We start from the raw sequence: 109,963 nt of genomic DNA, 5'->3' as shown, positions 1-109,963 counted from the left end.
ATTGAGTGATTCTCAGGTTATCTATCCCTCGTCTTCTCGAAAACTCTTGGCTTCTCCTACATCACTACGTATATCTTGTGTTCGCTTCTCTATATATCTCTATCTCTTCACATATTATCCTCACTAGGTAACTAAAGCAACCGAGCAAATGTCACAAACCAAACATTTTACGTTGTTCCAATTGTGCATCAATATATGTATTAGTTTGTATATTTAAATAGCAACATTTTTGTTAATTAACACATAATTTTCGTTTTCTTTCTTTACAATAACTTGTTCTTTCTCTTTCTTCATAATTATAAGATTATCTAAATTAAGGGGAAATGGAGCTTAGCCTCACAATAGGCTAACAATAATATGGTTCAAATTCCTCTTTGGCGAGAATTGAACATAAGAGTTCTCACTTACAAGTGAAGAGGAATACCACTAAATCGTAGTACTAAATGGCAAGATTTCCTGTTCTTTGGAGACCTTTGTTCAATTTTTTTTTTTTAAACAAGCGATATTATCTAAATTAAGATGATGGATGAGTGGACTAAGCCTTTCAATGAGCGGGCCATAATAATATGGTTCAAATTCACCTTTGACAAGAATCGAACCTAAGACCTCTTACTTACAACTGAAGATGAATACTACTAGACCGTAATACTAAGTGACCGGTGGTTCAATTTGAGTGCAGAAGAAAACATATTGTCTAATTTGTCTTACATAACTTAAGAATACTTTTGCTCACATCCTATTTTTCATTGCTTAATGAGTTTAAATTTTAAAATATGTGTAGTAGATATATCACAAATCTCAATAACAAACTCAACTAATGGTAATAAATACGGTGAATTTAAAGATCTGTGTAGTGGATAAATCACCAACCTCAAAATTTAAACTCATCTAATAAAAATATATTAGGTATTGAGCATTATTGCTACTTGAAGGTGATAAGCGAAAGTGCACCTTACCTAACTTGATTATGCTCAAATTTGAAATAAAATTTATATTTAATTACTCTGCTATATTTAATATGATCTGAATTTATTTATTTATTTATTTATTTACAGAGTAAAAATTTATAAGATCTGACTTGGTGTTCCACTCCACCAACCGTGTTCCTTGCTTTACCTTTCACATTGCAGTTATGTACCAAGTCACAAATTAATACAAATCTATCTTTGTCTTTCTCTTTGAAAAAATAATCACTTGAGAGCTACCACATTACAGCTACGATACAAATTAATAAGATATTAATCTGGTATTAACGATCTGAACATCATAAACTGAAACCCAGAAAAATGAAAATCCAAATGAAAAATGATGATAATTATCTAGAACAAATCTGCTCTTCTTTGATGGTTTCCAACACCGGTTTCCTTGACCTACACGCAGCTAATCTGTACTGAAACTCCGCCACTTGCAACCCCTCTACTCCGTCCAAGCTCAGCCGCAATGGACCTTGATGATCACCTTCATGATCTTGATCACCAAGATTTTCTTTCCCACTTTCCACCGCGCCCATTTCTCCTCCTCCACTGGCACTCTCCGGCAAGATCCTAACCTGTCCGCATGATATACGCTTGGAGGCGGAGTTGGCCGCCATGAAGAACACCGCCATGTCAGCCGCCGTGACTATGGAACTGAGCCTCCTCATTGGAAACATGATGTACACGTTCCCAAACTCCAACTCCTCGTCGGCGCTGAGGGCGGAGAACCTCCTGCCGATGTGGAGAGACCTCGAGTTGGCCAAGAAGGTGTTGGGACACTCCAGCATGAGCTCCGCCGCCTTAACCATCTCCCGGAAATGCCGAACGTCGCCGTTGGGGAAGATCACCCTCGCTGATTTGGAGCTCTTGATCATAGGCGTGGCCAAAGTGCATGAGATGTAGTTTCCCATTTGAGAGTCTAGAGAGAGAGAGAGAGAGAGAGAGAGAGAGAGAGAGAGAGAGAGAGAACCCGAACGTAGACTTTGAATTGGAATTTGGTTAGAGGGTCGGTTGGTTTGTGAGAAAAGGTTGTGCGGGGTTTTTATACAGGGGAGAGAGAGTCAATCAAAGTCGGAATATTTCTAATATTATAAAGACAAACACTCGTTTTTATATAAAATAATAAAAATAAAAAATTATATCATGTGTGCTAAAAAATTAGGGTTGGAAGTGGCGTGTGGTGCTACTTGTTTGGTACTTTACCAAAAATACTTGATTATAAATTTGCTCCTTGATTTTTAGTGGTTGTTTCACTTTGCTCCTCGAATAATTCTTTTGTCCAAATTTAGTTTTTAAACTTGCCAAATGTTTTAAACACGTACAATATGGTGATGTCAATTGTAAAGGGTGTTGAGAGTTGATGATGCGTGGAGAGTTTATCCCACATCAGTGAGAGATAAGTTTAGCTAAAGACTTATATGATCTTGAGCTACTTTTGATATTGCTCATCGGTTTTATGGTAGAATTTTAATTTTACCAAATGGAAAAAACAGCGATAGAGAGATTGGTAGCATTGTGTGTGTCAAAGTTTTTGTATATTCTGTAAAAAATAAACGCCTAGTTGTAGATGTGGAGCATTTTGATCATAGTCGAGAAGTTTTTAAAATGCCCTTCAAAATGCATTTATTTTTCATTCAGCCAATTTTTGTAACGAAACCTATTTTAAGTTCTTATTAGGCACACTTTTGAAGTTTAAAAATGAAATTGGAACGAAAAAAAGACAAGGGGCGAAAATAAAAAAAAGAAAGAAAATGCGCGTTTGGGATGAAAATTAAAAGTTGGGAAAAGGAGGCGAAGGAGCATGTGTTTCAAACCTTTGTTGTCTTCCGGTTTCCGTCTCCTGTTTGTCATGTGAATTTTCGCTGTGAATTGCGTGTGGGACCCAATTATGACCTTCCGAATTCCAGCTATGGTGGTGATTCACCGGACTCGCTCCACCCGACTGTTTACTAGAAGCTTTCGGGAAAATTCGAAGTCAATTTTTTATGGATGTCGTTTTCGTGGGTTGCTTCTGGGCCCACCCCAACTGGAGTTGTTCAACGCGGACCAAGGACCCAGTTTATCACCCTGATCATTGGAAACGACAGAGTCTAATGCGTCGTCCATTTGTCCGGTAGAGGATTCTTCCTAGATTCTTTTTGTAGGAATCTTAGGGATCTTCACATTTTAATCTTTCATGATACATTGCGTGGTCAATTTTCGTCAGATATTATTTATTTTTAATTTTAAATAAAAAAAGAAATAATTTTTGACCGTACGATACACGATGAATGATTAAGATGTGAAGATCCCTAATATCTTTACAATTTAAATCCGGATTGGTTCCAAATCTCATTGGTCCACTCTTTTGTCCTTTGGAGATTTATTTACTCGTTTTTCATTTTTTACGTGAAGAAATTGCCTATTAATTTCTTCCAAATTACATTGTTTAAGTTACTTCTTGATGATGGATTTCATGCATGGATGAAAAAAAGTTTAAATTTTTCTTTGTGATCCTAAGTATTGGTTTGACACTGAGGTGCTTTTATAAAAAGTAGGTATAAAAAAAAACTGATCTCAAAAAGGTGTTTGGTAAACATTTAAAAACAACTTATTTTCACAATTTTGTATGAAAAAAGCTGATAACGTGAAACAGTAAAAATGAGCTTATTCTCACAGCACAACAGAAATAGTTTTTTTTTCTTCAAAGCACAGCAATACCAAACCAAGCAAGGAAATGATTTCCACACATTTTGTATGTGTGTGTTTTTTTTTACACACTTGTGTTTAATTATGCATATTATTTCCGTTTGATTTATTTAATCAGACGACTATAAAGAAAGATGAGTGAATAAAAAGCTAAAACATGCGGTGTGAAAATAAGACCATTTCAAGTATATAGTTAAAAGAGGGGAGCTTCAACTCAAACACATGACCTTGATTGTAGGGCTAAGTGTTTTCAATTATGTAATAAATTTATAACTCAAATGATTAAGAACATTTATCTTTTTACGGCTCTTGGGTCAAATTCCCCCCTTCCTATTATAACTTGTGTTAAAACATCAAATACCATATTATTAGTATCAAATACCATATTATTAGTATATGCATAAAGTTGGAATGTCCGGGGCGTTCACATTGTTGACAATATTATTTGTCGGTGGGTTTCACACACACCACGCCCAACACGGTTGAGAAGGTGTTTTTGTCATGAATCAAATGGGATCATACAGTATTCGGGTAATACGGATAAGCAAGGTGTCATTTCTTAATCAACGTCCGACACCCTATCCTAATCCCATCCCTAATAATAATCAATCCAATCGATCCCCCACCAATTTTCTCTCTCTATTTACTAACTTTTATAGTGGATTTTCAACTGAAAATTTAGTGAGTGAACTATGTTTAACCAACCAAACCAATCAATCAATCACAACAAGTGGTCTAATGACAAAGTGCGAACAACAGTTATCTAAAAGATAAAACGGAAGGTCCTGAGTTCGAAACTTTATAAGTTGTGAATCTGTTTGATCGTGGTCATGAGTATAGTGAAATTCCTAACTAATCTCATTCGGATCCGGAAAATGTGGACAACCGTCGTTCTTCTCCAGTTGTCCTCCTAACAAAAACCCCCCAACCAATCATGCGTACGGTACACTAGCTACTAGTACTTAGTATTAATTTGGTAGCATGTCCTCGTCAAATTTACGTTTGAACTTTAATATGTATTTATAATATTGCGGTTTGCATATGTTGTTTTGTATTTAATTGATTAATATAAAAAATAACAGATAATTATACTAAATTTAATTACTTTTAGTGCGTATGACTTGAAAAATGTCTCTCTTATTTGGCTTGAAGAAGTGACTTCTATTTTATCTGGAGATTTAATACGTTAATATGTTAATATGATTTGAGATATATAAAATGAATTAGATTGACCCGAACATGAATTAGAATGGACCAATAACGTTATATTATGGGCATGACTAGGAGTCGAACCGTGAAAATTTCTCAAAATTATAAGATTGTGTTGAACCATCACTAGAGTTTGCAATTAGTTTACTCATGATCAAGGGCTACGATCAAACAAGAGAGAGGGTGATGTTGACTAGAGTTTTCAAATTAAGGCAATCTCCAATCGGCCCGGTCAAAGGGTTAAAAGTAGTTTAGAATGACACGAAAATTGTCTCCAACCGAAAGCTAGAGCAAAGGGCTTGTGGGCCCCACTGGGCCAAAACCCCCAAATCAGGCTAGTAGGCTGGCCATTTCCAACCAGCCCTCTAGCGCCAGAATGTCAAGCTTGACATTTTGTCAGCCCTCCAGTACTAGAATGTTAAGCTTGACATGTTGCCAACCCTCTTTGAATGCCAACGGTTACTTGACGTCCTGCTGCCGTGAGGTTACCGTTGGAATTTGAAAAAAAAAATTGGACGAATTTAAAAAAAAAAAATCTAATTTTTTTTCCTATAAATACCTAAGTCATTCCTATACCATTTCTCACATATTTTTCACTTTAGGGTTATTCACTTTAGCGATATGTGTCACTCGAAATCCTATCCGAAAAATTATTGAGATTACATAAAGATAAGAAATCTGGAGAGTTACTCACGTTAGCGACACATGTCACTTGAAATCCTATCCAAAAAATTATTGAGATTACATAAAGATAAGAAATCCGAATGCTTATTCATTTAGCGATAAGTGGCACTCAAAATATGTCAAAAAATCTTATTTTAATATGGTAGTTTAATTTAATTAACCATATTAATTCAATTAAAATAATAAATTATGTTTGACCTATGACTCTTTGGCCCTTTTGGTTGGAGATTGTTTTTTAGTCAAACAACTATGTTTAGCCTATGACCCTTTAGCTCCCTCGGTTGGAGATGATATAAAATATGATCTGACATTGTTCATTAAAATATAATTTATTGCAGTACTATAAGGTTAAAGGAACCCTTTGACTCTGATTCGATTAGAGATGACCTACGCGGTCTAATTCGAGATTTCTTGCCAGCCCGCAATGCCTGGGATATGATCCTTAAGCATGCTCAGATGGATGGAAGAAATCCCAGAACAAAAACTCATTGGGCCTTGAACAAATCGTATTGCCCTCCTTCTCGCACTGAATCGATTCTTCCTCACTCAGATCAATTAGTTAATTAGCATGTTTGTTCTTAATATAATATCAGTAAGCGCTTGAGCGGTACTATACGTATGTGAAAGATTCCAGACTAAGGTGTAGGAGTGGCTCGAAATTACTAAACAATGTCATAGACTGCATCATAAACAACGAAAGCGTCCGGGTACTTAATAGGCATTCAAAAAGATTATTCTTACAATCTATTTATATCATATTTCTAATAAAGATAATACGCATATGCATTAGTGAGCTATGCCTCTAAATATAGCACTACTCTTTATAATAATAAGTTTTAATCCACAATTCATGTAGCGAATATTCAAACTACTATGCCAATAAAAAATATTTGAGCTTTTCTAAAAAAATAAAAAAAAAAAAAAAAAAAATCATATTTGGTCCACTTGAGGTAACATTGCAGCCCAACTTCGTAGACGGGGCTAGTTTATCAAAGGTGGCCCAGTTTCTAGTGATACGATATGGATCACCGTTTTATCTTAAGCTTCAATTTTTGGGCTGAAAAAACGATAAGCTTCGAACCCTTTTAATTTTTAAGAAAACTAACGAAAAGTTTAAAAAGACTTCAATTTTAAAGAAAATAAATAAATAAAGATGTAGTAATAACAGAGAAAGGTAAAAATTGTGGCTTCCTGTAGTTGAGCATGTCTGTAATGTTTTCAGTTCAGTTCCTGAAATAGATTTAACAACGGTGCAGGTTAAGTTGAATCCGTCTCTTGCAGATGCGTGGCTATGTTTAGGTAACTGCATTTGGAAGAAGGGAGATCTATCTTCAGCCAAGAACTGCTTACTCTTGCACTAAGCAAGGTTATTCTTGATTACATTTTTGTGGTTTTATTCCAGTGACCTCCCGATTCATTGTACTGTAAGTTTTATGATTGATACGTATATTGTGTTTGGATGCAGGGCCCAAACAAGCAGATACTTTGTCAACTTTCGATGCTTGAAAGAAAAATGGCCCAAGGCAACTTTTTATCTCTCAACTTGTTTTGCCTGTTGTTTTTCACGATGTGTGCGTCATTATGCTTACCTAATTTTCATCATTTTTCTAGGTGCCGACAATGAGGCAGAACTTGTTGATGAAAGCATTCAACATGCCAAGGAAGCCATAACTCTTGATGTCAAGTGTATAGCCTGTAACACTTAGTTCGCTTTGCCATTTGCCTTGGATGTTTGCTAGCGTGCTTCTGGTTGGCTTAGTTTGACTGGTATCTTGTACATGCATAAATATTTTCAACTGATTCCTTTAATCTCTCGTTTCATTTATTTGGTTTTTTTTTTTTTTTTTGGAGATCATTGCTTATTCTGTTTACCTGACATTATCTAACTTTATTGGCAGACGATCTTGGAAATGCATCTCTTACAAGTTTCTTTGTGACTGGAACTTGGGACCATTCGAAACTTCTGCAATCTTTGAAGGCATACCAAAATGCCGTAAGTGCGTAAAGTAATCTGTTTCCTGCTGATGGATCTTCTGTGGTTATGGGTGTCTCAACGATCATGTTTAGGGGAGCTATTCATTTATATATATATATTGCATTTCTTGTACATATGGATCTTCTGCGGTTAGAAGATATTCTAATGTTTTATGTTGTGTATCAGGAAAAGGATGAAGAATGCAGTCCAATCCAGACCTATATTTTAACTGTGCTCTTGTAATCTCAGTTTTCCTTGTGTTTTGTCTGAAATCACTCATAAGTTTCTCAGTTTCTCAATGATGATTTGTCAGTCTTTGTTTTCTATAAATCAGCGTTTATATAGGTTAAGATGGAGTCGTGCTAATACAAGTGGAGAGAACAGGAAACAGCAATGATAAATTGTTTTCTATTTCTGTTTTTGTTAAGTATGTATGAAGTAACATAAGTTGCATGAGTCTTAGAAAGACATGCCGCCACCTGATTGCGTCCTTAGTACAGCTCAATGTCTCATGTTTTGCACAATTGTAAGATTGGGTTACTGGTTTCCGGTGAACAGATATCTAGAAAACTACGAAAGGGCCCTTTCTGGATTTGAAGCTGCCGCTTTAAAGGATCCTGATCTCAATGCCACACAGGAGGCTCAAAAGATTGTTAGCATTCTCGACAAACTAGATAATCTGTTAAGGGTAATGCATTTCTCGTTATAAATGTGGTATTTGGGTGCCTTCAATGTTGAGATTAAGTTGGAAACTGGGGACTAAGCACACTTAAATAATATGTTAGGGATATTCTACAGCAAACAGGTTTTAGATCAACATGATATATGTCGGTTCTTGACCTTATAATTTCTGTTTTACTGGGGCATGCTAGATCTAAACGATTTTTGTCATTAGCATCATCTCTGGCTGCTGTAAACTGTACGCTTCATTACTCTTTCATGTATTTTGGTTTATTGTGATCTGCATTTTTCAGTGAGCCTGGCTCATTGCCCTTTCTTTCCCACGGGATTATACTGATTTTCTTTGTTTGCATCTTCTATTAGTGAACTCCTCATATCGAAGAGCTACTGTAGATATTCTATTAGGCATGACAATGTTGCTCCACTGTAAGTCCTCTCGAAGCACCTTTCTTTTACATCTTCTGTCGCTAATATGTAGATCTAAGTCGTCGTGAAGTTTGAAGAAGTGACTGATAATATGAACTTGCTCGTGTGATAGACTCTGCTGGGTGTTGAGTGCATTTGAATTGTCAGTGCTTTTGCTTTGTTCTTGACTATTTTATCCTTTCATCTCCTACGTTAGGTACTACTTGGCATGCGATTCAAATCAAATATGCTTCGTCGTGTCAGTTTATGGCATTCAATATGATTCCGTAAGACTTAGCAGCGTGAGAATAAAATGAGAAATAGAAACCACATACTTTCTTACATCCCAAATACGGATTGGTTTGACCTTTATTTGTATTGAGCAAATATGTTATCGTCTCTCACCAATTCAAGTGATTAAGGGTCAAACTGTACCTTGTTCTCACAGATCAAAGAAGGAGATCAGCTAACAATACTGGAACCTTTTCGTCGGCATTTCAAGTTTTATTGGAAAGAAAAGGTACTCGCTTCACATAATTTAGACATTCTTTATTTTCGTTAGTTATAATAAAAGAGTTGTTAATTAGAATACTTCAGATAATCTTATTCTTGGAATGTAACAATTATTTACTCTATTTATCGATGAATATAACGATCTTTTATTAATTTTGTTTTCCGGTTCCCATGTTATCGGCAGTTGTACGAGTTCAAATCATTACGTGTGGATTTCATAGAACAGTTGCTTGTGAACGGAAAGGCCCTTACTCCTCACCAAGCCGTGCGTACCTCAATTTATGCACAGCACAAACCATGAATGTATGTACTGGTTTCGAGTGAAATATTTGCAAGTAGTATACTTTTGCTTAGGTTTTGTTTGTCTGCCCTTGAGTTTTTATGTTGTATTCTTTGTGAACGGAATAGGGAATGAAGAAGGGAAAGGTGAAATGCCATCAGTGCAGAGAACAGAAAATTACTACATTTTAATGGATTTTTCTTTTGGCCCTATATTTGGATGGAGACTTTTTTTTTTTTTTTTTTGGGTCAAAGATGAATATTTATTAAAACGAAGTCCAAACGGACGAATAACACCTTACAAAACCGCAGAAGGAACCAGCACACATAAAAAAGACGTCACTTATGCAAATAAAACATGAGTAATGGTTCTTTACTGTTGCAATTATAAAATAGTACCTAAATGAAAAATCATAAACGGTTTTTAACTCTAAAGGTAAAGTCCTCCACATAAGCCCAGACAAAAGAGGCTCAAAAGTGGCTAATAGAGAAAACCTTAACGGGCTGTTTGGTGGACTAGTTGAGATAGGTTGTGACCAATTAAAAGAGACTGGAGTTTAGTATGTTGTTTGTTGTGTCATCATTTGAGGTGAACCGGATGAATTATGAATCAACAATAGAGTAAGTTATTTAATGTATCCATAAAAAAGAGTTACAAGCCCTGCCTAATCAATTCCTGCCAATCCAATTATATCCTAAGACCCAATCTTACCTAGCCACCAAACGGGTAATAGAAGCGTGGGTAATAGATGACCAGTTGCATCTACCCAGAAACCAAGAAGTGACCGACAACCCACACTGCCAATTCCGCGCCAAAAGATAACACTTGTACATTCCTACACCTTCAAAAGCCCCAAGTAATAAACAAGGGTAAACCACAAACACCATCACAACTTGTTCGTATAGAAAATTCACCTTGTTCATATAGAAAATTTTATAAATTATATGATGTGGTTGTATTACTTAAGTTTTGAAGAACGTGTTTATTTCTTATAATTTAAAATTTTGATTGAAAAAATTAATCTGCATAACATTATTCTTTATCAAAAGATTATAGTTTCACAGCAGTAGTGAAACCACAAAGACACAAGAAGGTGCGGCTATATTATATGCTTATCATGAAGTCAGAGACTAATAACCCATTGCATTTAAGTCTGCGTCACACCAAACAATATAAAAAGCACTGCCAGCTTCTTTGGTCTATCTTCTTAACTTGCAAGCACAAAACTTCTTATAAACCATTAAATTTTAGACCGTAGATGACCGAAAATGAATTTGAAAATCGCTACTTTATTAAATTTTACATACAATTAATAATATAGATTGTAGATTTACACTCGTTGTTCTTTCCTAAATTTCTATTCTCAGTTTCTTATTTATTATTAATTCATAAAAAATAAATTAAAAAAAACAATTTCATTTTTAAAATGAAAATAAGGTGGAGAATGCAGTAAATAACATATTCACTGGGGTATGAAAACTAAAATCATATAAGTTACTCAATGCATCAACAAAGATAAGAACGTTCTGAACACATATTCAGAAGGCCACGAACTCATCCGAGGTCATCTTGGGCTCCAAAAACGCAATTCAAGTCCAAAACGTAATTATTCCAGCACTGCGCATTGCTTATTTATTTTAATGTCAGAAAATCACTGCTCCGTGAAAAAATCTGATATTTTGATAGGATCAAGCCAAGTGACTTACGAATATCCTCCAACTGGAATTACTCCAAAATTCGTCTATCTGACCATGTTTTGTTTCAGAAGAATTTGAAAGTCCTGTATTGAAAATACAATTCAAAGTATCAAAATTCTTCTAAAATAATAACCAAAATATACGAAAAATAAGGTTAAATATATAATATAAAATTCACTCATCAGTGTTGGAGGTGATACGGTGGTGGTTCTCGGTTTTGCCGAGAGGGAGAAGGAGAGTTGCAGAGTGGGGACAGATGGGAGAGGCAGAGAGTAGAGAGGGATGAGAGAGAGTGACAGTGTTGGGAGATGGGGGAGTCCGAGTGGGGTAGAGAGAAGTGAGGGTCGAGTGAATTAGTGGGGGTGTAATGGTGAGTCAGATGGATTGGATGGGTGTCAGAAACCAAAGGAAAATTCCAGAGATCCAGCTGGTGAATACTGCTCGCTCTCACAGGATGAAGAGTGGTTTTCTGCTGAGCTTTAGCATATAGATAATATGCCAACGAAGTGCAGGAAAGTTAAAGAGCTCTCGGACGGTCGGGAATCTGTAGCCAAGGAGAAAATGATGAGCTGGTTAAGAAAGCCAGAAATCACTTCACCAATTAGGTTTCTGTGTCTGTTGAGTAGTCTGTTCGTTCTCGTAGCTCTCATCAAGCTTTTTCACAAAATATGGTGGATTCCGACTCGCATACAGAAGCTGATGGCCTTGCAGGGGATCAAGGGTCCTTCTTACAGACTAGTTCATGGAAACACCAAAGAAATCTCCAGCATGAAACAAGAATCTATGAGCAGGCCCAAGAGTTTCTCACATGACGTAGTTTCTCAAGTTCACCCTCACATTCACTCCTGGACCAAGACATATGGTAACAAATTAATTACTCTAGATACTATTAATTAAAGGGCTAATTACACTTGGATCCCCGTGGTTCAGTACCATAACAGGATCAAACAGTTAATTTTTGCATGCAACGTGCAGGGAACGTTTTTCTTCAATGGTATGGTTCCCAAGCTCAGTTGATTGTAAAGGAACCTGAGCTATGCAAGGAGATACTGAATAACAAACATGGAGCTTTTGTAAAACAAAAGGCTCAAGGGATGATAAAGAGGCTGTCGGGAGATGGCCTCCCAAGATCAGAAGGTGCAAAATGGTTAAAAATGCGCAAGCTGGCCAACCAGACCTTCCATGGAGAGAGCCTAAAAGTAACTTCTTATAGAAACAGTTGTGTCTGAATATTTTTGAATGGGCAAAAAACAAATTAAACATGCTATAAACTGAAAACTTTCTCAATCTTCATGAAGTTATTGTGTTTTTTCAGAGTATGACTCCAGCAATAATAGCAAGTGCTGAGACGATGCTAGAGAAATGGAAAAGTCACGAAGGCAAAGAGATTGAGGTGTTTGAAGAATTTACGTTGTTGACATCAGAAGTAATTGCTAGGACTGCATTTGGGAGCAACTACTTAGAAGGGAAGAATATTTTTGAGATGTTGAGGAAATTAGGCGACTTAATATCCATAAATCATCTCAAACTCCGGTTTCCTTGGATGAGGTTAATTTATACGTTTTTCCTTTTAACTGAATTACAAATTTCAGAAGCATTATTCTCTTATATATATACGTATATATATATGTATATTTATCATATACAGACAGTGTTAGAACTAGCTATAAATATATATAATTAGCTTTAACTTTTGAATCTCTGATCAGAATATATCCATGATGGTTACTTAGAATCAATATTGCAGTAAGTTCTTCCCAACCCGCGATGATATCGAATCAGAGAAGCTTGAGAAAGGAATACGCCAGAGCATAATCGAGATCGTTATTAAGCGAGAAGAACAGGCACGACTGACTGGAGAATTTGGGACTGATTTTCTAGGGTTACTTGTAAAGGCTCACCATGACACCGATGATAAGCTGAGGATTTCGGAGGATGAAGTGTTGGACGAGTGCAAAGCATTTTACCTTGCTGGAGAACTAACAACAAAAACTTTGCTCGCTTGGACTATTTATCTTCTCGGACTTCATACAGATTGGCAAGACATAGCAAGGAGGGAGGTCCTTGAATTGTTCGGAAAACAAATTCCGAATCATGATGCTCTTGGCAAACTGAAAACTGTAAGATTAATGAATATTATATCATCGACGAATGAAATAATGTCTCGTGATGCATGCTTAGCTTGTTGATATGTTTTAAGTTTTAATTTTGTGATATTCGATTACATGCAGATGAGCATGATCATCAATGAGTCTCTGAGGTTATATCCACCTATTGCTCATATTATAAGGAACGTGGATAGGGACGTTAAGCTGGGAAAGCTCAAAGTTCCTGCTGGTGTTGAAGTTATCGTTCCAAATCTAGCACTTCATCATGACCCTGAATTATGGGGAGAAGATGTAGAGCTTTTCAAGCCAGACCGGTTCTCGGAAGGAGTTGCTAAAGCTACTAAGAATAACATAGCTGCGTTCTTACCCTTTGGAATGGGACCTCGAATTTGTGTAGGCATGGACTTGGCGACCACTCAAACAAAGATTGTTCTGTCGATGGTTCTGCAGCGCTACCACTTCACTCTTTCCCCGGGTTATGTGCACTCGCCCTGTGATAAGCTTGCAATTTGTCCACAACATGGAGTTCAAGTAATCCTACAACCACTGTGAAGCGTGATCAAACTATTAAAGAGATGGAGACTACTCAGTTGCCAATAAATCTTACAACCGCGTGAAACACTTCTTCATTATTGACGGAATGTGGCTTCTCAATAATGTCTACGTGGCCGATTTACAAAACTTTGCGCTTATGATCGGAATAATAAGCTACACATCTTTAGTGTCATTTCATGCCAGGCAGCCAGCAAGAAGCCGTCGGACTCTTCAATCCGAGCCCCATAAAATTGAACTTATTACAAGACAACATGACAAAATCTGGTCCATAAATACTTCAAATACACGAATTCGTTATTTTCTGTACGTCTAAATATATCAAAATATGCTCAAGATATACACTGAAAAAACAAAGTCTGAACGAGATGTGCCCTTCACCTAAGGCGTCAAGTAAAACAACCAGTCACCCCGAAATATTCCAGAGATATAGACTATACAATCTCAAACACTACATCTTCATTCTACCGGGAATTCATCCAAACGACAAAAATCACAACACTTTGTAAACAATAAGATCATACAGCGAATAGTACCCAGGTCTACGCTATTGTTGCTTATAGTAGCCACCCTGTTGAGGAGGGCGGTATTGACCTGGAATGGTGTAAGGAGGTCGAGGGTGCGATCCAGGTTGTTGTGCATGGGCATTGTAGTATGGGCCACGCCACCCTGGATAAGCAGGTTGACCATAGTCATGGTTTGCAGGTGGCTGTTGCTGGGTCTGTGGAGGTGGGTATGGACTACCAGCTTGAGGAGGTGGGTATGGACTACCAGCTTGAGGAGGCGCGTATGGACTAATAGGTTGTGGTGGCACATGGTAAGGAGATGGCATCTGCTGCGTTGAGCTATAGTGGGGAGGGTGAGTATATCCAGCCATTGCTGGCTGCTCAGGAGGATGGTAGTATGGTGGGGTTTGAGGACGAGGATCTGTTGGCTGTTGTGAACCAGGTTGTCCCACAGAACGATAGTTGTTGTCGTACGCACCTGTGGTTTTCGTATCCTGGAAACTGAGGCCTGCCATTTTTTTGTGGACATCTTCAATCATTTCCTTGCACTGAATGTTTCTAGTCATCACAAAGTCATTGCACTGCTGCTTTACATTCGTTATTGCATCCTGTTGAAGACGGACAAAGCAATCAACCACCGGAACACGAAGTCATGGAAATAAGTTTCAAACACAACTAGGTGAAGATTGATAGCATGCTGTCACAGCAGACACCGGAAGAGATCCAACCATAATAAAGAAAATAGTGATCTCAAATAGCTATAAAGTAAAGTGCACATTATTCAAAATTACCTGAAGAGTAACATAGAACTTTAAGCCCTCATTTATGTTCTCCTTAATTTCGCGGAACTTTGCTATGGCAGCTTGAATCTGCTTGTAACATTTCTCACGAGATGCTGGAACAAAATGAGAAGGAAACAAACAGGAAAAAGATAAGAATACACTCCACTTTAATTATGATATGCAAACAGACAGCATGACAGAAGCAAGGAAATAGATTCTATGTCGTAAGATAATCGGAGGACTTCCCTACAAACATATTCAATATATGACAATGAAAACAGCCAACAGAGAAAAAAGGCGCTTGAAGTAATAGATTGTGAGATATCATCATGACCAGCAGAACAGGTAAGAGCAAATAAAAACTTGAGAAACAATATTGAATAAGCATGTAAAACACCCACGTTACACATGGGTCAGAATAAGCAATATTCCAGATTGTTTGCAGGCATAAATCTGTCTTTTATCCAACGAAGTGATCAGGGGACAACGTTTCTAAATTGCCATATATTCATTTACTAGTTAACATGATAATCAGTTACGGGGTCAATAACATGATTGAGATCTCATTCTGGACATTTTAGATTACACCGTCTCTCTTCCCATGGTAAAGGAAACAATTTTTTCCAGATTGAGATATAAGTGAACTCCAAAAGGTAGACGTGCACCCTCACCCAACCCACAGGCCCAAGCATTTAACAAGGTCATCAAGGGTAGAATAATACAACCAATGAACATCTACGACTAAATAATGCATCAATAGGTGTTACCTTAAAGCATACAAACCATTTAAAGCATAAAAGACCTACCTTTATAATCTTCTAGATTGAAGATTGCAGCAAACTCATCATTTTGGGCCTGCAGATGACAAACACACATTTTGATCATGAGATATTTGAGAGCTTAAATCCATTTCCATTTATTTAGGAATATTATACAAGGAAAGGAATTTTCAAAACCCATAGAAAATACTACAGATGAATCTACAAAACATGAAATGACAGACAGCTCCTTGGTAAGCAAATGATAATATGGCAAGTGGCAACTGACTTGATTTGACAAAGGCATTTCATTTCTTTTAACAAAAAAGAATAATAGGGAGTACCAGTATAGCATATATTTTCTCATCAGACCTCTTCCAAGATGATAAAGAGAATTAAGCCACAGAGTATGCCACACCGCATATTATTTAACCTTATCCCTACGGCTCTACCCACAATATATCCAATTTGGTCTTTGAAAGTTACCAATAAGTAGAACAAAAATGTGCAAAACCAAAGGTGTTGATTCCATCAGAATGTTGTCTATTCAGTTATATCTTAAACCACAATATACTGACTTGGTCTTTGGTAAGTTAAAAATAAGTAGCGCAAAAATGTACAAAACCAAAGGTTTTTATATGATAAGAATATCGTCCAGTCAATCTAGTTGCATATTAAAATGATAGGTACTGCTCAATGTACGACATTACCAATTGCACACTCAAAATAGATGTGGGGAAAAAATGAAGAAATATGCATAAAGAAAGTCCAACAACAATAAAAAGGAAACAGACCTGGATTTGCTGCAATAATTGTTCTTGTGCCTCAATATTATGGGCAATGTCTTCACTTATAAGATCATACTTAGATATCTCCTTCCTGAAAAGATCCTCATAGGAGCCAGTTGATGTCATCAACTTAGGTAGTATATCATCCTGAGGCCACATAAAAATAATAAGCACACAAAGCACTAAACTCAAAAACGAAGGCATCATTAACAATTGACAAAGCTCATCATGAAGTGTTGCTTGAACAAAAAAATATTCTCAAAAAGTTGCATCCAACAATCAAATAATCAACACACCTTTCTTTTCATCTCTTTAAGCATGTCTTCAAGACCAGCTCGTTGGGCACCAAGGGTTTCCAGTTGCCTCTGCATTGAGCATAGACGGTTAAAAATGTATAAGTAAAAAAACTAGCAATGACCAAACCACTCATGTTAGAAGTTTAGAAAAGAAGTTTGATCCTTTCTCCAGTACAATGCAACAGGAATAACCATATGAGTTATTCATGTAACCCTTATACAGATGATGCAAAAAGGGGGGTAAAAAAGTTACCAAGCTCTGCTTCAGGGCCCCCAAAATAGCATCTTCATTGGCATCCAAAGACATTATTGGCCTAGCCAGAGTTGGGAGGGCAGATTCAATCTGCGAGAAGAAAGAACATAAAACCATTTAGAAAGGTTTGACACCGACACACATGAGATAAATAACTCAAATATACTAAGCCTGATTAATTTATGAACTTTCAGAGAGTGGGAGAGGAGGAAGAGAATCAGGAGCATGTCACTATGAAAAACTAATAAGGAGCATGTCCATATGAAAAACTAAACATATTATAATGAGAGAAGAGAAGAATAAATCGACGAGATCAATTGTTGGTAAATTGGGATGTATTAATAACATCGGTTAAGAAACGAGGACAAATGAAAAACAAGGACACTTCCGCCTATTGAATGGACAAAAGTTCCATATGCAATATAAATTTTATTAAAATGAACAATAGTACAAAAGTCAAAATGAAATAAATGAATTAAGAAGTATAAGAAGGCACTTGAGAAACATGAACAAGAAGAATTCCAAGAGAATTACCGGACGACGATCAAGGATTGACATGAGAGCTGAATGTTCTCTGACCGAGCGCTCAATCCGAGCATCACTATCTGCAGCTTGCTTCAAGTTCCCTGCAAACCTATTTAGCCTATCCTGTAAGCTCTTTGTCAAAGTACTTGACTGCGGCCTCGTCCACCGGGTTCCAAATTGGCTTCTAAACTGAGCATCTTCTCTGGCCTCTTTCTGCAAGAGTTCCTCAATCTGTACCAGCATTTCCTGGTTTACCCTTTTCAAATCCTTAAGCTGCTGTAACTCAGCTTCCAAACCAGCAGGGCCTCCACATATCTGGACTGCCTCCACGTCTTCTTTAAGATCTGTAGGAAGAGTAAAATTCCCTTCCAATGCAAGAATAGACTCCGGAAGGTCCATTTCCTTGAGCCTTACTCTGGTCAGTTCACTGGCTTGTTGTAGCTTTTCTGCTTGTGTTCTGATAATGTCATCAACCATTTCAGTGTACCTGGAAAGAGCTTTTGCACTACTGTCTGGAACAAGACTAGCAAACATCTTCTCCTTGCTCGCATCCAGGACCTCACTCATTGCCAAAGGCTTCACCATGGAAAATGCTGGAAGAGGTGGTAAGGAATCAGGGGAAGGAACCCTCATGAGATAAACTCTATCATTCTCCTTTACAGCCCTCTCCAGGTTACGGTTCAAATGGACATCTAACTTACTAATTGCGTCCAGAATCTGTGCAGCAGCCCCCTTTGTGTTTTTCTTAGCCTCAGACAAAGCACTAATCCCACTCTTTAACCGTGCAATTTCTTCTGCAATCTCTTCTTTCTCATGGAGCTCTATACCAAACCTATAGCAAGCTTCTGCATAAAAGAGAGCTGCCTTTAACTGCATGTGTGATATCCAGGCCCTGTCAAAATGCTGGTACAAGGGCGGAGCATTACATGTCGCTAAAGCTTCCTCGTAATACAGCCCAACCTGTAACCACATCCGTCTCAAATCAATTCACAACAAAACCAAGTGAGTCACCAAAACTGGTATGGAATCATTATTTCTCTACCATTTAGGATTCAAGGGAAACCCAAAAAACACAGTAGTCCAGAGGCAACTAAATGTGCAATTCCGTGAGTATTAATTTAGTCTTTGGTGCAATATAGTTTATATGGTATTTGTTGAAAGTCAGGCAAAATCCCCGACTTGCGAACAGAATACCGAAAGCAATCAGCTTCCCCACAGCCATATGATCCATTTCCTCTCTGCTACCACAACTTATAAAATAAATGAAAACAATTAACATTTTCATAGCAGAGTCACTTTACTCAAACACACCCACAGCTTCAATTTAATCAATCAAGCAATATGAAGTTCTAGCTACACTATTAACACCCAATATGTAATCAATCAAACAAGCAAAATACAACACTCACCTGCCTCGAGATCTTGGCACAAACACCTGGCGTGCTCCCTTTGGCAATAGTATTCTCAAAGACGCACTCTTGGGCCTGCGCCAGCATCAGCCTCTCCAGCATCCCAGCGCACTCCACCGACAAATCCACCGTCGTCGAGCTCCCAATCGACGCCTTGGTCGCCGCGTTGTCCCGCAGAAACGCGAACGCCCCAGCCGCCGCAATGAACGCGTGCGACGCCTGCCGGCGACCGTCGACGGTAGCGCGATCGTAGGAGAGTCCAATCTGACTGTACACGGCGCCCAAATTGAACAAAACGGCAGCCTTTTCCAGGTGGATGTTCTGCTGGGAAGCCTTCTGCTTGTTCTTGAAGGCGTCGTGCCAGACGAAAGTGACGGTGTTGATGTGATCCTTGTCCGGCGAGATGGGGAAGCGGGTCTCGACGAGGCAGAGGGCTTTGAAGTAATTTTGAAGGAGGTCGCGGCGGGTGGTGAGCGACGGGTCGGGTTGGCGCTCGACGTCGGAGCGGAGCTGTTTGACGGTTTGGAGGTCGTCTTCTAGGTTCTGGGCTTCGCGCTCGGAGTAGTTGAAGGCTATGTAGTTGCGGAGAGGGCGGTAGAGGTCGATTTGGGTCGTCTTCTTCTCGAAGATGGCGAGCATGACGTTAGTAGCGGTGCCAGAGGCGGAAGACGCCATCTTTTGGGGTTTTGGAATCGAATCGATGAATTCAAAGAAAAAATTGAAGACGAAGAAGAGAGAGAGTTTAGAGTTTTAACGAGTGAAATTGACCAAGTCGGTCTGCCTTAATGCGGAATGGTTTTTCTTTTCCTTCCTCACAAAGCAAACGAGAAAAATAGAAATTTCCTTATTTTCTCGTTGGAATATATTTAAAATAAAATTTCAGCGTTTTACTCATAATAATATTTAAAATTAGCATAACTCTTAACTTTAATCTTTAAGATTTGAAATCAAAGTGGTTTATGAGTTTGTCAATCATCAATTATTATGATCATTTAACAGAATTTCTACAGAATTACCAAAATAATTGATAGTGACAAACTCATAACCACTTCCATTTGATTTTAAATCTCGATAACTAAAATTAAGAGTTATACTAATATTAGAGTACATTTTAAAAAAATTCCTAAAAATTGTTACCAAAATAAATATTTAATAAATTACGTTCCTTTTATTTCAGCAATTTAGATATTAAAATTAAATTTCATTTTATTTGCTGAAAAATATAGGAACAGACTTTCTCTAGAAAGAAAATTGGGGAGTTTTCCACAGTAAGAAAGAGGGGGCATTATAGTCCTTGCACCCGAGTAATTAGAGTGGGTGTGCCCTGTGCCGTGCTCCGTGTACGTCCCTCTCTATCTGTTTATACACCCACCAACTGACAGCCCCCAACGCTAAGACGTTTCTGCAGGGCCAAAAGTCAAGCCCTAGAGCTCTCTCTCTATCTCTATCTCTCTCTCTCTCCTGAGTCGACCAATTCGATCTCTTCGATCTCTTCGATCTTCCTCTCCCTCTCTCTCTCTCTCTCTCTCTCTCTCGCTTCTTACAGGTACGTAACTGCTGCTAATCCTGTTAACTCGTTCAATTATTGTCAATTTAGGGTTTTCCTTTGTTTCATTGACTGCTTTGAACTGTTATTTATCGTAAAATTTGGGGGTTTGATCCTAAAGTTTCTGTCTTTGAATGTTCAGCGGGTCTCTAGGTTTGATATTATGTGCTTAAACTGACTTTCTAATTAATTAATGATTAGGGGATTTATTATATGTATGTTCATTCGGAGTTTTTGTTTGGTTACTGAGAAAATGAAGATAACTTTAGTTATAGAAAGTAAATTGCGTGCTCGTAAATATTTCAATTCATTGTGATGCGAAGAATTGAAAATTTTATTAGGGTTTTTTGATATCTGACAATAAAGCATTAGCTTGCACTTGCAGGCTTGTTTGGAAGGAGAGTTGTAGCTTTGAGCTCTTGAGGCTGGACTTTTGGTCTGTAGAGCTGTTGTTTGCTCCATATAAGGTAAGAAATCTGAATTGAATTTCCAGATTTTTGTTCCGTTTCTTTATTGATGTGAGAATTTTCATACTTCATGTTGCGGATATTATTCTTGGCCGAATGGATTTGCATTCTTTTGTTTTGTTTGTAAACTTTTGTTGTTTTAACTTCTTAGTCGGGGAACGATTGTCAGATACTTGGTGTAGGACTGATTTGGAATGTTTGGTTTACGAGGCTTAAAAACAATGGAACGTAAGATGTGTGAATGGAAGAGGGCAGATATGACCGACTTGTGATACCTGGAACTTTGTAGGGAAAGAGAACATTATGATTAGCGTTCTTTTTTGTAAACTCGTAGGTTGATCTTAAATAACTGATTGATGTGCATTTAGTATTTGTCTTCTGTATATGCGATGCTAAGATAAAAATGTCAAGGAACTAACATTTTTGTTTCTCTTCTTTGAGATGCACTTCCGGTCATCGTCGTACCAACATGCAGATATTGTCCTGGTTTTTATATCTAAATGGACACCAGGAGGTTCATGCAGCTGGTTGAGGAGAAAAAGAAAAGAGCTTTGGAGAAGAAAGAAGCCCCGCTGAAATGGGAGCAAAAACTAGAAGCTGCTGCTAAGGCAAAAGCTGATGCCGAAGCCAAAGAGAAGAAGCTGAAATCTTCAAAGCATAAGAGAAGATCTGCGTCAGAGTCTGATAGCGATAGCGACACTGACAGAAGTGATGGGAGAAGAAGGTCAAGTAAAAGAACTCACAAGAAGCACAAGAAGCGAACTCACTCCGATGCAAGTGACAGTGAAATGAGGAAGGAGAAGAAATCCAAGCGAAAGCCAAAGAAACATTCCTCAGGCTCGAGTGATGATAGCAGTGATGGGTATGAGAGTGATTACGAAGGAGATAGGAAGAGGAAGAAGAGAAGCCACAAAAAGCACAGGCATCATGATTCTAGATCAGATTCTGACCCGGATTCTTCCAGTGACGATGATAGTGATACAGTGAAGAGAAGTCATTCGAGGCACCACAAACGCCACCCCAGGTCAGACTCAGAATCATCTGGTTCTTATAGTGATGAGGACGAGAGAAGAATCCGAAGGGGTCATGCTAAGCACCACAAACGCCAGAGGCATTTGAGATCTGTTTCCCCTGAGTCAAGTTATGAGGATGGTGAGGTTAGAAGGAAAAGGCACGCAAGACACCATAAACGTCATAGGCGATCACGATCGCATAGTGTTGATTCAAGATCATCAGATCCTGATTCCCACAAACGCGGCAGAAGGAGCAGATCTCTGGGAAAGTCATCAGATGACAACCGCGACGAGGCTGATAAACAGTTGAAGCACAAGAGAAGTGGTCACCATAGCCATCATCACCACAAGCATCGTCACCACCACTCAAAAGAGGAAAAAGATAACCATCCTCGGGGTTCAGGTGAGCCCAACGGAAAGCACATAGAAGATGCTAGTGCAAATGCAACCGATAATAACAGTTAGTAGACGTCCCTTTAATTTGCGGTTATTGCTTTCACTGGATTGGACTTTATTTACTTTCCCGGGGAACCTCCCACCTCTGAACTACTGCATTCTCGGTTGCCTGCATCTGTACTTGTACTTGCTCCATAAATTCAGTTGCCTTCCCTTGCTTAACTTTTTCCGTTTACGAATTAGGTTTTGGTGCATGATTTTCTGGATGCCAGCGTGACTGATCTGATCTCAAACCAAATTTAACATGACAAAAAAATAACATAGATGCTTACAAGTCGGAATCTCCCAAAATTGTTTTTATTTTCCTTTTTCCAAGCTGGGATAATTTATCCTCAGCCGTGGGGAACAAATCGGTAGTGTCACTCAATAACGATACAACAATATTACTTTGAAAGATTAGTTAGAAATTCTTCAGTATGTTTTCAGTTGATACACCGTCTGCTACAAGAATTGAGGTAACCTCCTGCAAAGAAAAGCATTTCAAAATGTTACCTCCGCATAGAAATAGGAGCGTTAGCATTCAATATTTACCACACGGACAGACATCACACATAAATGACGCGGCATTTATGTGAAACACGAGACCCCTCACTCGCTGGGGTTAGTCTTTTTATCCAACATTTCTCTTTTACGTGTAATCGACCAAGGTACGAAAATTCAGTAGGTGATGGATGCAGTATACCTAACTCAGATAAAGGCAGGCCGTTTTGGGTAACAAAGGGGGAAAAGAACCCCAAACAACCTAACCCTACTCGTTGTAACGCAACTTACATACACCAAGGACATCAACCATTAGAGCTATCCCAATCCAGGTAGGTGGATCATTGAACACATGGCAACCAGGCCATTTAATATCATAAACAGTGACTCTATTACGGCCCGGAATATAAACCTTTATTGGGTAAAGAAACAATAGACAAGAAAATTAGCAGATGCCAAGAGAACTTGATAAGTTTAACATGAATGGACTCGCTTCGCATGGACGTAGTGAAGATTAACAATCCCACAGAAACTAAGGCCAAGATTGGTTTCATAATCAACAGATTCTTCTAAGCAGATGATATATGGTTAGATTGAGGACAAGCTCTTTTTTTTTTTCTTTGTTTACACGCATCATGCAAGCATGAATAAGTCACCTTTTTCACACAAAAACAGGTGTCATGTACGTTCGTAAACAGCCTTGCTTCCTTAAGTAAAATGGCTTGGTCCAAGATCATTAAAGCGTGCAGCATTTTCAAATATCCTTACTACTTACACTTAGAAGTTAGAACCCTAGAGCAAAATTCTTATCGAAGAGGAACCCTAGAGGCCAAACAAAATTTTCCTCGGGGGGAAAGACTACATTAGGTGGTGTTGCAACAAATTATTTACACCTAAACTGTGTGTTAAACTAGTAAACAAGACAATGGTAGCACCTTGTCTGGCGCAGATCAAGACTCAAGAATAGGTTCTTGTCCGACTTCAAAGTTATATATTCACAGAACAATATCTATCTTCCCGATAGTCACATGATCTCATATGAACCCGATAGTCAAATAAACAAGTACACTCATACTTGAAATATAACGATAACAAATGCAACAAAAGCAAACTAAGAAATGTGAACGAGAACAGTAAGGATACCTCAGTCATTTGCTTCTGCCCGCATAACACAGCAGCTGTGGAGGGAGGATTATAAATTTGCTTGGCTCTGGAAAAAGCAGCCTGAAAATGTATAACCACATAAAGCGTTAATTCCGCTCTTAGAAGTGGAACCACTTTGAATGAAACTTAGAGCGCATGGGGTGAAGGTCTACCTGCACATAACCACTTTGTCCCGTCCAACCGCCATGGGGTTGTGATAATACCGGCACAATCTCAACACCTGAAGATTCCCAGTCCTTAAATCTATCCTGTAAGACATTACAGGTAATCACAGTCGTAAATTGAATTGGGGAAATTAAAATAAATAAATAAACAGAATTTAATGGTTTATAAGTACCTGATACGCCATTCTGTCAAGGTTTCTAGCGCCATAAAATAGCTTCACGGCGGATCTCTTATCGGCGCTAAACCCCGATTCGATCAGAGACCGGATTGGACTGCACATATTCAAGAGCTGTGTCATGTCAAATTGCTTTTAAAAACTCGAAGAATTCAAGTCCAATGCATCTGAAATCAAATAAATTCCATTTTTTTTTTGTTTTTTTGTTTTTGCTAACCTGATTCCAGATCCTGTGGCGAATATGAGAACCGTAGGGTAATTCTCCGGCGGTTCGATCCGATCAATGTCGAAGCCTTTCCCCATAACCTGGCTGAGCTCCACCACGTCCCCTCTCTTGAGCCTGCACAGAAGCTCCGCCGTGGACCCTGCCACGCTTTTCACCAAAAACTCAAACACGCCTTTTGCGTCCGCCAACGATGGAGGCGACGCGATGGCCAGAAACGAGGGCTTTGACTCGTCCGGGACGCGAAGCTGGAGGTACTGGCCGGCTCGCGTGTGGAACGAGGCGAGGTCGGGGGCGTCGGACAGGTCGACGCGGACGTGGAAGAGCGACTCTGCGGCCGGTTCTATCTCGGAGAGAGGGGCCGGGGTCCAGAGGGCGGTGTCTTGGCGTACGGCGGCGGCAACGCTGGCGAAGCGGTGGCGGCGTAGTTTTAGGTGGTGGGGGTTGAGGCGGCGTAGGATAGACATCGGAGGGAGGGGGGAGCTAAGGTGTGCATGGGAGAGGAGGGGCACCGATGCGGGTTGGAAGATTGCAAGTGTCATGGCTGTGGGATTCGGGTCTTCAAGGATTTTATTGTGTGGCCGGGTCCGTACAATGCCGGCGCCAAAGCTGGTGAGGAATCAAGAGTCAACCGTCTCGAAGGCTCGAGGAAGGGTTTGAGGAGGTTAGACTGGTAATTGGCTAGTCCTAAGTCCACGTGGCATGATTTTGTTATATCCTGGACTTAAGGAGGATAACTGATTGAGCAGGTGATCGCAACCACTAGATGAATGAATTGCTAATTTTTTATTTTATTTTTTTAAATTCTGAGTTGGAAAGGGAAGTGATTTTCACATATCCTTAAATTCATCGAGTTTGTGAAGACGAAAGCATTGTCTTTGAGCTGCGCTTAAGCGCACAATAATCTTTCGTTTGAAAGCATTCCACAAACGAACAAGATTGAACAAGGACGAGCGCAAAGACATACCGTTACGAAGACGAGCAAATTCGACTTTCAAGTAATTAACACGAAAGACGGGGGTTTATAACTTAACAATCATAGTTGCATCGAAATTCAAACGTTTCAAATTTGAACAGGAACAAAAAATTAAAAAAAAAAAAGAACAATATACACGCGTCGTCCTCTTTCTTTTCCTTCCCCTTATTGAACAAGAAAAAAAAAGAAGGGTATAGGCCCATTGGCACCATTTCTCTCTCACACCCTGCTGCAATATGCTTAAATCTGAAACGGGAAATGCTCATACAGTTTTGCCTCAAAAATGAAAATCCTGTTTGCTTGGCAATGCCAGCGGCATCTAAATTATTTCGGGTTTTCGCAGTTATCAAGATAAAACAACAGAAAAGATGATTAAGCAGCAGACTCCTTGGAAATCTTCTCTGCCTTGGCAATGACCTCCTCAATACCTCCAACCATGTAGAACGACTGTTCTGGAAGGTCATCGTACTTTCCGTCCAACACTCCCTGTCAATACAAAATTACAAAGTACAAATATATGAAGTTTGGCCTCACAAGTCCTTGTATCATTAATCTAAAACCACCGTTTTTAAGCGTTGGTATTACTTGTGAGAAGACATAGGAAGAACTAAATTGAAAATAGAAGCATTCGTGTAAGCAAATTCCCCACTTCGAATTGATCACGAATGGATAGCCAAAAGAACTAAGAATATATCACTTTTTCCTAGTCATGAAAAAAGGATTATCAAGATAAAAAATTATTTCAATAAACAACCGTCTCCTATCATTGTGAATTTCATTAAGCTTACCTACTCTTTCAGGTTAATTCTCATGTTAATACTCATACATTGCACGTAAAATTCATTGTTTAAAAAAATTGGACAGGAACTAGCACACATTCGGAATCAGATATATTTGCAGTAATTGAGATGATAATATGGAGACAAGCCAACTGGAGAGAGGGAAGGTAGAAAAGGGGATACCTGGAAGGAGGTAATGCTTTCTTTCAACTCCACGTATTTTCCAGGGGCACCAGTGAAAACTTCTGCAACATGGAACGGCTGGCTCAAGAACCGTTGGATCTTACGAGCACGGGCAACAGTCAACTTATCATCTTCACTAAGCTCATCCATCCCCAAAATAGCAATAATATCTTGCAAATTCTTGTAGTTCTGAAGAACCTTCTGGACACCACGAGCAGTGTTGTAGTGTTCCTCACCCAAAATATGAGGGGAGAGCATACGAGATGTTGAATCAAGAGGATCCACAGCAGGGTAGATACCAAGCTCAGAGATCTGTTCAATTCAAAACGTCACCAAAGTTGGTAAAAGATGGCATCACAAGATTGCTTTACTATTAGTCCATATAGACACGACAGACCTGTCGTGACAGCACAGTTGTGGCATCCAAGTGAGCAAAGGTAGTGGCAGGAGCAGGATCTGTCAAGTCATCAGCAGGCACATAAATAGCTTGGACAGAAGTGATGGAACCCTTCTTGGTAGTTGTGATACGCTCCTGAAGACCCCCAAGATCAGTAGCTAAAGTAGGTTGATATCCTACAGCAGATGGGATACGACCAAGCAAAGCAGACACCTCTGAGTTTGCCTGCAGGATGGATCAGAGAAAAACATAGATCATTAACAATATGCAACTCTAATCTCTGATGACATATAATCTTCAATAGTTCCCAAACAAGAATTCTTACTTGGGTAAATCGGAAAATATTGTCAATAAATAGAAGCACATCTTGCCCTTCAGCATCACGGAAGTGTTCAGCCACAGTGAGCCCAGTCAAACCAACACGAGCACGAGCACCAGGGGGCTCATTCATTTGTCCATACACTAGAGCACATTTGCTGTCAGCCTGACATAAAACAAAAAGGAGAATGGCAAATAAGGAACAACCTCCAGAAAACAGTAACAGTAACAAATGCATATAAATGGGGTGGCATGCGAATGCACAGTCGCTACCTGCTTTTCACCTAGCTTAATGACACCACTCTCAATCATTTCCCTGTACAAGTCATTACCCTCGCGAGTACGTTCTCCAACACCAGCAAACACAGAGAAACCACCTGACCCAAGAAACAAGTATATGTAAACCAACGGGAAAAAACAACCGAACAAGTTCGTTAACATGTAGCTATTTTAAAAAAAAACCAACCGTGAGCCTTAGCAACGTTGTTGATAAGTTCCATAATAAGCACAGTTTTTCCAACACCAGCACCACCGAACAACCCAATCTTTCCTCCTCTTTGGTAGGGAGCAAGAAGGTCGACGACCTGTATATGAAGCAGATAACATAAGTATACTAAACATACACAGCACCACATAGAATCCAAAGGCAGTGGAGAAGAAAAGCACTAAGAGGATCGAATTCTATTACATTAGTTATGACAATAAAGGTTCATGCTAATACCTTGATTCCAGTAACAAGGATCTGCTGCTCCGTTGCTTGCTCAACAAAGGCAGGAGCTTCTCTGTGAATGGGCAGAAAGTGATCGGTGCCTGTTGGAGCGTTCATACAGAAATTGTCAGAAAGCTTGAGTGCAATGCATTAACATATTGCAACAGAATATCCACACAACACCATCAAGTGATTATTTATTTAAGTTTTACAAATTTCTTACTGATATCGCCTCTATGGTCAATGGGCTCTCCAATGACGTTCATGATACGACCAAGGGTGGCCCTTCCAACAGGAACCTAAAAATAGCAAATAAAAACCAAAATCCAAGTCAGAATCCAAGGAAAATGTAAACACTATAATCAACACCAAAACAATAAGCACATTAAAACACCAAAACAGAATGCTAAATGATAAAAACTAAAATGGATAAATAGGAAAACTCCGACGAAAAGATCACAATTTGTCAACATAAAATCTGAAGAAAATCTAGTTGTTGAGGACGCGTGTAATTCTAATGGCTAACATTGAATGCACTACTTGAAGTTTTGAACCCTGAAAGGTGCCTGAGTAAAGATCAAAGCTTTAAACAGCAGAATCCCCAAGTGTAAATCAATTAACGACAATTACACTACAAAAATGCGTACCATAAATCAACCAACAGCAGTAACACCCAGATCTAAAAACCCCAACGCCAATTCACAAATCAATCAAAACCAATCTCATTTCTATCAATACAATCACCAAAGTCAACATTTTGCCATCGAACACTAAAACCCTAACATTTCTCATCAAATCAGTAAGAATAGACCGGATAACAAGAATATATAGATTACAGTGATCGGAGAACCGGTGTTGAGCACGCGCTGTCCTCTCACAAGCCCCTCAGTCCCATCCATAGCAATGGTCCTGACCATGCTCTCACCCAAGTGCTGAGCCACCTCGAGCACCAACCGGATCGAGTTGTCCAGCACCTCAAGCGCGGTCAAGATCGGGGGAAGCCCCTCCTCGAACCTCACATCGACGACGGCTCCGATCACCTGGCACACCTGCCCGATCGAGCCTTTCCCGGTGAATTCGTCGGTGATTTTTCCCTTCCCGGAATCCTTGCTCTTCGGAGACGCTGAAACCGTCTGGGGCTCGGCCGCGGCGGCGGTCGCGTACTGAGCGACGCGGTTAAGGAGATAGCCGCAGGGAGAAGCGGATCGGGAAGACGGAGATGGGGATGCGACCCTCGGGTTCGGCGTTGAGATCGAAGATTTGGACGGCGCCCGGCGGACGGAGGACCGGGCGAGAGAGGATAAAAGCCTTCGCGAGGCCATTTTGTTGGGGCTTCAGATGGAGAAAGCACAGAGAGAGAGTGTGGAATAAAAGACTAGGGTTTGTTGAGTCGAGGTGCCGATGCTATATGTACAGCTACTCAGCCCCAAAATTGGAATATCAATTTTTTTTTCAATTTTTATTTTTGACCCTTTCGGCAATTCTCCGCAAGTATGGGTGGTGGAGGTTAAAGCCGGGGATCGTTGCCAAACACTCCCTAATGTTTCATTTTTCTTTTCTTTTCTTTTTTCCTTTTTTTTTTTTTAATTTATGTTTATTTAATTTCTTAATTTTATTAATCTTATGAGCTCCGTGTGCCCTCCCGTCATACGGTGATTCCACATTTCCAGTAAACCAGGTAACAAACAAGTAGTCAAAACATGTTTTTAGATTTGCCTTCGCACAATTGTTTTCTCGTGTTTGAAAAATAATATTGAAAGTAAAAGTGAACATTAAATTAAAATAGAAAAGTCGAAATAACGTAATTTGAACTGTAAAAGTTAACAGACTAGTTCTTAGTCTAGATATTAAAACATGTCACAAGTTCGAAATTTCATGTAATTACAATCGTAATGCAATTTAGTAACAATTTCACAATTTTTAATTCAAGATCATACATGAATAAAAGTGAAGAGACCAAATTTTAGAAATGCTCCTTAAACTTTGGACGTTGCGTCTACTTTTGTCCAGTGAACATTCAATTTTATTTTGAGCCCTCAAAGTTTTTTAGGTTGTGCTTATATCCACATGATCAATTTTGTCACAGCTTAATTTCCTGATGTGCAATGCACATAACCAACTATTATAGCATTTTATGTCAATAAATATTCTGAGTTCGTTTGGACATGCTTGTAAAATAATTGAAATAGTTTTTCATGAAAATAATTTTGAATCAATCTTTAGTAAAAATTCAAATAAATCATCGAAAAGCTGAAGTTTCTTCCAGGAATCACTTTAAGTGCTTTTAGAACTCCAAAACATGTTCTCTAAAGTTATTTCAGTTATTTTAAAAGCACTTATATCCTCATGTTCAATTTTATCACAGTTTAATTTCCTGACGTGCTATGCACATAACTATTAAGGCATAGTATATATTTGCAAAAATAATTGACCGATACTCGAAATTTTGATAATTTGAGTTGTAAGAAAAAATGACGAGAAGTTGAAACTTAACAAAGATATAATGAGCTTAAAATATTATATTACACAAAATTAAACCTCTATTTGACATAATAGTTGACAAATCTAAGGACGGAGGGACAATATTCAGAAGAAGGTAAATAAAATTTAATTTAGAAGGAGCTATAATTCGAATGAGGATCCCAATGATACTCCAATAACATCCGTTTATTGTATATTATACTGTCAGAAATCATTTTAATTTTTTATTTAAAATTGAATAAAAACAGTACTTGACGAAAATTGATAACACGATATACAATGAACAAACGTGATTAGAAGATATTCACAATCCTCACAAAAATTTTCTCCTCATATTTGAGCCGGTCCACGAGTCGAGTATGGGCCCCACAATTAGCAAGAAGCCTTGACCCACTGGTGGATTTGGGCTCGTTGTCAGGTTTAAAAACTAACGGGCCGGGTAAACTGAGGCCCGAACAATGACCCCACATCGGCAAATTCCCAATCGGCAAAAATCCTAACAAAGTTGAAAACTCCCGCCAAAGTCCTGTACCAATTTTCCCGCCAAAGTCCCGTACTAAAGTATGTTTACTGGAAAATGCGAATCCCAATTCCCAATTCTTCACATCTCACAATCTCCGCCGCCTCCTCCTTCTTTCCCTTCTCCTCCTTCCGCCGCCAGCCCCCGGGCTCATCTCCATCGCCCAAAATCCGTTCTAGGGTCATTTAATTTTGGATTTAGGATATCCAATCGACGGCTAGGATTGGTGCATTCAAGGAAGCAACGGAGTCTTGATTCGCTCCGAGAATATGAGTGCCGTCAACCTTACAAACGTCGCCGTTCTGGACAATCCGGCCGCATTCCTCAGCCCTTTTCAGTTTGAAATCTCGTACGAGTGCTTGACTCCCCTCAAAGACGGTAATTTTATCGAACCCATGATTCTTCAATTTAATTTTTTTAATGCATTAGCTGAATTTATGGGAAATTTTATTGGGTTTTGTTTTGCTTGAGATTTAGCTAGGGTTCTTTACATAATTTGCCCAACTAGAGATTTCAAAGATCGGGTTTTTTAAAATTAAAGGACTGATTGAAAATCTAACCCTTAGATTAGTGATTAGGATCATTAATTTTTACTGATTAATGACCCTAATTTTATTTGCAACGTCAATGATTTTGGCATGTGATACTATCCAATTTATTACAGACTTGGAATGGAAGCTGATATATGTGGGATCTGCTGAAGATGAAACTTATGACCAAATGTTGGAGAGTGTGCTTGTTGGTCCTGTCAATGTTGGCAACTACCGTTTCGTCTTTCAGGTAATTACCTCGATTCCTTGTTCCGAGTTCTTGAGTTTGTTTCGGGATCCAAAATCGATGTGAAACTGAATCCTTTCTGTTTATGTGTGTGCGTGTGCATGTCTTGGTCTCATGGCAGGCAGACCCTCCAGATCCATCAAAAATACGCGAGGAAGATATCATCGGTGTCACGGTACTGCTATTGACATGTTCTTATCTGGGGCAGGAGTTTGTTAGAGTGGGGTACTACGTGAACAATGATTATGATGATGAGCAGCTGAGGGAGGAGCCTCCCTCTAAGGTGTTGGTTGATAGGGTTCAGAGAAACATTTTAGCGGACAAGCCGAGGGTCACAAAGTTCCCCATTAATTTTCATCCCGAGAACGGTGAGAACGCGGGGCAGCAGCCCCCACATTCACCTGATCACGTAACTGAAACAAAGCAGCCCCTTCCTTCTCCCGATTGTGCAGCTGGAGAAAATATCAAGGGAGAAGAACCACCCATCTCACCTGTACCATCTGTCCGTGTGCAGTAGTAAAGTTGAATTGGCTTCATGATCTTCACGTTGCTACGAGAAATTTGGGTCCGGCGAGCATTTCAGTTGACATAACTATGCTAAGTTTTAAACAGCCCCAATTTTTTGAAACAGATTGTACCATATACACTAATGTTATTGCATGTTCTGTGTCTCGTATAATTGTCTTGTAATCGAAACTCAAGAGTTTAGTCATTCAGATTTGTAGTGCAATTCTATATTATAGAACTGTCGGTGAAGTATGGTACAAACACAAATATTGTGTTCTTTGGATGTTAAATAGGAAGGTAGAATGCAATTATTTCAAATTTAGGATCCACGAAACAAGAAAAACTTGTGGGGAGTTTTGCTCGCCACTGGATTTTGCTGAGTGTCATTACAAGTCCACAAATGAAGTTCTTTCCTTTCTAACTGGTTTTCTAATTGTTTTTTTTTTCTTTTCTTTTCATGACAATACATTTCTATCGAAAACAGAAGAAAATAGTTGTTTTGATCTGCCTCATAAAATTACCTATGTCGCACTGTCGATGGCTGACGTGGTATTCCGAACACAATTGGCAGCCTTCGCTGCCTGAAATGGAGATCTGTATTAAACACGGACAAAATGTATTAGCATGGTGAAACGAAGTGTCCTGAACTTACCCCTTTATTTCAATCAGTGCGTAAGTTTACCACCACAAGTGCTGTTAGTTGAACAAGAAGTCCACAAACGATTCCCATCCAAAGCCCCTATACACACAAATTTAAACTTCAATGGCTGATCAAGGTTCTAAAAAACGCTAGGCGCTAATCGGGCGGCGGGCTGAAATCTAGCACCTAGGTGGCTAGGTGGGCGTCTGGGCAGATTTAAGTAAATCTGTTATATTTTGTGTAAATAAATGTCTGTTTATATTTAAAATATATATAATTACATCACAAATTATAAAACAGAATGACATATATTATGAAGTGTTGAAACATAATGATAACATGGGAACAGACATATAATGTGTGTTTATTTAAGTATTTAACAAGTCTCTTACAATTTATTAAAAAAAATACAAAATGAAGGTTATCTATTTTATGTTTTAGTGAGTCTCAACCTATTTAGATGTCTAGGTGAGTCTGGACGAGATAGGCTGATGCCAAGACGGTCTAAACGGACGCCTCAACTGATCTAAGCGTCATTTCTAAATTTTCAAACGCCAACGTCTTTCTTTTTTTTATTTAACGTCTAGGCCCACAGATTTTGGGCGTTTTAGGTATGTGCTTTATTAATTTTTTTAATTGCCTTTGGTTTTGCCCAAAGGTTTAAGGTTGTATTTGATTAGGACTTTGGCACACCAATCATGGGGCCGATCGCTGATTATATAAAGTAATGCTAGTTGAGAAATGCTAAGAACTCTTTACGGGCCATCTATTACTTTTTACAGTTCAATCTCAATTCTGGTCTTAATATTATAAAATATTATATCAAAAATATGAGGTGGAAGAGTCTATAAAAAACCCTACTTTTCAGAGTCGCTTAGCATTCTCATGGCGGTTTAATTGGAGTTTGCTGCTGATAGTGCATATTTGCCGATTTCATTGTATGACAACAATGTACAAACAGATTTATTTATTTTTCATAATTATTTTAAGCTCGTTTGGAACTAGTTCTATTTAAAAGTGCTTTCAGTAAAGCCAATTATTTAATTTATTTTTAGGCCGCGAAGTCATAATTTCAAGACTGCCAAGGCCAACTGATATCATATAAACCATCCAACATGTATCAAGTTTTCTACTTTCTGTTTCCTGTTTCTGTTATTATTCGGTTGCATTTGACAATTGTAGTGCCTTATTGATAACACAGATGTTTCTGGCTTTGGGTTCGGCAGAAGACGGATAATAGAACAACCATTTCGAAGCACGAATATTCGAAGCTGCAATTCGAAATAAAAAACATGATCCAACAGTTCTGCTGCATATGTATCCTCAAAGAAGAGAACAAGTCACTTGGAGAAGAAGAGGCTGATGGAATGGCAAGTTTGACAGAGGGATGATAACTGCGCGTAACTTGCCAACAACAAGAAGTTAACCCAATTCGAAATGCTAATTGCCAACGCCGCACCATTGTTTCCTAGTCCAAATTTAAAACACAGGGTCCAACAAACACTCATGTGAAGAAAAGCTGTGACTCCAGAGCTGATCATCATTGGAAACACATTGTTTTGCGTCTGTAAAATATCTGTTGAGGCATTGGAGGAGGCTGAAGGCGAACAGGCTCGGAATTATCCACCGGTTGAAGGTTCCTGCTTCGGCGGATATCTCGTGGTTTTGGCCAGGATCCATGAGAATGGTGCTTGTGTAAAACCAGATGAGAGCTAAGGGAATGCTTACTGCTAATAATGTTTGCATTGCTCTTTGCATGTGGACTCCAAGCATGTGGTACTGTTTGGCTCCATAGGCTTGCCCAAATAGGGTTTCTTCTGCACTTCCAATTCCCAACTGTGAGACATGTGTGATCTTTTTTATTGAAATTGAATGAAAATTATCAAATTTTAAAGATGCGAGAAAATTTAATTAGAATAAGAATTACTTCATCAGTTTCATTCCTACCACAACTGATAATGTTAGTGAACAATATTTAGAGTTTGTTTGGAAGTGTTTGGAATAGTTAATGTCGATTTCAGATAATTAAAAAAACTTCTGATCATGTTTGACATAAAAATTTGAAATGCTCGTATGTTTTAAAAGCACCATTAATCACTTATATTTTCATCAAGTATTTTGTCATGCTTTCTAAATAAACACTTGAAAATTATCAGCATAAGTGTTTTTCTTTTAGAAATATTTCTAAACGGGCTCTTAAAAATAAAAGCATTGAAAGAAACTTCTTGTGTATTATCATCCAAAACATAATGGCTTACATGAAGACGGTGTAGCAATAAGAGAAAGTTAAAAAAAAAAAATGACAATGCATGATAGGTTTGAGACCTGATCATGGTCTAATTAGAGTTTCCTAAGTATCCCACAACCAATTAGGCAAAAAGCAGGACAAAGTATGAACTAGTGGTGTGGAAGAGGGACCCGGCTTCTCTGCCCTCCTAGTTCTCATACACTTCCATCCTCTCATATTTTGTACGGTCACGGTTAAGCTTTGTCAACATTTTATATTGATTTTTTTTATCAAGATAATAAGATAAAAAATGTTGACGTAACTTAACCGTGATCGCACAAATAGGAAGAGATGAGAGTGTATGAAAACTGGAATGGCAAAGAAGCCAGATCTGTAGAAGAGAAACCCAACTGACCAAATACTATGAATCCAGTGACATTATCGGAAAATAATTTTAATTGTAATTTCGGATAAGATTTTTAATCGTTCTCATTGTGCCACATGTCATTATCGGAAAAATTATTAAATAATACAAAATAATTTTATTTGTAATTTCGGATAAGATTTTTAATTGTTCTCGTTGCACCACCTGCATCAGTAGTCATTTTGTTGAAAAAAATTGGATTGAAACTTTGAGAGAAAAATAGGAATGTGATTGAAAGTAGTTGAGAAAATATGAAATTGTGGTATAAGGTAGATGATAATTAGAAGGTTTTATAGAAAAGTAAAAACAATTTTTTTTAAAAAAAAAATTCAGATTTTTTTTTGGATTTTTTACAATTTTTTTTAAATTTTTATTCAACTAATTAATATCCGCCGTTGGATATAAAAAAATTTGAATTCCAACACTCCAGACTGTGCCACGTGTCACAACGATAACTTTTCTTAATTTTAAAACTATTTTTTCTTTTATTTATTTATTTATAAAGCATATTAATATCAACCGTTGATCTCAGATCGAATGGTTGATATTAAATAAGATTTCATTTATTTTTTTTACCGTTGAGATCGAACGGTTCAAGTTAAAGAGTCGTTAAGATCGAACGGACCGTGGGAAGCCACGTGGCTTCCTAACGTAACATTTCAATCTGAAAAGTTGGCTGCTTTTTTTGAAATTATGTTGGGCAATGCACCCCCACGCGTGAGTGGGGTGCCCGGCCTGACAGAAAAAAATAAAAAAAGGGTCTGACGCCGGGTTGACGTTAGCCCTGTCGTCACATCCACTCGAATTATCGGGCTAACAATTCTTCACAGGTCCGAAACTTGGGCCTCCACCTCCACTTGAGCTCCTTCACGCTAGAGCGAATCCACAGGGCCTCGAGCCGTTTTCTCTTGCCTGTCCCTCAAGCAATCCACCACGGTTGAGTTGCTCTTAGCAAAGGAAGTGGCCATGGAAGCATTGGAAAGAGCCAGCTGTCCAAGATATTTGCCGACAAACATGACTGATGTGACTTGTAAGCTGTACTGCAACAAGCTTACTGCAATATTCACAGGCCCTGCCGGCCATGGTTGCAATTTTGCTTCTTCAATAACATCCCCACCTCAATAATTGTTTGCTGAGATGATATTTGCTTCACCATCAAATTCTTGATGGTTTGGAATTAGAGGAGTTCTTTCACAAAAATTATCAACTTTGCCACTTGAATCCTATTGTATTTGTTTCTTGAGAATCCATCCAGAAATAATAAAAAATAGAGAAAATATCAAACAATACATAAAATATGAGGTATAATACGATAGAACAACTTCCAAAACTTTCATAGTCACTTATTAATTTATCTGTCATAATCTGTCATTTTTATTGGTGAATGACGATTCGCCCACAAAAGCAGCATTTTTAAAATTGCTGTTTTTTCAAGTTTGGTAAAAACATGATTTGTAGATATGCCAAACTTAAAAAAGCAAGATGTGTGATACATAAAGAATTTATCGATATTAACTCAATTTGTCGAGATATGCCAAACATGTGTTACATTAAATATATAGTAGGCACAAAAAATATCCGTATTAAACATTCAAATAGTCTTCATAAGACATTTGTATATTTTCCGAACTTAGAGTGGTCGTCGGACCACTTCGTCCCTACTTCCATCGCCCCTACTACCCTCAACCACCAACCCCCCACCCCCACCACTGCAAGTCTGCCATAAACACACCAAACCTAAAAAGCAAGTCAACGTTCATAACATCTCGAGAAAAACAAGAACGGATCCACATAGGGACCTGGGAGGTCCCAAGACCCATCGGCGATCCTAAATCGCTACTAGAAATTTTCCAAGGACCCCTCATACTCGAGCATGAGGTATGTGCAGGTTGCAGTGGCTGTCTTCTTCTCGGAGAAGATGACCGCGCACAGAGAAGAAAGGAAATAGGGACCCTTCCAGCCTCTCTCATCCTTGCTCTGCCATGGTCTCATCCATCGGTGCCACCCACTTCTCCTCCAACCTTTCTCTGTCGTCTGGTGGGGTAGTACATAAGCCTAAAATTTCCCGAATGATTTCAACCACCTTGGTAATTTTTCTTATGGGCGAAATTTCCTACATAAGGTTAGTAAGATGGATATGATCTGTCATGGGTTGGTGAAATTGGGGGTGGAGCTGCTATGGCTTCGGGAGAATGGGGAGGGAGGCGGTTGGTGGAGGTATGACATTTATGTTCTTAGTGAGAGAGAAGGTGGATGTTTGGAAACTAGTAAAAGAGAAAAATGGTGTGTTTTGTTAGACAGATAATGGGAGTTCGGGAAGAGTTTTATTTGACCGGTGTTTTATAGTTAGTGGTCCATATAGATAATCAATAACTTAGGTACTCCCTAGTAACTTATGAAACCTCGTAATGGACACTTGAATTATGATTTTATAATTTGTAATATTGTTTTGCATATGATTTTTGACCCTTATTATTGGGACCCCCGAGTTTAAAATCCTGAATCCGCCACCGGAGAAAAATGAACCAATCCGACGTTATCAGTCTTTTATTAGAACAAAAGTTAACATTTTCTCCACTTTTATTTCTTTTATGCTCATTTCATTTTTTTTTTAAATATTAGAGATAAATTAAAATTTTCTAACTTCATGCATCTTCTAATTTCAAAAAATCAGCTTAATATCTTCTAATAAAAAACTAATATTCTAACATAAATTCATTTGCAAAACATACAACGTAACTTAAGTAACAGATATTTGAATCTATATTATATTTGTAAGCAAGATATGAATGGGGTTTAGAGCAAGAAATAACAAAAAGAAAAATAAATAAGAAATAATAATTAAAGGGATAATTAGAAAGAAATTTAATTTTTAATGTGCTTCTTAAAAAAAAATTGCTTATGCTGTGAGAATGAACTCCTATAAAATAAAGCCGCACTTAGTAAACTTTTTTACCTAAAAGTGTTTTTACCAAAAAAAATTGTGTTTGAGTGTTTGGGGGTATACTTGTCATTTCAAAATTTCATTAAATGGGCACCGATTGCTTTGAATTTTTTTTTTTTAAAGCATGGTAGACCATGTTTCTGTTTTTTTTTATGTTTTTCTAGTGTTACTGACAACAGTTTTTAAAAAACCACAATTTTTTTTGTTTTACCAAACACATTTGATGTTCTAGATTTTTAATAAACTGTTTTTTTTAAAGCACCATAATCTCAAACCAACCCTAAAACTTATCACTATAGAGATAATTATTAATAATAAAATGATCCTAAATTCAAAAGATAGACTAAATTTAATAAACTGGACTATTTATAATATATTACGTAAAAAAAAAGACTTAAATCAAGTTTGTTTTTGTGTGTAATATCTTCTTCTTTTTTTTTTTGTTGTATCTAAGCCCTAATCTTTGCCTCCTTTGTGGCCTAGCGAATAAATTAAGGATTCACAAAACCGCTCTGTTTTTTCCTGCTGTCATATTGGCTGTATATACGCAGAGTCGTATAAAAATGTGAACTTTTGGTCAATTTCCGTGAAATCTCATAACTTTCTCCCTCCGTCTTCTACGTTCCAATATCCAAACCTCCAACGTGAAATCTCATAACTTTCTCCCTCATCGGCTAGTGAGGCACGCGGCCCCCGACGATCCAGCTCCACGCTTCCGCTGCAGACTCCGCCATGGAAGAGAGCTTGCTGTTACCGAAATACGGAGAAGAAAGAAGAAGTAACACTAGTATTCTGACGTGGAGTTCTTTCTTCGAAGAAGTGAAAACGTTGGGATGCATAGCGGGTCCCATGGTTGCCGTGGTTTTATCTCAGTACCTGTTGCAGGTCATTTCGATGATGATGGTCGGCCACCTGGGCGAGCTCGCTCTCTCCAGCACCGCTATCGCCATCTCCCTCTCTGGCGTCACCGGCTTCAGTCTTTTCGTAAGTCTTGGACTAATTTGGTATTGATGTGCTTGGAAAAAAAATTGTTTGTTGAGCAATAAAGCAGTATTTTTTGTTAAACTACTTTTGAAATAAAAAAATAGTATTACAGTGTTTGATAAATTTTTATGAAAAACGGATGTGAAAAAAATTGATTTTTCAAAACTGAATTTTATATTCTTATGTTTTTAGCTTTTTTTACTCAAAATTGTAAAAAAAAAAAAAAAAAAAAAAAGCTGTATATTTACCAAAAAAAAAGGGGTCTCAACTTTTTTTTTATAGTCATTTTCTTCAGAACCAGTACCAAACTAGGCCTTTCCTTCCTCCTTTGTATCTTTTGGAGTTAAAGTCCTTACCAAAAAAAAAGGGCTCTCAGCTTTTCTTTTCTTTATAGTCATTTTATTTAGAACCAGTACCAAACTAGGCCTTTCCTTCCTCCTTTGTATCTTTTGGAGTTAAAGTCCTTACCAAAAAAAAGGGCTCTCAGCTTTTCTTTTCTTTATAGTCATTTTATTTAGAACCAGTACCAAACTAGGCCTTTCCTTCCTCCTTTGTATCTTTTGGAATTAAAGTCCTCGCCAAAAAAAAGGGCTCTCAGCTTTTCTTTTTTTAATAGTCATTTTATTTAGAACCAGTACCAAACTAGGCCTTTCCTTCCTCCTTTGTATCTTTTGGAATTAAAGTCCAACTGTTTTTGTTGCTTATGAATCAAGATTGCATTGTTTTTCAAACTGCGGTATTCTAAACTACTATAATTTGTCGGGTGAGAGACTCGAACTCGGGTGCAGAAAGACCATAATGAACTGGCCTAACAGACGTCTGCCATATTCTACACCACCATTGTAGATTATACTTCTTATTGCATGATTGTCCTTGAATTTTTGCTCTAATCTTTACCCAGTAGCATTTGCATCTGGCTAGTTTGTATCACTTGCTCTGATATTATCTGATGAATACGAATACGAATACGACACGGATTCTAAAACTATATTATCAAAGACGTGTTGAAATGAATGACTCAATACATACACTGCACTGGGTCAAAGAGACGAGACAGAGTTACACAGCACAAAGAGATTGACCTGTTGACGTCTATTTCGTTTTTGGCTGTAATATATTTGGTTTCTTTTGCTTTGGCCAAAGGTTTCAGGTTTTATTGATTAATTAATCACTAGCACTTTGCCATCAATCATGAGGCTGCCTAATCACGGATTATATAAATTAATGCGAGTGTTGCTGGGGCATCTTTTGTTAATATTCACTGGCACTGCATGACAACAGTTGCACATTCAGATTAATTTGTCTTCTCATAACTACTTTGTCCACTAAAGCGTTTCCTGTCTACTTTGCTTGGACACGACGGCATACCCTAGTATTTCCGTGGCGTGTCGTATCCCGTAACTGTGTCCATGTCCATGCATCGTAGTTTCTTGTATAAACATTGTCCACAAGTTAAATCTGTGTGCACCGTTGGTTTGTAAAAATACCAAAGATGTGAGGATGCTATGGTGTATATCTTGAAACTACTTAATGATAATCTTATAAGCACCAAATTGATGATGATTAAGTACGAATTTCGGCGTAGATGGCAAGTTTCAGTGTATTAATGCAATATTGAAACCATTAGCCGTGCATTGGTACAGGGTTGATCATGTACTGGTTTTTATATAGATTTGTGTCAAATAACTAAGTGGATTTTGTAACTTGCTGTTTGAACAGTTGGGAATGGCTAGTGCGTTGGAGACGCTGTGTGGTCAAGCGTATGGAGCAGAACAATATCAGAAACTTGGACTCCAGACTTACACTGCTATATTTTCTCTCAACTTGGTCTGCCTTCCTTTATCTTTGATATGGATTTATATGGAGAAGTTACTGATTTTCATGGGTCAAGACCCAGTAATTTCTCGCGAAGCCGGCAAGTTCACAATCTGGCTTCTTCCCGCACTTTTCGCTTATGCCACTCTTCAGCCACTCATTAGATACTTTCAGACGCAAAGTTTAGTAATTCCTATGCTCATAAGTTCATGTGCGACCCTTCTGTTCCATATTCCTCTGTGTTGGCTTCTAGTATTCAAGTCTGGACTGAACAACCTTGGAGGAGCATTAGCAATCAGTATTTCGTATTGGGTGAATGTGATTCTACTTGCATTGTACATGAAGTTTTCTGATGCTTGTTCCAAAACCCGAGTTCCAATTTCTGTGGAGATCTTCCATGGAATCGGAGAGTTCTTCCGCTTTGCCATCCCTTCTGCAATAATGATATGGTAGTCAACTTCTTCCTTGCATTCTAGTCTCAAGAAGACGTTTACTATGCTTGATTCTTACAATATGTTCTTTCCAACGTCAATTCTTTTTTTTTTTTTTTCTCCATTGATTTTCGTTGATGGTTGCAGCCTTGAGTGGTGGTCATTTGAGCTGCTTATTTTGCTGTCTGGACTTTTACCAAATCCGGCTCTTGAAACTTCAGTTCTGTCTGTATGGTATATATTCTGTACAATAAAAATCAGTTTGTCAATTTGATCACCATGTAGAAAATATGTGATTATTCTCAACTGATTGTTCTGGACAGTCTGCAGACAATTTCGACACTCTATGCAATACCATATGGGTTTGGTGCTGCAGCAAGGTATGTTCATGCACATTTTTACCGTCAGATTACATTTATACCATCAGCTTATCTTTTTCTTTCTTTGCTTATTGTGCAGTACTAGAGTTTCAAATGAACTAGGAGCTGGTAACCCACAAGGTGCTCGAATAGCTACTTTTGCTGCAATGTTTCTTGCGGTCGCAGAGACAAGTATAATAACCACGACCCTCTTTGCCTGCCGCAATGTATTTGGTTATACTTTTAGTAATGAGAAAGAAGTTATCGATTACGTCACAACCATGGCTCCTCTAGTTTGCCTGTCTGTTACCCTTGACAGTATTCAAGGGGTCCTTTCGGGTTTATTTCTTTATCTTCTCCTGTTAGCAGTAAATAATTGAGTTCTTTCATGTTTCAGTCTGATGTTATGTGTTTTGTGAATGGTTAAATCAGGTATTGCTAGAGGAACTGGGTGGCAGCATATAGGGGCTTACATAAACCTCGGAGCGTTTTATCTTTGTGGGATTCCAGTTGCAGCCACATTGGCTTTCTGGGTACAGCTGAGAGGAAGGGGCCTTTGGATTGGAATACAAGTCGGTGCTTTTGTGCAAACCATGATGCTCTCTTTAGTAACAAGTTGTACAAATTGGGAAAAGCAGGTCTGTTTCTCAACCCTAACTCTCTTCATAAAGTTAATCTTCTCCAGTTGCTTCGATTATTCCACTATTTTCTGTTTGGTTGCCAAGAATCTGGGAGGGAAGACGAAGAACATTTTGTATCTTATGACTACCATTCTAATCCATTCTCTTAAACTGTATCAATATGTGTTCTTTTTCTTCAAACTCCCCACTGCTTCGGTATTTCCTTGTTTCTTCTTGGCACTTAAACAGAGCACCTATCCAAAACTAATGGGAGTTGCCAGCCTTCCGCAGACACAACGTTTGGTTAAACATGGCCTCCGAGAGGATTTTGATGTTGGTCTTTTGATGTTTCAGGCAAGTAAGGCAAGGGAGAGGATATTTGAGGGAAGGCCCCAACAAGCCAATGGCTTGTGTGACAAGGCAGAGAGTAATGAGTTTTGACGAGCACAATTCTCTCTGTAGCGGGATTAAGGAATAAAGTATTAGCTTGATCCATATTTCTGGCACCGAAATTTTTTGTAATAACGCATTCGAATATGGTTGATACATATAGGCTTGTGGCATTCGGTCTTGACTACGATCAAGTGAAACAGACGATTTGAAATGTAACATGGTGTCCTGACATTGCATTTGCTGCTCAAAATCTGTATCAGAATGTACGCGGCAAGTCCACTGCAATATCTGGCAAGAAAGAGCAACTGAGTTCTGATGAATCAGCAATTTTATAAAATGTGTGAAGTTGACAAAAACTCTGTTGAGTTAGTTTTGTTCTGCAATTTATCCACAACAAACGATTAAATTCACATACTTAATAGAAACATCACTTCTACTAGATCAACCCATATTTCGAAAATTAAAGTGTAGATTGAAAGGTCATGACCCATATTTCGAAAATTAACGTGTAGATTGAAAGGTCATGAGTTTGAATTGTAGAAATTGTCTTTTTGGAAAGCAAGAATAAAATTGCATATAATAGATGTTCTCCTACTTACAAAATGGAGAATTTTGTTGACTCGGGTTGCCTTTTTTGACAAGACAACTTTATTTTACTGTAAATCAGCCCGGTAATATTTACTTTGTTCTTCTTTATGTCACATTGGCTCTGCTTTTGTAGCCTAACAAATAAAGATTTTCCATAATTCCTCTGTTTTTATGCATACAATGCCTTTCTTATCTCACCAAAAAGGTAAACTTGCCATGTGAATTTAGTGTCAGCAAGACGGGAGGTGGGGCGTTGGGGGTGGGGGTGGGGTGGGGGGGGGGGGGGGGGGGGGGGGGTGGTGGTGTAGGGGTGTGGTAAGGGGGATCCGTTGTCATGGGAAGGATGGGGTCAGAGGGGATGAAGGTAGAGACTGGAAAGGGAAGGTATTTTCAGTAAATTTAACGTCATGGTTGACAAAGAATTTTTTAGTTTCCAAATCATACAATTTATAACCCTTTTGACCAGTGGGGTATCCAACAAAGGTACAGCGGACAACCATAGCAAAACACGAACAACCAAAAACTTTCAAGTGGTCAAAAGATGATGGATGTTTATATAATAACTCAAAAGGGAATTTGTTTGATAACAAAGAAGATGGTAATCGGTTAATGAGATAGACAGCGGTGGATACACACTCACCCCCAAAATAAAAGGCGTACATGAGATTAGAAGCGTAAGCTACGTGCAACGGTGAGAATGTGACAATGCTTACGTTCGACAACGCCATTTTGTTGTGAAGTGTAAACACATGTGCGTTGATATTCAATGTCATTGGTTTGAAAAAAATCTTTCATGGACAAGAATTCATACCCATTGTCAACCCTTACTGCTTTTATATTTGCACGAAATTGTGTGTAAGCAAAAGTAACAAAAGATTTTAAAAGGTGTTGAGTTTCAGATTTATGTTTCATAAAAAAAAACCCATGTGCACCTAGTAAAATCATCGACAATGGTAAGAAAGAATCGAGCTCCCAGATTTGTGGGAACTTTATGAGGACCCCATATATCACAATGTAACAAATCAAAGAGAGCATGAGTTGTTATAGAACTTAAAGGGAATGGAAGTTTGGTTTGTTTAGCCACAGGACAAACAGTACAATTATTATTGAAAGAAAAATTATTTGAGGACAAAGAAACAAATACTAATTTAAGACGAGTAGGTGAAGGATGTCCAAGTCGCATATGTCACAAATTGAAGGAATAGGAAACTTGACAGGAGAGAGGCATTTGCTGCAACATGGACATGTAATAAAGACCATCACGTTGCTTACCTGATCCAATCATCTTCCTTGTAGCCAAGTCCTACAAGACACAGAAAGTGGGAAACAAAATGGCACAACAGTTTAGATAATCAGTGACATGACTGGCAGACATGAATTTAAGTGAAAAGAAGTAACACATAAAACATTATCTAAGGTAATATTTGAATTGAATGGTACAGTTCCTGTAGAAGTGGTTTTGGCTGAAGAGCCGATGGGTAATTTAACAGTGGTTATTGATGAAGATGTGCTTTTGGAAAAAACGGCTAGTTGACGTCAGTTAGCCGTTATATTCAAAATTTTCCATATTTGTGTTGGTTATAACCGACACTACTTCTGTCAGATAGCCATTTATTTCAAAAAATTTCGGCTATTTGTGTTGGTTATAATCGACACCATTTTCTTTATTTCTATTGGTTATAACCGACAGCTAAACCGACACTACTTAAAAAATCTCCAGCCAGCCCTTTGGCCCTTTTAGATTCCATGGGGTCCACGAGCCCTCTGGCCTAGCCGGAGATGATTTTCGGACTATTTTCGACCCTTTGACACTTTGAACCTTTCAGTTGGAGATCGCCTTAGTATATTCAGAATTAATGGATGCAACAGTAGTTCAGCAGAAAGACCTTGCAACGGGTTGGGTGAAGCATGGGCAGCACGTGGGATGCTGCTGCCTTGGAGATGCTGCTGTGCTTTGTGATTTCCTCCATTCGTGCTATTTTTAAATCGACATCTGTCTTTAGTGTGCCCTCTTTTTATCACAGAACTTGCAATGATATTTTCGAGTCTGTGCATATACAATGTAGGTCAAAACTCTCTAAATCTCCAGCGTCCATAGGCTATTAGGCTTGGTTGATCATCAGCTCCTGAGGCAGCCGTGGAGACTGAGTTCCGCCTGAGTTCCGCCATGGAAGAGAGCTTGCTACTAAAATACAGAGAAGAGCAACAACGAAGCAGTAGAAATTCAAGCAGTAGTAGTAGTTGTCTAACATGGGTTTCTTTTTTTGAAGAAGTCAAGAGGTTGGGATGCATAGCAGGACCAATGGTTGCTGTGGTTCTATCCCAGTACATGCTGCGGTTTATTTCAATGATGATGGTTGGTCACCTGGGTGAACTTGCTCTCTCCAGCTCCTCCATAGCCATCTCCCTCGCCGGCGCCACCGGCTTCAGTGTTTTCGTAAGTCTATCTTCCTTCCATCTTCTTCTTGTTTTAATATCCACTGCTCTTTTTGATGTTTGGTTTCTGTTTGTGGAAATGCCAATTAACCTCACCATACATAGAATGCACAAAACTTCCTTTCTTTTGGCAATGCGATATTCTAAGCTGCTCTTGCCTATTTCTTATGCAAGACTTTACCTTTGAAGCTCCCACCCACCATTGTAAATTATGGGCTTTGCCATCATAATTAACGCCTAATCACGAATTATATGAAATAATGTGTGTTTAATTGGACTCTGCTACTGCAGATTAATTTGTCTTTCCATAACTCCTTTGTCCACTGAAATGTTTCATGTACAGAAAATTGTTCCCAAACCATGCTGGGATCAATGCTGTGAGTGTTATATGTATATCATGCTGTGAGTGTTATATGTATATCATGGAACTCTGTATGAACAGTTGGGAATGGCAAGTGCACTGGAAACTTTATGTGGGCAAGCATATGGAGCTGAGCAATATCAGAAACTTGGACTTCTAACGTACACTGCTATATTTTCTCTCAACATGGTTTGTCTTCCTTTATCTTTGATATGGATATATACGGAGGAGATACTGATTTTCACCGGTCAAGACCCTGCGATTTCTCGCAAAGCCGGAAAATACACAATCTGGCTTATTCCTGGTTTATTTGCTTATGCAACTCTTCAACCGCTCATTCGATACTTTCAAACACAGAGTTTAGTAATGCCTCTGCTCGTAACCTCTTTCGCCACCTTTTTATTCCATATTCCTCTCTGCTGGATTCTAATATTCAAGTCTGGATTGGAACACCTTGGAGGAGCATTAGCAATCGGCATTTCCTATTGGTTGAATGTGATTTTTCTGTGGTTATACATGAAGTTTTCCCCTGCCTGTTCAAAAACTCGTGCTCCAATTTCGAAGGATATATTCCACAGTATCGGAGAATTCTTTCGCTTTGCCCTCCCTTCTGCAGTAATGCAATGGTAGTCAGTCTCTCCCTGTATTTTAGTTTCAAGAGGAGATTTTGATATGCTTAATTTCTTAGTCTTACAATTTATCTCTTTCCTTTGTCTTGATTCCTGTTGATGGTTGTAGCCTTGAGTGGTGGTCTTTCGAGCTGCTTATATTTCTGTCTGGACTTTTACCAAATCCGGCTCTTGAAACTTCAGTTCTGTCTGCATGGTAAGTTTTCTGTTTGTGTTTCATTTCAGTTACTAAACGATTCAGTAAAAAAAAAAAATTCCAGTTTGATCTCCATTTAGAAAGCTTCTTGTTATTCTAATTGATTGGTTTGGACAGTCTTCTGGCGATTTCAACGATCTATGCAATACCCTATGCGTTTGGTGCTGCAGTAAGGTATGCTCAAACATTGAGCACTTAAGTCTCAACTCTTTAAGTTCCATCAAACTATACGTATTTGCGTGCTAAATCGCAATGCAGTTAAATTTGCATAAAAAGATCTCTAATAAACAATAACTTATCTTTTTCTTTCCTTTGGGTGTTGTACAGTACTAGAGTTTCAAATGAACTGGGAGCTGGTAACCCACAACTCGCTCGCATAGCTACTTTTGCTGCGATGTTTCTTGCAGTCGCAGAGACAAGTATGACAACCACGACACTCTTTGCCTGCCGGAAAGTATTTGGTTACACTTTTAGCAACGAGAAAGAAGTCATCGATTACGTCACAATCATGGTTCCTCTAGTTTGCCTGTCTGTCATACTAGACAGTATGCACGGGGTCCTTACAGGTCAGTTGCCTTATCTTCTACCGATAGTACTACAGGATTAAGCATTGTTCTAAAGAATAACTTCATTCGTGTTTGGATCTAATGTTCTATGTTTTTTGAACCGCTAAATCAGGTATTGCTAGAGGAACTGGGTGGCAGCACATAGGGGCTTACATCAACCTTGGAGCATATTATCTTTGTGGAATCCCTGTTGCTATCGCGTTGGCTTTCTGGGTTCAGCTTAGAGGAAGGGGCCTTTGGATTGGTATACAAGTTGGTGCTTTTGTGCAAGTCAGTCTGCTCGCTTTAGTAACATGTTGTACAAATTGGGAAAAGCAGGTTAAATCCTCGACCCTAACTCGATCTTCTCCGCATTCATTTTCAAAATTGTCTATTTGGTTGCCAAGAAGTCGGGAGGAAACATGAAGAACATTTTCTCTTACGAGTACAACGATATGTTCTTTTTGTTCAAACTCCCTACTTGAAAGCCAACCACAGACACAACATTTCATTAAGCACGACCTCCTTTTATGTGGTTTCGAGGATATTAATGTTGGTCTTTTTATGTTTCAGGCAAGTAAGGCAAGGGAGAGGATATTTGACAGAAGCCCCCTGGAAGTTAATGCCTTGCGTGACAAGGCAGAGAGTAATTAGTTTTGATTAGCACAATTCTCTCTATCGCGGGATTAAGATGAAAGCATTAGCTTTATCCATTCTTCTGGCACCGAAATTTTTTGTAATAACACATTCGAATATGATTGACACGTATAGGCTTGTGACATTCTGTCTTGACTACGATCAAGTGAGATCTTTCTCGAGTGCAACACAGTGTCCTGAATCTCAGGATAGCGCCGCGGTTGCTGCTTAAAATCTGTATCGGAATGCACACGGCAAGTAAGAGCAGCTGAATTCCGAATCAGCAATTTTATCATGATAAATTGTGTGCGGTTGACAAAAACTCAGCTGAGTTATGCAATTTATCAACAAACGATACAAATTCACACATCCAGTACAAGATTACTTCTTTCTCAACCCCTATATCGAAAATTAATGTGTACAACATGATTTTTATCTTTGTATTTTTTTCCATTGCAAATCAGCCTTATAATATTTGCTCTGCTTTACTTGCTGTCATATTGGCTGTACACTACCACTCTTTGCAGTCATAAAGAAATGTAAACTTTGGGCCTCTGAATGTCAGAACTTTCTCTTCATCTCTTCATTTATATATTACCCAAATCGAAATCCCCAGTGTTGTAGGGTGATCATCATCAGCACCTGAGGCGGCCGCGGCTATTGAGTTCCACAGCAGAAGACACCACCATGTAAGAGAGCCTATTGCCAAATACAGTAGAGAATGCAACAAAGACGTAGAAATTCAAGTAGTAGTAGTGGTTGTCTAACATGGGTTTTTGGTTTTTATTTTTTATTTTTGAAGAAGTGAAGAGGTTGGGATGCATTGCAGGATCCATGGGTGCTCTGGTTCTATCACTAGACTAGCAATATTGATGCATTCTAAGAAGAGGGTTTGTTCGAAGTCGGATGCGACAGGACGAAGAAAATGATTTTCACCAAGACAATCCACCGGCTTATAGAATCATTCAATTTGCATCACCAACCTTTTTGCAAGGCAATTTACTGAAATAGTAAGCGTAACCAGCTATATACCCGTATATGGATGAGGATGAGGATCCTAGAATCCTCACATTCTATCTGTTTATATCTTACTCTAGTCAGGGTAAATATTATTAGTGTTTAAACTCAAAAATAAATTCAAAATTATTTTTAACCTCACATTATGCGATGAACGAATAAGATATGAGATTCCTTAATATCTTTAAAAAAAATCCGGATGAAATTCAAATATCCCTAAACATTCATATGAGTGCCTCACACGTCATGTGTTGATTACACACCCATCGTTGCAGGAAAGAATCTGTTTCGTGCAGAGAGCTCACGGCTGAATTGGACGCGTGGATTCTCACCTCGTTGCCCAAAATACCTTGCGACTCTTGAAACTTCCAAATCTTCACGTACATAGCAAAGACAATTTGTTACAAAAACGGCCAGTTGCCGACGCGGAGAGGGGATTCTGAAAATTTTCAATTATATCCGTTCATTATATATCATATGATTAATTTTTATCAGTTATTGTTTATATTTGATTTTAAATAAAAAATTTACAATGATTTCTAACCGTACGCTATAAAATAAACAGATGTGTTAAAAAATTATCAAATTCTCACAAAAAAATCCAACCAGGATCCTCCTAGGCCAAGGCGATACAGTAATTACGTTTGTTTCATCAAGGTAATAATTAGTCCTTATCATCAAATAATTTTTTTCATCAAAGTAATAATTATGTCCTAACCACCAAATAATAACAACAAATAATATAATTAGAGAAAGAAAATGCTACTTTCTGTCAATACCATTTAACTGTCAAATTTTCATACTAACTTTATAAAAAGTGTGCTAAAAATATGAGATAATAGAGACTTCACGAAAAGTCTCGTTTTTGAGATAATTTCCCTATATATTATGATTGAGTGGAGAATGTATAGAGTTGTAACGTTGTAGTTAGCATGGAGAAGATTTTGTTAATAAAAGAGGAGGGAGAAGGAGAAGGCCTTGTGAGGAGGAGACGAAGCGGTGCTTTTGGAGGGGAAGTGAAGCGGTTGGGATACATAGCAGCGCCGATGGTGGCGGTGAATTTGTCACAGTACTTTTTGCAAATAATTTCAATTATGATGGTGGGTCATCTGGGCCAGCTCTCTCTTTCGAGCACTGCCATTGCCATCTCCTTCTGCGCCGTCTCCGGCTTCAGTCTTCTCGTAAGTCCCTTCCTCTTTTTTTTTTTTTTTCCTTGATTTTAGCCAACTGGATCATCTCATTTAGGGTTGTTTGGGATTGCTTTTATAGGAAGCACTTATGGTTAAAAGTGTTCCTGCTATAAGTGCTTTATTATATAAGTGTCAAAATTTCTATTAAGTTTCCAGTGGTTTTGTGGAAAAGTTCTAATAGTTTTTTAACAAACACCCGAGTTATGCTTCTCAGGTTAGTACTTTTACTACCCATAAACATAGTTAGAAGTGCTTTTACTTGTCAAAAAAAACTTATAGCTCTTCTAGTAACAATCTCAAACATACCCTTATGCTCTTGTTTGATATAAAATTTGGCGAGTGTTTGTGTTTAGTGAAGTACGCACAAAATAAAACCGATGATAAACTTTAATCGAAAATTGAACTGAACGACACCAAATAAACAGTAGCGAGATATTGAACCATTGTTTTTATACGACTTATTATAAATAGTGGTCTACAAATTCCCAATTCTCTTTCAGAATGCCAAATTTTGCAAGTGTGTGTGTATTAGGAGAGACTTACTGACACATGGGAGCCATTGTGGTCGTATCTCAAGCCAATAACGCATTACCATATGTGTTAACCTTTCTACATGGTAATTTGTGATTGTCTTAAAATGCCGCCACGAAGGCATTATCCCTGTTGCCTGTAAATTCTTCTAGTTGTGTATTACCTCGGGCAGAAAATGATCAAAGCTATACCAGTCTTTAAGAACTCGATGAAGTTTTCTCATTTGAACGTGTCAAACAGTTTGGAATGGCAAGTGCACTGGAAACTCTCTCTGGTCAAGCATATGGAGCTCAACAATATAAACAACTAGGACTTCAAATAAACACTGCCATTTTCTCCCTATTCCTAGTTTGTCTCCCTCTGTCTCTTGTGTGGATCTACATGGGAAACATACTGGTTTTCTTGGGACAAGACCCTCAAATATCCCATGGAGCCGGCAAGTTTGCGAGGATGCTCTTACCCGCTCTCTTCGCTTACGCAGCTCTTCAGCCGCTTTGTAAATACCTTCAGACGCAAAGCTTGATCATTCCCTTGCTTGTGAGCTCTTTTGCCTGTCTGTGTTTCCACATTCCGTTTTGTTGGGTTATGGTGTTCAAGTCTGGACAAGGACACCTTGGGGCAGCATTGGCCATCGGTACGTCCTATTGGTTAAATGTGATTCTACTCTTACTGTACGTTAAGTACTCTGCTGCCTGCGCAAGTACTCGGGTTCCAATTTCTCTTGAGCTGTTTCGAGGTATTGGAGAATTCTTGCGCTTTGCTGTTCCGTCTGCTGTAATGATTTGGTAATAATACCTCCTTCTTTCTAGTGTGTAAAGATTTCCTAGTTTTATTTTCTAGCGTTGGCCCTCATAATGTGATTCGCGTACAACGATTACAGCCTCGAATGGTGGTCGTTTGAGCTCCTTACCTTGCTGGCTGGTTTTCTACCAAATCCGGAGCTTGAAACTTCGGTTTTATCTGTCTGGTATGTTTGTATTTTATGCGAATTTCTTTGAACGAGTGAAGTTTATTCATCAAGTAAATAAAATGTGTTATATTTCTGAACAGTTTGGCAACCATCTCATCGTTGTATACAATACCAGAAGGACTTGGTGCAGCAGTAAGGTTTGTACTTTGTACCAAGGCACATATGAATACTGAATAGCGAACATTTACCGATCTCGTTTGTGATAAGTTTTCTTAATTTGGTGTACTGATAATTTGTTTCTTATATGGGGGTGTTATAGTACTAGGGTTTCAAATGAATTAGGAGCCGGGAACCCCCAAGCAGCGCGATTAGCTGTTGGTGCTGTTATGTTTCTTACAGTCTCCGAGGCAGTTCTTATAAGCACAACTGTCTTTGCCACCCGCTCTATTTTTGGCTACATTTTCAGCAATGACAAGGAAGTTGTGGACTATGTCACTTCCATGGCTCCTCTGATTTGCCTAGCAGTTATATCCGACAGCTTACATGGCGTTCTTTCTGGTTAGTTCTATTAATTTCTTCCACATTTCTGCTTATACATCTTCAATGTCGTAATTTCTGTGCAGCTCAAAGCTTTTTTTGTAACGTATTTAAATTCAAATGATCAGGTATTGCTAGGGGATGTGGGTGGCAGGACTTGGCAATGTTTGTCAACCTCGGCGCGTACTATCTGTTTGGGATTCCGGTTGCAGCCACATTGTGCTTCTGGTTAGATTTAAGAGGAAAGGGGCTCTGGATTGGAATACAAGTCGGTTCATTTCTGCAGGCAGCTCTTTACTCTGTCATAACAGGTTGTACAAACTGGGAAGAAAAGGTAAATTCAAAAGAGAAAGGGAAGACATTTTGTGATCTTAAAAAGGACTGTATCGACGTCGAATATTTAAATTTGGAATTCCCTGTTTGTGATTTCTTCTTCACAAATTTATGTGATTCTTTTTCCTGATTTCTCCTTGGTTGTCTTTGATATTGCAGGCAAGTAAGGCAAGGGAGAGGATATTTTTGGAAAGTTCTTTAGTAGGATAGCGGCATTGTTAGGCATGATAGCACAATCGTGAAAAGGTTTGACCTAAATACGATTCTTATGTAAGCACACAATTTTGTGAAATTTGGGTAACATTGCAAATATGAGCGTAGCGACATTAGTCATCATTCAGATTACTTTAAAGTAGAATATCCTTTGCATAAAAGAAATCACAAATAACTATAATTTAGTATGTCGACAAACGTAAAGTCTTACGTTAAAAACATATATAAAAGAGCAAACCAAAGAGATAACAAATGATATTTCTAACTATGGGAGGAAAATTAAGTCTTAAAACACAAAACTGACCCAACTAAATAGCTCAAAACTTTGAGAAATCGTCTCTCTAACTCTACTGATGCTCTATCTCAATCGTTACATGACCGATATTATACCCCCGCTTGACGTAGTCTGTAACCTTTTTCAATACCATTTCAGCATTAGCGTCCGGCTTAACGATAACATGGCAAGCCATTAGCACCTTTCCAACAGTTATCGCCCAGATGTGCAGTTCATGAATGTCAACTACCTCATCCATCCCACAGAGATCTTTCTCAATCTTTGTGGCATCAATCTCTCTAGGAGTGATCTCCATCAGAACCTCCAAAATGTTCCTCGTCGAGAAAATCATTACTGAAAATACAAGGGTGCATATCAGATCGACAATCTTCCACGGGCTTGTACCATATAATTGCTCCACCAATCATCACTCCGATACTCTGAATGGAATCGCCGAGTACATGAAGATAAGCCCCCTGCACATTGATGTTTTGTTGCTTCGGTTTCTTTTCACCTTCAGAGCTATGCTTGAGTAGAGGTATCGTGACATCAACTATATGGTGGTGTTTGTCACCGTGATTGCAGTGCACCTCATGATGATGAGAGTGATGCGTCGTCACAGTAGTCCCATGGTTATGTGTCTCATTGTGATCCTCATGATCATAGTGATGATCATCATGTTGGTGTCCGTGTCCGTGATCATGACCCAATAATAGTGCCATGCTAATGTTAACCACCAAACCAAACGCAGAATCAAGAAACATTAGAGAGCCCTGAACTTCACCTGCACTAATGGATAAGCCTTGCAATGGCTTCATAAACAAAGAAATTGCAGATGCTGCAACATCCGTCAGTAGATGAGCTGCGTCGGTGAGAATGGCAAGACTGTTGGCCTTGACACCCCCAACAACTTCCACGCTCATGAAAACTAAACATAGTGCAACCACTATTATAAGCCTGCGCAGGGATGCCGAGCGTTCCCGTGCATCTTTGGAACTAGTTTTAGCATCTGAGAATCCGCACGGTCCATCCCGACAAATCAAGCTCCCACTCAAGCTCGTTTCTATAGGTTGAACATCCACATATACTTAAGTTATACGCTTATGTTCGGAAATTTGTGCTTCCATCTCTTGAATGCACTGCCGTTCTGTGCGGGAAAGCTACAAGAGAGTGGTGGTGGTGCTCTCAGATTTCTCTGAATATTATTGTGAGGAAAGCTTGTTGCTTGTAGCGTGATATATATATACACACACATTCAAAGTTCAATGATATATTAGAGAAAATCTCTTTCTCCTTGGGATGGGTTTTATTTCCTATTTCCTTTAGGTTTAAGAGGGGAGGGGATGTTAGGCAGTGATGATTATATACCAAAAAGAAAAAAGAAAAAAAAAAAAAAAAAAGAGGAAAGGGGATGTTTTCTTACTTTCCTATATTTTGGAAAATAAAAACAAAAACAAAAATGTTGTAAACTTATGAGAATGAATGCTCACATGCTTTAATTGAGGAAGACTTAAGAACAGTAGTGTAATTGTTGTTATTTAATGTTTTCAAAAGGGCAATAGTAGTGTAATTGTTGTTGTGTGATGTTTTCAAAAAGGGTAATCATTTTACGTTTTGGTTTGTCGCATATCGGAGCATTCCATGTGTGATTACAATACATAACAAAAAAAAGAAGTGAAAATAATAATACCAGTATCTCTCCTTTCCTCTTTTTACTTGCAATTCTTTTGTATTATAGTTACAAAACTAAACAATATGATATTTTACATCTGCTTCTCTCATGTCGTTAACAAAGGTTATCTCTCTAATTTTTACCTATATATAACCAAAAAAAAAAAAAAAAATGAAGCTCATTACCGTAACTTTATACGAAGAGGAGACGTCGTCGTTTAGCTGAATTGGCTGTTAATCGCGTTACCCTATAGGCACTTGGCGGCAGAAGATTTCCCCTTCACAAAACCTCGAAAAACCTCTGAAAACTTTGAGAACCCGCTGCCGCAGCTGCAATTCCTTCCGTCGAACGCCGGGCGATGGGCCGAGCCGAAAGAGAGCAACTGACTCGAACTCTCAACCACCACCTCAACACCGTCCACGAGACCTTCCAGGTTCAATCCCACTCTCTCTAGAAATTCAATTTTTATTATTATTTTTTTAATATTTTTATTTTATTTTAATTTTTTTGGATTGGATGAAATCAGGTGTTGGATCAAACCGCACCTTCAACGCTTGAGAAGGTGAGCTGGGCGGAGGTGATAAAGATGGGCGATCAAGTCTATAAACAAGCTACCATTTGTAAGCCCCCTTGCTTTTATTTTATATTTTTATTAATAATTTTAGTCATTTGTGTCCACCACTTATACCTTGGCATGTTAATTCGAAAGCGTGTTCATTCGAACTGCAAATCTGGAATATTTATTGAAGGAATTCTGATTTGAGCTATCTGGAATTTACAAATATGTTTCTTTTAACTTAACAAAATTTCCATTTTCTCCAATGTGCCTTGGGCGACCGTATTCGGAGAAAAATGGCGTGACGGAGATCTGACTTTTATGGTTTTTTGTCTATGTTTCGATTTGCAATTCAGTCGTATAGTTTGTTCTTCTACTTTGCTGCGCGATGCCTGATGCTCAAGTGACTAAGTGTGACTTGATAATGCAGTTGGAATGCTTTGGACCGGAGGAGAAACGCTGCAAGTTAGAGCACTTGAAGAAAACATGGTTTCCTACTTCAATACCCTGCAAGGTTTTCTTCTGCTTTCGCATGGGAGTACAGTCGGTGCAGGGCCTACGCTGGCTTCTTGTGTCCATACGTCTGTAAAGCAAGTTGTTGACACCAGTTTTAAGCTGTGGAAGGAATCTATCTCTTTGTATGGTAATCCCTCTCTCTCTCTCTCTCTCTCTCTCTCTCTCTCTCTCTACTCCAAACAAAGCAATATTTGTGTAGCATTATTTCTTGGTCACTCCATGCCTGTATTTTTGTTGAACACATGCATACATGGTCCTCGATGCATGACTTCAAAATGACAGTGAACATCAGCTTCTAGAGTTAGCTTTTGTGTAGGACATTGACATAAAATTCCGGAGGGTAATACTGTTTAATAACCATTAGAGCCTATTTGATTGCATATTATGAGTTGGAAGTGCAACTATCTTGGCTAAAGATTTGACAACTACCATGGCTAGTAGGAACCTTGTCTTCACTTGGAATATACACTTGCAGGAGCACGGAATAATGACGGGAAACTCTCAATTCCACAATGGGTCGGTGCAGTATGGGAAGCCTGTTCTGCTCTTAAAATGACAACTGCCACAAATATTACAGCAATTGGGCGAGCAATGACAAAGGTTGCAGTTTCGGTGAAAGATGTTCTTCGTGAGATGAAGGAGCTTAAGCCAGCTTCCTCAGACCCGACTGATGAATCCTCCATTGAGCCTTCTACTGAACCAGCGATTGAACCCGATGATGATGAAATTTTAAGTGATGGTGATCTGGGCAATGACTTGTCCCCTGAAGAGATGAGAGTTTCCCAGTTGGCAATTGCCGTTGTGTCAGAGGCTCTTGTAGTGATAAAGGAACTAATTCGCACCATCAGTGGTTTGCTTAAACTGGAAAACCCCAATGGCAGCGGTAATCTTGTGGAATCCTTGGAGAAATTGTTGAAAATGTGTAGAGAAATCGGAATACAAATAGACGAGCTTGGAGCTTGTTTATACCCCCCGCAAGAGGTTCCCGCTATCAAGGCAGCATCAGAGAAAATTTCCAGTTTTGTTGATGATATACAATCTGAATTACAGAATCTTACAGGAAATCTGGAAGCTTTTTGTCAAGCATGCGATTGTTTGAAGAGTTCACTGAGACAGCTCGAATCTGCAGCAGCCTCACCTAGTATTGTTGATTTAGAAACCAGTGTGCAGAATATTGATATGAACTGTTAGGCAAGAGAGAGCGATGAAATTGATTTTGCAGAGCTTTGTAAGTCCTTTTGTTTTCGAGAAGAAAATGGTTCTTGTTTCAACATTTGTATGCAGCACTGAACAACATTTCAGATAAATGGATATGGGGGGTTATTCACCCTCGTTCCGTAGATCAGATTTATGTTACATCATGTTGCAAATGTACAAGATTCTTACAAATCCTGAGTATGCGCAATCATACGAACAAATTTCATGCGTTTGATAGGGTTCACCGGCCTGTAAGCTTAACCACCCAGGCACCCCCCAAGTAAAGACCGAGGAGGGGTGCTGCCAGAAGGACCTGAGTGAGTGGATCTGTTGACGGTGTAACCACAGCAGCTGCCACAACGGCACCAACCACGACATACCTCCAAATTGACAGCATTTGGTCTCCAGATACTAGACCGACTTGTCCCAGGAGAAATTGTATAACCGGAACCTAGAAAAAGATGAAAGGAAATTTGTTAACAGAGCTCCTACTGAGAGATCCACTTCGATGTATGCATTTTACGGGCACAAACCAACAGTAACTTCCCTGTAATATTTGAGAGGAGAGCGTTACCTGGAAAGACAAGCCTGTGCTGAACATGAGAACAAGTATGAACTCAAAGTATTGATCGATGGACCATAAAGATTCCACAACACCTTCTGCATACGTGACAAAGAAGTTCAAGGCTGCGGGTGTCAACACCATATAGGAGAAGGTGATACCAGCATAGAAAAGAACCGATGAGCCTAAAACAATTGGACCCAGAAATTTTCTCTCGTCTCTCGTTAATCCTGGAAGAACAAAGGCTATAAGCTCATACAGAATGATGGGGCTCCCTAAGAGAAGGCCGCAATATCCTGATACCTGCAGTAAACAATCAAAAGAACTTTCTTGTTACAGTGATTTACTTCCGAAATAACCATTCCGACTGAGATTATTATGGGAAATACTAATCATAAAGTCCCTACAACGCTCCATTACCCTTCCGCGCTAGCTAGCCAGGCTGATCTGCGTACTTCCAGAAAACAAAATCTTAAAAACAGCAATCATTTCAAAGACCGGATAGATATTCACCGAGTCTAACCTTTATGGTAGTGAAGAAAAACTCGCCAGGAGCTAGCTGCAGGAACTTTACACCTTGTTCTTTAACCGGAGCTTCGAGAAATACTATAAGGTCTTTCGAATATGCAAAGCACCCCACCATAGAAACTCCAACCGCTACAACTGATATAAAAATTCGCTGACGGAGCTCTTCCAGATGATCAAATATGGTCATCTCTTTATCATCCGGGAGGAGCTCTTGACTTGGATACAAAAAATTGTAAATTGAACTTCCTCCATCGTCCTCCTTTGCGCCATCAACCAAATCTATATTGTACATCAAAACCGCGATGTCAAACTTCTACACCGAAGACATTAACACCTACTTCCTCAAGGCAAGATCTAAATTGCGATTAGATAAAGTAAATTCACATGTAGCTAAAGAAACTCAGCTTCTTTTCTGTAGTAGGAAAAGCACTTTCTTCCACTCAATAAAAAGCACTTCTAACTACGTTAGGCAGAAAAACTCAGAAGTGAAGCGCTTTCTAGCGGTGCTTCTTCTTCACGAAGCACTTCCAATTGCTTTTCCAAGAAGCACTTGGATTTTTAATAAAATTTCAATATGTTTCTAATAAAAGTGCATCCTGCCAGTAAAATGCTTACCGGGATTAATTACAAATTACTTCTTGAATCAGTAACAAACAATTATATACTTAACGGATATTACAGAGCTCCCGAATCAGGTTTAACGTATAGTTTGCTTCTAAACATACTAAAATTATTCAGATTAGCAAAGAATCAAAAGCGCTAGAATTACCAGTAGAAGGCCTCTCCTCGACGGCGGACCCAACCCCAACCCCAGGCTCAGCGCCAGACTCCTGCTGCTTCTCTCTCAAATCGTCATTAACAGCGCAGCAAAAAACGTCGCCGCGGAGGCTCCTCCGGCTCCGCAGACCACTGACCTCCGGTATCGGTCTCCTGGAGTGATGGACTCGAACGGAACCCCGCTGATTTCTGATTGGTCCGCGCCGGTCGAAGCAATTGTGGGTGCGATTCCGGATGAAGTTCAAGTTGGAAATGGAAGCAAAGGTGGTGCTTCCCATCTGTCCTCCGACACTTCCAACTGCAAGTTCGCTTCTTCTTCTTCTTCCTCTAGTTCTTCTTGTTTGTACTCGCTTTCCTTTTATATCAAAAACTGAACGACGTATGACGCTGAATGACTGGTTCTTGTTTCTTCAGCTCGGGAGAACGATTTTTTGGAATCGCAGCCAATGGCGTATGGTAGCTGGCTCCCTATTTGTTTTCTACTATGCGCCGGTGAAGTAGAATGGGCCTTATAAACACTTTCTCGGTTTCAATTTCAGCCCACCAAAAAGGTCCAGTTCGGCCCATGGTTAACTTCGGCCTTCGGTTTCCTTCCCGCCCTTTCCCTCTCGTATCATCTCTCTGTGACCTCGCTTCGCGAAATGGCGCGGGAAAATCCGGCGGAGAAAGCCCTAACTCTGCTCCGAAGCCGGCTCTGCGACCCTAATTTCTCCTTCAAAGCTCTCTCTCACTCCGATGACTCAAACTACAGGCCCCTAATTTTCTTCAAATCACACTCTTCGATCCTAATTTCATTTTTTTTTAAATCAAAATTGGGGGCTTTTTGTCCTTGATTTTCTCATATTTATTGTTTTTGCAGCAAGTTGAAATTTTTAGTTTCGAGTTCGATCACCGAGGCCTGCAACAGCTCCATTTTGCTTCTGGGTCCCCGTGGTTCCGGAAAAATTGCTGTATGCCCCCAAATTTTCTATTGTGATTTCTCTTCAGTCCTCTTATAATTGTAGCATACAGTTGATTTTCTTACTCTACTCGTGTTTTAGCTGTTGGAGCTTGTGCTCAATGATTTATTACAAGAATTTCCTGATATGATTTCAGTGGTATGCTTGCATTTTTCACTTCCCTTCATAATAATTTCTTTGATTTTTTTCCGGGTTTAATATTTATATGCAGTTTAATTTGGAATGGACATTGTGCTGCAGATTAGGTTGAGTGGCCTTTTACGTAGCAGTGACATCTGCGCGTTCAAGGTTGATTCGTGGCGGGGTTGAAATTGTGATGAATCATTCAGGAATCTTAGACAGTAACATTATTATGTTTTTCCTTTTATTTGATACGGTTGTTGGTTATTCAGGAAATCGCTAGGCAGCTATGCATGGAGCATCAGTTGGTGTTCTCAAGAATGGTAAGTGCATAGTTTTAACGGAAACCACTTTTGTAGCATTGTACTTCCGAAAACTTATGGTTTCTTGATGTGTGTGATCATTTTTGTAGGCATCGTTTGATGATAACTCCCAGTTTATGATAGCCATATTAAGGTGCGCATAAAGTTTTCTTGGTGCTATTCGTATGCCTTGGAAGTTCTGACAGACTTGTTTCTCTGCTAATTAGGGAGTGTGGATTAGCACATAAAACAATTATCTTTGTGCTCGATGAGTTTGACTTGTTTGCTGTTGTAAGACCTAATCATCCTTTGCCCATTTGTTTTTCATTCCTGCAGCCTTGCTCTTTGACATTCATGATTTATTGTTGGCTGCTTCTTTCTCTGAAACCCGTGAAGATTTGTGAAAAGCAATTAATTAGCAAGTAAAATTTTTTGAATCTTATCTGGGACTGCAAAGTTACACTGTAAGCTGTAGGAAAGTTTATCCTTTCATAAGGAGCAACTTAAGCTTTTATTGAAGAAAAAGATTGTGCAGACTGAAACATATTGAACAAGCATACTCTTCAGTCTACTGAAACGTAATGTTGGAAGAATGACAATGCAAAGATGCAGCAAATAACCTAGAGAAAATATATCTTCTACTTTGTCTGCCTACTGGAGCTTTCATGAAAAGGGTTTGCTTGGTCAGGCAGCTCAAACGAGCATATTTGTTTTCTTAAAATTGACTGGTTGGGTGCTTTTGGTTGAAGTGTCAAGTTGTCAAGTATAAATATTAAGACAAGACATCATTTGGTATGTGAATACTATGCAACATATAAGGTGTAAGAAGTGTACGACATACAAACTAAACATATACACACCTTAAAGAGGTTCTTGTTCTTGTTGGATTTATAGAATAAAAATAAACAACCAGTAACTCTAATATTTCTCTTCATTTATGGTTCCTTACAGATAAAACAGAGATTGCTTTATAGTTTACTTGATGCAATGCAGTCAGTGACATCTCAAGCTGTTGTCATTGGTGTGAGTTCGCGACTGGTATGTTGCTTTAAAGTTGCTCCTATTTTTCCCTTGTCAACTTTTGTTGCCATAACTGTGATGTGAATGCCTAGATATAATGTTTTAGCAGAAATGTGGATTAGTTGCATCAAAGTTGAGAAGACTTTCTCATGCAGGATGCTGATATGCTTTTGGACAAAAAGAGTGAGATCTCGGTTTTCACATAGAAAGCTTTTGTTTCTTCCTCCTGCTTATGAAGACATACAACAGTAAAGTTACTAACTTATGACTTGGGTGCTACTATTGCTTCTTCCCAAATATGGACACTTCCGGTATAATAATTGCTTTTCTGATTTTCTTAATTTCCAAACGAGGCAGATTGTTGGAGCACATTTTACTATTGCCAACAGACTCGAGCTTTCCTCCAGACTATGCTATTGTATTCAATGCAAAACTTCAAGTATCCTTTCGCAGGCATTCGAACACCTCCGACAACGTGAGCTAATTGGATTTGCAGACAACAGAGGACAGAATCAATCTGTTGAGTTCAGTCCTGTAAAACTTTTAGTCTCATCCCATGAACTACATCAGGGGATGAAATCATTCGGATCCTGTCCCGTAAGTCGCGGCAAGATTTTATTTTATTTTTTTTATTTTTTTATTTTTTATATTTTCTGCATGTGCAGTGGATAAAATGCACCAAAAGAATTTAATCACAATGTAGGAAAAGGTTTAGCATGTATTAGAACTTTACGTTAGGTTTTATGCCATCGTCGTCGATCTTAATGTCGAAGATAACGTGTAGCAAACCACTTGGGTTTCATGAGCTGTTGGTTTGCGTTGTTGACGTGCAATTCTTCAACAATTAATGGATCGTCAAAAGTAGAGTGCACGGCTCAAGGGAACTGGTTCATGTCTATCATAATCGCAAGGCGTGTAATCTCTACCATTGTTTCACATCAAACACAAACAAGCAAGACTTGCTTTTTTTTTTCTTTTTTTTTTTTTTCGATCAAACAATAAATTTTGTTAGACTATGTGTTAGATTATCTATCGATAGAATTCAAATTCACGTCGTTATGCAAGAGCTTAATTTATTTCACTCCATGCAAGACTTGCTTTTTAATACCCATTTTTTAAAGGAGGTATCGATGCATGGCTTACAACCATACAATCTTATGGTGTCTATTAAGGGTCCGTATACCACGATGTGTCACATCACATACAAACAATCATCTTTTCAACTCGTTGAATTTGACGGTATCACTTTGACCTTTTAGAGTGTAGAATATTTATCACCCGTGACATGTTTGATCAAATAAAGGAAGACACTTGGGTTAGTTTGTCGTAATTCGTAAAATTCTGAATAGTACAATTACAGTATTTGTTTGGTGAGGTATACATACAATCTAATGAGATGTTATTGATATTCTCGGTCAGAATTGATATTCTCGGTCAGACTTTCTCGTTTTATTTTTTGAGCTCTCATTCTCATCGTTTAAGATTGCATGATAGTTTTATTTTCGATTATCGGTGTTAAAATTTAAGCGTTCAACTAACGTAGTTTCATAAAAAAAATTGGATAACATAGTTCGTCTAAACAATTATGAATTTAGTTGATTTTAAATCGAGTTAATTTTTAAAGTGTGAAATATAAAATAAACGGATTTTTTTTTGCTTTTGAGTCGAGCAATAATGTTAATAAGTCACAAATGAGATTTGAATCCATGTTGTTATGTAAAGACATAATATTTTTCTATCATTGTGATAAAAAATCACGACGAATTATTAAATAAAGAAAGTGTGTAAATGAGAAGTTGCTAACATTCCCCTTGCCCATGGATAACGGGAGAATCGGTGAAAGTGTAAAACCTAACAGTAAACTTGAAATTCAGATTACCAAGTCGGCAAGTCCTCTGTTTTGGGTTTGGGCTCGGGTCCGCAATACACTAGCCACCATGGCTGCTTCAACCACTTTCCCCAAGCTCACTTCGATCTGAGCCGCCCAATAAACCTCCACCAACGTTGAGGTCACTCAAAACCCAAAACCCAAACCCACCCACCCACCCCCCCCCCCCCCTCCCCCCACCCCGTCTCTCGGATCCTCCGCCTCCGGATGAGTCGCCTCTCCACTCAATGACCCTCTGCGCCAGAGCTTCAAAAGCTTTAGCCGCCACTGCCTCAGCTGTACACCACCGTCCTCTCAAGGTACGCCGTTTCTCCCCCCTCTCTGGGTCTTTCCGCAATTGCTCCTCCACTACTTCACTACCCACCGTAGCTTTCTCCGAGACTCAGTACCGGGACCTTATTTTCGACACCATTGACGAAAAGCCCTGGGCTTTTTGCAACTCCAAGTGGGTCTCCGATCGTTTCCAAGCTGTTATTGTCGACCCCGACTTGTTTGTTCGAGTCCTCGTCGAGATTAGGAGCCGACCCAGAGTCGCTCTGAGGTTCTTCCGATGGGTCGAGGGCCAACCGGGTTTTAAAAGATCGGAGTTTGCCTTCTGTGTGATTCTTGAGATTCTGGCTCACAACAATTTGATGAGGCCGGCGTATTGGGTTATGGAGAGGGTGATTAGTGTAAATATGCATGGGATTGTGGATGTTTTGATTAATGAGTATATGTTTTCGAAAGTTTCGTTGAAGCTTCTCGATCTCTTGTTCTGGGTTTATACGAAAAAATTGATGCTTGAGCAATGTCTTTCGATTTTCGATAAGATGATTCGAAACCGGTTGTTGCCGGACGTGAAGAACTGCAATAGGGTTCTTAGGATACTTAGAAATAAACACCTTGCAACGAGAGCTAAAGAGGTTTACAGAATGATGGGTGAGGCTGGGATTAAGCCGACGATTGTTACCTATAATACCATGTTGGATTCCTTCTGCAAGGAAGGGGAAGTGCAACAAGCACTTGAACTTTTGTCAGAAATGCAAAAGAGAGGATGTTTTCCGAACGATGTAACGTATAATGTGTTGATCAATGGGCTGTCAAAGAAAGGGGAGCTGAAGCAGGCCAAGGGACTGATCAAGGAAATGATGAAAACAGGATTAAGGATTACAGCATTCACTTATAACCCTTTGATTTGCGGGTATTGCAACAAAGGTCTGCTTGAAGAGGCATTATCTCTTGAGAAAGAGATGGTAATTAAAGGAGCAGATCCCACTGTGGCTACTTATAATTCGTTAATGTATGGCCTCTGCAAGTGGGGAAGAATGACTGATGCCAGGGATCAGTTTTCCAATATGTTAAATAGAAATGTAATGCCGGATATAGTTTCATACAACACTCTCATACACGGGTATTGTAGATCAGGGAACTTGGGGGCTGCTTTCATATTGTTTGATGAGTTGAGGCATAGGACTTTCACTCCTACTGTCGTCACCTATAACACACTTATGGATGGCCTTTGCAGATCCGGAGACATGGCTGTAGCTGGGCAGCTTAAAAAAGAAATGACCAATCAAGGAATTTTCCCTGATGTTTTTACATATACCATCTTGGTAAATGGGTCTTGCAATGCGGGAAATTTATCGATGGCTAAAGAGTTATTTGATGAGATGTTGCATAAAGGAGTGGAGCCAGATCGATTTGCCTACAATACTCGAATAGTGGGGGAATTGAGGCTTGGTGACCCGTCCAAGGCATTTAGCATGCAAGAAGAAATGCAAGCAAGGGGTTTCCCTCCTGATTTGTTCACATACAATATTTTTGTGAATGGGATATGTAAATTGGGCAATTTAGACGAAGCATATACATTGTTGCAGAAAATGGTACGTGACGGTATTGTTCCAGATCATATAACATATACTAGCATGATTCATGCTCACCTGGAAAGTGGCCAGCTCATGAAGGCAAGAGAGGTTTTCTATGAGATGCTAAACAAAGGTTTGTCTCCTTCGGTGATAACTTACACGGTATTGATTCATGCACATGCGGCAAAGGGGAGACTAGAACTGGCTTATATGTACTTCTCAGAGATGCAAGAGAAGCGTATTTGGCCAAATGTGGTCACCTACAATGCTCTGATAAATGGTCTCTGTAAAGTGATGAGAATGGATCAGGCTTACGAGTATTTTACTGAGATGGAGGAGAAAGGAATAGCTCCAAATAAGTATACATACACTATTTTAATAAATGAGAACTGCAACATGGGCAATTGGAAGGAGGCTTTGAGGTTGTATAAACAGATGCTTGACAGAGAGATCAAGCCTGATTCTTGTACACACAGTGCACTTTTTAAGCATCTAGACAAAGACTTTCAACTGCATGCAGTTCGATACCTTGAGAGTTTAATTTCAAGCTAGTGAAGGAACTGCTCGTTTTTAAGAATTGACGAGGCTATTGTTGGTGTTCAAGGGTTCTCAGCTGATTAGTCGAAGAGTGGCATGAGATATTAAGAGGGATTTCTCAACTCTGAGAGAAAGCTATTGTGTTAAATCACTTGGCAAATTCCCTTGAGTTATGGTGCAAGTAAGATATCTTCTTTCAATGTTTGCATCAGAATAGCACATTCTCAAACTTTTAATATTCTTCTTGGCTTGACAGCTTTCCTGGTTTAATGTTACAGGTGACTTGCTAAATAGCGTTGCTGATGGTGATTGGTGAGTTTGGCAAACCTTTAACTTGAAAGGTTGAGTTGTGCCGTTTCTAACTTTAGAAGAATATACTCGAAATCAGTTGTTGAATTGGATTATTGATTTTTTAACTATCAGAAACCATTTTTTCGGAAGAGTCAACATCAGAGTGTACAGATAAACTCTCAAGTGTATCATATCGTTCCAAATAAAATATCTGACAAGATTATTGGTTCATTCTTTTGCTCCTTATTTTGTTTCATGAGGTAATAGGAAAGATCGAAGCGTTGCCATGTTCTGTATTGTTGTAACGAATATGGGTTTTGTCCAGTTTAAAATCAGATGTATTACTTTTTGTTTTTAACATAAGAATTTCATTTGGTACTGAGCAGATGGTGAAAATTAACTTCTTCTAGTTTATCCAATTCAGCTTGAAATATCGGTTAGTGTTGCTGTAGTGTTATCTTGGACAGCCTTCCTGTAACTATTATTTGTTTCTCGGCCAGTCTCGAATGATCTTGTTCACGCTTCATCTTCTGTGAGCATCACAGCCTCCATTGATCTTCTTTCACAAAAACCCAATGGATGCTGTTATGTTGTTGGAGGTTTTACGCACATCATGTTTGCCCTGTCTTTTCGATTATTTCCGAGATGCATAATATGTGGCAAGTAGAACTTCAACTTGAAACAAAACAGCCACTACTTTTGGTTACCTTTCCGGGCAGAAATGAATACAGGATTGTTGGTCTGCATCTCCTTGGTTGCTGCACTTGTATGTAGCGTGAACAAGATGTTGGCAAAGGATGCCGAAGAGTATCACTTGGCACACAGTCACTTTCTAATTTATAATCGCTTCCTTCGTTCTTTTTTATGAGTATTTTGATTTAGCAATGTTGTATAGAGGAATGTTGTTTATATGCTAATTAGTTACTAATTATGCACTTAACGTTGAACAGCAAAGTGTGAAAAGTCCAAATTCGAATCGTTCAATCCGATGCTTATCGTAACCCGACCAAGGGAAAGCGATTGGATAATCGACATGGTAAACACCGGTCGTGCTTAGGTTTAATAATTGTTTTAACTGAAGACTGTTTAGTTTAAGAGAAGTAGTTCTTGTCTCACTATGTTTGATGGACACATAATTCTCCCCTTGGATTTGCTTGTTTGTTGCCTTTTGTATGCAGAGCATCCATCCCTAACCTCCAGTCCCTCTCTCCTGCTACTTCAGCCATTTCTTGACTACGCCAATGTTGAAATCCCGACGTTGGCCGACGCCGCCAACGGGTTAGATTTATCCGGCGCTTGGATGCAGAAGAGTACTGATGAGAGTTTGACTTCACACTGCAACTTGGCACTGGAGGATACTTGGACCCCAAGAATTTACTTCAGGAGGCAGTGGAAAATTGACCACTGCTCATCTTGTGGTAATTCACCTTCTTCGAGGCAATACCATATTTGTAAATGATGAGACGTATTGTCAGTAAAAAATAAGTACATTAATACCTACATAATAATCTAATTATCAACCACGTTATATAGTTTGTAAAATATGATTTATATAAATAATCTACCTAGCATTATCCCTTGTACTAAACAAATGCAATTTTGTTTGATTTTCGTAATTATACGCTTCTTCGACTTCAAAGTGCAAATGCAACTCCTTGCACGTCTTACGATATTGATCATATCAGATTGTGGAAAATAGCTACAATACTTATAAGTATTACAAACTTTCACCACCTGACGTCAAATATGATATTGGATTGGCATTTGACCGTACAAATGGTAAATGCATGTGGTACTTGCAAGCAAATTGTGAAATAATTTCGCCGCACGCCTATTTCCGCACACTTCCTTTTTAGGGGTCATCTAGAATTATTTCAAAGTAAAATTAATGGCCAAAAATAAAATAACGGTGTGCAAAAAATATCAGTGTGGGGACAGACATAGAAGTGGGCCTCTCAGAGTGTAGTAAAAACAAAGGTAACATTTAAAAACAAGAATCAAAGCTATTGGTTAATGTTGGTTTAGGTTATAGATAGTTTAGAAAGAGGAATTGGATCCACTCTAGATCTTAGTATCTGGAGTCTAAGGATCAATTTATCTGGACAATTGATTGGTGTGTAAAAGAAATCAGAGCCGTTGAGTTACTTTTGTATTTGCAAGGTTTTTTTGGGTTGAATTTGAAAAATAGGGTATGTAAATTATAATGGGCAAAACTTGTTTGAGATGGTTTTTGAAATGATTAAAAGTGTTTTATAACACTCTAAGCACCCCTAATTCCGTTTAGCAAAAAAAGTTAAAACTGCTTGTTAGGTCATAAAAGCGTTTTATAAGGAAACACCTACCGAATGTTTTTTAATTTCAATGTGTTTCTAATTAAAACGCTTATAAAAAAAAGACACTTGTGTGTTTCTTATAAAAACAATTCAAAATTAGCTAGCATCAAACTCATAATAAAATATATCATGTTCTCGCATTCATGTGGGTGGACCCTCAAACCCCTTCAACCAAGTAGAAATAAAACACTTAGGTTTGCATTTTCACTCCGCCCAAGGGATTGGTCTAGTGGAAAGAAAGCAAAGGTTTGGAAATTCTAACCCAAGCTTGAACTCTCATGGACACATTTTTTGGATCATCAACTTTGCTTTGGCGCGTTGTTTGACCCAAAGGTTGAAAGTACGTTGCCGTTCCATGTGAGACCGGAGCTTCATGATTATGAAAATTAGTCTGTCATCAATGTGTAGTAGGATACCTCCTACGTTAAAAAACATAAAATAAGACAAAATAAAAATATGAGATGAACAAAAGAAAAGTGTGACAAAACATTTGCACCCTAACCCTTTTGTCTGCTTTGTGAAATCGATCACACCTATGTGTTGTGTAGCACTCAAAATTTTGGGGAATCAAAAACTTAGCCTTCAACAAATACAAGGCAGATCTTTGAGATGTACAATTACGACTCCTAATAACAATGTTTCCTTCCTCTTTTTTTCCTCACTTTTCCTTAACTTTTTCCGTCCACAAGGCACAAACAACTATTTAAACATCTCCTTCCCCATTTCCAAATTTCAACCTTTCTTCCAACCAAAACAAAAAATAAATAAAAAACAAAGAATAAATAAATTGATGCCATGGCCACCTTCTCTCATCTTGCCTACTTCCCTGTAAGGTGTTCTTCCTGCAGAGATAGCTATGATCCCAATAAGCAAAACCTGAGCAATATCAAGATCGATGGAACTTCCAAGAAACCCGCAACCAAAGTTGAAATGGCCGGTGTGGCAACGACTTCCATTTCCATGACTTTAGTAGTAAATGACTACGTGACTGAGCAGCAAGCCCGACAGAACATTCCGACAACCAAGCAGTCCGTTGATCATTTCCGACAAGGGTTCAGCATCGAAGGTGGCGTGGGGTACAGGCAGGGGGTTGTCATCAGGTCCTATGAGGTCGGGCCGGATAAAACTGCAACACTTGAGAGCGTCCTCAATCTGCTGCAGGTGATATAATTAATCAATCCAAGTTATGTGAAGATTGTGTTGCATTGTTTGGAAAGTACGGATTTTTTTTTCTTCCGGTATGATGCAGGAAACTGCATTGAATCATGTGTGGATGTCTGGACTCCTGAGTGATGGATTTGGAGCAACACATGAAATGATGAGGAATGATCTTATTTGGGTTGTGTCCAGAATGCAAGTTCAAGTTGACCAGTATCCAATCTGGTATGTCCAATCATCGCCTTTTCCTTTGATTAAAGCGATATTCTAAACTAATCTAAACCTCAAAGAGGGGACTCAAACCCTGAGTTGTTCTCTTTTTGCTATAATCTTTAAAGCTAGGAAGTAGGACTCTTTGCAGTATGAAACAAATTTCAAGCAAAAAAATGTGACAATCACATCCTGCAGGGGAGAGGTACTGGAAATCGACACTTGGGTTCAAGCATCAGGGAAGAATGGTATGAAGCGAGACTGGTTGATCCGAAGCCAATCCACGGGCCATGTTTTCGCTCGTGCGACCAGGTATTGTAGAATTTCCTCAAACTTCCAATCACTCTCATGATCTGCTCATGAATGATTTATTTCAGTCTTGTCATTGATTAATCATGGTTGTACAAAACGTGGAACAGCACCTGGGTGATGATGAACCGGAAAACTAGGCGCCTTTCGAAAATGCCAGAGGGAGTGAGGGGTGAGATTGCACCTTGGTTCATAGAGAAGCAGGCAATCACAGACGATGTCCCTGAGAAAATCGTCAAGTTGGACAACAATGCTAAGTATGTCAACAGCGATCTGAAGGTAATGTTTCGTGTCCAGTTTACTCCAACGGCTCAAAGCTACATCCATATACAGTTAAGAGAATTGAAAATATGCTGAATATGCAATTTCTTATTACTTGGTAGCCCAAGAGAAGTGATTTGGACATGAACCACCATGTCAACAATGTCAAGTATGTAAGATGGATGCTTGAGGTAAAAAGTCTCTCTCCCCTCTCTAATTAAAGGCATGTTTGGCACTGCTTCTGAAAGGGTTAAAAGTGTTTTCTAACCACGTTTGACAGAAAAACTTAAGTGCTTCCTACAGAAGTAGTTCTAAACAGTCACTTATGTTTTCTTACCATAATTAAATCTTAATTAACTGACTTAATCTTTGTTTTCGACAGACGATTCCTGACGATATTTTGGAGTCTCACCAACTGACTGGAATCACACTAGAATACAGAAAGGAATGTGGGAGTTCAGATATAGTTCAATCGCTTTGCGATCCAGAAGATGGAATGTTCATAGAGAGACTCAAACAAGAGAATCAAGATACAGGTTTACCGGATGGATTTTCTCTGGCAGCTGGAATTCTTGAGAACGGCGGGTTTTTGGGCTCCTTTGAGAAGCAACAATTGAGATATACACATCTCCTCCAAACAAATGGGAACCTTAAAGATGAAGAGATTGTTCGAGGACGGACTGTTTGGAAGAAAAAACCAGAGCCCTCCCCATTTGCTTCTATGTAGAAAAATTGTATGAGAAAAAGGGGTTTAGAAGCTTGTCCTCTAAGAAATGGGATGGCCTGAATAATAAAGGGCATGTTGTGGATAAGGGTAACAGAAAACAAGCAAGATCATGGATTCTAAGGAGAGTGAAGAAGAAAAAAAAAGCCAAGGATCTTTCATTGTTTCGGATGTTGCTAGCTTCATCGAAGCTGAATAACAATCCTAATAAACGAGCCAGATATGTAAATGACGAGTTATCGGAAAAAGGTAACAGAAAACAAGCAGCATCATGGATTCTTCGGAGAGTGAAATAAATGTAATGTGTGGTCATGAAGGTAAGAAAGTTCACCTTAAGCCTAATAGGGGGTACATTGATTTTGATTAGAAGGAGTCGTTTCATTTCATTTGGGTCTGTAATTTGTATAGCCATTGTCGTAATACCATTTGGTAAAGAATAATTGTAATTTGTAAATTCCGTCATTGAAATTGTTTACAGAACATACTTTTACGGTCACCATTTTCAATTTCCACTCGAGGGACGGGCTAGTGAAGAGAATTCTCATGCCGGATATAACCAATATGGAGTCGGGGTGGTAAGAAATATAAGTCTCGTGCTTCTGTGAGACGTGCCTTACAATCGGTACACCTACACGGTACAGTTTTCTCTTCACGAACATTTCCGCGCGTTGAACGAGTGAAACAGGTCACGTATATGAACATTCCATAATATATTCATAACCCATAAAAAATTAAATTATATAACAATAAAAATTAAGGAACTTAAACGAAAAGCTTCCAATACTGCTCACTTTAACGAAAAACCACATTTTTACACCAAAAAGTCAATCCTGATACTATTCACTTTACTCTTTATTTTGTTCTCATCGTTAAAGCTCAAAGTTTTTAAGTTATTTTCATTAGTTTTCCTTAAAATTTAAAGAAATATACTAAACATTACAACATGAAGAAATCGGTTGAAAAAGGCTCATCCTTGAAAATTTTCTGCCGGTAATGGGGACAAAACCAGTAATTTTACGAGCTGCCTAGGAAATGAATAAAATCCTCTACTCAAGGAAGTGTGATCCGCTAATCTATAGGAATTAACAAAAAGCTGATTAATATTTACAATGCCGATCGATATCGAAACCCTTTTGAGACGAAGAAGCAAGTCAAAGAATGATGTACACAATTGTAAATTCATTGCCTCTTTCGCCGTAAACTTTGATGCAGTTGCCACGACCAAATTATCAAAAATATTACGAGGGCCGCTCCGGTAGATGCCCAAAACGTTACCAGCCATAATGGCATTGACTTAGGATATAATCCTGATCAAAGGCAATAAAAACAAATCACGTAAATTAGCATCTGACAATCAATGGACGCAGAAATTTCACAAAACTAAGGAGCGCGAGGAAAAGGACATACCATGTCCAAACTTGATGCAAATGAGAAGTTCAATGATGCAAATAGCTACGGAAAGCCAACAAAATGCCCCAACCTTCTTCACTGGTTTTCTGCAAATACGGTAATTGAGCAAGCGTAAACTACATCACTGCAAATAAGTAGATGATGAAATGTGGGGGGTGGGTGGGTGTGTGTGTGTGTGTGTGTGAGAGAGTGAGAGAGGGAGAGAGAGAGTACCGATCTTGAAGGTATGAATTGTACTCGCGAATTGTCGGAATTGCAATAAGCCACCACAGGATCAACCTATACACTATCAAGGGGTTCCGGGGAGGAATCCATAAACAGAACTTAAGAAAGAATGTATTAAGCTCTACTGTCATGAATACAATGCAAAGGGTGAGGACTTGAATGAAACGCCATGGACCAAGTAAGGGATGCCATTCGTCCTTGTCCCACTGAGCTGGTGTGAATTGCCCCAGTGTTCTTTTGACCTGAAACAATAAAGATTGCATCTCCCAAATCACAAATTATATAATGATGCCGAATGCCCTGAAAACCAATTTCAAATAATGTCATCGAAATCACAGTAACTATTTATTGTGATTGCAGTGGCTAGAGAAACATCCCATGTCATATGATTACTTTCAGTTTATTATAGGGAACTGTAACGAAAAGCTTCCGATACTGTTCACTTTAACGAAAAACCACATTTTTACACTAAAAGGTCAATCCTGGTACTATTCACTTTACCCTTTATTTTGTTCTTAGAGTTAAAACTCAAAGTTTTCAAGCTTTTTTCATTAGTTTTCCTTTATTATAACCGCTTCAAAGAAAGAAAAAAAAAAATCATCAAGCCAATTGGCAAAATTAGCGCATTCATGGTCAACCAAAATGTGTAATTGAAATTCCAAACATACTTTTCCAATAATATTCGGCTGACGGCTTAGACCAACCCACTTGTATGTTTTTCCATCAAAGTACCTAACCGTATGCATTCCTGCCCAGATACCTGCAAAGCACCCAATCAGAAAGCTTATGAGGCTGCAACCATTATTTGTAGATGTACTGATGGTAGATACGATCAAGAACAGTCTGAATTGTCAACAGAAAGTAGCATGCTATTTGCTACAACTTAACAAGAGAAGCACGTTATAATGTAAGAGAGTTCTCACCAAACCAGTTGCAGATCAAAATGTCAAGAATGATACTGTCCCACCAGCATTCATTGAAGTTCGGTAACATATGGCGGAAGGTAAGCTGAACGTGCCAAATAAGCTTTCAATTAAAATCAAGTAAACCACTCGAGCATACATCAAATTAGGTATAAGGTGAAGACACTAACCTCTATCAGCTCAAATCCGATGGAAAGCACCCACAGAAGGGGCTGATTGCGGATCAATATAGCTTTTCCCCACCACCCAACTATATGAGCCACAACAAATTCATCAAAAAGTGTTTCCTGGGGAAAAAAGAGAAAGATGTATTATAAGCTGGTGTACTGATGTAGATTGACAACATAACGATACATGAGAAACAATTAAAATGGATGGTGTGAAAGAAGAAATCATACATAAACATTCTTAAACCTGTTAGTAGGATTTTCAGGCAAATATATGCGACAATCAGCACCATAAGATTTTTCTGGAAGTTCTGCATGAAATCAAGAAATACAAACAAAGAATGAACACCTTGATCATGCAGCCTACCCAAGGCATCCAAAATAATTTGAGTATAAAATGTTTCCCAAATCTCATCCGCATAACTAATTGAATAAGAAAGCATATCCCTTGTCAGCTAAAATACCATATTAAAAGTTTAGAAAAAGGAATTGCATGACCCATAATGAGATCAGAAAGTTTAATCTTAGAAACTTATCAGCTAAAGTTCCACGTTAATGGTATTTGAAAGAAAAATTTTAACTGCATTACCAACACCAAGATCTGGATGGAGAAACTTCATAAACTGCCGAGCATTGTCACGTTTCTGTAAAGCGAGAAACCAAAAATAACTATCACAAAACTGAAGACATTAGAACTTCCAACAAACAAACTTCCAGGTTTTTATACATGCATATACCAACACACATACATGTATACACAAACACAGAAAAATCGCATATATAATAATACAAAAAAAACAATAATAAAGAGAAAATTTTACCTGGAAAAGCAAAAATGTGAGAGAAATAAGGTAAACAACAGCCATTCCATGAACCAAGCGCCAGATTGCAGGATGAGGTCTGATAAGAACCCTGTATGAAACGTAATAGAGCATAAGGCTAACAATTCCTCACCAGTATACTACTGTGAATGCTAGTAGCAAAAGCAGCACTTGCATATAGGAAAAACAAACAAGGAAAAGTAAAACCAAACAACCATTTATCTCCATATGAACACTTTTATTCCCATTCATTACCAAAACAACCATCCAGTAGAATATTAGCAGAACCATTATACAACTAGCTCAATCCAAGAACTTACGTAGACGGGGCTTGCAGCAAGCAATAAGCAAGAAAAACTGTAATCATCGCCCATATACCCCTGCAGGAAAAGAGTGGGCATGGGATTTGTAAAAGGTAAATAGGAGAACACTGTCACCAAATGTAAAGATGAGCTAACCTTTTTACGGATGTAACAACATCTCCAGATGCACTGCTTTCTGGGTCTAGGGCTCCACTTACCCAACTGGTACATTTGAACAAACAACAAGATACAGAAACCAATTAACCAATTGTGTAAGACGAACATAGATCACAATTGCTTCAATAATGAATAATTGTATATGAGACCTAAGGTCTGGGATGTGGGGGGTAAATGCTCTACCACTGGAGGCTACAAGCAGCCCCCCAAATAACTAGAGAGGTGCAATGTTAAACCTAAAAAAAAAAAAGACTACAGAAACATAAAATAATTCAATTCCGATAGAAAAATAAATTCTGTAAGCCTAATAGAGGGACCTAACAGCATCATGGCATCACCTATGTCAGTGGATAGACAATTTGACATGCTAATGCAATCACATAAACTTGAAAGCTAACAATTCAACCACTTCTATTTGACAACTGTAAGAAGAAGAAAATAAAAAGCCATCAGAATACTACTCGACAGTGAGAAAAACCATCTGCTGCCAATAGCTTTGTCAGGAATTGTAGTAAATAATGCAGAATGCCAGAAGCATTAGTTCGCAATCCATAAAATCAAAGGTAAACCTACCATTGTTATAGAGAATCTACTTAGTGGAAAGAGCACTCACATAAGGAAACATGCGCCAATAAGCAGCATCGAAATGGTCCGAGGCTTGTATGCCCATGCAGTCCATGGATCCAGTTCATCGCCTGTATTTGACTGACCCATGTCACCATTTTCTAGAACATCCTTTCTCCTCACTCTCCTGTGACCATTAGGCTCCATCAGCCTTGAATACGAAGACGCCAACTTGTTCGCTACACATGTAACATTATTAAGGTTATTATATTTGCATGATAAGTAGACAAACACTAGTTTTTTTTCAATATGCCAAGGAAAGTACATTATTCATGACCCAATTAATAATTATAATAAATATGCATGTGGTGGTTCTTAAACACATAAGCTATCACAGATTTACAGTATCACTAAGTTCCACAAAATCTCAGCTGTAAAAAGATTATGTTTTTTTTTCTTGGAGAGAACTCAGCTTTAAAAAAACATGTCATACAGAATCCCCATCCTCCGGAATAGGTTCCTAACTCCTAACACAAGATTGCTGCCATTGATGTAACATAAATTTCAAGAGAGAAAGATTAGTGGCAATTGATGAAAATCTAAAGCAAAGGCCAAAAGCGAAAGTTAAAATGTCGCGTCTCATAAAGGCTCCATTCCAGATAAGAATGTGATTCCGTCTAATGTTATGAATGTTACTAAGCAGATATTCGATTCCCACAAAACCACTGAGTCCTACATGTTTGGGACACAGATATGAGAAAGATATGGAAAATCTAGTCAGACACAATTTGATGCACCTTTCCCTACATAAAGGTACAGTCCCAACAGGTTAAACATCCAGCACCTCTATAAAGTAACTATCCCCTCCCACACAAAATTTCCCCCATAAAATTCTACCTATCCTCACTAGAAATTTACACATTCACAGCAGAAACTTTCAGAAATAAACTATACAACAATCGCTCAATTAATCACGTATATAGACCACTTCCACCTACAAACACCATCTAAAGTTCAAACACACCCAATTTGCCCGTAGTTCAGACTTCCGAGGGTTTTTGATTTGGACAAGCGAATATCTGTTTATATCTAATATTTCAAACTAAAGCAAGCTCATCAACAATTCTTCCCCACTCTTTAACCCATGTGTGCTTAGGGTACAAGATCCTCAAACCTAATCCCTACAATAAGCATCTATACTCAAAATTCTTAACCTAGTTTTGTAACCCCAGTAAACAAAATAAGTTCTACACATCCTAGAATAAACGCACTAACAATTCTGCACACTGAAAGGAACTAACTAAGCTTAATAGTTAACCAAACCGTGCCACCGGAAACTAAAAAAATCTGATAAGGTATACAAGCAGACACACACATACATATACAAGATCAAATTTAGCTGCAGACAACAGTAACCAAAAATACCCATCAAGCAATTTTCGAAATTTACGGTTTCAAGCTATAAAACACTGCTTTGATATCATGTGCTTAACAAGCAGCAAACACACTCACTAAACGAAATGCAGAAACACAGATACTCTGAGCAGATTTAAACAGAATAAGTAAATCGGATACGAGCTGTTGAAATCGAAAATCCCCATATCAGCTAACAAGTCATATAATTCGTTAAGTTCGAATGAACAAAAGCTATAAATCATTGCAATCGAAATTTACGGTTTCAAAAGCTACAAATCATTGCATGTTGGAAATAATCAAAGATTAAGTGTCAGATTCAACAAAGAAAACATGGGTTTTTATAATAAATGAAAATTCGTCAAGTTCGAATGAACAAAAGCCTAAAAACGTAAGATTATGCAGATACAAGATAAAAACAAATGAAAAGAACACAGTAAGTGCGTATATATAGTGATATAAAAATACCCAAGTACGTATATCAGCGTAGAAAGAGTGAAGAGATAAAAAGGTAGGTGAAAAAGGCTATGTATTTGAAGAGGGAGAAGTACTTACGTAGAGAAATAAAGAGGAGGTGGCCGTACGAATGGAGGACGAGAAGATCCTGGCCGTCGGATCAGAGCTTTTTGGAACTTTGAATAAACCGAAAGCGTGACCGCACAGGGAGAGAGAGAGTTAAATTATGGAGAGGGAGATAAGTGATGCACTTAAACAAAAAAAGATTTGCATTTAATCAATCCAATCAACGATGTGTGAAGCTTTTGCAGTGCCAGAGAGAAACAAAAGTGAGAGAAGAAAAGGATCAGCCTTTCTCTGTCTCTCTCTCTCTCCTCTTACTCTCTCTCTCTTCTTTTCCTCACAACACAGAGGAGGTTTTCTCTGCAACAGCGGCGAAAGGGCGAAGGATGACGATGGGAGAAAACCCAAAAAAAAAAAACTCTGGAAAACCGATATATAAATATTTATATATTTATTTTACAGAGGAGAGAGAGAGAGAGAGTGTACGACGGTCAAAGGAGATTTTGAAGATGTGTCAGCAGAGAAAATAAAAGGGGAAGAGATTTTGAAGATGTTTTTTTGTTTTTCAGATGCGGTTGGATTGAGAAAAAGGATGCGTTATGCCGAAAGTACCCCTGGGGATCTTCTTTAATTGCGGTATATTATCATTGATGATCGATTGTTTTTTTTTTTTTTTCTTTTTCTTTTTCGTATGCTAAGATCATCTCTAATGGTTGGGTTAAAAGCTAAATTTTTTGGCCCAAAAAATTTAGCTTTTAGCCCAGAAATAATTTTTCTGTTCTAACCGTTCTAGCTTAAAATTTTAGCCCTGGATTATTAAATAATGAACTTAGACTTTTTTTTTTAAATAAATATGTAGACTATCATAAATTAATTTTATGAACATTTTAATGTAAAAAAAATTTAAATTCCTATAAATATTGGTGCAGTCCACTCCGATTTCTAGGCTAAATTTTGGGAGGAATTTGGCCTTGGTTTAGCATTTAGCATTTAGCTCAAATTTTCCCCTTGGGTTGGAGTGGGTTTGGAGAAAAATTTTGGAGGGTAATTTGACTTTTAGCCCACCATTGAAATTGGTCTAAGGGAGGCTCTACCTCTATTCGATAAATAATACAAATAAATAATAAGTGTGGTATTACTCTTTTCATCATGCTTTGCTTTAAATTTGACTCCCTTTAATGTTAACATATGATGGAAATCTTTTTCGTATTGACTTTCGAGTTTTGAATCCTTTATTCCGATTACGTTTGAAAAAAATCAAATGTTCGAATTATATTATTTATCTGTTACATGGAGATTAAATTTGTAAATAAAATTGTGTAAACTAAATGACATGTGAGTTAGTGATTGAATTATTACTTAAACGTTAATAAACGTGCTCATTTCTATTGGTGACACATCATTTAATTTGTAAATTTTGTTTACAAATTTTATCTCTCCCACATTACCCTTCACTTAAATATATAGGTGATTGATCGTACCACTCGTGATGGAAATATTTGACACATTGGTGGTTGTGTGTAAACTTAATCAATTGCTTCAAATAAAACAATGAATAATTAAAACTTTGGACTGAAATTTGAGTAAAACATGATAAGACGAGTAGCACTCAATGTGCCTCCAATACTTCGAATATGCTCTCCAATTCCTCATACCAGCCATTGCCTTCCACTCTAGTTTTGGGGGATTTCATCTCATCTCTTGTATGTTGCTTTTGGTCAGAGACAACTATATGTTGTCACCCCTACAAAATGTTTGGTATCTCTTTAGAATGATGTTTACACCACCTCACCTTTTTGGTTACATCTTGGTTTTGGGCATTTGCTTGCATTTGTGTTCGTCTAAGGGTTGGTTTGGTATTGCTGTGTTTTGAAAAAAAACTGCTTCTGCTGTGCTGTGAGAATAAGCAGCTGTGAAATAAAGTAGCAGAGTGTTTGGTAAATTTTTTTGTAAAAGTGTTTTTGAAAAAAAAAGCAGTATTATAGTGTTTGGTAAACTTTTATGTAAAACAGATGTGAAAAAAAGCCAGTTTTTCAAAGCTGGGTTTTGCAACTTCTTGTTTTTGGCTTTTTTTCACCCAAAACTGTGAAAAAAGCTGAAGCTGAATGTTTACCAAACACAAAAACAGCTCCCAGCTTTTTTCAGAATCACCTCAGTACCAAACTAGGTCTAAGGACCGGATTTGTGGCGTTCAGGATGGGTTTGGTTCTTCCTGATCTACAGGTTGGGCTTCTTTTCACCAACTTTGAAGCATTGATGGGTTTTTGTATTGCACTATGCGGTGGTATCTCTCAGTTTTTCTGTTCGTTGGTCGTCTCCATCTTTTCTGCCGCAGTTGAGGCGGCGGGTGATCTTCGTTTTAGGGTTATCAAATTTTTCAGAGGGGCCACTTTTGGGCCTCTTCGGGTGGACTCTGGCTTTTGGACCAAGCCACATCTCTTTTAATTTTTTTATGCTTTAGGTATATTTGAGAACCTTTACTCATGCGATGAATGCATAAGTGGCGTCTCAATTGTACCTACCTCAATTATGAGGTTGTTGTCTTTGTACTATGTCCGTTTGGAATTTGTTATAAAATTCCTCCTTGACCAAAATAAAAAATAAAACTACCAAACCCTACTAAAAAGGGTAGCCTCACGTTCTATCCCTGTGTTATTATGTTTGTATATATTTGCATAAGTTGGTGAAGGGGATTTGAATTTAGTGACTATCCTTTGGTTCAGCATTTCAGAGATGACGAAATTTGGTTATGGTGTGTTTTTGGTTGAGGGTTTGTAATTTTTGTGCTGCAATGTCTTGGTCGAATCAATCAATCAGTCGTTTTCTATACTGTTGTTGCCTTGGTGGCCGTTGGAAATACGTTTGTGGTGACGACAGTAGGTGCTGCTTTTTGCACTTGGAGAATAAAGATTAGGGTTTTAGTTGGGTTTTAGTTTTTGTTTGTTTGGTTATTGGACTGGCTTTTGTGCATACTGTGTTTTGAGTTATGTTGTCTTCTTTTTGAGTTGGCCTGTAATATTTTTCTCCTTGATAAATATTACTTTTCAACAGAAAAAAGAAAGAACAAAAAAAAAAGAAAAAAAAAAGAATGCATTTTCCAAGATGTAAGTGGACACCATTCGCCGCACGTAATTAGCTTCGAAAATCTATCTCCCACAGTGTTGTGTACAGACAAAGCATATGATTAACTCTTTAGAACAAGTTGGTACTTGTTCAAAAGTTGGCATAGGCTAGTAGCTGAAGACTGAAGTGGACCACTCTTGAGATTTTGACATCTGAGGGGCCGTTCTAAACCATCAAAAGCATTTCATAATACTAATTAGAAGACACTTATACTCGTAAACGGTTTTATTAGAAGGAAAAGATTTGGATCTTTAAGGATTTAGGAGGAATTCTTCTTCACGATATCTCATTATGGAACTTCATGACTATTAACTAATCCGTTCATATTATAAAATTACTATTTAAAGATAATTTCTATAAAAAAAAAAAAAAAAAACAAAGAAAGAAAGAGATCGCGTAATCATTGATTAGTATAAAAGTATATATTTGGTATTGATAAAAATATTATGAACCATCTATTTATTTACTATATTTTATTTATTAAATAACCTTAATTTCAATTGATTGTGTGCACATATAATCTTTATATATTGATTTTTAATATGAACAGTTTTGATCATAAGTTCGAAGTTCTGTGAATCGGTCACAAAATATCTTGGGAATTAAATCCTCCTCAAATTAAGGAGTTTAACTTTTCTCTTATTAAGAATTGTTTAAGTGTTTCTTTTTCAAAAAGTGCTTTTATGACCCTAAAAGTATGTGTTGGTTGTCATAAAACACTTTGAACCCTTCTATAAGCATTCACAAACAGACTATTAGCAAAAGTTCAGGCGTTGCATGAAGAATCACTTGTCACATGTAACAAGTAAATAATTTTAATTTTTTTTATTAACGTAATTAGAAACACTTTCAGTTATCTTTTTAATCATTCTGGACGAAACATGTCAGGAGATAGTCCCACATGCTTTAGGTGATTTTGTGTGAAATGATTAATGAAATTAATCAAGATTATGCATCAATCAATGACGAAAGATATTTCATTAATACTCGAGTACTTTCTTGGAATGTTGTGGGGCTACTTGATTAGTGTGAGTGGATGTGGTCCGGGACTCCGTGTCCATTGATTTGATGATGATGAAGAATCGTGCGGGTTCGGGATTTCTCTTACCGAATCGATAAGCGAACGGGATAATTGAGCAACACAGGATTATAATAATAATCATAATATTATAATAATAATAATAATAATTAGTAATTGATGTTCTATTTGTAATCAAAAGTACGATATTAATTTATACGAAAGAGAATACGTACATATAGAAGGCTAGGGGGCATTTAATATGGACCTTGATAAAAATTTTGTTGAGAATTTCAACCTGGTCAAAAAGAAAAAGAACTTTTCACGTTAACAAATTACAAAATTGTACTATCCTCAAACGTAAGATCTAATCATTCCTCAGACCAAATCATTTGTTGATCTAAAATGACAGTGCCAATCGTGCCAGCCTCTGAGCGACGTTGTTTGCCTCCCGTCGAGTACGAGAGAGCTTGGTTTGAAGGAAAATAGGAAGAATAATCCAGTTGGTGGTACTGCTACAAAATACGACTGCGTTTTGGGACATTTCATTATCAAGACATGGCTCCACCTGTGACTTCGTCCAACCCATCCCTTTGTTGTACACTACACACCCCTACATGGAACATGGTGCATGTATTTCTATTTTTTTTTTTTTTTTTTATTGATACGAGATATTTAACTTCAGAATTTCTTTCAAAATAATCGACATTGTTGACTTCAAAATTTCCTCCACCGGCGATTTCCTTTGTTGTGCACACCTTCATTGTACATGCATTTCTTTGTTCCGTTTCTTTTGTATTGATCAACAATAGAGTGTTTGTAAAATTTAACTTTAGAACCTCCTCTAACATGAGGGTAATTTCGGCAAGGCAACCTAACTAAGAAACTCTTACACCAGATGAGAAGTCAAGTGATACCAAAATACAAAAAAAATCATATGTTTTTGTGAAAGTTGTTTTACAAATAACGTGATCGGATATTCCTCGACAGTTTTCTCCATCAAACAGTATCAAGACCTTGTTCAATAGGATCCTCCCTTTTCTTAGTATATTTTTTTTTCTACCCCAAAAGTTTAGGCTTTGTTAAATTAATGTCACGGGATTCACAAACCTGTGATGTGCGATCGGACGAAGTGGCCCAAGGTTGTGCTCCCCTTGCACATAATCCACCCACGCACTTGCAATCTTGATTAACATATAAGGACCAACGGGGTCCGCCAACCTTACTTCCGTCAACTTCAGTTTGCTACCGGCTCCAACAACCGAACAACGTAACGACGACAAATGCGCTCCCTCCTCCCTCACATGGTTCTATTGTTACAAAATTGTCATATCAATGTGTTATAGAATGAATGTACGATGTGATTGATGTTTTGAGAACATAATATTGTATGTATTAGTACATAATTTCACATGTTATGCCAACCTTACTTCCGTCAACTTCAGTTTGCTATCGGCTCCAACAACCGAACAACATAACGACGACGAATGCGCTCCCTTCTCTTCACATGGTTCTATTGTTACGAAATTGTCACATCAATGTGTTATAAAATGAGTGTACGATGTGATTGATATTTTAAGAATATAATATTGTATGCATTAGTACATAATTTCACATGTTACAATATAAATGAAATATTAAAATCATATTTTAAGAATATAATATTGTATGCATTAGTACATAATTTCACATGTTACAATATAAATGAAATATTAAAATCAGTACAACGGTTGGTGACATTATGATTTGAGACTTTGAGGAGATTTGAGAGCTTCATTTGGGCAAAAGAAAGAACCAGACGTTGTCACCTCTCTGAATATTTACCCAAAAAGCAACACGCTTCATTTTTTGTGTGCCCTAACGTTCTTTTTTTTTTTTCTTAGAAACATGATGGTCGTATGGACAATTGGACATGAAAAGGGCAGAGATTTCCCAGCCTGTCCCATGCTCGTAGCATATGGTTCAGATTTCATATTCTTATAACCTAATCAATAACAGCCTAGATCCCCGACAGCCATATCGATGTCGCATTTCGAGGAAGAAGTGGGATCGAAATTTGCCTTCTGTGGTTTTCATATTTTAAACAATTAATTTAATTTTATCATCACAAAATGCAAATGATGCTTCAATTGGCCAGTGGCTGGGAAGGACAAGGCTTCCGTTTGTTAGGTCAAGATTTGTTGTAAGATTACATACAGACCGACTACACTGTCACAGTTGTGTTATATTGCTCCTGATCCTGAACGGCATTACGACAGTGTATCTGGTTCATCTAAGTTGCTTACAAGATTTTTGCCGTGAAGTTATTTTAATCGGAAGGAATTGTGGTCCCTTTTCTTTTCTTTTTTCTTGGAAAAGAAATAGAATATGTTTTAATAACCGAAATCAAAGACCCATCAGCGGTTTTATCTCCTATGTTAATTTAATTTCAGTCACATGCAGGAAGTCGTCATGGGCAATTGGGTATGGATAGGTTCCCACATGCAAACATGTAAATTTGTAACACTCTTTGCTTACTCAAGTGACAGCTCTACGAGAAAAAACTCTCGCATGTTGCATGCTGCTTTCTGTTTCATGCAAGTTTCTCTCTGCCGTTGGTGCGCTTGACCAATGAGGGAGTCCAAATATAACCGGTTTAAATCCAACTGGGGCAATTTCACCGCGGTTATACTATGAATATACTGGGAGCCATTATGGATTTTTTTTTTTTTTTTTTTTTTTTTTTTTTTTTTTTTTTTTAACAAGGAGCTGGTTATTAACAAGAGGGATGAAAAGAAAGTTACGATTACAGTACATTAGCCTTGGCAAGCTATCCAGAAGAATAATATGTTACAGCAAAGTTGTGTATATTTCCCCTTGACGCTTTCTAAGTACTGTTCAACTACAATTGCACCCGTCTTTGATAAGCTCTCTTGGTCATCATCAGTGTCTTGATCCAAATGCAACAACTGAAATGGCCAAAACATTTCGATTTCCGTCTCGTCAACTTTAGCTCGATGTAGCTTTGTGTCCCGTGGCAGATGATCCACCAAGCCAAAACCAACCACAAGTTTGGCATCTCGGAAACTATTTGTTGGTGATGTCTGATCAAATGTGGGTGTAAAAAAATGTAGATACAAGGCCAGATCTGCTGGCTTTTATGTGGTGATAATGCTGCCCGACCTTCAATGTTTTCTGCGGCAGGTAGCAAGTTGGACATTGCGACCACATTGATTCTAAGTCTCTCCGAAGCAAGCACCACAAGTTGTGCTCACCGCCCTCTCATAGAGTCCTTTTTCGAGAGGGAAAATCGGCAAATAGTTTATTTAATTGTGGTCCTTTTTGCTTCTCTTTAACATCATTGACATGTGCTTGATGTCCTCATGGCCCATTTGTGTTCCACTCACCAGCCACTGAATGGCCTCCGCTGCCGCATCTTTTTCTGCACTCTTCTTGTTGTTACACGGGTGGCCCATAATTTGCATTCCGTTAAACTCCACTGTAGCTCGGAACTGGCTGTTCTTCAGTTGCATAGTTTTGTAGGTAGGTGCGTTGTATCCTGCTCGTGTGAGCAATGTCTGGAGCTGACTCTTAGAATTGTCACCCCCGGGTCCACTTTCAGTTCTTGAAACTAAGGCTGGCTGTGCTGCCACCACAGATGGCTTTGACTTTGAGAGTGCAAGGACCTGGCGGCCAAACACAAATCTACCTTCGCCTTGATCCTCCGAAATCAGCAACCGCATTGCAGAAAGAAGTTCATGGTAACTGTGTGTGTCCATCCTGGGGTTCAGTAGCTGTTCAGGATTCACAATATTCGACATTAGCCAGAGGTAACATGCGGAGAAAATATATTCAAACCTCACATCAACTGGCAACTGGGAAAGTAAATTATAAAGAGACCTAAAATAATAAAATATATATTTATACATAATAAATAAGTACACTACAAGAACAGAAACAACAGAGCTCCTTCAGGTCAAAACTTAGGAGAAACTAAGTTCGTAATAGCTTTACTTACTTTGATTTGAATTAACTGGTCAAGTTCCCCTTTTAAGCATTGATACATTTCTGCTACAGCAGGCTTCATGAAGAATTCCAAATATCCTCCCAGCATTTTCAAGTGTCCATCCTAGCAGAACAGGAAATATATCACACTATATCACTAAATAAGGAGCAATAACGATAACAGAAAATAGACATAATCGAGCATGCATAAGTATGTCCCCACTCCCACAATCAGAAAATAAGTTACTTGACACATCCAGAAAACACCAGAAACGAAATACGTACGGTATCCCCTTTCGAAAAACTTCCACCAAATAGGAGGAGCACTGAGTCAGACACAGCTGTTGAATCCCGTAGGAAAACAGAGTTCACCTTTATCTTCTCATTGAAAACCAGCCATGGATATGGAATTTTAGAATCCCTAGCATTGACAGAGTTCTAAACAAATGAAAAAGAACATGAGATTAAATAGAAACAGAATTGGGGCCATCTTTTTCTTAAATCTGATGCACAAGAATGCTTACCGAGTATAGCAGCACCTGCCCATCCTCCATTGTTTTCAGTGAAAATGACTTCTCATTGTGCTGCATATCAATTTATGCAAGTCCTCAAGAAAATTATACAAGAATTCAATCATGCTTATGTGTATCAGACAAACCATACACATGAACAAACACTGAAACTGATAAAGCAATTTCAGTTACATTCGTGTGGCTAACTTAACTTTCTTACCAATTTGATTAGTAAGACACGGGTTAATCATGAGATAACCATCATGAATCCAACAGAGGGAGGAGAATGACAGCATAAAATTTTTAGAGAAGTGAACAGCTTATATCCTGCTTAATTATAATGCGGAAGGAAAAGAAAATGGATCTGTGCTTACCACAACAGAGCAGATTCCAGGATACAGGCCATAGCAAATAACTGCACGGACGAGATGCTCATCATAACTCCATGCGTTATGAGTGGTGGTGTTGGCATCAACAAGATCAGTATCCCTAAGCAAAGAGAAGAACTCCTTCCTAAGGGAATCAATAGCTTTCATTGATTGTGCTGAAAGAAAATTCTTCCAGCAATAGTCATATCCAGCAAAGTCTCTTTCAGCAACCTTCCAGCCCTCATAGGCCCGCACAAGTGCAAGGTGATCACTATTATCTCGGGAAAACTGAGATTTTGCAGCCTCAGCAAGCTACAAAGACCAACAAATACAAGAACCTTAAATTGTTTCTAATGATAATGACACTGTGGCAAATTATAAATCCGATGCAACTTTACGATGTTGCGCCTCCACCCAAAAAGACTAAAAAAAACTTCAGCCAACAAAGCATTTATCTCAATTTGCCTCCACTCCATTTCTGTCCAAGAAATAAAGAGCATGATAGATATAATGAGAATGGAGAGTGGCTTACGTCTTTCTTGTCAAATGGTGTTAGAAAAGGATCTCTGACACTAAGCCCAGAAACAATAGTCAAAACTGGATCCAGGCAGTTGAAAATGGCGCCTAGCAAGAGCATCTTTCCAAGTTTTGGCTCCACAGGAAGCATAGTTAGATAGCGTCCTGTCAAGTGATTTAGACTGCATTAGGTTTTTGACTTTCAAATTTAATCTCTCAACCATTACAAAGAGTTGCAAGCATCACAGTGCATAATTGAAATAAGACATATCTTCCCACCTAAAACAGTCAGATTCTCTTTCTCATCCAAGGCCCCAGTGATCTTTAAATACTCTATGGCGTTTTGCACCTGTAAAAGATATCAAGAGAAAAAATGTGAATTGCAGACAAGCAGCAAAATGTGAGTGAGAATAAGCACAACATAATTTCAGGAGGAACAATTTGGGGTAAGCCTTGAGCTGCACGTGTGCAGGGTGCAACTAAAGCACCATATGCCACTAAGATATCATGACAGACATTAATAAGCATATGCACTGAATGCTAAGGAATTAACAAGCTTAATTAGTGCAAGAAAGTAGAGCTACAATGAAAAGCAAATTACAACTATTCTCGATAAGCCTTCAGCAACAAAAAATTGTGCAACTGAAGATTTAAGTTAAAAAATATTAGGTCGATAAATATAAAATAGACTTTTACCGAAAGTAACTCTGGTGACTGCAGAGCCCTGGATAAGAACTCAGAAATGCTTCCGAGGTTTAAACTTTTTATTTGCAGACAGAGAGACTGCAGAGGTGTCCTCAAAATCTCCGGTAACTGATACTCTGTAAATGCGTCATACACACATCTAGGATAGAGATGATAACATTCCCCGGGCTGGACACGTCCTGCTCTTCCTCTTCTCTACAATATATAAGCAGAGAGGAGCGTAATTAATCAAGGTAACAGACTGAAACTTGAAATGTACTGAACATTAAGGAAAATCAAAGTGGCCCACATGAAATCACATAAGCATGCACACACATATAGAAAGAACAACATGTAAATAAGCGTTTATAGCCTGTTGCCCCTGTTGGGTGTTTACTGTTTACACAGAAACTCTAATGATCTCAAGAGAATTATAAAGAAAAACTGTTAATTTAATGGAACTTGTCTAATTATAAAAATAATTTCTGCTACTCATTCTACCACACATGCGTGCACACAACGATGTAGGTCAACAACCTAGGAATAGATTTCATCTAAGAGACAAAAAACTTCAGCCAGAACACATCCTTACTTGTTGGGCAGAAACCTTGGAAATCCAGGAAGGAAGCAAACAAGGAGTATTATTCAGTGCGTCATATGAAGTCTCTTTTGCCTTTCCACAATCAAGTACAAAAACAACATCATTAATCGTGATGCTTGTCTCAGCAATATTAGTAGCCAGCACTATCTTCCTCACTCCATCCTCAGGCTCATCAAATATTAACCTCTGCATGCAGTCAACATGGAAACAATACAAATATGAGAAACCATGAGAAACCACCATTTGAAAATGGGCTAGAGAGTAGATTTGGTAGTAATTCTTTCATTCACTAAAGTTGAACACAAATTATGGCAGCATTAATTAATTAATTACCATAAACAAAAATACATGCCTGAACAGCGTACTACAAGCATACGCAAACAAATTATGCTAGAGATAGTACAATTATCAGGGCACTAAAAAATTTACCTGCTCAGTACTTGCCATAGAACCATGGCATGCTAGTAACAAGACTTGGCTTGGATCACCTAATAGAGGATTGGCATGTAACTTTTCCTTCAGAGAATTGATGTCATCCCACCCAGTCATAAAAACTAGAATGGCACCAGGCTTGTCACTCTCACAGATATTGCACAAGAGATACTCGATGAGATAAAAACCGATACTATCAGGATTCCAACATGCTAGAGACTCCCGAGTCTCCGGACTATACTCCTTAAAATCGGCTGCTTTAAGTGCATCCTGAATACATTCCATGAGAGCAAAAATGAGAAGATACAGAAAATGAAAAAGAACAAAACCGTTTATGCAGTAACTTGTATACCTCAACAACAGAAGCAATTTGGCTTTTCCTCTTTCTTGGCGCCTGTTTGCTCATTTTCCACATCTTTTCTTGACCATAATCATCAATCTGATTGTATGGCGTTAATTTGCATCCCGTAATTTCCAGAACATCCTCCAGAAAATGAGTTCGAACTGGATATGTAAAACCCTAGTTTAGAGGAAAACAACAAAGATAGACTAACCATATTAGACATTATTATTTACCTCTGCAATCATCAATAAGACTTCCCTCATGAAACAAATAGAAATATGCATTCATGCATAAAACCCCTCAAACATAAAAGGAAATACACATTTTTTAACAGAAATTCACAGGAATTTTTAACTTACTGGAACATGAATTATCGGAGCTCTACCAAAGTAGGATGAGAAAAGCTCAGAATCTAGGGTTGCACTCATCAAAATCAGCCTAAGTTCTGGTCGCAGAGGAAGGAGATCCTTGAGAACAATAAGCAGAAAATCTGGCATCAAATTATTTCCAGTGAGAAATCACCCCTTATCTTCAAAAATTGAAGCCTTGATCTAGCTATAATTTACCTTCATTCATTCCACGTTCATGAATTTCATCCACAATCACATGAGATATACCTTTCAAATTTCTATCAACTAGTAATCTTCTCAACAAAATGCCAGTGGTGCAAAAGAGAAGGTGAGTGTCCCTCCCCTTCATACCTTCTAACCGAACCTTATACCCAACCTAAGACCAAAGGAATGCTTGGAAAGGTTAAAAGAAAAAGAAAACATCAGTTCTTTTTATCTGAAGGGTAATAATTTGATCAAGTATGCCAGGAAACTAACCGAATCACCCAATTTCTCCCCTCTCTCTGAAGCAACTCTTTCAGAAACAGACATAGCAGATATTCGTCTAGGCTGTGTACATATAATACTACAAACAGCTCCACGAACAGCTTCTATCTCAGATTCTAAAATGAATTGTGGAATTTGAGTAGTCTTGCCACAGCCAGTTTCACCTGATATGATAACAACCTACAAGTACAAACGTGCCAAAAAATTATACACAGTCAGGTTACAGGCCACCTTTGCATAATTGAATTAAAATAATTGCATGATTCAGCATGTATCCACATCTACTACCTTACATTTGAGAAGACCCATAAAACAAAGAAAAAATGACCACTGCTTACGAGAGAAAAGAGCCGACCATGAACACAGGCCAACTACTGAATTGTAAAACTAGGAAGTCAGAATAAACATCTTGAATGAATTTTCCTGAAAATTTAATCACACCTGATCTCGTGAAATTGCTGCCAATAATGCATCCTTCTCTCTATAGGCCGGAAGACTTCTGCGAAGTTCAAGCATTTTTCTACCTTCGGGAGATTCCTGAAAGAAAAAAATATTACAAAAACATAGAACAAAACACATGATTCATCTTATGAGTTATCACTAAATGGAATCGTGCAGAGCAATATGCCAAGGTAAGACAAACCTGCCAAGCTTGTTGCTTATCATGCAGCTGCATACTTCTCCGCCAAAGAAGTTTTTCCATCACACCCTTACTTGACGCAAATGATTCTGGTTGCTCAAAAAGCCCTTCGTCAGTAGCAATGCTGCCACTACTGTTTGATGTAGAAAAGGAAAGATCTTCCTTTGTCCTAGACTTCTGGGAAAGGAACTCTCCAAGATATCCCTCAACTCTCCTCAGCAACCCAAGAGGCAAGGTCACCTTTCAAATTTAAAAACCTTCACTTAAGAACCGTGTAGAACGAAGTACAAACTGAGGCATTAAAAACATCATGAGGTGGAGGGAAGCTGTCCTAAATTCCTAGCTAATCTATTGTTACATTTTCATATAAGTAAACTAATCAGAATTACCTCTCTCTGAGGGCGCCTATCATCCAGGTCAAATCTGTAGTTTGGCAGTGGGACCTTACTAAACACAGCAACTTTCGAATACAGATGGCTGTCAAAGATACTTACGGTCAGACTTCTATAAAGTTATCAAAACACTTACATGCTGACAAAAACCAAAGATACCTATAAAGCCCCATTCTGCTTGCCAAAGCAGCTATTTTCTCAAAGTTGCATCTATCTTTTTTCTCCCTTGTAACCAACTCTTGCTTCTCCTTGTCACATAACAGCATGGTTAATTTCCGTTCCCACTCATTATCAGATGAGTAAGGATTCTGTGTCTGCAATGTTCAGATAAACAAATACCAAAAGCATTTATATATGTTAGACCTTTCAACTGGATAGAAATCTCCGTAAACATCATGCTTTGATGCGTTAATAAAACAGTCATAATGGTATGCCTTGGATTAATTTAAGATGTAAGGGCTTGAAAAGGCTACACAGTATGCCATTTTGAGCGATTAGCAGCTGATAAGAACTTCATACAGGGCAAAGGAAACCACTCCATCATATACTATTTCCAAACTGCGAGGAAATGTGGTTGCAAAACTCCCCATTCCAACCGGCTAAAGTGATTTTCTTATCGGTCAATGCGTACTTGAAATGGCTTTGAGTATGCAATGGTAAGACCATCCGCAACCTAATCGCATTAAGCTTCGGATAAACTACCAGCAATTCATATCGAAAATTGACACAGCATTTCACATCGCAATCGGTAAACGACTCAATCAACAACCAAATTAAAAGCTAAAATTGAAACACCCAGCTACCACTCAAAACTTCAGAGTCTGAGCCCTAAATGAAACCCGATTACCAATTCACACTTAGTAAACACGCGGATTCCCCATTTAACAACTCTACACGCGCGCACAATTCACCTACAAAAACCTCACCGGATGCGACAGCAACTCAGCTTCGCGATCGGAGCCTTCCTCGGAAACGCCGTCGTCGTAAGCGGAAGAGTGCTGAAGCTTGGGCTTCTGAAACTGCTGCTGCTGAGTCTGGTAGTACGCCAGAACACCATTGGTGCTGCTCCTCTGGTTGAGAGCACCAGCAGTCTGGTTGTCGCGGAGCTTGGAGCCGACTGAAGTAGGGGAGGTGTAATTGGGGGTGGTAATGGCGGAGCGGAGGCGGTGGTGGGGAGGGACGTAGACGGAGCCGTACGAGGAAGGAGGCCGATCCTTCATCGCCAGGAGTGAGGGTTTGGAGGAGGAGGCAATCAGTTTGGGATGTGAAGGCGACGGCGACGACGCGTGAGGGAATTGCAGAGACGGAGGAGATGGGTGGAGGAGGAGGAGGAAAGAAGAGGGCATGCACGGTGAGACAGCAAAGTGGCGTCGTGTTCGAGATCAGATGAATGTCCGAATGAGTCTCCCCTCCGGAAGCGAAGAGTTAAGTGTACTTCGAGTTCGCACGTCAGCTCTGCACTTTCGGCTTTAAACTACATCAAGTAAATCTGGGCTTCTTTTGCAGATAAACGCTTTCCATATTCTGGTATTTACACTTTACTTATTTTTATTTAAAAACAAAAAACAAAATTAAATTCCCCCCCTGCCCGAATTTTACAAGAAAATGTACATGCGTTCTCATTTTTCCAAATAAAAATAATTTTCGATGACAAATTATGCGCAAGGTAAAGATGGGCATGCTGTCCTTAGGTACTCACGTGGTTTTTATTTGTGTACGAAATTGAGAAGTTCAGAGTAATTATAATATTCGCGTCAGTTACAAGAAAAGAAGTTGCTAATGTCGTCCAAAAATGTAATCGTGTGGAGAAGTGCATGACGACTTTTTATGTGTCGATAATAATTCTCGTGAGAGAACTGTCATCAAATTAAGTTACATTCGGCAAAACATATCCTTTTATCACCGGTCTTATTCAATCCCTCGTGTCTTCTAACGGGAAAAAAAGAAATCAAAAAGCTTTTACTCAGCATACATAAGATAACACCAAAAAAGAAACTGCTGTAAATTACACCCGTCTCGAGTTTCAACTTCCAAGGAGAGGAATGAGTTGCCTCAGACTCCGGCTTCTGGCTTAGTACGTATAGCCCTTGACGAACATTCCTTTCTTGGCTTCCTCGTCCTCGCCTGCAGCAGAGTACTTTCCTAGCTGAGCCAAGGAGTTTGCCTTTGCTCGCACCAAAAGTGCCTTTTGTGCAGCGTCCACGTTCTCTGGATGTCCTTGCCATGCCTTAAGGACAGAGTTCTGCAGGGCACGTGCGTACGAGAAGGATACGTGCCATGGGTTGGGGCTTTGGTTCATTGCATTCAGGTTGAGGGTTGCTTCTGCTTCGGATTGTCCCCCTGACAAAAACTGTTAAGTGAAAGGAGCAAATATGAATCAGCCTTCGTAGGTCAATGGTAACAAATATCATGAGTATTACGTTCTTGAACTAATATTTAAGGGCGTGTGAAGCTGATAGGCACAGGAGGAATGGAGCATCAGTTTACAGCTATTGCAAAAGTGATCGAGCAATCTTACCATGATTCCAGGTACTGCAGGAGGAACTCTCCTTTTAAGAACTGTGAGGGTAGCCTTTGCAATGGCTTCTGGAGTAGCCTTTTCCTTGTGTTCAGCCCCTGGGGTAACCATGCTGGGCTTAAGAAGGATTCCTTCGAACACCACATTGTTTTCGGCCAAGTAATAGAAGACTTCGGACCAGACCTTCTCTGCCACTTCAAGTGTCCTTTCGATTGGGTGGTCCCCGTCGAGAAGAATCTCAGGCTCTACAATGGGCACAAGACCATTGTCCTGCAAATAATTTCAAACCAATGAATCACACAGAATAAAAAATACCTACCAATTCATTGTTAACGACTTTTTAAACAAAAAGAAAAAAATCTAATTTTTATGTTTCAAATATCAATAAAAATTTCACTCTTACAACAGAAAATATTTTGCAAAATCCAACTAGCTATCTAAAAGTGAACATACCTGAGAAATGGCAGCATAACGAGCAAGTCCCCATGCAGCTTCCTTAACAGCTAGAGCAGAAGGACCACAAGGAATGCTAACAACTGTACGCCTACACATTTCAACCCGACACTTGGATAAATTTATCTGTCAAATAGAATTATACCAACTGGACAGAACAATAAAAGGACCTCTATGGAGCAGATGTCCACAAGAGATTAAATGACTTACCATTTAGCAAAACGAGCACCTTGCTTGTAGTACTCAGCAGATCGTGAAGCCAATCCATCTAAGCCTTGGCACCAAGATTCATTGTTTGATCCCGGCAGGGGAACCAAACCCTGAACCACGGAAAAAGAATGTGAATAACAATTAGGGATCTAATTCCAAGTACTCCAAGAAATTAATCAAGCTATAGAACACATATGTCCTGGTGGCCACAAACCTTGTCAACTTTGATTCCAGGTACAATTTTCTGGTCACGCAACACATCCACAAATTTCTTCCCATCGGTTGTAGACTGGTAAAGTGTTTCCTCGAAAAGAATGGCACCAGAAATGTATTCGCCGAGGCCAGGGGTGGTCAACAAAAGCTGCCTGTAAGCTTGTCGGTTAACCTCGGTATTGTCCAACCCAATAGAGTCTAACCTCTTTCCACAAGTAGCATTTGATTCATCAATGGCAAGTATACCACGACCAGGGGATGCAATGGTTTTCTGTACCATCCAAAAAGAAGCAAAACCAAGTTAAAAGATACAATAATAAAGCTGCAACGGATAAATCAATTAAACCCAAATACAAGCAGTGTTATATCAAACTACACAGGGAAGCAGAAACATAAATTTCCAATTTGTAGTAACCAAAATCTTCCAAATACAAGCAGTGTTATATCAAACTACACAGGGAAGCAGAAACACAAATTTCCAATTCGTAGTAACCAAAATCTTTCTAACGGTTACCAAATACTTTTCTTCTATTTAGAGAATCCATAAGAAACAAGAACAAATATATTAATCAATCGAAGAGGAATAGCACTAGACCACACGACGGGCCATAATAATTAGGTATGAAAGTCACCATCTGAGCGAGTCGAACATGAGACACTTCCAAGTGAAGCGGAATACGACTAGACCTTACTAGTTACTACTTAGTGATAGTGACCTATTAATAAATTGAATTAAGCAAATCAATCATAGTGGAGAAACCGTTCATTTCAATCTTGAGTTCGAATTCACAAAAGTCTAATTCAACAAAGCAGTGAAAATTAAAATCAATACTGAAACAAACAAATCAAATCGAATAACATAAAAATAAATAGTAATTCATAAAAAAAAAAGATCAGTCTAATATAGATTCAAACACTCAGCCACCGATGAAATCAACAAACAAAAATTTCGATTTGTCCATAAATATCAGCAAATTGAAAATAAGTTAATGAGATGCGCACAGCGGTTAGGACGAGTTCGTCGGTATAGGCCTTGGCTCGGATCGGGACGGCGACTCGGAGAGTAGCGAGGCTAGTCGATGATCCTGGGCTCTGAGTGAAGGACTGCTGTCCGATCCACTGAGACGACGACGCATTAAGCTTCGCGAAGCTGGAACAGGCCATAGCTTCGAGCAAAGACGATTAAAATTACTTTGGAGAGGTCGACTGGTTGTTTGTTTCCCGAGAAAATGCTGGTTTTCTTGCTGATTTAAGTCTGACCGGGGAGGGGGGTAGGTGACCGCTAAGAGAGAGAGAGAGAGAGAGAGAGAGAGATGTAAAAACAAGACGTCGTTATTCTTTGGAGAGTCCGCAGTTGGCTTTACGGGTTGCAATCGGACAAGCAACGTGCGAGACTACCAAACGGTCCATATTGTATCAGTGAGTGATTTACCAGATTACCCTCTCTTAAATGACGATACTGGCCTTGCACGCTGCCGAGGAAAATGAAATTGGGGGTATTAAACGGGTCGGGTCATGTTTACCCTTTCCTAACAATTGACAACTTGCAAATACGGCTTGTTTTAGGTAGGTGGAGAAAAAGAATGATAACTTTAATGAAAATGTTTCGATATTGTTTATTTTAACAAAAAATTATATTTTTACATTAAAAATGATATATTTTGAAGATATTGTATAAAGTTGTAATAGACCTCAAATCTGAGATGGTAAAGTGTAATTTACCTAAAAATATACGTAAAAGTTCTTGTTTATGTGTCCTTTTGCGAGTTTCACTTATTTTGACTCTCCTCTCTTTAATAATTATTGTTTAAACTATTACTATTATCACGCTAATAAAAATAGGGAACTTTAACAAAAGACTTATGTACTGTTCATTTTAACAAAAAAAAACATTTTTACACTAAAAAGTCAATCATGGTACTATTCATTTTACCCTTCATTTTGTCTTTAAAGTTAAAACTCAAAGTTTTCAAACCCATTTCATTAATTTTCTTATAAAAATAAGCTCTCTTTTATTTATTTATTTGTTATAGAAAATGTATGTATAATATTTCTACTTTTAGAATGACAATTGCATCTCTAAATTTGATTAAAAAAATGTTGTAAGTATTGTTAATTATGTGTTTGTTCACTTATGTAAACCATAAGCCTATAAGTAAGTACCCTAATGAAAATGAAAGATGACCTTGATTTCTCCTTCACTTTCTCTCTTGTAAGTTTCTATTTTCTTTTACTCTACACTTTATCTTTAATACATTATTAGCATAACTGTTTGTCGATTTATATTTCTTTATTAAAATAGAATTAAACACTACAATAACAATGCAATGAAGAGGAGAGGAAAAAGATCTCCCATCTCCTTCATAATTCACGATTCAACGCTTGCATGACAAATTTGGATTTGGATTCTCTCTCGATCTCAGCATTCTAAGCCTACTGAACAAATAATATGGATCGTTGGAGTTTGATCCAACGACTACAATTATTATAACTTTTAGAGGGGTTCCCAGTTTGTAACCGTTGGATCAAAATCCAATGGCCCATATGATTTGCTTAGTAGGCTAAGGATGCTGAGCTCAGGAGAGGATCCAAATCCGACAAATTTAACATAGGCCAAATGAGGCTTTATTTTCTCTTTGGTAAAGGCAAATGAAAATTTCCTTTTTCTAAAAATAATGAATTAAGTAAAACTTGATAATGTCAGTTAAAAAAGGTGATATTTATTTTTTATATGATGTTTTCATTCGAAGAGCTATATTAGCTCAGTTGAAGTTATTTCATATTGACTCATGTGGTCTTATTTTTATTAGAGAAGTTATACAAATGTTCTAGGAAAAACGTGGAAAGGGTAACAATTTTTGTTAATTAACCGGATCATAAGATTGCAAATACAATTTTCAAAAGAAAAAAAAAATTGTGGGATGAATTATTGTGGAAAAAAAAAGAGTATGGGAAAAAGAAGTAATGCACTATTAGAAAATTAGTGGATAAGTTTCCAACACTCCACGTCAGAGCGTCCCCACAACTAAAATAAAAACCACCCCACGTCATCAAAGTGGACCCTACGTTCAGATCCAGCTGGGGCGTCCACTGTAAAGTGTTTAACCAACAAACTACACCACAGGGGAACCCCAAACCCTAACCTGCAGCTCAAACTTCATCTTGTTCAATTTTCAATTCTTCAAAACCCTAACAAAATTCCGCCAATTCAGTCATCTATCTCTCTGAAAATCCCCAAATATCTCTCACGAAGTGTCGAAGGCCATGGCTACGGACGGCGCGGCGGACCGACGGAGGCCACCGCCTCAAACGCTGAGCGCAGGCAACAACGGGAACTGCGTGATGAGCTTGTCGAACAGGCTGAGGCTGATGCCGAACAAGGAGCACAAGGCGGAGAGCTACGAGGACCTGCAGCAATTGGAGTTCAGTCCCTTGCTTTTCAGCTCGCTGGAGCGCTACTTGCCTCCCACCATGCTCAATGCCTCACGTGACCTCAAGCTCCAGTACATGAGGGACATCCTCCTCCGGTACTCGCCCGAGAGCGAACGCACTCGTGTAAGTCATGAGACTCTATCTCTTTAGAAGTGGAATTTGGTAAATGCAGGAAACTGAAAATGACTTTGAATTTTGGAAGTTTTGGATTTCTTGTTATGTGAATTTTAATTTTTGGATAAATGTGTGAAATGTGTTTGCTTCAGTTACGATTGCGGAAGAATGTGTAATTTCTTTGAATTCTCCAGAAACGATTCATGTGGATTTTCAATTCCTGTGTTAAATTCTGAGGCATAGACGAGGGAGATAAGCTTGGGTAGGAATAACATATAGTCAGAACCGGCAGGGGCAATGTGCTCTGGTTAATTAGTCAATGCGGAGTTCTTGTGCTCCCGAAAGGCTCATATGTTCTCTGTTTGAATAAACAGGTTCAACGACATCGAGAATACAGGCAGAAAATCATCACACACTATCAGGTGCGTTCAATGGGTAATATGCTGTTGACATTTAGAAACTTGCTGTAATATGTAAACAACACATTTATGGATTGCCATTGATGTTGCAGTCATTAAGGCTAAGTCCCTTCTTTTGGTACTCCTGGAGTTGAGGGCTTGAGGTTTCTGCATAAGACATTTAGTCACATTTTCATGTCAACAAACTTAAATAATTTCCTTCTTAATCGGTCCTTCCTCGTTGCAGCCTCTACGAAGGGAGTTATACACGCTGCAAGCTGCAAAGTTCTTTGTCCCCTCATTTCTCAGAGCAATCAGTGAGAACACAGAGGATAGCTTTAGAAATATACTGTCTGAACCCTCTCCTGGAGTTTATACCTTTGAAATGCTTCAGCCGGATTTCTGTGAATTGTTATTAACTGAGGTATCATTTTGGATATAAGTTAATTTTCTTTGAGCTACTTTTTTCTATTTTCTTATCAAATTTTGATTTCTTAGGTGGAAAATTTTGAAGGGTGGGTCCATGAGACAAATTTCAGAATCATGCGACCAAATACAATGAATAGATACGGTTGTGTTCTTGATGACTTTGGCCTGGAAACCATGCTTGAGAAGTTGATGGAGGATTTTATACGTCCTTTGTCTAAAGGTATTTCATCTCTAATATTGTGAAATTGTAATTAGAAAAAGTTCTTATATGTGAAAGATTAGAACTAATGTTATACTCGTTTTTTTGTTTGTCTGGGTTTATGTAGTTTTCTTCCCGGAAGTTGGCGGATCCACCTTGGATACGCATCACGGTTTCGTTGTTGAATATGGAAGTGATAGGGATGTAGAGCTTGGTAGGTGCTCATCCATCTAAAAGTTTTGGATTTAGTTTTTCAAAAAAAAAAAGCATTTGTACTGAAACTAAAAAAAAGCATTTGTACTGAAGCCTCTCTCTCTCTCTCTCTCTCTCTCTCTCTGCGCCATTTCCACTCTATATTTCTGCTGGTTATAATTACTCAGAACAGTTTTTGATTGGTGGTCTAGCTGATATGATATGATTTCTCCTTATTTATGTTTTCATAGTTGTGTCCAATTTATTTATGTTTTCATAATTGTGTCCGATTTGTTCAATAATGTATGTCTGTCTTCATCTTAAGCATCTGTGCGCTAGATTTATAGCGTGTTAAGCTTTTATGAATCCACAACAGCTTTATATTGCAGGTTTTCATGTGGATGATTCAGAAGTCACCTTGAATGTTTGCTTGGGAAAGCAATTTTCTGGTGGAGATTTGTTCTTTCGAGGTGTTCGATGTGATAAACATGTTAATTCAGAGACACAATCTGAGGTATGCTATTCTTTATGATCAATTTTTGGTACAATTTTTTATTTAGGGTCACACTTTTCATCTTTTAGTAATACAAATGCTTTGGAGTATCATATTTGATATCATTCTAATATATGATAAATGGTAAGTTGCATGTTTATTTTTTTTAGTTATATTTTCTTCATTATAATATATCTTTTTATTTTTGTACAGTTTACCATGTATGTATTGAACTTTTTCCTTGGAATTTTTATAATTCTACATATAGGAAATCTTTGATTATACTCATGTTCCGGGACATGCCATTCTTCATCATGGTCGCCATCGGCATGGTGCTAGAGCCACAACATTGGGGCGTCGAGTCAACTTACTATTATGGTGCAGAAGGTACCTTTCTCCAACTTTAGTCCCCCACACAAGAAATTCAAGAAACCTAACCTAAAGATTTTATGAATATCACAATCTCCCAAACTTTTTAGTACCTGCTCTGTGTGGAAAAAGTATCCAGTGAATGCAACTTACCAATTCATTCATGGTTTGATATCAAGTAATGTTGCTTGCGTATACAATAAAGCATGTGCAAAATCAACATTAAGAGTACTGGTCTTTAAGTAGAGTTAGGTGAAATGTTGGAATATCCAGGTTTCACACGGTTGATTTCTCCTAAACATTCGTTCTCGATTGTTTTCTCAATTGATTGTGCACATTGTAATCACACTGAATGGCCTTGTAAGCATACATTACAGAAAATATCATCTAAGAAATTAATGGAATTATTTAAGGCTAACCTTTGGATCTTGGTCTCATTAGGTTCTAGGAGTTTTTTGCCTGTATGCTGGTTGATATCATGACAATTAGTTTTGCAGAAGCTTTTCTAGGTAGGCTTACAGTAAAACTGTCAAAACATAGGGTTTTACTGCAAGGATTATCTCAATTATGCATTCTTGTTTACCAATTTACTCGCTTTGTATCCCCAATCTTCTTGTAGTTCGGTGTTTAGAGAGCTGAAGAAATATCAGAAAGATTTTTCCAACTGGTGTGGAGAGTGCAAACGTGAGAAAAAAGAGAGGCAGCGTCAATCAATTGCTGCAACCAAACTGGTACAGTATATTTGATATGAGAAAGAGAAAAATCAGCGTCTTCCTATATTTGGCATTAGTTAATCTTTTCTGACATCTGATTGTATTTTCCAGGAAATACTCAAGAGAGATGGACAAACCGCTTCTTGAGCTGCTTGTTTTGTATGTTTTTGCTACCGATACTTCTTGACCTGTTCATCGTGCAACTTTTGCTTGTGAAGTTGTAAATTTACTCATCCTTATCAGCACGTAGAACTTTTTCGTGTCTGTTTTCAAATTCGTACTCCATCCATTTATAGAGACTACAGTCGGGCCATTTGTTAGTAATATGAAAGGGGCCGGTGTTGTTGTGTTTTTACGGTGTGCTTCAATGCTTTTGCGTACACAGCTCGACAAGTAACTGTGATGTGTGGTGTCCTTTTTATGTAGTTGCATATGGCTGCTTTGAGTTGATAGGAGTATACTTGCAATATAGTTCTCTGCCTCTCCTTTTGATTTGAAAGGTTTCGATGTGCAATTATTTTCTTTTTACCTAATAACGGGGTTTGCCGCTGAGGGTGTATTGATTGTATTTTAAGTCACGCTGGCATTGATATACAGGAAAGTTAGAGTACTTGACATTGCATGATTGAGTTGGATACCCCAACAACGGCATTTCTGTTGTAAGTTTCTCTCCCACCGTCCACATATAAATCTCGTGAACTTCAAAATTCAGAAAACCTGCTCTGATACCATGAAAGACCGGCTAACCGTCTATTGAATCTTACTCAACGGCATCTTTAGTTTAACCAAAGTAGTAAAGTCAAACATGCTTTCTCTGTTTCTGTTGGTCTTTTTCTCTTAAGGAATTGGTTTAAGAAAGCAAGCGTGTCAAAGAGCTTTGAAACCAAATGTGGATTGTTGCTGAAATCCACATCCCAAAGGTCCTTATGCGTGCATGAACCTTTCAACATTCTTCCCACATTACCCCACAAATGGAACAATGTCATCCATCCGATCACAATCTCCCACCTGAATATGAGAGGTGGTGACACTTTTGACTCGTTGAGAAACAAAGTGACTTAGGTAACTGGAGAAATTTTTTCAAGTGACGGGTATTTAAACGGGTATTTTACGTGATACAAAATAGGTGAAAGTACATGAAAAAATATATCATTTATCTTACATATATTATAATACGTAGAGTACTACTTAAATACCAGCACCTAGAAAAATATCTCACATGATAGGTAAAGGTCAAAATAAAAGTAGTGTTAGTGCTATTAATAGGGTGAAGTTAGCAGGATGGATTAATTAATTAAACACAATTGCTAGACAACTACAATTAGAGAAACGGAAAGGGATCCGGATGATCTCTCCTCCTCATCAAAAAATTCGGATCTTTAAAATTTGATCTAATAGTTAAAGTTATTATAGTTTTTAAAGTAGATCCGTGTTTTTAACCATTGGATCAAATTTTAATATTTCAGATTGTTTGATGAGGAAAATTAGGTGGAAGAGATTCAAAAAGAATCCTTATCATAAAGACAGGTAAACATATTTTAGTCATATGTATTAATAAATTTTCTACTTTAGGTGGCCCTGTCAAGTCATACCGAAGTAGGGAATGATCTTCCAAGTCATCTTCTTTTACCTACTAAATTTCGTTGGGATTCTTGTCGACTCTCGAAGGATCTACAAAGAATGCATCCGAAAGGGATTCCTGCTAATAAATATATCATTTTCCTTCTCGACTGTTCCTCCGGGGATGTCATCGTACAATTACAATGTCATTTCAAAGCCCTTTTCTTGGAGGAATTGTGATTAATTTACTTTAATTCATTGCTACGGTGTCCAATATACCGTCCTACTTGTCGTCGTTGTCATTGTCGCTGTCGATATCACTATTTCCCCTCAATCATATATTGTCTCGATCCTTCTAATAAGAACTACTTTTGACTAAATTATAATACGTGTGCGATTGGCACTTTTTGGTCAATTGGACAATAGATCGGGCACCCCTATGCACCTTTTGTTTATGATAAGGTTTTGATTGGGTACAATAGGAGTTTCGATCACTTTCGCTTAAGAGCATCTCCAATAAAATAAATTGAATTTATTGAAGTAATATTAGAAAATATGAAAAATAACAATATAATTTCAATAATAATAATTATAAAGAAATTTACAATATTAATTATATATGAAATTAATATAAGTAACTAGAGAGAAAGTTATAAAAACTGATAAATTTGGAGATTGAGGCTTGCATAAATACAATGTCGTAAAGATAAAATTTCACCTCTACTCTTGTGTTTATAGTTCGGTAGGTGTCCGTCTCTCAAGATTCAACAATCTATAATCCGAAGTTGAAGCACTTCAATATTCAGACTCTGGGGAACTTTATATATTCTGTACTCTCAAGACACGACTCGGAATTTGACAAACAAAGAATGAGAGAAATATAATGGAAAAACCCTATTTCTCAAGAGTAAAAATTAACTTTAATTTTGTATATTTAATGACAATGGTTTTATGGGTTTATATAGAACCCATTGTGTTGTTTGGTGTAAAATGCAACTTTGCATCTATGTAACCTACACCACTCATCAAACTACACGTCCCAATTTACAAATAATATGATGCAATTCTTTGCATCATTTGCATCAGACGCAACACTTAAGAATAAACAAGATTAATTTTTTCATTCAATATTTTGAAATTAAATACTATAATATCTAATAAATATTATAATATAAATTTCCATCACAACTTAGAGAGCGAGTTGGTTTAGCTCTTCCTTTGCACATTTGATGTGAATAGTAGAGTTCCCTCACTTCAAGATGAACTAGCCTTTCGTACACGTTTTCGCGTGTGTGAAAGGTTTTTTTTTTTTTTTTTTTTTTTTTAATAGAGCGCTATGCTCGACTTACATATTTTTTTTAACAATTCTATATCAAGTTTGCATCAATTGTTTATTTCTGTTGTGAAAAACTTACATGCAATTGGAAAGTCAAAGTGACAGTATTCTAAGCCTATTATATATTTTAATTACTAACATGATATTGTGTAATTAATTTGTAATACAGTTACCTTCACATGTAAATTCTCTTTCTAAATGCTTTAAAGGAAAGTGATAAAAAAGTGACGGTAGTTCAACATTGCACCCAAATATTGAAAATGCTCGTACTTTTGAATTAAATTGCCCACACTTCTTTTTCATTTTTCTTTTTTAAAGAGATTATTAGTATTATTCAGTATTATTTTGGAACATCGTTTGGAGTCTCCCATCGGAGGCAGATTGTTTGCCCTCCTTTTACCATGCCATTTCCGTCCTCTCCTATTTGTGCGGTCACGGTTAAGTCACGTCAACATTTTATATTTCTATTACTTTTTGCCTTATTATCTCTATTAAAAAATTAATATAAAATGTTAACGTGGCTTAACCGTGACCGCACAATATAAAAAGGGACGAAGAAGGCATGGTAATAGAAGGGCAGGCAATCTGCCTCTGTCTCCCATCAACGTTGAAGGGACAGTGCGTATTTTGTTGAAGAAAATAAATGGTGATCGATCACGTGGTCCTATGAACACGTCCAAAGCTAAAAGAAAGTTGTCCAAGTGAGCAACAAAATAAGGCGGACGTACGGGTACGGGGGCAAAAACAATAATGAGAATTGAGACCACATCCATAGGAGAGCCTGTGCCGACGTTTTGAACCGATAACGCAATTTTATGTCGACAACAAAAAATCTTACATGATATTATGTAATTAGAGTGAAACGTTGCGGTAACAGCGAATTCATTTTATAAAAAATCCTCCTTCATTCGTAGGGTTAAAACATACAAGAGGGAAGCTGGCAAGCCAACATAAACCCAAAATTTACACTTGATCATTTTTAATTGCTTAATAATTATCCAGGTTCTCAAAAACGTTAGACATGAATTGGACGGCGGGTTGAGGCCTAACGGCTAGACGGATACCTAGGTAGACTAGGCCTAGGTAGATTAAACGGATTTAATTAAATTTATTATATTTCATGTAAATAAGTGTTTATTTATACTTAAAATATATATAATTTCATCATAAACTACAAAATAGAATGACATATATATTATGAGCTATTGGAACATTATGAAAACATGGGAAACAAGTATATAATGTGTGTTAATTTAAGTATTCAACAAGTCTATTACAATTTATTGAAAAAAATAAATAAATTGCAAATGAAAGTTATATATTTTCTGTTGAAGTGAGTCGCAACCTAGACATGTGTCTTGGCAGGCTAGGCGGATGCTTAGGTGGTCTAGGCGGGCACTCACAACCTAGGCAGGTGCTTAGGCGGGTGCCTAGGCGAGCTAGATGAGTGTCTAGGTTGGTCTTGGTAGGTGCCTATGTGGTCTAGGTGGACGCCTCGGTAGGTTAGACGCCATTTCTTAATTTTCAAACGTCTAAGCATTAATCAGGACGGTGACTAGCCATCTAGCACCTAGACGGGGATTTTTAGAACAGTGATAATTATTCTCAACAGCAAAGCAGCTTATGCCTTTGGGGTATTTTGGAATATTAAAAATGGCAAATTGGTAACTATGAACTAACAGTGTGGTCGGCGGATACGTGGATCTTCGTGGACGGTGGAGATTGCATCATGCATCTCCTAATTATATTATTTCTCTCTTTCTGATCAATTAATAAACACAACACAGGGGTTACTAATTATAATTATAATTTATATGTAGGTTTAGTCCTCAATTTTTAATACATATACTTGATTAATTAGTCAGCGGAGATCAGGAAAAATCTTACTCCATGTCTTTGATTATTGTCTAATCCCACCGCCCAATGCTTGTCATTAGTTAATCACTAATTATGGTCGGAATCACACGTGTCTGTTTATATACATGTTGGATATCTTACTGACAATTATTTTTCATTTTCAACTGATTTTCCTGCCACCCAATGCAGCTGCTGTGCTGGATATGTTCTTGTTTCTACTTTCTACACTTTTTTTTATTTTTTTTATTTTATTTTTATATATTATTATAAAATGAATGAAAGGGTTCGAAACTATTACAATAATTTAAGAAAAAAGAGAATTTCGAACCTAAAACGCATAAGTGAAAACTAATACCCTGTGTACTAGGATATTTGATCACATGTTCTTGTTTCTACCTAATCTAGCAGAAAGAAAGAAATATTCTTGTGGTTAAAGGTGAGAAAATTTGAGTTTATACACATAATATCGTGGATATGGATAGTTAATTACTAATGCTTTAAAATTTTTATAAAAGCGTATTTTATATCAAATTGATTTAAATTAAAGGGAGAAGATATTCAAAAATTAGGTGTGAAAAGTGGAGCACTCTGTCGTCCCTCTAATCAACTTGATTAAGTTCATATCAGTTGGTCAGTATTTCTTAATGTGGCTAATTCCAACTAAAATTAGAAGAAGATTTGACTTTTGTTATTGTGCTCCCTGTTTTCTATTTTTTTAATTATTATTTTTTCCTTATCATCTTGCTATCATCTCTTTTCAAGGTATGTAAATGTGACATTTACCTGTTGAATAATTTTATATTGATTACCACCTATAACGCAGCATGGCTTTATCAACAGTACATACAATTATTTTGAGATAAATGCTAGGAGGACTCTCTTAAAGTAAAATTTTTTGTGAATTTTCTGTCACCTCACAGTTTAATATCAATTCTCAAGATAACATTAGAAAACATTGTGCCAAAAACATGAAGGGACAGAGAATCCATGAAAAGTTTCACTTTTGAGAATTGAGAGATTCCCCTTAACATTTCTTTTATTTTAAACTTAAGTTAACAAATAAATTACTCAAACCATAGTGTTTTGCCAAGGAATCAATTTATTTTTTTTAATGCGAATAAAAGAAATTAAATGGAAATTAACTTTTTTTTAATTTTTTTTTTTTATGTAAACACTAAAACAATCCACCACTTACCAAGAAATCAATTTATTCTACACTAATCTATATGGAAAAGAAAGAGTTTAAACCCCAAAATTTAGTAAGTTAAAGGAAAAGATATCCTAATTATCATGTTATTTCACCACTTACAAATAGAAGCCTAAGTTAAATAAACGATGAAGAGATATATATTCCCTTAATAATATCTTATAAATATCAAATGTATCAATCACACATTAATGTTAGGAAAAATAGGTTTTCTTAACTCAAAAGAATAAAATGGTGACTATACGAAACTAGCTAGTGGCGATATGGGCCATGCATGGCCATATTCAGACTATGACAGGCTGAGCTTCCGCTCTACTAGTTCTGTAGTGTGATGCATGCTTCGAAATTTCATAAAGATCAAAGAAACTTTCATATTCATGAGGATTATGATTGGGATTGGGTTAGATTTTAGATAGAGTATATTGGATGGACGGCAACTCTTAATTTCGTACACAAGCTACATTCATTGGTTAATGGTTCTTTTTGGAGAGCAACTTACTTGACATTAAGATGCTCTCTACAGAATAAATCATTAGAGGGTTAGCCTTCACGCAAAAAAAAAAAAGGTGTTTTTTGTGATAGAAAGATCACAGATTCAAATCGTGAAAACAACTTCTTTGCGAAGTAAAAATAAGACCGTGCACGATAATGTTCCTTCCCCGAACTTCACAAAAAAATAAATAAATGTTGTTGGCTTGAGGTGACTCTTTAATAATGGATTAACGCATGGTGTCACAATACTCATTATAAAAAGGGAGACTTTGGATGCGGTCATTAGTTATGAATATTCTTTAATTGAAACTTTGTTGGTTTTTAATTTTTGATCGAGGTCCCTGAAATTAATGTGATAATTTATTTCTATGTACGTTACTATATTTTTTAAATTAAAAATTAGAAATTTTAGTTGTTTATATAAATGAGATTTTAAATAAAAAAAACCATAATTTGTGGGATTAAAAATATTAAAATATAAATATACTATTGTGTGTGTGTATAAACATGGGTACGTTCATCAAAATTAACCAAAAAAATTATTGTATCCAAACATGGGTACATTCTTCAAAATCACAAAAAAATAATAATAATAAATTAGGGTTAATAACATTAGTAAATTTTTTCGATTAAACTTGATATGGATACATTTTTAAATCAAAGAAAAAAGAATTAATGTACCCATATAAGTTTAAAAATGGATTAGAAAAAAATTGAATAGATTTTATATAAAAAAAGGGTACATTTTACATATAACAAATTGGTATATTTAAATATGAGTACATTTTAAGATTAAAAAGTTTTACGTGAATGGGTACGTATAATTAGCATGGGTACATTTTGGAAAATAAAAAGTACAAATAAAAAAAATATGGGTACAAATACAAATAAACTTTAAAAAATATGGGCACAAAAAGAAATTAATATATGGGTACAAATTAAAACTGAAAAGAAAATTGATACAAATTAAAAAAGAATTACAAATTAAAAATGGGTACAAACTAAAACTAAAAATATATGATAAAAAATTTTAATCATAAATATAAATATACTAATTGTAACATTTTTAACATTAAATGAATATATTTAGAAATAAAAAAATATTTTATTATCGAAACAATTAATGATATTATTAATACTCAAGGACCTTAATCAAAAATTGAAAATGAATGGGATTTTAATCAATAGAGTAGCAAAATGAAAGATGAGAACCTAATTTCTCCTTATAAAAATCCTTCTCCTTGTATTGTCAGGAATCATTCAAGAAGACCCAGAGTAGATATGATGAGAAACCACATGGATGGACATGCATGATTAGGCTTGGCAGTTGCCAATTTGGCATGCACACCTGCAGTTTCCCTATTTTTCACGAGGAGTGGGGATGAAATTAACATCAATCTAATTAGGGTTTCTTGTGGTTGTTTTCATGTCCTCTAGATATTTTTGTATTAATTCAAAAACTTGGATTATACATACGTACCAACTAGCTGCCAATCACCAGGACAGTAGGACAGATGGTCATCCTAATTACATGATAAAACGACATTATTTTTGCATGCAAACATAACTCAAACCATTTATTAATGTGGATATTTAATATATGTCTTTGTTTGATTTTGAACTCCGAGCGAGAAAGAAATACTAAGAAGATATCGAACGCTTGCAAGAACTTACCATTAAATAATCTCTCGTATATGAATATTAGTTGGTCGATCGATCAGTTTTATGTGGAGTTAAACTTTAAGTAAATTAGGGTTCCAAACTCTTGTTTCTTTCTTTAAAGTCCATTGTATCTCGTACACATCTGACAATGAAGGCAGAACGCGCGTAATCGGAAGTATCTTTCTTCTTTAATTTGATTAATTTTCTTGTACAGTGGTGCAATGGAGGTCCAGAAAAGGATCGATCGATCAGAAATGAAGTAGCCTATCAAAGTACATATGTTTTAGTTCTTACTCATACGCACTTCAGCTCGCTTGGTAGCCGATTGAGATATCGATGTCCAAATATCTGGAGGAAATGTTGAGAACATGATCATATAGTACTTATGTAGGGCTGAGGAATGCCTTGTTTGTAGCACACGATTATATATAGATTCCTCCACCAAAATTGCTCCAAAGGATTTTGTATACTTGGTGTACCTTTTCATATATAGAGTTAAATGACGGCTCACGGTGGGATAGTTATGCGATTTTGATCATGTGAAAATTTTAAATTACTTGTAATTAATATGTTTGGGACTCCAATATTTTGATATTTTCGTTGCATGTAGTCCTGTCTTTTTAGATAAAGTTATCTACAAAGCTACTCTCTCGGAGAAGAAAAATTTACGATAAAAGGTTCACGTGCGGAGTTCACTCAATGTGAAAGGATTGCTTTATACAACAATCAG

General features: G+C 37.9%; 18 protein-coding genes and 4 pseudogenes across 24 annotated transcripts; 12 read left to right on the top strand and 10 right to left on the bottom strand.

Annotated features, from left to right (window-relative positions):
- Positions 1 to 1,315: 1,315 nt before the first annotated feature.
- LOC137736376 (uncharacterized) lies at positions 1,316 to 1,885 on the bottom strand. Its single transcript, XM_068475654.1, has one exon. The coding sequence runs from the start codon at positions 1,883 to 1,885 to the stop codon at positions 1,316 to 1,318; it is 570 nt and encodes a 189-aa protein (XP_068331755.1).
- Positions 1,886 to 2,738: 853 nt separating this feature from the next.
- On the top strand, positions 2,739 to 9,430 carry LOC137736375 (uncharacterized; annotated as a pseudogene).
- Positions 9,431 to 11,515: 2,085 nt separating this feature from the next.
- On the top strand, positions 11,516 to 13,941 carry LOC137736840 (cytochrome P450 CYP749A22-like). The gene is made up of 5 exons (XM_068476125.1): positions 11,516 to 11,968; positions 12,082 to 12,305; positions 12,422 to 12,654; positions 12,854 to 13,226; positions 13,338 to 13,941. Exons 1-5 carry the CDS (start codon positions 11,602 to 11,604, stop codon positions 13,764 to 13,766), a joined length of 1,626 nt encoding a protein of 541 aa, XP_068332226.1. The 5' UTR covers positions 11,516 to 11,601; the 3' UTR covers positions 13,767 to 13,941.
- A 79-nt stretch (positions 13,942 to 14,020) lies between these two features.
- Positions 14,021 to 19,884, bottom strand: LOC137736839 (vacuolar-sorting protein BRO1-like). Its single transcript, XM_068476124.1, has 8 exons — positions 19,084 to 19,884; positions 17,684 to 18,634; positions 17,150 to 17,239; positions 16,897 to 16,965; positions 16,607 to 16,747; positions 15,861 to 15,909; positions 15,064 to 15,167; positions 14,021 to 14,880 (listed from the first exon to the last, which is right to left on the bottom strand). Exons 1-8 carry the CDS (start codon positions 19,756 to 19,758, stop codon positions 14,314 to 14,316), a joined length of 2,646 nt encoding a protein of 881 aa, XP_068332225.1. The 5' UTR covers positions 19,759 to 19,884; the 3' UTR covers positions 14,021 to 14,313.
- Positions 19,885 to 20,495: 611 nt separating this feature from the next.
- Positions 20,496 to 22,720, top strand: LOC137737912 (uncharacterized). 2 transcript variants are annotated; one of them, XM_068477495.1, is made up of 3 exons: positions 20,496 to 20,629; positions 21,015 to 21,096; positions 21,572 to 22,720. In XM_068477495.1, the coding sequence occupies exon 3, from the start codon at positions 21,597 to 21,599 to the stop codon at positions 22,572 to 22,574; it is 978 nt and encodes a 325-aa protein (XP_068333596.1). In that variant the 5' UTR covers positions 20,496 to 20,629; positions 21,015 to 21,096; positions 21,572 to 21,596; the 3' UTR covers positions 22,575 to 22,720. The 2 variants fall into 2 exon arrangements, with proteins under 2 accessions (XP_068333596.1, XP_068333595.1); XM_068477494.1 differs by having other exon boundaries at positions 21,538 to 22,719.
- A 120-nt stretch (positions 22,721 to 22,840) lies between these two features.
- Positions 22,841 to 25,415, bottom strand: LOC137737913 (fruit protein pKIWI502-like). The gene is made up of 5 exons (XM_068477496.1): positions 24,767 to 25,415; positions 24,547 to 24,646; positions 24,362 to 24,457; positions 24,189 to 24,269; positions 22,841 to 23,028 (listed from the first exon to the last, which is right to left on the bottom strand). The coding sequence occupies exons 1-5, from the start codon at positions 25,312 to 25,314 to the stop codon at positions 22,966 to 22,968; spliced, it is 888 nt and encodes a 295-aa protein (XP_068333597.1). The 5' UTR covers positions 25,315 to 25,415; the 3' UTR covers positions 22,841 to 22,965.
- A 544-nt stretch (positions 25,416 to 25,959) lies between these two features.
- On the bottom strand, positions 25,960 to 29,538 carry LOC137736697 (ATP synthase subunit beta, mitochondrial-like). Its single transcript, XM_068475928.1, has 9 exons — positions 28,971 to 29,538; positions 28,358 to 28,433; positions 28,147 to 28,235; positions 27,892 to 28,009; positions 27,699 to 27,802; positions 27,433 to 27,591; positions 27,108 to 27,332; positions 26,711 to 27,022; positions 25,960 to 26,234 (listed from the first exon to the last, which is right to left on the bottom strand). The coding sequence occupies exons 1-9, from the start codon at positions 29,454 to 29,456 to the stop codon at positions 26,121 to 26,123; spliced, it is 1,683 nt and encodes a 560-aa protein (XP_068332029.1). The 5' UTR covers positions 29,457 to 29,538; the 3' UTR covers positions 25,960 to 26,120.
- A 1,619-nt stretch (positions 29,539 to 31,157) lies between these two features.
- LOC137735917 (probable histone chaperone ASF1A) lies at positions 31,158 to 32,605 on the top strand. The gene is made up of 3 exons (XM_068475270.1): positions 31,158 to 31,513; positions 31,800 to 31,915; positions 32,034 to 32,605. Exons 1-3 carry the CDS (start codon positions 31,405 to 31,407, stop codon positions 32,427 to 32,429), a joined length of 621 nt encoding a protein of 206 aa, XP_068331371.1. The 5' UTR covers positions 31,158 to 31,404; the 3' UTR covers positions 32,430 to 32,605.
- A 1,477-nt stretch (positions 32,606 to 34,082) lies between these two features.
- On the bottom strand, positions 34,083 to 37,530 carry LOC137736374 (protein DETOXIFICATION 17-like; annotated as a pseudogene).
- Positions 37,531 to 39,092: 1,562 nt separating this feature from the next.
- LOC137737425 (protein DETOXIFICATION 12-like) lies at positions 39,093 to 43,695 on the top strand. 3 transcript variants are annotated; one of them, XM_068476888.1, is made up of 7 exons: positions 39,093 to 39,638; positions 41,358 to 41,902; positions 42,032 to 42,118; positions 42,208 to 42,264; positions 42,344 to 42,435; positions 42,676 to 42,881; positions 43,218 to 43,695. In XM_068476888.1, exons 1-7 carry the CDS (start codon positions 39,387 to 39,389, stop codon positions 43,302 to 43,304), a joined length of 1,326 nt encoding a protein of 441 aa, XP_068332989.1. In that variant the 5' UTR covers positions 39,093 to 39,386; the 3' UTR covers positions 43,305 to 43,695. The 3 variants fall into 3 exon arrangements, with proteins under 3 accessions (XP_068332989.1, XP_068332988.1, XP_068332990.1); XM_068476887.1 differs by having other exon boundaries at positions 42,344 to 42,582; XM_068476889.1 differs by lacking the exon at positions 39,093 to 39,638 and adding an exon at positions 40,391 to 41,275 and having other exon boundaries at positions 42,344 to 42,582.
- A 2,301-nt stretch (positions 43,696 to 45,996) lies between these two features.
- LOC137738273 (protein DETOXIFICATION 12-like) lies at positions 45,997 to 48,665 on the top strand. The gene is made up of 7 exons (XM_068477901.1): positions 45,997 to 46,281; positions 46,723 to 47,267; positions 47,380 to 47,466; positions 47,584 to 47,640; positions 47,794 to 48,032; positions 48,145 to 48,350; positions 48,585 to 48,665. Exons 1-7 carry the CDS (start codon positions 46,012 to 46,014, stop codon positions 48,663 to 48,665), a joined length of 1,485 nt encoding a protein of 494 aa, XP_068334002.1. The 5' UTR covers positions 45,997 to 46,011.
- Positions 48,666 to 50,596: 1,931 nt separating this feature from the next.
- LOC137738075 (protein DETOXIFICATION 14-like) lies at positions 50,597 to 53,465 on the top strand. Its single transcript, XM_068477678.1, has 7 exons — positions 50,597 to 50,845; positions 51,626 to 52,170; positions 52,266 to 52,352; positions 52,436 to 52,492; positions 52,615 to 52,853; positions 52,961 to 53,166; positions 53,325 to 53,465. Exons 1-7 carry the CDS (start codon positions 50,597 to 50,599, stop codon positions 53,373 to 53,375), a joined length of 1,434 nt encoding a protein of 477 aa, XP_068333779.1. The 3' UTR covers positions 53,376 to 53,465.
- A 260-nt stretch (positions 53,466 to 53,725) lies between these two features.
- LOC137738076 (metal tolerance protein 1-like) lies at positions 53,726 to 54,779 on the bottom strand (annotated as a pseudogene).
- A 799-nt stretch (positions 54,780 to 55,578) lies between these two features.
- Positions 55,579 to 57,741, top strand: LOC137737780 (uncharacterized). Its single transcript, XM_068477334.1, has 4 exons — positions 55,579 to 55,757; positions 55,851 to 55,944; positions 56,311 to 56,523; positions 56,872 to 57,741. The coding sequence occupies exons 1-4, from the start codon at positions 55,683 to 55,685 to the stop codon at positions 57,585 to 57,587; spliced, it is 1,098 nt and encodes a 365-aa protein (XP_068333435.1). The 5' UTR covers positions 55,579 to 55,682; the 3' UTR covers positions 57,588 to 57,741.
- Positions 57,607 to 59,911, bottom strand: LOC137737781 (sec-independent protein translocase protein TATC, chloroplastic-like). Its single transcript, XM_068477335.1, has 4 exons — positions 59,453 to 59,911; positions 58,679 to 58,962; positions 58,168 to 58,458; positions 57,607 to 58,044 (listed from the first exon to the last, which is right to left on the bottom strand). Exons 1-4 carry the CDS (start codon positions 59,736 to 59,738, stop codon positions 57,835 to 57,837), a joined length of 1,071 nt encoding a protein of 356 aa, XP_068333436.1. The 5' UTR covers positions 59,739 to 59,911; the 3' UTR covers positions 57,607 to 57,834.
- A 78-nt stretch (positions 59,912 to 59,989) lies between these two features.
- LOC137737782 (origin of replication complex subunit 4-like) lies at positions 59,990 to 62,462 on the top strand (annotated as a pseudogene).
- A 1,457-nt stretch (positions 62,463 to 63,919) lies between these two features.
- LOC137737961 (pentatricopeptide repeat-containing protein At1g22960, mitochondrial-like) lies at positions 63,920 to 66,644 on the top strand. The gene is made up of 2 exons (XM_068477551.1): positions 63,920 to 66,311; positions 66,409 to 66,644. Exon 1 carries the CDS (start codon positions 63,977 to 63,979, stop codon positions 66,143 to 66,145), a length of 2,169 nt encoding a protein of 722 aa, XP_068333652.1. The 5' UTR covers positions 63,920 to 63,976; the 3' UTR covers positions 66,146 to 66,311; positions 66,409 to 66,644.
- Positions 66,645 to 69,549: 2,905 nt separating this feature from the next.
- On the top strand, positions 69,550 to 71,419 carry LOC137736634 (palmitoyl-acyl carrier protein thioesterase, chloroplastic-like). Its single transcript, XM_068475871.1, has 6 exons — positions 69,550 to 69,915; positions 70,004 to 70,137; positions 70,321 to 70,434; positions 70,542 to 70,710; positions 70,815 to 70,883; positions 71,075 to 71,419. The coding sequence occupies exons 1-6, from the start codon at positions 69,550 to 69,552 to the stop codon at positions 71,417 to 71,419; spliced, it is 1,197 nt and encodes a 398-aa protein (XP_068331972.1).
- A 952-nt stretch (positions 71,420 to 72,371) lies between these two features.
- On the bottom strand, positions 72,372 to 78,359 carry LOC137736851 (CDP-diacylglycerol--serine O-phosphatidyltransferase 1-like). Of its 2 annotated transcripts, XM_068476149.1 has the most exons (13): positions 77,974 to 78,359; positions 76,055 to 76,244; positions 75,421 to 75,486; positions 75,283 to 75,342; positions 74,963 to 75,053; positions 74,731 to 74,785; positions 74,373 to 74,452; positions 74,145 to 74,261; positions 73,975 to 74,059; positions 73,720 to 73,811; positions 73,040 to 73,293; positions 72,824 to 72,912; positions 72,372 to 72,723 (listed from the first exon to the last, which is right to left on the bottom strand). In XM_068476149.1, exons 2-13 carry the CDS (start codon positions 76,210 to 76,212, stop codon positions 72,596 to 72,598), a joined length of 1,275 nt encoding a protein of 424 aa, XP_068332250.1. In that variant the 5' UTR covers positions 76,213 to 76,244; positions 77,974 to 78,359; the 3' UTR covers positions 72,372 to 72,595. The 2 variants fall into 2 exon arrangements, with proteins under 2 accessions (XP_068332250.1, XP_068332249.1); XM_068476148.1 differs by lacking the exon at positions 77,974 to 78,359 and having other exon boundaries at positions 76,055 to 77,844.
- A 6,453-nt stretch (positions 78,360 to 84,812) lies between these two features.
- On the bottom strand, positions 84,813 to 92,874 carry LOC137737776 (DExH-box ATP-dependent RNA helicase DExH5, mitochondrial-like). Of its 2 annotated transcripts, XM_068477327.1 has the most exons (19): positions 92,313 to 92,874; positions 91,546 to 91,700; positions 91,384 to 91,471; positions 90,998 to 91,234; positions 90,796 to 90,891; positions 90,346 to 90,534; positions 90,085 to 90,244; positions 89,878 to 90,008; positions 89,528 to 89,695; positions 89,173 to 89,445; positions 88,735 to 88,929; positions 88,155 to 88,358; positions 87,738 to 87,807; positions 87,475 to 87,623; positions 86,949 to 87,254; positions 86,587 to 86,646; positions 86,348 to 86,500; positions 86,076 to 86,186; positions 84,813 to 85,851 (listed from the first exon to the last, which is right to left on the bottom strand). In XM_068477327.1, exons 1-19 carry the CDS (start codon positions 92,730 to 92,732, stop codon positions 85,384 to 85,386), a joined length of 3,633 nt encoding a protein of 1,210 aa, XP_068333428.1. In that variant the 5' UTR covers positions 92,733 to 92,874; the 3' UTR covers positions 84,813 to 85,383. The 2 variants fall into 2 exon arrangements, with proteins under 2 accessions (XP_068333428.1, XP_068333429.1); XM_068477328.1 differs by lacking the exons at positions 84,813 to 85,851; positions 86,076 to 86,186 and having other exon boundaries at positions 86,380 to 86,483.
- A 334-nt stretch (positions 92,875 to 93,208) lies between these two features.
- Positions 93,209 to 96,095, bottom strand: LOC137737354 (fructose-bisphosphate aldolase 3, chloroplastic-like). The gene is made up of 6 exons (XM_068476805.1): positions 95,783 to 96,095; positions 94,782 to 95,051; positions 94,568 to 94,677; positions 94,358 to 94,448; positions 93,905 to 94,174; positions 93,209 to 93,736 (listed from the first exon to the last, which is right to left on the bottom strand). Exons 1-6 carry the CDS (start codon positions 95,942 to 95,944, stop codon positions 93,458 to 93,460), a joined length of 1,182 nt encoding a protein of 393 aa, XP_068332906.1. The 5' UTR covers positions 95,945 to 96,095; the 3' UTR covers positions 93,209 to 93,457.
- Positions 96,096 to 97,908: 1,813 nt separating this feature from the next.
- On the top strand, positions 97,909 to 101,466 carry LOC137737682 (2-oxoglutarate and iron-dependent oxygenase domain-containing protein CP2-like). Of its 2 annotated transcripts, XM_068477225.1 has the most exons (9): positions 97,909 to 98,335; positions 98,701 to 98,748; positions 98,972 to 99,148; positions 99,223 to 99,373; positions 99,480 to 99,566; positions 99,934 to 100,058; positions 100,306 to 100,424; positions 101,026 to 101,137; positions 101,231 to 101,466. In XM_068477225.1, the coding sequence occupies exons 1-9, from the start codon at positions 98,045 to 98,047 to the stop codon at positions 101,264 to 101,266; spliced, it is 1,146 nt and encodes a 381-aa protein (XP_068333326.1). In that variant the 5' UTR covers positions 97,909 to 98,044; the 3' UTR covers positions 101,267 to 101,466. The 2 variants fall into 2 exon arrangements, with proteins under 2 accessions (XP_068333326.1, XP_068333327.1); XM_068477226.1 differs by lacking the exons at positions 101,026 to 101,137; positions 101,231 to 101,466 and adding an exon at positions 100,848 to 101,019.
- Positions 101,467 to 109,963: the final 8,497 nt, after the last annotated feature.

Source organism: Pyrus communis, chromosome 6, assembly GCF_963583255.1.
Source record: "Pyrus communis chromosome 6, drPyrComm1.1, whole genome shotgun sequence".
NCBI classification, from domain to species: Eukaryota; Viridiplantae; Streptophyta; class Magnoliopsida; order Rosales; family Rosaceae; genus Pyrus; species Pyrus communis.
This window is presented reverse-complemented; position numbering and strand designations above follow the sequence as displayed.

What these genes read in the sequence shown, in the direction of transcription:
- LOC137736376 (XM_068475654.1), bottom strand. Translation starts at nt 1,885, where the DNA reads ATGGGAAACTACATCTCATGCACTTTGGCCACGCCTATGATCAAGAGC.
- LOC137736840 (XM_068476125.1), top strand. Translation starts at nt 11,602, where the DNA reads ATGCCAACGAAGTGCAGGAAAGTTAAAGAGCTCTCGGACGGTCGGGAA. An exon ending in TCCATGGAGAGAGCCTAAAA is followed by an intron (nt 12,306 to 12,421) that starts GTAACTTCTTAT and finishes GTGTTTTTTCAG; the next exon opens with AGTATGACTCCAGCAATAAT. An exon ending in CTCTTGGCAAACTGAAAACT is followed by an intron (nt 13,227 to 13,337) that starts GTAAGATTAATG and finishes GATTACATGCAG; the next exon opens with ATGAGCATGATCATCAATGA.
- LOC137736839 (XM_068476124.1), bottom strand. Translation starts at nt 19,758, where the DNA reads ATGGCGTCTTCCGCCTCTGGCACCGCTACTAACGTCATGCTCGCCATC. An exon ending in TTAAAGAGATGAAAAGAAAG is followed by an intron (nt 16,748 to 16,896) that starts GTGTGTTGATTA and finishes ATGTGGCCTCAG; the next exon opens with GATGATATACTACCTAAGTT. An exon ending in CAATCTAGAAGATTATAAAG is followed by an intron (nt 15,168 to 15,860) that starts GTAGGTCTTTTA and finishes ATTTTGTTCCAG; the next exon opens with CATCTCGTGAGAAATGTTAC.
- LOC137737912 (XM_068477495.1), top strand. Translation starts at nt 21,597, where the DNA reads ATGGACACCAGGAGGTTCATGCAGCTGGTTGAGGAGAAAAAGAAAAGA.
- LOC137737913 (XM_068477496.1), bottom strand. Translation starts at nt 25,314, where the DNA reads ATGACACTTGCAATCTTCCAACCCGCATCGGTGCCCCTCCTCTCCCAT. An exon ending in GCCACAGGATCTGGAATCAG is followed by an intron (nt 24,647 to 24,766) that starts GTTAGCAAAAAC and finishes GAATATGTGCAG; the next exon opens with TCCAATCCGGTCTCTGATCG. An exon ending in TTGACAGAATGGCGTATCAG is followed by an intron (nt 24,458 to 24,546) that starts GTACTTATAAAC and finishes AATGTCTTACAG; the next exon opens with GATAGATTTAAGGACTGGGA.
- LOC137736697 (XM_068475928.1), bottom strand. Translation starts at nt 29,456, where the DNA reads ATGGCCTCGCGAAGGCTTTTATCCTCTCTCGCCCGGTCCTCCGTCCGC. An exon ending in TGACCATAGAGGCGATATCA is followed by an intron (nt 28,236 to 28,357) that starts GTAAGAAATTTG and finishes ACGCTCCAACAG; the next exon opens with GCACCGATCACTTTCTGCCC. An exon ending in ATATTTTCCGATTTACCCAA is followed by an intron (nt 27,333 to 27,432) that starts GTAAGAATTCTT and finishes TCCATCCTGCAG; the next exon opens with GCAAACTCAGAGGTGTCTGC.
- LOC137735917 (XM_068475270.1), top strand. Translation starts at nt 31,405, where the DNA reads ATGAGTGCCGTCAACCTTACAAACGTCGCCGTTCTGGACAATCCGGCC. An exon ending in CTTGACTCCCCTCAAAGACG is followed by an intron (nt 31,514 to 31,799) that starts GTAATTTTATCG and finishes AATTTATTACAG; the next exon opens with ACTTGGAATGGAAGCTGATA. An exon ending in ACTACCGTTTCGTCTTTCAG is followed by an intron (nt 31,916 to 32,033) that starts GTAATTACCTCG and finishes GTCTCATGGCAG; the next exon opens with GCAGACCCTCCAGATCCATC.
- LOC137737425 (XM_068476887.1), top strand. Translation starts at nt 39,387, where the DNA reads ATGGAAGAGAGCTTGCTGTTACCGAAATACGGAGAAGAAAGAAGAAGT. An exon ending in TCACCGGCTTCAGTCTTTTC is followed by an intron (nt 39,639 to 41,357) that starts GTAAGTCTTGGA and finishes CTGTTTGAACAG; the next exon opens with TTGGGAATGGCTAGTGCGTT. An exon ending in ACTTCAGTTCTGTCTGTATG is followed by an intron (nt 42,119 to 42,207) that starts GTATATATTCTG and finishes TGTTCTGGACAG; the next exon opens with TCTGCAGACAATTTCGACAC.
- LOC137738273 (XM_068477901.1), top strand. Translation starts at nt 46,012, where the DNA reads ATGGAAGAGAGCTTGCTACTAAAATACAGAGAAGAGCAACAACGAAGC. An exon ending in CCACCGGCTTCAGTGTTTTC is followed by an intron (nt 46,282 to 46,722) that starts GTAAGTCTATCT and finishes CTGTATGAACAG; the next exon opens with TTGGGAATGGCAAGTGCACT. An exon ending in GTACAAATTGGGAAAAGCAG is followed by an intron (nt 48,351 to 48,584) that starts GTTAAATCCTCG and finishes TTTATGTTTCAG; the next exon opens with GCAAGTAAGGCAAGGGAGAG.
- LOC137738075 (XM_068477678.1), top strand. Translation starts at nt 50,597, where the DNA reads ATGGAGAAGATTTTGTTAATAAAAGAGGAGGGAGAAGGAGAAGGCCTT. An exon ending in TCTCCGGCTTCAGTCTTCTC is followed by an intron (nt 50,846 to 51,625) that starts GTAAGTCCCTTC and finishes CGTGTCAAACAG; the next exon opens with TTTGGAATGGCAAGTGCACT. An exon ending in GGACTTGGTGCAGCAGTAAG is followed by an intron (nt 52,493 to 52,614) that starts GTTTGTACTTTG and finishes GGGGTGTTATAG; the next exon opens with TACTAGGGTTTCAAATGAAT.
- LOC137737780 (XM_068477334.1), top strand. Translation starts at nt 55,683, where the DNA reads ATGGGCCGAGCCGAAAGAGAGCAACTGACTCGAACTCTCAACCACCAC. An exon ending in CCGTCCACGAGACCTTCCAG is followed by an intron (nt 55,758 to 55,850) that starts GTTCAATCCCAC and finishes GGATGAAATCAG; the next exon opens with GTGTTGGATCAAACCGCACC. An exon ending in GGAATCTATCTCTTTGTATG is followed by an intron (nt 56,524 to 56,871) that starts GTAATCCCTCTC and finishes ATACACTTGCAG; the next exon opens with GAGCACGGAATAATGACGGG.
- LOC137737781 (XM_068477335.1), bottom strand. Translation starts at nt 59,738, where the DNA reads ATGGGAAGCACCACCTTTGCTTCCATTTCCAACTTGAACTTCATCCGG. An exon ending in CGAGGAGAGGCCTTCTACTG is followed by an intron (nt 58,963 to 59,452) that starts GTAATTCTAGCG and finishes TGTACAATATAG; the next exon opens with ATTTGGTTGATGGCGCAAAG. An exon ending in TTTTCTTCACTACCATAAAG is followed by an intron (nt 58,459 to 58,678) that starts GTTAGACTCGGT and finishes TGTTTACTGCAG; the next exon opens with GTATCAGGATATTGCGGCCT.
- LOC137737961 (XM_068477551.1), top strand. Translation starts at nt 63,977, where the DNA reads ATGACCCTCTGCGCCAGAGCTTCAAAAGCTTTAGCCGCCACTGCCTCA.
- LOC137736634 (XM_068475871.1), top strand. Translation starts at nt 69,550, where the DNA reads ATGGCCACCTTCTCTCATCTTGCCTACTTCCCTGTAAGGTGTTCTTCC. An exon ending in GTTTTCGCTCGTGCGACCAG is followed by an intron (nt 70,435 to 70,541) that starts GTATTGTAGAAT and finishes AACGTGGAACAG; the next exon opens with CACCTGGGTGATGATGAACC. An exon ending in ATGTAAGATGGATGCTTGAG is followed by an intron (nt 70,884 to 71,074) that starts GTAAAAAGTCTC and finishes TGTTTTCGACAG; the next exon opens with ACGATTCCTGACGATATTTT.
- LOC137736851 (XM_068476148.1), bottom strand. Translation starts at nt 76,332, where the DNA reads ATGTACTTTCCTTGGCATATTGAAAAAAAACTAGTGTTTGTCTACTTA. An exon ending in CCATCCAGATCTTGGTGTTG is followed by an intron (nt 74,453 to 74,730) that starts GTAATGCAGTTA and finishes GATTTCATGCAG; the next exon opens with AACTTCCAGAAAAATCTTAT. An exon ending in AATTCATACCTTCAAGATCG is followed by an intron (nt 72,913 to 73,039) that starts GTACTCTCTCTC and finishes CCGTATTTGCAG; the next exon opens with AAAACCAGTGAAGAAGGTTG.
- LOC137737776 (XM_068477327.1), bottom strand. Translation starts at nt 92,732, where the DNA reads ATGCCCTCTTCTTTCCTCCTCCTCCTCCACCCATCTCCTCCGTCTCTG. An exon ending in TGAACGTGGAATGAATGAAG is followed by an intron (nt 90,009 to 90,084) that starts GTAAATTATAGC and finishes ATTTGATGCCAG; the next exon opens with ATTTTCTGCTTATTGTTCTC. An exon ending in ACCAGTTAATTCAAATCAAA is followed by an intron (nt 85,852 to 86,075) that starts GTAAGTAAAGCT and finishes AATCCTGAACAG; the next exon opens with CTACTGAACCCCAGGATGGA.
- LOC137737354 (XM_068476805.1), bottom strand. Translation starts at nt 95,944, where the DNA reads ATGGCCTGTTCCAGCTTCGCGAAGCTTAATGCGTCGTCGTCTCAGTGG. An exon ending in ACGAACTCGTCCTAACCGCT is followed by an intron (nt 95,052 to 95,782) that starts GTGCGCATCTCA and finishes TGGATGGTACAG; the next exon opens with AAAACCATTGCATCCCCTGG. An exon ending in CTGGAATCAAAGTTGACAAG is followed by an intron (nt 94,678 to 94,781) that starts GTTTGTGGCCAC and finishes TCCGTGGTTCAG; the next exon opens with GGTTTGGTTCCCCTGCCGGG.
- LOC137737682 (XM_068477225.1), top strand. Translation starts at nt 98,045, where the DNA reads ATGGCTACGGACGGCGCGGCGGACCGACGGAGGCCACCGCCTCAAACG. An exon ending in AAATCATCACACACTATCAG is followed by an intron (nt 98,749 to 98,971) that starts GTGCGTTCAATG and finishes TCCTCGTTGCAG; the next exon opens with CCTCTACGAAGGGAGTTATA. An exon ending in ATTCAGAGACACAATCTGAG is followed by an intron (nt 100,059 to 100,305) that starts GTATGCTATTCT and finishes TTCTACATATAG; the next exon opens with GAAATCTTTGATTATACTCA.